The sequence below is a fragment of the Delphinus delphis genome, chromosome 19, assembly GCF_949987515.2.
Source record: "Delphinus delphis chromosome 19, mDelDel1.2, whole genome shotgun sequence".
NCBI lineage: Eukaryota > Metazoa > Chordata > Mammalia > Artiodactyla > Delphinidae > Delphinus > Delphinus delphis.
This window is the reverse complement of record NC_082701.1, coordinates 21,030,420-21,152,082: the sequence shown is the minus strand read 5'-3', so window position 1 is coordinate 21,152,082 and position 121,663 is coordinate 21,030,420. Positions and strand designations below refer to the sequence as shown.

Below are 121,663 nucleotides of genomic sequence, written 5' to 3'. Positions count from 1 at the left end.
CAAGCAGGTGGATATCTGAAACACTCAGAGCAGGACAGGCAGCTTCTCGAATATTTCCAGGGCCAGTAGCCCAAGAGCACTCAGCCCAAGACCTAAATGGTCACCCCAGAGTCTGAAAAATTTTTGCTGTGTCTTACAGAAGTTCCTACTGGTAGGGAGAGGCCCCTTTCCTAACAGTCAGCCTTGTGAAGAGATAAGCAAAAACTGAGTGTTGTCCTTTCCTTAGAAGCCTCCCCAGTATTGAGGCAAAAAAAAAAATCTCTTGGGCTTCCCTGGTGGTGCAGTGGTTGAGAGTTTGCCTGCCGATGTAGGGGACACGGGTTCGTGCCCCGGTCCGGGAAGATCCCACATGCCATGGAGCGGCTGGGCCTGTGAGCCATGGCCGCTGAGCCTGCGCGTCTGGAGCCTGTGCTCTGCAACGGCAGAGGCCACAATAGTGAGGCCCACGTACAGCAAAAAAAAAAAAAAGTCTCTTATTTTTCCCAAAGTGAGCCTACTTGTCTCCTTCGACTTTTCTCTGGGATTCTTCCGTCTTCCCCGAAGTTGATCAAGCTCTCTGATCTTTGCCAGTTTCCTCAATCTCTGTGAAGTTCAGTGACCCAGACTGGATCCATGTCTCAAATAAGGGTCTGACTAATGCATAGTCTTAACAGAAAGATTATTGGACATGCCATGCCCTATTAATAGCTCCTGTTATCAAGGGTTTGTTGTTTTTTATCTTTCACAACAGGAATGAACAGAGTACTGACTCACTCTAGGTTTGTGGTAAATTGTGGATCACTTTCTGCTTAATTTAGCCTGAGTCCCTGTCATCATCTTTCTCCTCTAGCTCTCTGCCTTCATAATTATCACGTCTTCACCAAACATCCTTCAGCCTTGAATAGGCCTAAGTACTTAGAATGAGTGACAGTACTCTTGTGTGGTGCTGGGCATGCATAACCCCTTGGACAGACACTTGGTGATCTGTGCCAAGAGGCTGAACGATTGTTCAGGCCTCAGAGCCATGATTCCATTTCTGGTAGCATATTCTAAGGAAGTACGTACCATGCACTATGTGCGAAGATCTTTATTCCAACGTTAGTTATAACAATGGAAAACTGAAAGCAACCCAAATGCCCAAGAAAAAAATAATCGTACTATATCCATTGGGTGACATAGTAGGAAGCCATATAATAAGCAGTATAGGAAAATGTTTGCTAAGTTAGATGAAAAGATCAGGATACAAAATAGCATGAGCTGGGAGTTCCCTGGCAGCCCAGTGTTTAGGACTTGGGGCTGTCACTGCCATGGGCCCGGGTTCAATCCCTGGTCAGGGAACTAAGATCCCACAAGCCCTGCCCCACAGGACGGCCAAAAAAATATATATGTATATAGCCTGAGCATTCTCCAGGGGTGCAGTCAGCAAAACAAACACAATTCCCTTATTAACAAATAAATTGGAAGAAAAAAAGGAAAGGGAGAGACTTACACTTAAAAGAAATTAAGCAATCTGTCAACCAAAAACCTTATCTGGGTCCTCATTCAAGCAAACCAACTTTTAAAAATATATATATTTTATTAAATTATTGAGGAAATTTGAACACTAACTATTCAAATTGATGATCTTAATGAAATATACATTTTAAGGCATGATATGGTGCTGTGGTAATTTTTTCAATAAAAAACCTCGGGCTTCCCTGGTGGCGTAGTGGTTAAGAGTCCGCCTGCCAGTGCACGGGACATGGGTTTGAGCCCTGGTCCGGGAAGATCCCACATGCCGCGGAGCAACTAAGCCCGTGAGCCACAACTACTGAGTCCGCGAGCCACAGCTACTGAGCCCGCGTGCCACACTACTGAAGCCCCTGTGCTTAGAGCCCGTGCTCCGCAACAAGGGAAGCCACCACGATGAGCAGCCTGCGCACCACAACGAAGAGCGGCGCCCGCTCGCCACAACTGGAGAGAGCCTGCGCACAGCAGCAAAGACCCAATGCAGTCAAAAATAAAATAAATACATTAAAAAATAATAATAATAAAATAAATAAATAACCTCCTTATCTTTTGGAGATAAATACTAAAATATGTGTGGATGAAATGATATGATGACTGGATTTGCTTCAAAATCATCGGGGCTGGGGATGGGGGAAGGGATTAAAAGAAACAAGTTGGGCCATGAGGTGATAATTATTGAAACTGGGGGAGGGGAACATGAGATTCTGTTTGAAATTGTCCATAATAAGTTTTTATAAACCTGCATATGCATTAACGATTCTGATGAGACAAAATAGAGTAACACTGGTAAGATCCTGGCCCCAGACTGCCAGGGTTCAACTCCCATCTCCTGTAGTTACCAGCTGTGTGACCTTAGGCAAGTCACCGAACCTCTCTGTGCTGCCGTTCCTAAAAATGAAGGATGTTGATGATCATGGTGATACCCACCTCATGTTGTTGTGAAGATTAAATGGGTCATTAAGTGTGAAGCATTTAGAACAATTCCTGGCACACAGTGAGTACTCTATATATGTATCAACTTTTGTTAATCCGTTCCACATTTGAGTGATATTTGAGCATCTACTTTACTAGGCTGTGGAAATTCAATAAAATAAAAACAGATCTTGTGTTAGGATGGAGGGTTTGGGGGTGATCTTTTTCATTCTCTAGTTTCAAACTTTGTGTAATGTGAGATTATTCGTTTTAAATTTTTTATGAAAACTGTTTGTGTTTTTAAAACAGAGTGAGTCACCTTTGCAGGCTCTCCCAGCCCTCTGGGAGCTCCTTAGTCTGCTCAAGTAGACGTGTTCCCAGCCTTGGGGTATTTCCATCTGGCAGGGTGGTGTGGCCTCTGCTTGCCATAGATACACTGTGTGGGCCAAGATAGCAAACACGGGCAGGGTAATAAGCTGGGAGTACATTCCTGGGGTGATGGTAGCGGTGGGAAGTGAGGAGGTGGGGCATCAATAAACAGAGCCCCTTCTTCTGACCCCTGGGGGAATGAATGGCACCCCTCCATTCTTACCACCTCCTACCCCGCTCCAATTCACTCCTGCTACCCTCCGGCTCCCCCCACCTCACCTCCCCCCTTCCCGAAGGGGAGGTTTTGAAGTCACACCCAGAGCAAGAGCGATGAAGCAAGGAGCTGTTTATTTCATTGGCAGTTGTTTTTATTTGGGTGGGGGTACCATGGGCGTGCAGTGGCAGCGGAAGGGAGGGGGCAGTGATGCTGAGCAGACAGAGCACTGAGAGCTACCAAGCTGATGAGAAACAGGAGGAGGTGCCGGGACAGGCAGCACTGCCAGTGGGCACTCCACTCTCCTCCCCTCGCCCAGCTCTGTGGTTAGCTATTTTGGGCTGCAGAGGGAAAGAGTCAAGTCTGCCAGGGCCTCCAGGGCCAGAGCCAAGGCCAGAGAACCAGAACCTCCCTCTGGGAACCAAGAGCAGCCTGTTCTTTAGGAACCCCTCAATCTGCATATTCTCTGATACAGACAATTGAGATTTTCTCTCATGAAATAAAAACAGTTTAGAAAACTGTAAATATTACAGATCAAAAGGGCAATGGATATAAAAACAGTAGCTTCAGGAAAAGCTCCCCTCACATCCTTCCAGTCGCATTACTACCCTTAGCAGGCCTCACCTCTTTAGAAATTCTGGGCGGTCACTGCCCCAGATCAGCTTCCTCCTCTTCCTAACACAGCTCCTCCTTCAGTGACAATCACAGCCAACATTATGAGCGTTTGCTGTGTTCCAGGCACTGGGCAAAGGTTTTTACGTACATAAGCTCTCTTAATCTTTAAAACGGCCCTGCAAAGTAAGTACTTTTATTATCTCCACTTTACAAATGAGGAAACTGCCGTACAGTGAGTTTAAATATTTTACCGAGGGTCACACAACTAGGAGTGGCATTTCTCCCAAAAGTCAATCCTGGACACAAACACTCCTCCAACCATGAGTCCCTCATGTTTCCACAGGTGCCCCATAAAGACTTCTCTCCTGGGCTTCCCTGGTGGCACAGTGGTTGAGAGTCTGCCTGCTAATGCAGGGGACACGGGTTCGAGCCCTGGTCTGGGAAGATCCCACATGCCGCAGAGCAGCTGGGCCCGTGAGCCACAACTAGTGAGCCTGCGCGTCTGGAGCCTGGGCTCCACAACAAGAGAGGCCGCGATAGTGAGAGGCCCGCGCACCACGATGAAGAGTGGCCCCCGCTCGCCCCAACTAGAGAAAGCCCTCACGCAGAATCGAAGACCCAACACAGTCAAAAATAAAAAAAAAATAAGTAAATAAATAAATAATATTTAAAAAAAAAAAAAGACTTCTCTCCTACACTGAGGGTGCTGTATTTAAGTTACCTGTTACACATCCGCTTCCCCTGGAGGCTGCCTGCTTCATATTTCTTACTCATATTTGCATTTCCTGCATATACTGAGTCCTCAGTGAACATTAGCTGAGGGAGGTAATAGACCCATACATCCCAAACTACAGTCACACCAAGCCCCTAACCATTCTCAGAACACACCTTACTCTTTCTTGCTCGTGTCTCAGCCTACAATGCCTTTGTCCATCTGGTAGACTCCTACTTGTCCCGCAAGGCCACCCCTCACCTGTCACCGTCTCTGTGAAGCCTTCCCCAGCTGTCCAAACAGAATCCACTGCTTCTCCTCTAGGCTCCTCCGACGCCTGCAAACACCTCAACTAGAGCCCACCCCAGGCTATCAGGGGGCTGTGTTTGTGCTCACATCCATCTTCACCATTGTCTGGGGGCTGTTCTACTTCTCTCTGCATCCCCAATGCCTAAGAAGCCCAGGAGGTGTGCGTTGAACAAATGAGAGAGTACATCGGAGGATGGGAGCAGGTGTATACACCCTTGTCAGTTTCCACAAGGAACAGGAATGGCAGAGACATTTGCTGCCCCTCCAGCCCACACTGCCTAGGAGACTGGCGTTAGATGGGTCCCTGGCTGACATGATGGGTAAAGTAGCCAGCCCTCCTGCTTTCCTTTTGACCCCCTTCTACCCATGCTGGATCTGGGAGTTTCCAACATCAGGCAGATAGGGTCCTAGAAGCCTGCTGAACTTCCTTCCAAGGTCACATCTTTGGGGCATGGAGTTACTCCCCTTGGAGGAAGGAGTTGTGACTCAGTCGGCCCAGGGTGGGGGCCTGAAGGACCTACTTTCTGGGACCCTGAACTTGGGAGCCAGGCCCTGACGTGCCTCAGCCTCTTCCCTGTCCCACCATCATAGACACATTGAACATCAGGCTGGCAGGGATCTCAGAGGCCATGAGGTCCAGAGAACCGAAGGCCCAAGGGGATTGGGAAGGGATGTGCCCAGTGGCACAAATGTCTGATGATCTTGGGCTCCTCCAGGCATAGCTCCTTCAGTCCCATGCTCTGGCGTCCACCCAGGCCCTCATCACCTCCCACCTGGACTGTTGCAGTAACTGATCTCATCACCTCCCACCTGGACTGACCCCTGGGGGATCAGTCACCTGCATATGCCCTCATCACCTCCCACCTGGACTGTTGCAGTAACTGGTCTCTCTTCCACCAATACATCCCTCACACAGCCAGCAACGTGATCCAAATATCAAAGGTAATTTTAAAACCCTTCAATTGGGCTTCCCTGGTGGCGCAGAGCCCATGCTCCGCAACCGGAGAAGCCACTGCAGTGAGAAACCTGCACGCAGCAACAAAGACCCAATGCAGTCAAAAATAAATAAATTAATTTATTTAAAAAAAAATAACCGTCAATCCATCAGCCATAGAACCAAGTCCTAAATCTTACCTGGTGTATGAGACCACAAGGATCTGGTCCCTTTCCACTTTAACTGCAGCCTTTGACACCACCCCTTCTGCTCTACTGTCTAGGAGAAGCCAAGCCTTCTCATGCTCCCTTGACCCTGAACATACTCTGCTGCTTCACCTGATGAACCGAGCCTTAAAGACCCAGCTCAAATGCTACTCCTTGGTAAAGCCTTCCCTAACATCCTGGAAAAGTTAGTGTATCAGGTAGGAATGCTCTCAGTTAAAAGCAACAGAAAACCCAAGCAAAGGAATTTTTGTGACCCTAGGTTGCCATCAGAATCTCTTAAGGATCTTTAAAAAGTCCCATCACTGTACACATGACAGATCAATGTAATCAGAATCTCTAAGGTGGACCCAGGCATCCGTAATTTTCAAAACCTCCCACATTCGAATGTGCGGCCAAGTTGAGAAGCTCTGAAAGAAGCAGGAGATTATTTTTCTCACATAGTGAGTCCAGAGGTGGGCAGCTGCCTGTGTCGGTTGAGCGGCTCAGCGATATCCAGGCCGATGTCTCAGTGATACGCTTCACCTTTCTTTCGGCTTTGCTGCCTCAAGGTCACAAAAGACTGTAGTTGACCCTTCATGTTCAAAGCCTAAAGAAAGTTGTACAGAGAAGGGGAGGGCCCAAACCACCCTCTTTTATGAGCAAATCAAAGACTGTCCTAGAAACCCCTTTAGCAGACTTCTGTTTAGACGTCATTGATCACAGTGGACCACGCCCAGCTGCCAAGGTGTCTGGGAAAGTGGACGAGATTTCTGACAAACTGAGAGGACCAATCAACCCTGTCATGAGGGACGGAGCACATCGCTACTCCCGAAACAGTGTGTGTTATCAAGGAAGGAGCTTAGGAATGGATACTGAAGGGTGGCAGAATACACCACCCCAGGGGCTTCCCTGGCTGTGCAGTGGTTAAGAAGCCGCCTGCCAATGCAGGGGACACGGGTTCGAGCCCTGGTCGGGGAAGATCCCATACCCCGCGGAGCAACTAAACCCGTGCGCTACAACTACTGCAAGCCCGTGCACCTAGAGCCCCGTGCTCCACAACAAGAGAAGTGAGAAGCCCACGCGCAGCAACAAAGAGTAGCCCCCGCTCGCCGTAACTAGAGAAAAGCCCACGCGCAGCAACGAAGACCCAACACAGCCAAAAACAAAATAAATTTATAAAAACAAAATACACCACCTCAAAATATGCCACTTGGGCTTAAGGATTATTTTGAGCAGATGCAAGAAGAGCATTCTAATCTCCCCTTTTCTTCCAGAAAACGGGAGACCAAACCCCCATGTGAAAGATGCCCTCCCTGTATGGGAGAAAAGAAACGTTCTTCAATGGAGAATCAAAGCCAAGAGAATTCTGTACAAACAGGCCTTGTTAAAATAGTTTTTCCCTTCCTTTAAGCTCCCCGTATATTTTAGTCACTTCGCTACAATCACTGCTCTTTATTCAACCTAGTATAAAAGTATTAATGTTTTGCCACTTCCCTAGGTCTCCATTTCCTTATGAGGGCTCCCGTGTCATTAATATAAATTTTTTAAAAAAATTTTTAATTGAAGTATAGTTGATTTTTTTTTTTTTTTTTTGGCCGTGCCACACACCTTGCAGGATCTTAGTTCCCCAACCAGGGATGGAACCCAGGCCCCCTGCAGTGGAAACGCAGAGTCCTAACCACTGGACCGCCAGGGAAGCCCCATTGAAGTCAAGTTGATTTACAGTGTTTCAGGTGCACAGAAAAGTGAATCAGTTACACACACAGTAGGACTTTACAGTAGGTCCTTGTTGTTTATCTTTTTTGTATATAGTAGTGCGTATCTGTTAATCCCAAATCCCCAATTTATCCCTCCCCCTCCAAGACATAGAAATGTGTACGCTTTTCTACTGTTCATCTGTTTTATGGTACTTTAATTCCCAAGCCCACCTGAAAAGCCCTAATTGGGTAGAGGTTAAAATGTCGCCCCCCCCGCCACCTCCCCCGACAGCAGCAGCAGAGTCTGCGACAGTGACTTAACCTCTCTCTGGGCTTCACAGCTCTGGGCTTCACACATTGGTTCCGGCAGACATCACATTAAAGGCACTGTGCGGACGTGTGTCCACACGTCCACGTCTCCCTCTAGACCGGCAGTTCTTTTTTTTTTATTCTTTCAAAATGGCCCCACACTGTTTTATTTCAGCCCTCAAACAACATAAAGAGGTAACAACTTCTGATGCCATGCAACTAACAATAAAGGAACAAAAAAATATTTTATTTTATTTTTTTATTGGAGTATAATTGCTTTACAATGTTGTGTTGGTTTCTGCTGTAGAACAAAGTGAATCAGCTCTATGTATATATATATCCCCTCCCTCTTGGACCTCCCTCCTCCCATCCCACCCCTCTAGGTCATCACAGAACATCGAGCTAATCTCCCTGTGCTATACAGCAGTTTCCCACTAGCTATCTATTTTACACATGGTACTGTATATATGTCAATGCTACTCCCTCAATTCATCCCACCCTCACCATCACCCCGTGTGTCCACAAGTCCGTTCTCTACATCTGCATCTCTTTTCCTGCCCCGCAAATAGGTTCATCGGTACCATTTTTCTAGGTTCCACATCTATGCGTTAATAGACGATATTTGTTTTTCTCTTTCTGACTTACTGCACTCTCTATGACAGACTCTAGATTCATCCACATCGCTACAAATGACCCAACTTCGTTCCTTTCTATGGCTGAGTAATAAGGGAACGAAAAACACATTAAAAACACAGTCTTTGAAAGGCTGCTCACAGCAGTAGGTTGGCAGCAGTGGTAAGTATTTCTGGCCAATGGCTTCCAACAAGAGGGGTCTGAACGAACCCCCTCATCTCAGCAAAAGAGCTCCCACACTTTCCCTCGATAGTTTACACACTCTGCGTCACGAATGCCACGCCACTACACTCACCAGACTTTCGGAATTCACATCTTAAAACATGTTGTGCGTAATCGCAACAAAAACTGAAAACAAAACTGTGGCAGAAAAGTAAATAAATCCAGTGTTTCCAGTAAGGCATCAGGGAATCACTGCTGGCTGCGCCCTTCATTTCACCAGTTTAAAGAAAAGTTTGATTTACATCTCTCAGCAAACCCAATATTCAGAAGCGTAACCAGCAGCCTCAAGTTAAAAGTTTAAAAGACAGTCCTCCTTTCTTTTGGTAAATGGTTCATATACAACATGAAATCAAGTTCTATCTTATAAAAAAAAAACTGAGTATTTTTAACAGCAAAAATATATATGTTTGTTTGCAGTTTTCTTTTTTTTTTTTTTTTTTTCCGGTTTGCGGGCTTCTCACTGTTGTGGCCTCTCCCGTTGCGGAGCACAGGCTCCGGACACGCAGGCTCAGCGGCCATGGCTCACGGGCCCAGCCGCTCCGCAGCATGCGGGATCCTCCCAGACCGGGGCACGAACCCGTGTCCCCTGCATCATCAGGCAGACTCTCAACCACTGCGCCACCAGGGAAGCCCCTGTATTTTTCTTTTTAAAAAAGACATTTAATAACAATAAGTCAGAGGACAGGATTTAACCTTCAACCCCCCCACCCTGCCAAGCTGTCTACATGGCACAGATACTTTAAGGCAAAGGCTCCTGGAGAGGCACGTCCGCCTCGGCGGTGGGATGGGGACGTGAGGGGAACACACTCCGCTCCTGCAGGGCCACTTTAGAAAGGCTTCTCCCTCATGTTCACCGAGCTGTCCTGCATCCCAAAGTAGACTCTCTCCGCCATGCTGATGAACAGGCCCGTGTCCACCACACCCGGGATCATTTTGATAGCTGTGTTCCCTTCACTCCATTTGTGGACCCTGTCAAGCTTCCAGTCCAGGATAAAATTCCCATTACAGTAAGTCCCCTACATATGAACCTTCAAGTTGTGAACTTTCAAAGATGCGAACGTGCGTTCACATGTCCAATCACGCAAGTTAGTTCATGTGTCTGGCGTACCTTGTCACATGCGTGCATCCTCTGCAAGTTGTTGTGCTTTTGTGTACTTTACTGTACAGTGCTGTTGCTATGCAACATGAGGAGCTTACTAATGAAGACCTGGTGGAATTGGAGGTCCAGAGAAAGGACAAAGAGAGACAAGAGGAAGATGTAACTAAAGAACCGAAGAGAGTCGGGATGCAAGAAATGGCAAGGGGATTTTTTTTATTTGAGGAGGTACTGTTAGTTATTGAAGCACAGGACCCGAACGTAGAAAGGTTCACGAAGGTTGCAGCTGCCGTTCAGGATGCAATCCAGTGCTACCATGTCATCTATGATGAGAAAAAAAGAGCTACTACCCAGACATCACGGATCATTTTTTCAAGAGGGTAGATAGAATTGAATCCAGCAAGGAATCAGAACCTGTGCCATCCACGTCAGGCGTGAGTGAAATTGCAGCTTGCCCTCCGTCTCCTATCGTTGACTATCCTTCAGCTCTACCATCTCCCACCTCCTCTCCCTCCTCCAGTCAGCAACTCTTCTTGCCTGTTCACTCGATGCAGCCCCTGTATGCCAGCTGTTGTACTGCACTACTGTACTTTTCAAGGTACTGTACTGTAAGATTAAAAATGTTTTCTTTAATTTTTGTGTTTGTTTTTTATGTATTATTTGTATGAAAGTATTATAAACCTATTACAGTACAGTACTATAGAGCCGATTGTGTTCATTGGTACCTAGGCTAACTTTGTTGGACTTATGAACAACTTGGACATATGAATGCGTTCTCAGAACGGAACTCATTCATATGTAGGGAACTCACTGTTATCCATCGCCAAGGGATCTGCCTTGTTGGCCATTCGAAGTTCAATCACGCCCCCAAACTTCTGGGTCACAGCTCGGCTCACTGGGACATAGGCCATCGGGATGACCTTGATGGGGGTTCCCCTTGTGCCACGGATTCCCTAAGGTTCTTTGAACCTTTCCTGAAATTGGTTATCACGATGAAGCAACTGGCATTGCCAGCCACAATTTTCTCCTGAGTCAGGCAGCCTCTACTGCCCTTGATGAGATTGAGATCAACATCTACCTCATCAGCACCATCGATGGTGAGGTCAGTCTCTGGGTGTCGGTCCAGGTCACCGAGAGTTCAGCCATACTGCAGGATGAGCTGACGGGCCTGGAAGGAAGTGGGAATACAGACGGGGTTCAGATTCTCTTGTTTCACCCTTTCAGCTATTTGCTGCACGGTGTGGACAACTGTAGAACCATTCCCAATTCCCAGCACTTGGTTATTCCTCACGTGGTTCTCCACCGCTGCACGGCCTGCCAGCTTCTTGGCCTCCTCAGCCTTGGACATGATGGAGGGGGCCAGGCAGATGCTGTTAGCGTCCCCGCCACCAGTACTTGTCTAGACCGGCAGTTCTTAACTCAGGCTGCACGTTAGAAATACCTGGGGAGCTTTTTAAAATGCACCAGGGCCTAGACCCCACGCACAGAGATTTTAACAAAATTGGTACAGGTAAACCCAAGCATAACTAATTTTAGAAACTCCCCCAAGTGATTCTAATGTGCAGACTGGGTGAACCACTGGGTTAACCACAGCCATCTGAGACCCTCAGAACAGGGGCTGAATCTTGAGCACAGTACTACTTATAACATGGGGCTCACAGGAAACCCTCACTGAACGAATGGATGAATGAATGAATGGCAGGGAAGAACTTCTGCTCCAACCTTGTCAACCCCCAGTCTGCACTGTGCACCGTCCTGAGTGTGGTTCCTCCCTCCTCTCTGTCCTCCCTTCTCTACTGAGCACTGCACTTAACCACCCTCAGTGCACCACGTCCATGAGCCAGCTGGACCCTCCTAGGTGAGCAGACTTCCTACTTCTCCAGCAGCTGCTGTGCTGGAAACCCCAGTCCCACTCTTTCCTGGTAGCTGACCTAGTCGGAGAAGGAGATAACTCACCTCTTGTGCCTTCGTTAAAGCCCCTGCCCAGCGTGACGTGAGAGCTGTGGGAGGGGTAGGCTTCCATGTGCTTCCTCTTCTGCTTTCAGGCCCAATCCCAAAATGGACTCCCAAGTATTCAGTGGCAGAGTGCCTGGCCTAACTAACAAGCAACCACAGACAAAATGTTCACTTCTCCTGTCCAGGTGTAAAAAGTGTGTCTTATCTGATTCCTTGGACAAACGGGAGTCTCAGAAATGACCCTGTTGATGTCACCAGAATGAGTCAGTGGTAAATACATGCCCACAGATAACATCATCCAGTATCCTACCCTCTGATTCTGGCTTCCATCACGCGTCTGAAATCGCTCGTCCAAAGGTCACCTACAGGGCCAGCTTCAGCGGCCTGCGACCTGTGCAGTCCCACAGGGCCTCATGCCCTGCATTCAGAAGGGCCCTGCACCTGGTTTTACGATGTGCTGTGGTTGCCGTCTTGAAATTCTTAACAATTTTGAACAAAGGAGCCCCACATTTTCATTTTGCACTGGGCCCTCACTTCTGTTGTCCGATCCGGGTCACCCATAGTCTCTTACAAAATCCAGCAAGGTTTTCCTTCTCAGAAAGGTCTCCACAGCGTATGACCTCAGGCTCCTTTGTGCAAATCTCTGTGACACCCAGTTTTCTGTTCCCTTCCTTTACATTAAAAAAGGGTGGTGTGATGGGGTGGCATGGCTGCACGTGATGGTAGGGATCAAAAGACCCTGGGGAATAAGTCGTACAAGCCCTCCTTGACTCCCGGGCCTGAAGGAGAGTTAACAGTACCAACTTGGGAGCTCAAGGCCCCAGCAAACTAAGAGAATCTCAGTCAGCTCCAATCCAGAACAGAAAATCAGCGTGAAAACTTGTAGATGACCATATTGGACTTCAGAAACCTTGAAGAACCCCTTCCAACTCCTTGAGGGGCCGTCTACCAACAGTGCAGAGAACTAACGCAGTGCCCCCTGCCAGGCAAGGAGGTCGGGTACCCTGCGAGGAGCCAGGAGATGAGGTCCTCTGCAGAGAGAGAGACAAGTTTTCCAAGGAAAAGGCTGAGGAAAGTTTGTTCACCATGGGAGACAGTGCACTGTAGGAGGGCAGAAGGGAGGTATGGAGCTGAAGGGAGATGAGTTCAGGAGACAATGGATGTGAGAGGGGGCCCACCCCAGTTCTGCCCCCCAAGCCTGCCAAGCAGGGATCCCTCTGCTCAGACAGGCTCTGGGCAGAGGGCAGAGGTTCTAAGAGGCAGAGTTTCAGCCCCAGCTGGGAGAGGAAGGATGGAGGATAGCATGTCAAGGCCTCGGAAGGGGAGCCTGAGGCAGGGAATGGAATTGGGGCCCAGTCTTCCCAAGGCAGAGCTCATCAGGGTCCGGGATCTGCCCTCTCTTGGCATCGCCTGGCCAGGCCATGGCTCAGGTATCTGACACCTGGGGCCTGGAGTCATATGCCAGGAAACCCAACACTCTTGGGCCCCAGCCCCCAACTTCCAGCAGCTACAAGCGAGAGAGCAAGGCTTCTGGAGGAGGAAGCGGGTCTCCAGAGCCGAGCAGCAGGGAGGCTACTTCCGGGGAGACGGCAGCACAGGAGAAGGCTCTCCCACCAACAGGGGTGAGAGGCTGGGAGGAGGAAGGAGAGGACAGGGGGGAAGAGTGGGGCGGAGAGGACAAAGCCGGGACGGGCAGAGGGGTGGACGTTCCAGGAGAAAGGGTGAATGGGTACAGGAGCTGGGGCCTGAATCACCTAGCCTAGCTGGACGCTGCAAAGCCCTGTTGCTGATCGGGCTCTCTGGGGCCTACCTGGCCCACCTGGCAGCCATCCAGGTAGGCTGGCAGGAAAAGCCTGTATTCCAATGAAGGAAATCAATACATGAGCAGAAGCAGACACTGAGAAGCCCCCAGACCCAGAATGACCAGTAGGGCTTTGGACCAAGAGACCCTAGAAGAGTCTCAGGCCCAGGGGACCCTCTACCCAAAGGGCCCAATAAGGAGTCTTGGACCCCAAAGAAGCAAAAAAGCCACGCAGGCCTGAGAGAGCTCCCAAAGGAGAGGCCCCGGCCCAAAAGGAATCCACAGGGGGACTTCAGGAAGAGAATGCTGGCCGTGGGAATGGAATTCTCTGGACTTATTCTTCATTTACGGGGCTTTTTCTTCCCCAGATCCTACTCCACTCCAGGACTATGCCAATCTGCGGCCATGCTCCCACCAGCTGGTCACCTCCTGTCCCTGCTGCTGGTGATAGGCACAGGGGGCACTGTGCCCAGCCCCTGGCTGTCTCCCCAGGGCTGCTACGTGGCAGAAGAAGCTGGGGAGCGGACATTCCGCTGCAGCCAGGCAGGCCTGAGGGCTGTGCCCAACGGCATCCCTAATGACACCCGCAAGCTCTACCTGGACGCCAACCGGCTGGCGTCCGTGCCGGCTGGGGCCTTCCAGCACCTGCCTGTCCTGGAGGAGCTGGATCTATCCCATAATGTCCTTGCCCACGTCTCAGGGGCCGCTTTCCAGGGCCTGGCGGGCACGCTGCGCCACCTCGACCTCTCTGCCAACCAGCTGGCCTCGGTGCCCGTGGAGGCCTTTGCGGGGCTGCAGATCCAAGTGAACCTGTCTGCCAACCCGTGGCGCTGCGACTGCGCCCTGCAGGAGGTGCTTCGGCGGGTGAGGCTGGCACCAGGCACTGAGACGGGCATCGTCTGTGGCCCGGGAGCCCGATCAGACCTCGTGGGGCAGGAGTTCCTGCCGCTGGTCGAGGAGGAAGAGCTGTGTGGGACGGGGCGGGGCGGGGCCCGGCACAGCACCGACGTGGCCCTGCTGGTCACCATGGGGGGCTGGCTGGTGCTGGTGGTGGCTTATCTGGCCCAGTACGTGTGGGAGAACCGGGATGGGACCCGACGTCCCCTCAAGCGGGCCCCCGTGCCGCCTGTGCACTCTGAGGACTCCTCTACCCTCAGCACCGTGGTCTGATGACCAGGGCTACTCTTCCGACCCTGCACCCCACACCCCTGCTCCTATGCCCTCTCCTCTCCTCCCACCCCCTCTGCCTCCTCTGCAGCCCCTTCCCACCCCCCAATTCCACCTCCTTCCTCCTCTGTCTCCCCAAAACACCTGATCTCTCTCACTCCTCCAGCACCATCTTTGGTGCCTGGGAGTTTTGACGCCGACGCTGGGTCTGGGTTGTGCTAGACTCAGAGACCCAGAGCTTCTGAGCCCACAGTGATGGGGGGACCCCAGAACAGAGAACGATGGTAGATGGTCACGTATGCCAACTTGGAGGTAGGAGCAGGCAGCTTGAGAGCGTGGCGGAGGTGATCTCAAAGCCTGCGCCGTATGGATGTTTGAACTGACTCCGCAAGAATGAGGGGGGCTTTGGGCAGAAGAGGGAGGCCCCCAGCTGAAAGATGGTGGACCAAGACGAAGAAGATGTAAAACTTCGAACGTCTGAGCAGCGGCAAGACATATCTGGGGGCTGGAGAAGAGGGCGCATAGAGGGGCAAGGGTATGGCGGGACCAAGGTGGCAGTGAGGTCAGAAAGGACCCCGTGGGCTCTTCCTCTCTTCTCCCGCCGCCTCTGCTGAAAAGCTCCCCTCCCCACCCCCTGCCCCATGCTTCTTGCCTCTCTCACGGCCCCAGGCTCTTCTCCCTGTACCTTCTATTGTGACCCCCTGGTTTAGGGTTCCCTGCTTCCTTTTCCAGAGATTCCCTATCTCTCTGCTCTCTCCTTTTTACCCAGAAGGGCTTCCTGAACCCTTGCCCTTGGGGGAGAAGAACTTTCTGCTCTGCCTGAGCTGGGGATGGGTCACTAGAGAGCTGGAAGGGAGATGGGGAGGTTTCCCATCCCCAGAACATCACTGGACAATCCAATAAAGCCCCTTTATTAATGCCCCGATCTCTTTCTTATCATTCAGTTTGTTGAACACATGTGGCCCCGCAGTGAGGAGAGGGAGGGTGTTGAGACCTTCTCTGCTACCTCCACCACCCCTTTGGTGCGGGTGCTCCCACTGGGCTGCGTGCCAGCTCCTTTCTCCCATGCTACCTCCCAGCTCCTGACACCAGAGCCTGTCTGCCAGGCATGCCAGGGCCTATGCATTAATGATGATGGAATGGAAGAAGGATGGGGAATGGAAGGGGACATGGAGGGAGGACAACAAGGGAGGAGGGAAGGAGGCCAAAGCCCAGGCATCAGTCTCCAGCCTGCTCAGGGTGCACGGGAAGCAAAGGAAGAGGGAGCCGGTACTCTCTTAGCTGTCTGTCCCTTCTCTCAGCGGGAGTCTGAGCAAGGGGTAGGGAGAAACTAGATGCGCCCAAAGTTAGTAAAAGAATTCCTGGGCAGAGGGGGAGGGCTGAGACCAGGTTGGCTGAAGGAGGGGGCCATACGAGACATCCCTATCACCAAATAGGCTTTTCAAGGGACCCAAAGGGGCCAACACTCCCTGTCCCTTGCCCCTGTGAGGGTGATACATCACGTGGCTTCCATGGAGGAAACAGCCACTTTGGGAAAGCTCTTGGAACCCATAGTAGAAACTGAAGATAAGAACCACTGAACCAGGGTTCCACCCAACTTACGGCAGAGCCTGGGGCAGAATAGGCGGCCACTCAAGGAGTGGCAAAGAGGAATCCAGTCACCTCCCCTCGTCCCTCTGACCCATCCTGACTTCCCTGTCTCCTTTCCAGCCCTGCCCCCTCCTCTCTCGATCCCTGAGGCTCTTCCCACCACTCCAACGCTGAGCTTCCTCACCTCATCCAGGAAACCTCAACTTGACTCGTCTCAGAAGAACATGGGACAGCCCCCCATCTTCTTTTCTCAGGGGACATGGGCCTCCCTCTTCATTTCCAGAGGTGCTCAGGGATGGAGGAAAGAACTTGGATGTGGGAAGTTTCAGGCTGTACCTTTGACCGTCCACCCAGCCACATCCTGGCCTGGGCCTTGGAATCCTGGCCCCATCCCTATCAAACCCTCTGTCACTCCCTCCCCTGCCACTCTCAGAATCTGTCCCACTCTGCTCACCCACCCCCTTCTGGAATCAGGCTGGGACTCATCTCCCTAGGTTCTGGGAAATAGATTGTGGAGACCCATGGGGGTGGGTGGGTGGGGGTCGGGTGGGGCACCGTGTCCCTATCGTTGATGCCCATTCCTGGAGGCTCATTCAACTTCCTGTCATCCTGAGCAGCGGAGATAGCATCTTTAAGGTCTGCAGAGAGTGGGTTCCCCTACCGTCACCCCTAACCCCAATGCTCAGAGGTAAGTTCAGGATGGGAAAGGATCCAGGGAGGGAAGCTTTGCTTGGAGCCCGGATCAGGAGGGGTCCTGGAGCCCTGGATAATAAACGTCCCACCAGTTATCATTATGGCTCCCCTCTGGCTCAAATTTCTTTCCCTCTCTGGAGCTAGGACAGGAGGGAAAGGAGAGGGAGGACAAGTGGGGCAGAATATGGGGGGGCAGGGTAGGGAGGTGGCAGACAGATGCTTCACCGGCTCTCCTCCCCAGGGAGAGACCTCTTCGCCCGAGCCAGTTGGGGTCTCTGAGTCAGAACTTGGTGTGAGGGGGGTGTCCAACGCAGTAACTTCGGCTCAGCCCATCACAGGAGACTGGGCAAAGTGGGGCCGCCACAGCCTCAGAGAAGCTCCTGCTAGGACACCAGTTACTGAACCCCTAAGCCCTACCATCAGCACCCTGGCCTCTGGGTTGTGTTTGTCCTCTGGGCAGGCAGGAAGGGGTGACAGAAGTGGTTTCAGCCCCATCCTTATCTCTGCCGGAGACCAGTGATCATAGGACCAGTGTTCCGAGACGCCACGTGGGCCCTGGCAAGGCAGCTGGATGGCCTCGTTTCGGTTGCCTGCTTCTGGACCTTCTGCCTGGTACAGAGGAAAGGGGGACACGTTATGTCAAGACCAACCTCTCCCATCGGGATGTGCTGGAGCCAGGAACAAAGCTGCTTCCCTGGTGGAGCAGTGGGTAAGAATCCGCCTGCCGATGCAGGAGACACGGGTTCGAGCCCTGGTCCAGGAAGATCCCACATGCCGCGGAGCAGCTAAGCCCGTGCGCCACAACTACTGAGCCTGTGCTCTAGAGCCTGTGAGCCACAACTACTGAGCCCGCGTGCTACAATTACTGAAGCCCGTGCGCCTAGAGCCCGTGCTCCGCCACGAGAGAAGCCACTGCAATGAGAAGCCCGCGCGCCGCAACGAAGCGTAGCCCCCGCTCGCCGCAACTAGAGAAAGCCCGTGCACAGCAATGAAGACCCAACACAGCCAAAAAAAAAAAAAAAAAAAGGCTGCCAGCTACCAAGAGAGCCCAGCCACATGCCTGGTCCAGCTCTGATGCAAGAACCCAGGAAGGCAGATCCCGGCTTGTCATCCATGGGCAGCACCCTGGAGCCGGTGGTCTGTGGGTGGAGGTGGGAGGAGAGGAGAGTCCCTCACTCAGCCCTTCCACCACCAGCTTCTGGAGCAGCAGAGAAAGCAGGTGCTGCCCTCAGGGAGCCCCAGTCTGAGGAGGAGAGCTATGACCCTATCTCTCAGGGAACCCCCAGACTAATGGAAGAAATAGGGTCCTTTCTCTTTGGGGAGCTCTGATGCTGGTGAGACCAAGACATCTCCCAGACACAGAGACTGAAGCACGTACAAAGCCTAGTTATCTACTAAAGGAAGTGGAGAGAGAACAAACCGAGTACAAGGGAGCTGAGGGAGGCCCTTAAGAAGTAGTGCCCCACCTTTCCTGTCCTGGGCTCCTGTGCAGACATTCCAAGTGCAACCCTGAATGAGGGGTGTCAGTATCAAAACCAGGAGAACCCAGGCAGCTTCTTCCAAGTACCTCCCCCATTAGACTATGGGGAGTTCCAACCAGAAACAGTTTCCTCTCGTTTCTCTGGGGTCCTGTTATCAGTAACCTCGGTTGCCTGTAAGGCATGATTTCCCAAACCAGGAAGGCAGAAAACCAAGCAGACAGAGCAAGGCATCTTAGCTGCCAAAGCGCATGCCACCACAAGTCCACTGGCTCATTCAACAAACATTTATTGAGTTACTACTACATACCAGGTGCTGCAGATTCAAAGATGAGGAAATTGTGGTGCCCATCCTTGGAAGACCTGACAGTGATGACAGCCCGGGCGACAGAGGTGTGCGCAGGGGCCACGTGAGCCCAAAAGGGGCATCTAAAGCAAAGGTTCAGATACTTTGTTCACAGGAGCACTCACTCAGAACCCATTTATTTTGCCTATGTTTTAAAATCTTATTTTACATAGAGTTCTAATAATTTTGGAACTATGGTTTCCTTGATACAACAGGTTAGAAGCAGTATATTTGAAGCAGGAAAAAAGTTCACTACAGATAGAATAATAGCAGGGAGTATCAACAGCCTGAGAGCAGGGAGAGACCTTCCTAAAAGTATTTTTAAGAACTCAAAAAGCAATGCAGTAGGGCCCTGTCATGTCTTCTTTTTTTAAATTTATTTTATTGAACTATAGTTGACTTACAATGTTTTGATGGTTTCTGGTGTACAGCAAAGTGATTCAGTTATACATGTATATACATTCTTTTTAGTTTTTTAATATTTATTTATTTGGCTGTGCCGGGTCTTAGTTGCGGCACGTGGGATCTTTTTAGTTGCAGCATGCAGGATCTTTAGTTGTGGCATGCAAACTCTTAGTTGCGGCATGTAGGATCTAGTTCGCTGACCAGGGATCAAAGCCTGGCCCCCTGCATTGGGAGCACGGAGTCTTAGCCACTGGACCACCAAGGAAGTACCTACATTGTTTTCCATATTCTTGGCCATTATGGTTTATCACAGGATATTGAATACAGTTTCCTGTGCTATACAGTAGAACCTTGTTGTTTATCTATTTTATATATAATAATCTGCATCTGCTAATCCCAAACTCCTGATGCATCTCTCCCCCACCCCTCCTCCTCCTTGGCAACCACAAGTCTGTTCTCTATGTCTGTGAGTCTGTTTTTATTTCGGAGATAAGTTCATTTGTGTAATATTTTAGATTCCACATATAAGTGATATCATATGATATTTGTCTTTCTCTTTCTGACTTAGTACAATAATCTCTAGGTCCATCCATGTTGCTGCAAATGGCATTATTTCATTTCATTCTTTTTTATGGCTGAGTAGTATTCCACTGTATATATGTACCACATCTTCTTTATCCATTCATCTATTGATGGACATTGAGGTTGTTTCCATGTCTTGGCTATTGTAAATAGTGCTGCAATAAACATTGGGGTTCATGTAACTCTTCAAATTACAGTTTTCTTCAGGTATATGCCCAGGAGTGGGATTGCCGGATCATATGGGAACTCCATTTTTAGTTTTTTGATGAACTCCGTACTGTTTTCCATAGTGGCTGCACCAATTTACATGTAGTGTCTTCTAAATGACCCTGTGTGGACAAATTATTCTCCCCGCCTCTAAGGGGCCTATGGATGTTGGCAAAATGCATACTATTAATCTCACTGACTTTGAGTTACCTGCAAAAGAGGTCAAATCTTGGAGTGTCCACTTTCAGGGACACGGAGTCCGTGATGCATTTGAGAAAGTTTCCCTCCTATGAGGGCAGAAGTAAATAATGCAGAAAGACGATTGGAAAAATGCTTGTTCTACCAGGGCTGCCTCCTTGTTCCTTCCTCCATGGGACCAAGATCTGCCCTGAGGCTGTGCAGAGCAGCCCTTTGAATGGGTGAAGATGGCTCTCCAGCACCTGATTCAGCACATCATGGCCCTTCTCTGTTCTTGTCTCTCTGTCCCCAATTAATGTCCCACAATCACCACCACACCCACACACTTGCCTCAGGTCCCTGGAAAATCCAGCTTATCTCCTCCCAGTCACAATACTCATTTCTGCACTTATGACGATTACTCTCTTCCTCTTTTAGAATGTTTTTTTTTAAAAAAAAAAAAAGGGCTTCTCTGGTGGCGCAGTGGTTGAGAGTCCGCCTGCCGATGCAGGGGACACGGGTTCGTGCCCCGGTCCGGGAAGATCCCACGTGCTGCAGAGTGGCTGGGCCCGTGAGCCATGGCCACTGAGCCTGCGTGTCCGGAGCCTGTGCTCTGCAACGGGAGAGGCCACAACAGTGAGAGGCCCGCGTACCGAAAAACAAAACAAAACAAACAAAAAAAAAAAACTCAAGTCCCCACACTAAAACTAATGTCTGAAGTCAGCACTCAATTTTTATTCATTTTAGGGGTCGGGGCAATTTATCATGCAGAGTCAAGCCATCAGGGAAGGTTCTCTCAAAGGATGTATGGGAACAAGCACAATGGCATGGTGTCTGTCCCGGAGAACCAAGAAAAGACTCCAAGATCACCAAGACTGCAGTCGTAGGGCTCCTGGTGAATATCTCTGTCACAGTCAGCAGCAAATGTCAAAATTCCATGGACATCCAAAACCTCAGCATTGTGAATGATCTGGAAAACCTAAGAAGGGGTGAGCTGCTGAGTGAGGTGGGGAGGCAGGTTGAGGATGCCACGCCAGCCAAGGGGGCTGGCACCAAGGGGCATGCCCCCACCCAGAGGGGTTCAGGCTATCAGAGATGGCAGGGGTCTTCACTTTACAAAAAGGCCCAGAGAGGGATGGTGAGTTGTCCAATGTCACACAGGGAGTCAGGGAAGAAGCAAGACTAGAACCCACATGTCCCCTGTCCCTCTGAGACACATACACACACACACACACACACACACACGCTTCCTTCCAAGGGAATGGGCTGAGGGAAGGGTAGACCTAGGGGTGCCACTGAGGGAGCTGGACATGGATCAGAAGAGAGCCTCACCCACTCAGAGCCAGCTCCACCCCCGCAGCACAAGAAGCTAAGAAGCTTCAGGAGCATGGGGAAAACCTGTCTGTACATGGTGACCGAGGCTGTGAGATGCTGAGGGAAGCCACCCTGGAGGAGGGGAGCGAGACTGGAGGGGCCATTCCATCCCCCTCCTCACTGCTGCTGGATTCAGAGTTGGGAACCTCCAAGATGCTTTCCATGCCCCGCCCCATCCATACACACGCTTGCCCCCACTCCTTCCCTCCCACAGCCCTTGAATCTCCCCTGCATCCTTGCCCATCATTAGGGCATCCTAATGTACCTCTCTCCCGTCCATACTTGCTTCTCATCCAGTTCCCCTAATAATGGCGTCTTCATCTTTTATAATACCGCTCTTCTCTTTTCTAAGGATTTTTCCATCTATTATTTCACATGAGATAGGTAGGCTACTTGCTATTGCAACCCCCATCTCACATGTTTAGGAAACTACCTCGGAAAAGTCCATTGGCTCACCAGCTACTCAGTGGGCAATCTGTGAGCAAACCCCAGGCTTTAAGACTCCAGCCGGTGCTTTTCGCTCACAGCTCCAGCCCCTGCCAGAGTTCTCACCTCCCTCTGCCAAGTTCCCCTCTCTTCATTTCTCTTCCATCTTCCGCCACCACCACCTGCCCCTTGACGACCTGTCTTTCCCCAGGGCTCTCTCAGTCCCAACACCACCATCAGCCTACCCCAAGCAGTAGTCACTGGGTAGAGCAGGGGGGGTGCCCTGGATGGGAGCCGGGTGAATGTGGAGGAGAGGAGGGGAGGCAGACAGCCCAGGGTTGGTCCCCCAGTCTCAGGGCTGAAATCTGGGCGGTGGGGGTCTTCCATTCCTCTTTAGGCTCTGCCCCCCAAACCAACTGATGACCCCAGCCCCTTCCAACACCTTCTGTGCAGCTCCCTAAAGTATACACCTCTCACCACTCCTCCCCTCTCGGAGACCACACTATGTGGGTGTGTGTGGTGAGGCGAGCTGGCCAGGAAGGAGGAGTTGGGAGTCAGTGACAGCCAGTGCCCCATTTCTGAGCCCTCACAGACATCCTCCCGTTCAAGGACCAGAACCTGAAGCTGTTCCCCTCCGAAGGTGAGAGAAGCTGAAGGACTCTTCTTCCCTCCACATCCCATAAGGTGATGGGGGACAAAGTCTCAGAAGGCGAGAGGGACACAAAGATCCCCCTTCTCCAGCAAAGGAAAGAAACCGGTCAAGTGAGGAATTCAAGCCCAGAGCCCTTTCTCAAAACCCTGGGGTGGTGGTGGGTGGGATGCAGAGGGGTCTCTCAGGATGCAGTGATGACAGGCATCCCAGCCACGGGTTTCCTGGGCCTTTAAGTGCATCCTCCCCCTGCCCCAGGCTCCACCAGGCTCTTCTAGGCAGGATGAGGCTGAACCCACCCGGGGCTGCACCAGCGGTCAGGAGGACGCCTCTTCCTTTAGGGCTCTCAGTCCTCCTTCTTCAGTCACAGTCACCCGTGGAGTCCCTTTCCCCTCTGCAGGGTCCTGAACGTCCATCAAAAAATACTGTAAGGAGCTGAGCTCCCCCGTCACCCCACACCAGACCCTGCCCTGATCCTCTTTCCCTGGGGAGGGGCACTTGAGGGAGACACAGGACACCAAGCCTCAGAAGGGGGCCTCTGTGCCTGGGGGTGGGGGGACCCTCTGGGTGAAGTTATGTGAAGGCAGACGGAGCAAAGTAGGGTCCTAGTCACCTCTGTCCTGTCCTCATAGCTCTGTCTGGGCCTGAGCCGGTCCCCCGGGAGCCCACGAGGTTTCGGGAGCTACAGGCTTAGGTGGACGAGGAGCTGCTGGTGCTGAAGGGCCTGACCCGGAACAGCAGACCGCCGGGCTGAGGGAAGGATTGGCGCTGCTGGGCCAGGGGTGGAGGCTGCAGGAGCTGTGGGACACGGCGGGGGCGGGGCTGGGGCTCGGCTGGGGCTCGGCTGGGGCTCCTGGGGGCGGGGCCTGGACGGAGTGGGCGGGATTGCGGGAGGCTGGGGGCGGGGTGATGAGGGAGTTCCGGAGCACGCTGGAGTGGTGACTGCAGGACTGAGGGGGCGAGAGGCGGGGCTTAAACGGCTGGCGGGGGTCCCTGGGAGGGGGGCTAAACTGGTGATGGCTAGACTGTCCGCCGCGGGGGCGGGGCCGGATGGTGAAGGCGGGACTACGGGAGCGAGGGGAGGGGCTTAACATGGCTGGGGGCGGGGCTACGGGTTGCTGGGGCCAGATGCAGGTTGGATGGGGCGTGACTGGCCTCCTTCAGGGATATCTCAGCCAGCACGTCCACTCGAGGGAGGATTCTTTATGCTAAGGGAGAGACTAAGCTCCTGCCCTGAGGGAATCCTCACTCTGAGTGGGGAGACCTGCTCCCTCTCCCTCGGGGAGCTCTCTGTCTCACTAACTGCAGGAGTATCTAGCTGATCACTTCCCATCTCTCTGCCAGGTGGATGGGGCCCTGGATTTTAACAAGCCAGAGGTTCTGGGAGTCCGAGGGGCGGGCCCGGTTACTCAGTCCTCGAATGACTACAGGAGACTTCTAGCAAACTCCGTTCCATACTGGCTGGATACATCCTCTACGTGCTGGAAGTTCTGAGTGATGAGGGTCGGGAGTGGGGATGGGGTCAGTCTCCGATGTGACTGATGGGCCTACTGGGTTGGGCCCAATTGCACCAAGAAGGACCTGCAGCGTAATTTACGAGTCCCACTGCAAAATGAAAAATACAGGGCTCCTTGTTAAAAATTTATTAAGAAATATTCAAGGTGACAACAGCAGAGCATTAAACCAAGCATGGGACCCAATGCAACTGCATAGGTTGCGTGCTGTGGTACCAGCTACAAAGCAGAGCGTCTCAGGGTCCAAACCCAGGTGTCACCTCCGAGGAAAAGGCAAGAAGTGCAAGCCCTTCTACCCCACCCACCCACCCATTTTTCCTAAAAGAAAGGGGAATATATCCTCTTAGAAATCTTCTCTTATCCTCTCCTGGAGGGGATTGAATCTGCTGTCCCCCAACACACACACACACACACACACACCCCAACTACCAGAGCTGCCTTACAATCTGCTGCCCACCAGAGGGAGAGAGTGTGCCCCTGTCCCTCACGTGGTCTCTACTCCTTTACCCTCTGCAGAGCTGAGCAAGGAGCAACAGCAGCTACTAGCCATATCCATGGAGAAAGTGTTCCTTCCCCAACAGACAGAGCTGATGAGGATCTGAGGGTCGCAAGATGGGTGTCAGGGATGACAACTAGGGTAAAATTGAACGCTAGAAACGATGTGGGAGTGCATCCAGCTCCACTCCCTCTCTCACTGATGAGCATGCTGGACCAGAGAGCAGAAGGTACTTCTCCAGGGCCACACAGCAGGCTCTTGGCAGAGCTCTCTACAGAACTCAGGTTTCCAAATTCTTAACCCATGCCTATTTTTCCTCTGCTCTAGCACTAATGGGCAGAAGGGGTCAAGGATGGGGGCAGGGGCTGAAATTTAAAATTTTACTGCAGGGACTTCCCTGGTGGTCCAGTGGGTAAGACTCCATGCTCCCATTGCAGGGCACCTGTGTTCCATCCCTGGTTGGGGAACTAGATCCCACATGCACGCCGCAACTAAGAAGCCCACATGCAGCAACAAAGATCCTACGTGGGGGCTTCCCTGGTGGCGCAGTGGTTGAGAATCTGCCTGCCAATGCAGGGGACATGGGTTCGAGCCCTGGTCTGGGAAGATCCCACATGCCGCGGAGCAACTGGGCCCGTGAGCCACAACTACTGAGCCTGCGCGTCTGGAGCCTGTGCTCCGCAACAAGAGAGGCTGCGACAGTGAGAGGCCCGCGCACCGCGATGAAGAGTGGCCCCCACTCACTGCAACTAGAGAAAGCTCTCGCACAGAAACGAAGACCCAACACAGCCAAAAATAAATAAATAATTTATTTAAAAAAAAACAAAAACAGGAAAAGATCCCACGTGCCGCAACTAAGACCTGGCACAGCCTAAATAAATAATTTTAAAATAATATAAAATTTTACTGCGGACCACCTCTGAAGTTGGTAGCTCCCCAAATGCAAAGCACCTTGTAATGTTTATTCTCTACTGTGCAGGTGGTGATCATCCTGGACCAAGTTTTCCAGGGGGATGCAGTGCTCTTCTGTCTTCACTTCAAGCTACTCAGGGGCTTTTAGGGCGAGGAGCTGAAGGTCACCCAGCCCTAGTCGGACTCTGCAGCCTTGACATACAAGGGGATGGACACCATTCTACCCGGGACCCCAATGCCTTGTCACCATTCTGCGCCCTCCATGCCATCCTCGCCGTATTTCAGGTGTGGCCAACAACACCTGGCTTTCCCCAACCAGAACTGGGGAAAACAGAGTGGGGCTTGGCGCAGGCCTGGGGGAGCTGGTGAAATGGAGAGGAGCTTCGACTCCAAGTTCTCCTGGAAGCAGAGCTTCAAAGCCTCCATCTGGGACCCAGTCTCTTCAACAAGGATCTGGGACCTCTGTCCCATCACGAGGGCCTAGCAGTCACAGCTGAGGAGGAAAGCTTCTCTTTCATCAGCTGTGAGTGGACAGGAGCTCCAGCACCTGGCGCAGCTGCATCTTCAGCCTGACTAGGGGTAGGGGGCCTGGCAGCAGAGGGCTAGGGGCAGCGAGGGCTGGCACCTTGTAGTTTGACCATGAGTTTGACGTACTTCTTCAGTGATTCAGCACAACTTTGAGTAAGTGTCACAAGCCACTGACCAGTGTCTGCTCAGCCAGGATTTTGGAGATGTCTTAGGCTCTAAAGCAGGTTTGAGAATTTAGGAAGAACTTTTTTTTAGGGGATAAGAAAAGAGTCTGGGGGTTTTACTCCATTCAGAAAAGAAGTATAGTTTATTTATGGAAGTATAGCTCACAATCGGCAATGTGCACCCCAAAACTTCCAACCTCCCATGAGAGATATAATTTTTTTTTTTGGCCTTGCATGGGGGATCTTAGTTCCCTGACCAGGGATCGAACCCGCTCCCCATGCTGTGGAAGCGCAGAATCTTATCCACTGGACTGCCAGGGAAGTCCCCCATGAGAAATATAAAACGCAACGCCCTCACAGCACATTCTTCCTGCTTCTCCACCACTCCAGCCTGTCTTCATCCCTAGCTAGTCCACCTCCTTTAACTCAGCAAAGGTCTGGGAGTATGTCTGTGCAGGGGGTCCCTTCCCCCAAGTGCTCCAGGCTTCCCACACCCTACAAATTGGCTCTGTCTGCTACAGGCACATTCCTTAAGCTCCTTCCTGCCCTCATAACTCCCAGGGTGTCAGCTTCTTCCCATTCTTGCCAGGATCAATGCCTTCCACCCTCCTGAACTTCAGTAGCCTACCCCTCTCTCCTTCCTCTTTGGCCCCGTCCTGAGGAGAAAATTAAGAATAATAAAGAAGAATAACCCGGCAGTCCAGTGGTTAAGGGTCCACACTTCAAATGCAGGGGGCACAGGTTCGATCCCTGGTCGGGGAACTAGGATAACACATGCCACGCAGCGTGGCCAAAAAATAAAATAAAATAAAATCTACAACAGAAGGAAACCCCATCCCACCCCCCAAAAGAAGAAAAAAAACTGTAAAAAAAAAAAAAGGAGATTGAAGAAGAAAATGGGTAAGTAAAATAAGTAAATAATGCCCCGTCCCAATGTCTGTGTCTGTCTTCAGAGTCTGCAGTGTACTCTGTGGGTCAGCGTCTTAGAGAACAGGTGGCTGGGGCTTCCTCCCCTAAGTCGATTCCCTTGCCTGACCCCCATCTCCTAGCAACCACACACAAATCAGGAGATTGGAGCAAAACTCGGGGATGATTATCGCCCATTACCTCCCTTAACTGACCACCAGAGGGAGATACAGAGTAAAGCCTGTTGCCTGCATCAGCACGGTGCCCTACCCAGGCTCCTGTTTCAATAAATCACAATTAATTGACCTGAAGAGTACTTACACATTAATCCAACTTAAATTTCCTCCAACACAATTTGAATTGTGTCCCAGATTCCCCTGAACATAAACAAGGACTCTGAGGAAAAGAAGTCTCTGGACCCTAAAGTGATTCTGTGGCCTATCCCTAAGGACTTCACTGGAGGTTTTCTTGAGGAGCTGGTGCTGAATGGGGTAGAGGGTGACAAAAAGACAGGATATGCTGGGTGGGAGGAACAGCACTGGGACAAGCCTGGCATGGATGTTTTTATTCCAAAAGCACAAGACCTTCCAACCTGACTGACCTCACAAGCCCTTATTTCTTCTCTGTGCCTTGAACCCTCAAAGGCTCCTGCTTGGAACACCATCATGCAGTTGGGGGGATGGTGCGAGGGGGTGAAGGTGGGGTGGGAGCAGGACAAGGAGAATAAGGACAGGTCTGGTAGAGTTCAGAGGGAAGGAAGGAGGGCAAGAGAAATAAAGTAGCAAGATTTCTAGGTCAGAGGAGAGAAAGCTGGCTTGATGGTCTTTCTGGGTCCTCAGGAAGAACAGAAACAGGTGTGACTTTTTTTTTTTAATATTTATTTATTTATTCTTGGCTGTGTTGGGTCTTTTTTTTTAATAAATTTTTTTTTTTTTTTTTTTTTTTTTTTTTTTTTTTTGGCTGCATTGGGTCTTTGTAGCTGCACGCGGGCTTTCTCTAATTTCAGCGAGCGGGAGCTATTCTTCGTTGCAGCGTGCGGGCTTCTCATTGCGGTGGCTCCTCTTGTTGTGGAGCACGGGCTCTGGGCACGTGGGCTCTAGAGATCAGGCTCAGTAGTTGTGGCGCACGGGCTTAGTTGCTCCGCAGCACGTGGGATCTTCCCGGACCAGGGCTCGAACCCATGTCCGGGCAGACTCTTAACCACTGCGCCATCAGAGAAGCCCCTGTGTCGTGTCTTAGTTGTAGAACACAGGATCTTTTTGTTGCGGCACTCGGGCTCTCTCGTTGAGGCACGTGAACTCAGTAGTTGTGGCACTCAGGCTTAGTTGCCCTGTGGCATGTGGGATCTTATGTCCCTGACCAGGGATGAAGCCCTCATCCCCTGTGTTGGAAGGCGGATTCTTAACCAGTGGACCACCAGGGAAGTCCCAGGTGTGACTTCTTGAAATCACTATTCTCCAAGTCTTTGGAGGATGAGCTGAACTGGAAACCTTGGCTTGCAGTCAGTGGGAGGAAGATAGACACTAGGAAGAAACTCCCAAGAGTCTGGCTGGGCTGGGAAGAGGGTGGGGAGTGGAGCCACCTTCTCTGGAGCTGATTAAAGGATGGGAGACTGCACAGCCCAGGACCACATGCTGGATTGCTGTCGTATCACATCAATGTGCTGAATAAGAGATACAGAGAGGAAGAGATGGAAATCCAGGAAGAACCAGGAAAAGAGAGATGGAAAGGTTATTACACAGACACACATTTCTGCATACATGTGCAATTGTGACAGGAACCGCGTGACTAATGGCAGCCTTCCCCCACGCCCAATCTCCCATCCCACCGCCTAAGGAGAAGGGATGTTTGTTGAAGGTAATGGTTAGAGCTGTCGAAGGAGGAGGTATTAGACAGCCGAACAAGACGAGCCCAGGGTGGATGGGAAGGGAAGTGAACCAAAAGATGGGGGCAGGGACCAGAGGCCCAGCAGGGGCAAAGTCTTGTTTTGTTTCAAGACAGGGGAGAGAGATTTGGGAGCAGCTGTCATACTGAATGAGACTTTGGGGACAGAGGAGGAACAGTCAAGTTTTTAGGACTTTTGCTGTGTGTTATGTGGTCTAATCTCCCCCATTCACCACCAGCCCTTCAAGAAAACCTCCAGTAAAGACCTTGGGACTTCCTGGCGGTCCAGTTGTTGAGTCCGCGCTTCCAATGCTGGGGGCGTGGTTTTGATCCCTGGTCAGGGAACTAAGATCCCGCATGCTGGGCAGTGCAGCCAAAATAAAGAAGTCCTAACTGACTGTTCATAGCCTTCAAGGTCACACTTCATTTTTGTTGGGTGATACTGAGGAGACCCTAAAGGTGAGTGTATGAAGGCTCAGTGGTATTCAGGTTATACATACGGATGCGCAGACACACATCCCAACACCACAGGAGCCTTGCTTGTAAATGTCTTGGTTTGTCATCTAGAGATCTGCCATGTGTGTCAAGTCCCCTTTAAAATTCCTTCCAGGCAGGGATTTAAGATAAGAGCAAGACCTTGGTAGGGAGGGATAAATTAGGAGTTTAGGATTAGCAGATACAAACTACTATATATAAAATAGATAAACAACAAGGTCTTACTGTATAGCACGGGGAACTATAGTCAATATCCTGTAATAAACCATCATGGAAACGAATATGAAAAAGAATATGTACATATAACTGAATCACTTTGCTGTACACCTGAAACCAACACAACATTGTATTGGGTTGGCCAAAAAGATCATTTGGTTTTTTCTGTAAGATGGCTCTAGTAGTGCTTAGTTGTCTTTAACTTCATTCAAAACAACTTTGTTAGATTGTATTGTGACAGCTGTCACATCAGCGTGCATTTAAAAAAAAATCAAAATTGGTGAATTTTTAGAATTATTTATTTATGGCTGCGTTGGGTCTTCATTGTTGCGCGCGGGCTTTCTCTAGTCATGGCGAGTGGGGGCTTCTCTTGTTGTGGAGCACGGGCTCTAGGCACCCGGGCTTCAGTAGTTGTGGCACTTGGGCTCAGTAGTTGTGGCTTGCAGGCTCTACAGCGCAGGTTCAGTAGTTGTGGCTCACGGGCTTAGTTGCTCCGCAGCATGTGGGATCTTCCTAGATCAGGGCTCGAACCTGTGTCCCCTACACTGGCAGGAGGATTCTTAATCACTGCGCCATCAGGGAAGTCCAAAATTGGTGAATTTTTCTGTAGCCATTTTAATATTGAAGATGGAAGAAAAACAGCAACATTTTCTGAATATTATGCTTTATTATTTCAAGAAAGGTAAAAACGCAACTGAAATGCAAAAAAAGATTTGTGCAGTGTATGGAGAAGGTGCTGTGACTGATCGAACGTGTCAAAAGTGGTTTGCGGGGGCTTCCCCGGTGGCGCAGTGGTTGAGAGTCCGCCTGCCGATGCAGGGGATGCGGGTTCGTGCCTTGGTCCGGGAAGATCCCACATGCCGCAGAGCGGCTGGGCCCGTGAGCCATGGCCGCTGAGCCTGCACGTCCGGAGCCTGTGCTCCACAATGGGAGAGGCCACAACAGTGAGAGGCCCGCGTACAGCCAAAAAAAAAAAAAAAACGAGAGAGACCCTGGAAGTGGAGAAGCTGAGCCCAGAAGGGAAGAGCTCCCTGCTCAGCTCCCTCAGCAAACTCTTAGGGAAGAAAAAGGAGCTAGAAGACCTGGAGCTCACAGTGAGGACCCAAGGGAAGGGTAGGAGATGCAGAAGAAGGAAGGCTTTTGGTGGAGCTGTGTGTGGCTATCTGACGGATCTGGCAGAAGGTGGGCAGTAGCTAGAGGAATCGACAGTGGATGCCTTCCCCAAGGCTGGTCAAGTGTTCCCCAGGCTGCCAGGGTCGCCACTGCTCCTCATGTCCCTCTGGAGAAGGGCAAACAGTGCAGATTCCCCCGAAGCACATGCTCCCTCCTCATGGACAGAGGGTAGGCTCCCCCTCCGTTGGAAGGGGGCTGGACCTTTCCTTTCCAGAGTCCAGGGCTCAGACACCAAGGAACCCAGGAGTCCAACACTTTTCAGGGCTTGATACCTTGAAAAAGAAACAAGGAAATGGAGATAGTTAGCACATCTCAAGGGAATGCTATGTGCCAGGCACTATGCCCTTTAACTGTGTTATCTTGAATAGTAACCCAACTTTCCCCACAGCTTGAAGGAGCTCTAGACAAGGGACATGAAGTAACCCTGCAGGCACTCCCAAAAGATGTCCTACTCTCAAAGGAGGCTATGGGTGCTCTCCTCTATTTCCTTGGACCTCTAACAGGTAAGTGGGGAGTGAGGTCTTCATTTATATACCTATTCAGTGGTAGGAATGAGTCACTAAATGAATTTCCAGATGAATAAATTAATGAATGAATGAGTAAAGAAGTAAATGTCAGGCAAATTATACTACAGTTAAGTAGTTTATATCTACATTTAAAAAAGTTGGTTTCATTCCTAAGGATTCACTTGGTCATCATAGCCTAGTCTTGCTAACAGAGGTTGGGAAATAACCCTAGTTTTATCAGCCATATATTTAAAACTTCTACATATATCTAAGCTCATCACGTTTATATCGATATCTGTTAGTTTTAATTCGAGGATAACATCTTCTGATCTTGCCCCTGAATTCTCTTCTTCCCTCTGCAAGAAACATTCCCCCACCTCGAAAAACTCTCTGGACCTTCACGTGTAAGCTGAGGTGTTTGTTCCTTCACCAAGCCTGCCCTCAAACACCAAGACCAAAGTAGACCCTCAGCTATGGCTCCTGTAACAGCCTGATTATAATTGCATGTTACTTTGTCTTCTCCACTAGACTGCAAGTTCCTTGAGTGAAGAGAGGATGATTTTTACCTAACACATCCAGCAAAGGTGCCTGGCCTAGAGCAGGCATTCAACCACGGATGAATGTATGAATCAACGGATGCCAACATTCTGGAAATACACCCACTGGGAGCCTGTAGTCCCCTTTGCACCCACACATCTCTTTCTCTGCTTTTCTTCTCCAGAGCTAAGTGAAGCCCAACAGAAGCTGCTGGTACAATCCATGGAGAAAAAGATCTTACCTTTGCAGCTAAAGCTGGTGAGAAAAAATGGCAGATGTCGGGAGAGTTTGCGAGGGAGTCAGCTAGAACCAGTGGAAAGATACAATTTCGCCTAATGACAGAACCATCCTCCAGGGCCTCTGTCTTATCCCAGGAGCTCATGCCCACTTCTCATTTCTCTCCATGTTTCTTCCTGTTTGCTATTTCACAACTAGAGGGAAAAGAGTGCCCTTCTGGGCAACTATCTGGGTTTTTCAACCTGATCCTAGTAGAAGAGACAGAAAACTCTGACTTGGTTTATTCCTAACCAAGGGATGTGAGAAAATCTTAATGTCTCTGAGTCTGCCTCAATTCACTCCTCTGTCAAATGGGGCTAAAAACAAATTGCTGCTCATTATTCAGGGTTATTAAAAGGCCCAGACAGAGTTGTCATGTAATGTAACAAAAGGGGTTATAGTAAAAGAACGGTAGCCCTCTTCATGGTTTTTTTGAGTTAGGAAAAAGGAAGAGAGGTTTCTAGTTCTTCCTTTTCATACTACTTTGGTTCCTTCCGGGTGGAGAGCACAATGGAACGGAATTTCCTCCAGGATAAAGAGGGTGTTTTCCCCCTGCAGCCTTAGCTGCTTTCCTCTCTTGGGGAAGAGGAACTGACCCTCACAGAGGCCCTAGTGGGGCTGAGTGGCCTGGAAGTGCAGAGATCGGGCCCCCAGTACACATGGGACGCAGACACCCTTCCCCGCCTCTGTGCCCGTTACGCTGGCCTCTCCCTCCTGCAGCTACTGACCAAGGCGTACTAAGTTGCCTTTTCCATTGGCTTCCTGCTCTCCTAAGGCCTTCCCTACTTTATTGTGCCCTGTCCTGACATGCAAGGGCGTTTGGGAGCCAGCAGGCTGAGGATGATGGAAACCTTAGCTGATTACCCAAGATAATCAATTTCCACTTGTCCAACTCTGTATGTCCCCCTGCCCCATGGCTCCACAACCCATCTGCTGATGCTTAAGTCCTCTAAAAGTGGAAACACTCAAACTTTTAAAACTATGACCCATTTCAGCAAAACCAAAATTAAACAGTTTCCTAGCCCAACCCCTACCCCTTTAGAACCCCCTATCTAATCAAATATCTGAAGTCCTCTTTTTCTTTATACATTTTAGGTGTTCGTCCATTTGTTTCACTGTTCCACTGTGCTAAATATTTAGCAATGATTATAATCTATGGAGTGTGGCTATGGACGTTTTTCCCCCATATGATCCAAATCATAAGACTGAAAATGTTCTCCCACCTCAGGAAATGGTTTATCCAGTTGTAGATCTTCCAGTGCATCATCTGGGTAAAACCCCTACCGCTTATGATTCCAAAAATCAAGCTTTACTGGAATTGATGAAAAAAATATTATTTCACCTTGGGTGAAATGTCTTTTGGTGTTTTTCTTTGAAGAACCTATCCTAAGGAAATTCTTAATTTGTGCCAGGAAAAAATAAATAAACATTATCATACTACATAGAGATTACATGTACATGAATACTATCATGTGGTCCTCAAACCACCTGGAAAATGCTTAGAGAAGAACTGTGAGGGTGTGGAATATGGAGTCTAGATTCTAAAGGCAAAAGATGGGACTTCCCTGGTGGTCCAGTGGGTAAGACTCCACGCTCCCAATGCTGGGGGCCCGGGTTCGATCTAAGATCCCGCAGGCTGTGCGGCGCGGCCAAAAAAAAAATAATAAAATTTCTTTAAAAATGCAGATAATAAAAAAAAATGCAGATAAGTAAAACTAAATAAATAAACAGTACCCAAGAATTAGACTGATGCCAAACTTTAAAAAGAAAGTGTGATATTATCTTCTCATTTCACCTTTCCTTCTTCTGCCCCCAATTAGCGTGGTTGTCATGTGGGTAGGTTGGCATGTGGAAGGGCTAATACAGACATTCAGTGTCATAAAACTGCTGGGTTCATACCAGCCTCCTCTGCCTAAAGCTGGGTTTTAACATCTTCCACCATTCTCTCTTAAAATAGTTTTATGGGTGGAATAACTTCTGCAAGGTTTTTGGCCCCAGGAGTCAGACTCTCCCCATTCTTAGCCACCCCCTACCCAGGCTGCTTCCCTCACTCACCAAGAATTCATGACCCACTGACAAAAGTTTTGCGTTAAGCCATCCTCCCCCATTCTGGGGCATCTTCCAAGGCCTTGCTATATTGCTCAAGGACATACTGGGTAGTTATCTGCTGACTTGATTATTTTTCCCTTGTGATGTAAACTTAACAATGAAGTGAGCTAACACCTTAACTATCCAGAAGGGTAACCTCATGAAGATGAACAACAAAACCTGTCGGTTTTCTTCCTTTACCATTCTCACGCCCACCTTCAGTTACAGATATGGTGTTACAAAGAAGAGATTTTCATGAGTTTATTCCAGTGATGATTCAAAAGTCCTGTTATCCTTCTCCCAGTCCTAGGGGGCAGGGGGACAGTTAGGGAGGAATTGGCCAAGGCATTTTTCCCCTAAAACTGGAGCACACACTTTTCCATTGAGTAAGTGGCTGTTTAGTGCAAGGAGCTATTCGCTGCAATAGTGCAAAAGGAGGAATACAGAGAATACCCTCTCTCTGTATAAATATAAAGGAGAATATAGTCGAAACATATTCTCTGCCCTCTAGGACCTTACAACAGGGCTAGGTTGTCTTGCAGGGTCTGACCTGGTCTAAAACTTAAAACTTCCATTTATGGAAGAGATAAAAGTTCCAAGATAGGAAGGGAGTTTTTGTTTTGTGTCTTAAGAAATTGGAAACTGTATCCTCCTCCTGCAGAATCGCTGGAGGATTCCTTTGAAAGATAAGTGGCCAGGGTTTCAGGTCCAATTTCTTTCCCTTGGAGGATTCTTAGGTGCTCCTTAGGTGTACTATTATTCTGTTCCCCCATTTCACTACAGTGTCTGTCTGGATGCATAAAGGCGCCCCAACGTACCCCCTGAAGCCTCTCTCTTTCCTCTGGCCTCACAATACACAGCAGCCCAGAGCAAGGCTTCCAGGAGGCTACATTCTGGCGCTGTTTTTTACCACCCCTCCCCCTGAATGTGCTAGCCCTGGGCCTCACAGAGTGGACCCCTAAATTTTATTAAACTTAAGTAATCACACACAAATGCACTCTGCCCCCATCCGCACTCCCAGGCTGCAGAGATTTTATGCCTTATTTTCAGCACGAGCTAAACTCGGACAAAGAAGTCTGAATCCCATAAGGTTCTTCCTTGTCTCCAGTTTGGTTTTATTTTAAGTCCAACAACCTAGCTCCACATCCCTTCGGGCGGCGGTTGAAGACCAGCCTCCTGGATATCAAAACGGACCTCTTGCCAGGCGCAAATTGAGCGAGTTTAGGCATGAAACCCGCCCAGCAACTCGTGGCGTCATCACGCCCTACGTTCCGATAGGCCCTACCCACTCCACGCGGGGTGGGTTACTCGCGGTGGAGTCCGCGGTAACCCAGTTGGAGCCTGAGGTGACCTCTTGTGGACATATACGGAAATGCACTCGAGAGGCGCAAGAAAAAAAATCAACACACTGGAGCACTCCAAAGCAAGCCCCGCAAATTCATAAAGGCTCCTCCCCGCTCTTTCTGCGAAGATCCGCCTCCATCCTGCATCTCGGCGGTTGACTTTTTTCCCCTTTGATGACTCGGCCATCGGCCAGCCCGGCCTGGCGTTTCCCAGAAGGCCCAGCGCCGGGAAGGGGTTTGCAGGTGCTCCGTCATCGTGCGGCCCGACGCGAGTCCGCGCTCGTGTGCAGGCCCGGCTCTGTTCCTGGTCTCCGGTGCGAGGGTTCACGCGAGGCCCCGGCCTCGGTCCCCGGACTAGGCCGCGACCCCGGGCGCCATGAAGCAGGAGGGCTCGGCGCGGCGCCGCGGCGCGGATAAGGCGAAGCCGCCGCCCGGCGGAGGGGAACAAGAACCACCGCCGCCCCCGGCGACCCAGGATGTAGAGATGAAAGAGGAGGCGGCGGCGGGTGGCGGATCAACTGGCGAGACCGATGGCAAGGCGGCGGCTGCGGCGGCTGAGCACTCCCAGCGAGAGCTGGACACCGTCACCTTGGAGGGTAAGAGAGCCCGGGCCGGGGACGTGCCATTATCACGGGTGACAGCGCAGCGGTGATCCACCCTCTCCTTGGGATGCCAGCGCAGCCTCTACCACCTTGACTTGAGGGTTCCTTGCGATCACCCAAAATGCCTGCCCCCACTACCCTGACACTCCCGACCCCAGCCCGGATAACTGAACGTTTTCTCTAGGCTCAGGACTCCTCCCTTCGCACACACCACCCCCCACTGGGGATTGCATCTAGAAGTAGGTCTCACTGGGCCCATAGACTCTTCTGAGTTTTCTCCTCTGACCTTATTACTCCATTTACATCCCACCGGACTGATTCTAGCGACCCCAGTGCACGATTGATCTCTCTAAAAACCAGTGTCTGTATTTATGTTTGAAGGGGGTCAGAATGACGCCAAATACTGGCCCCTGCATTTTAAGAATGGTTTCTGTTGTCTTAACTACCTTTAGCAAACTCCCCTAACTCCCCCTTTCTACCTAGTATCTTGCTTCCTTGTTGCTGTAATTGAGGTGCCCAAACGATCCCATTGCTCTTTTTCTTTTCCTGCAAGCACTTACTCCTACTCTGTTTCTAAAGAGTTTAAACACATTACACACTCCAACTTTTTAGGTGTCGGATGTGTGAGTTCCTAATGTTCACCTTCCACGTAAACTATATACCAATCCCATTTCTTTTCTCCTAGGTGCCTGTTCCCTGTTTCCTATCATCCTCTTGTTCCTCCAAGTTCATATTTCACTTTTCCTACTTAGAGCATCCTGTCCGCATTTGGAGTGGGTAGAGTGAGAGCTTCCCACTGTGACCCTGGTGCTCTTTTCTGGTTCTGGATCAAGTAGGACCGGACTATTTATCGGGTTTTCTCTCTACTTAACTGCACGAGAAACTAGCTCGAAAACATTGAAATAAGCAAAGTTAGGCTCCTGGGTGGTGCTTTGAGGATGTGGTAGCGCTGACTGCATCAGCTTCTACTCTGAAGTTGGATAGCAGGCTCAGTGTCTAATAAAGATCATTTTACATGAAATAACGATAGTCAACCAGTGGCAAAGGTGCCATTCAGCATTACCTACTGGGTATATACGTATGTTTCTTACAAACATTTTAATATAAGAGGTCTAAAGTAGGGGGGGAAAAAAACCCAACCGTGGTTGACGTTATTTCCTATGAATTTTTGAGCTGCTCTCCCATAATTGAGATCAAGTTTATATATACAGTTTGGAACAAGGCATAACTAAATACAGATGATTTTGTGTGCCTTCATGCAACATATCCATAAACAAAGCATTCAATGTATTGCAGAAACATTTATTGAATAACTGATATAATGGCTAAGAATATACGCTCTGGGATTAGCTTCCTCATCTCTATAAGTGCAAGTAATAGTACCTACTTAATTGGGTTGTTGTGAAGATTAAAATGTTTACAACTGTGCCTAATACGTGATGAAAACATAGTAAAATCCTCCATAAATATTAGCTGTTATTATTATTATATCGTTAATGTGACCCCGGCACCCTATGCTAAAAATACAAAGGTAACTGAGAAACGACCAATTGATTGCATTCCCTTATTTCTGGATATTTAAGTTGTGTCTATTTTTCTCTGTTACAAATAGCTTTGCAGCCGTCATCTCTGTGCCCAAGTGTCTGATCTACCTCTATAATTATTTCTTCATTAGAGATCCCTGAATTGAACGGGTATTTACGTTTGTTTTTAAGGTTTTTGGTAGTTACTGTCCAGAAAAACTGTACTGATATACATTATACGAGCAGAAATGTCTTGCTCACCCCTGTACTCTATATGTTATCATTTTTTAAACACCACTAGAATGGTAATTGAAAAATGTTTTCCCTTGTGATTATTTGAATACTAGTGAAATATACTTTTCACGTCTGTTATTTGTCATTCCTCTTTTTGTATTGTCCATTCATGTTCATTTTTATTTATTGTAATCCTTTATACGAGCTCCTTGTTGAAAAACAATATGAATCTCTGGTCACATGTGTTGCAGATATTTTTCTTTTGCTTACAGTTCTCAGAAGAATTTTAGAAGTCTTTTCCTATTTGACGATACGCTAAATCTCCACGTGTTTTTGTTTTTCATTGTTTTTTTCTTTTTTCTGTCACCCTCTACTCCTTCCCCCACCCCAGCTTTATTTTTCTTTGTCTCTTGATTATGTCTTAAAATCAATGTATGGCATCCATAACTATTGCTCGTAGGGCAAAAGCGGTGATTGGCCACATCCTGCCATTTGTAAGAGGCTCCCTAGGACTGCTTGGCTGGAGTGGCGGGGGGTGGGGGGAGTAGGAGTTGGAATTAACATTTTTCTCCCCTTGTCCTCCACAGACATCAAGGAGCACGTGAAACAGCTGGAGAAGGCAGTCTCAGGCAAGGAGCCCCGGTTCGTGCTGCGGGCCCTGCGGATGCTACCTTCCACATCACGCCGCCTCAACCACTACGTTCTGTACAAGGCTGTGCATGGCTTTTTCACCTCCAACAGTGCCACTCGAGACTTCTTGCTACCCTTTCTGGAAGAGGTAAGTGAGTCAGGCCAGGGTGAAGGGTGCAGGCTTGGCTTGACACACACATTCCACCCTGTGTAACTGTTTCCCATCCTGGAGACCTGTCTTGTTACCTGCCATAGCAGAGTCATGAAGCAAGACAGCCCCTCTTAATACTCATTTGCCCTCTAACAAGGCGACCATCCTTCTGCCCTGTAGAATCATTCTTCTGAGTCAGGAAGAAGAGCCAGGAATCAGGACCCTTCCAGCCACACTCATTTCCCACCACCCCCAACAGGGGGCCTATTCCACTGCCTTTTTGCCTCCGAAGCTTCACCATGAAGGATGTGTAGAACAGTGGTTAAGGGACTTCCCTGGCGGTCCAGTGGTTAAGATTCCTTGCTTCCACCCCTGATTGGGGAACTAAGATCCCACAGATCCCACATGCCACATGGTGCGGCCAAAAAAAAAAAAAGCAACAAAAAAAGGAACAAAAGAACAGTGGTTAAGAGCACAGGTTTTGGAGGGGGTGCTGAATTTGAATCCAAACTCTACCATTTGGTATCTGTGGGACTTGGGCAAATGACCTAACCTCCTTGTGCCTCATTTTCTTCATTTGGTAAATGTGATGAACAGATTTGGGGGGGGGCGAGGAGGAGGGGGAAAGCTCTTAGAACAGGGTGTGGCACAGAGTGCATGTTGATGAAGTTAGTTTGCTGGTGGTAGTGGTCTCCATGCCAGGAGAAACCTCTCCTTTTCCTTTCTGGCTGTAAAACTCCCCTTATCATCCATGATACAGTTCGGGTCCTGCCCCTTCTCAAACCTCACTGGCCCTTCAGCCACCTTCATCTCCCTAAAATCCTGTATGCTTACAGTCTGTTTCATAGATGTAAAAACTCAGAAAATCCTTGAGGTGGACAGTGAAGACTTTACTGTCTGGGAAAAAGGAAAAGCGCCCCCTCTCCCAGCCCCACCTGGAATGTTTTTAACCTTTACATCTCTAAAGTAACCCACCATGATCGTCTTTTGATCTATTACACATTATTCCAGTTTTGGTGACTAGATCTGAAGGTAAGTACTATGTATATGTCAATTTCTCCCCAAATTCCTTTGTTCCCACCAAAAAAAAATTTTTGTTTCATTATTCTTTTTTTTTTTTTTTTTTAATTTTGGCCACACCGCACGATTTGCAGGACTCAGTTCCCCAACCAGGGACTGAACCCAGGCCACGGCAGTGAAAGCCCAGAATCCCAACCACTAGACCACCAGGGAACTCCCTGACTCATTATTCTTGATCTCATCTCTAGAATTATATCCCTTTATTAACCCTGCCTGATAGAATTCGCAGTGGTTCCAAGTATGGTGGTTTAATCTTTACTTAGATTGTAGGCTCTCCGAGGGGTCCTTACATCATCCTTTCTGTCCACATTATATTCTGTAAGGATGTTATACTCCTGTAACCCTTTTCTGTATTTATTGTATTGCCAGCCTCCTTGACTCCCTTCAGAAAGAGACTGTGTCATCTTTATTTCTGAACCCCCAGCACCTAGAAAAATCTTGGCGTGTAGTAGACACTTATTAAATATTTGTTGAAATACATAGTGAGTGCTTAATAAATTCTTGGTTGATTGATCTGACTGAGCTCTTCCACGGTAACTCATGTCCTCTCTAGCCCATGGACACAGAAGCCGATTTGCAGTTCCGTCCCCGAACAGGAAAAGCTGCGTCTGCTCCCCTCCTGCCTGAAGTGGAAGCCTACCTCCAGCTCCTCGTGGTCATCTTCCTGATGAACAGCAAGAGCTACAAAGAGGTAGCCGGGGCCCGTGCAAGTGACGGACGCGCCCCAGGCGGGGTGCGGGCTTAGTGGGGGAGGGTGCCTCTAGTGAAGAAATAGACAATCGCTGGGTTATTAACTGTCCCCCAGGCTCTTCCCCCGTGTGGGAATGCACCCAGCCCCACATCCGGGGAAGACCCCTCAACTCCTGCTCAGGCTCTGGGAAAGGGCTGGCAGTGGCCACTCTGTACCCGTCTGTGGTGCGATCCCAGTATAGTGGATGCTTTCGAGAAGAGTAGGTCTGGAGACAGAAATACCTGGGTTCAAATCCCGTTTGTACCTTAGGCACATTAATTTCTCCCAGCTGTGTGTAAAATGAGACAAACTGCCCACCTTACAAGATTATTGTTAGTATTAAATAAAATAATATATTTTAAAAATACTTAGCACAATGATCTGCACGTAGTAAGCTTTCACAACATTTTAATAAATGGTAGCTATTATTATGAAACTGAAAGACTCCATTTTGGATAGCACTCTTGTACCACGCCTTCCAGCCGGGGCCAGCTCCTTTGTCAGGCTTAGCTGCTGTCCCAAGAGCATGCCCCAAAAATGACAGGTCTCCTCAGTCCTCTGTTTTGTGTTTTCCTTGCTCTGCCACTGGTTGGCTTTCGTTTGGTTGGTTTTTAGGAATAATTCACTCCCTTGAAAGTGTACAACTCAGTAGTCTTTGGTATATTCACAAGGTTGTGCAACCGCCCTCACTATCTAATTCCACACCAGTTTAATCACTGCCCCCACCGAAAAACGCCATACCTATCTGTAGTCACTCCTTGTTCTGCCCTCACCCCAGCCCAGTAATCTATTAATATTTTGTGTCCCATGGATTTTCCTATTCTGGGCGTTTTATCTAAATGGAATTATATAATATGTGCCTTTTGTGTCTGGCTTTTTTTTGTAGCATGATGTTTTCTAAGTTCATCCATGTTGTGGCATATATCTGTACTCTGTTCATTTTTATGGCTGAGTAAAATTCCATCCTATAGATATACCACATTTTGTTTATCCATTCATTGGGTGATAGGCACTTGAGTTGTTTGCACGTTTTGGTTATTGTGAATGATGCTGATATGAATGTTCGTGTGCAAGTTTTTATGTGAACGTGTGTTTCCAGTTCTCTTGGACGTATGCCTAGGAGGGGAATTGCTGGCTCCGTGTTTAACGTTTTGAAACACTGACGCTTGATTCTCTTTTGGCTGCCTCCCCAGGCACAGAAGATCTCTGATGACCTGATGCAGAAGATCAGCACTCAGAACCGCCGGGCGCTGGACCTTGTGGCTGCAAAGTGTTACTATTACCACGCTCGGGTCTACGAGTTCCTGGACAAGCTGGATGTGGTGCGCAGGTACTGTGGCCAGCGGTCTGGCTCGCGGCCCGTGGGGTCAGAGACACGGTCAGGCACTACCACAGAGCTGTGGACTTGCAGGGGGCTGTGGGCTGGTAGATGTAACGTGCCCAGCAGGAAGTGGGGGTAATGGGTGTGCAAGGGTTTGAGAGCGAGGGTTTGAGGGCGAGGCTGAGACTAGATGAGGAAATGGAGACGACCACTGGCCTGTTAAGTCCTGTCTCCCAGGCTCTTCCCTTCACCACACGTCAGGGGAGGACTCATTAGTGGGTCAGAGGTGCAAGCAGGTTCAGGCCGGAAAGCCTTTCGCTCCTCTACTTGAAACCTGCAGCGGCTCCCCGTTTCCCTCAGGGAAAAGCCAAAGCCCTCGTGATGTCAGCTTATAAGGCCCCACGGGGTCTGGCCCCCGTTACTGCCTCCTTGACTTTATTTCCACTGCTCCCCCGACGCTGGCCGCCTCGCTCTATCACGGGCACGCCAGCGCACTGTTCCCTCGGCCGAGAACGCTCTCCTCCCTGCCTCTTTCAAGCCTCTGCTTAACTGTTACCTTCTCAGCGAGTCCTACGCTGACTGGGCTGTTTAAAGTTGCAACCCCATCCTCCTCTCCTTCTGCGGTTCCCGTCGTACTTACCCTGCTTTCGACGTCACCCCACCACCTTTTGTTGAGCTGCATGGTACGCTTATTCATCGTGATGGCTGTCTGTCTCCCCCCACTAGAATGCAGGTTCCCTGAGCAGAGTTCTGTCCTTCTGTGCACCTGGACTAGTGCTTCATTTGTTGAGTATTCAGTGAATAACCAGAAAAGCAGTTTGAGTCACTTTTTTAGGAATTGAGAGAGAATGGAGAGGTCAGAGGCAGCTTGAAGAGTTGTTACGTGAAGGCTTTGACCTCCCGGTTCTTTCCTTCTTGAAGCTTCTTGCACGCTCGGCTCCGGACCGCCACCCTGCGGCATGACGCGGACGGGCAGGCCACACTGCTGAACCTCCTGCTGCGGAACTACCTACACTACAGCTTGTACGACCAGGCCGAGAAGCTGGTGTCCAAGTCTGTGTTCCCCGAGCAGGCCAACAACAATGAGTGGGCAAGGTACCTCTACTATACAGGTGAGCAGGGCCCGGCCCCCAGCCGGAAGGTGTCTCGGGCTCACTCGGTGCAAATTTGCTAAGAAAGTGGTGCCCTTGGTGCATAAGAGCGCCCATTTGGCACTCTGGTTTGCGGGGGGCCGGAGTTTGGATCACACCATCCTCTTGATCAGTTCTCTTCTTCACACCCAGGGCGCATCAAAGCCATCCAGCTGGAGTACTCAGAGGCCCGGAGGACGATGACCAATGCCCTTCGCAAGGCCCCTCAGCACACAGCTGTCGGCTTCAAACAGACGGTGAGCGGCAGTTCTCACGCCTTTGACCCCCTTACTTGTCTCATACCATGTTAGTGCCGCTTCCCTATCTGAGGAGCCCAGGAGGTCCTTAATCTTCTTACCCTGAAGGTGGCATCGCATGTCTGTTTGCACGTGACGCTGTTCAGGGCGCGTTAGGCAGACGCTACCTGTACCTCGGGCAGTTTCTGTTTCCAGTATTCTCCCCGGTACGTAGGTTTAGAATATTCCTCATTCCCCAGAACCCCCTGTAGTCATTGCGGGTGAGGGCCTGGATTGTGTTGATAAACCCCAGGCTCTTACCTGGTCCCTCACATGCCCCTTCAGGAGCAGTGTTGTCTGTGGCCAGGGAACCCAGAGCTCTCCCTAAGGCTGTCTGACTCAGGTGGAGGTAAACCTTGGCCGTGGCAAAGCTGTCAGTCACCAGGTAGTTTTTTGAGTACTGACCTTCACGTTAGGCACTATGAGGGATAGAAAAGAAGAATAAGAAATGGTACTTGCCCTCGAAGAGATAGATAAAGAACATTGACTCAGAAAGGCTTGACGGCCTGTGTAAAGGCACAGAGACTGGTAGCCAGAATTAGGACCAGCTTTCCCAGCTACAAACCTCTGCTCTCACATTAACACATCCACCTCCTAGTGCCCTTGAAAGAGAGCAGGGTGAGCACGTGCAGTGATTAGCTCAGTGTCGTGGGAGGTTTGTTTTGTTTCAGTTCAGAAGTTCAGAGAACGGCAGATTCAGTTGTGGTCAAAGTAATCTTAAATAGTTAAATTTGATCTGGGTTTTGAAAGATGGGTAGAATTTTCATAGAAAGGAATGGCTTTCCAGACACATGGGGTACATTGCACAGTGAGAGATTGCTTTTACAACGTAGGACACACACTAAGCCTTCTTCAAAAATTCACTAAAAATACAGGTAATTAACATATAGGCTGTGTTGTGCACCAGGGAGAGGTCTCGTGGGGTAAAGCAGTGTTTTCAGACCAGGTTTTACTGTGGATGGGTAAGGTTTCACAGTTTTCTGTGGTGGAGCCAGGTCGCCAGAAGAAGGAGCAGAGGGCGCTGGAGTACGGTCTTTGACCTGTAGACTGTTGGCCAGGGAGCCAGGAAGGAGGTGGGAGGGTTGCCTGAGAGGGGAAGGGGCAGAGTTGGGGAACTTGCCACCCAGAGAGACTTAAGCAAATAGGCGATGGGCCAAGGCCTTGAACAAGGTAGGAGGAGTGGGATAGAGAGCCCACATGGAGAAGCCAGCTTTAAGTAAAAACAGGGAGAGTGAGAATGGGTAAAGAGAGACATCGAATTTAACTTGGAGTCCACAACAGAGCATGTTGAAAGTATCCATCTGTAGAAAATCCACATTCTCGCCTTGGGTGATCTCATTTGCCTTTATGCCTCAGCTGTGACCTCCATGACACTTCACCAAAGTCCGTTATGAACTGTCTTAATCTGCTCGGGTTGCTATTACAAGACTGGGTGGCTTAAACAATAGAAATTTATTTCATCACAGTTTTGGAGGCAAGAAGTCCAAGGTCCGGGTGTCAGCATGGCTGGTTCTTTCGAGGGCTTCTCTTTTGCTTGTAGTTGGCCATCTTCTGACGTCTTCAAATGGTCTCTCCTCTGTGCACGTCTGTATCCTAATCCTTCTTATAAGAACCCCAGTCGTATTGAATTAGGGCCCACTCATATGACCTCATTTTACCTTAATTACTTCTTTAACGGCTCTATCTCCAAATCCAGTCACATTCTGAGGTACTAGGGGGTTAGGGCTTCAGCATATGAATTTGGGGGTTCACAGTTCAGCCCATAATACAAATTCTAACCCCTTTCATGAAGCCAGACCTGCAAATCCGACTTCCCACCACGCATCTCTGTGTAGAGACTGCCTGATTCCTCACCCTCAGTTTGTCCAGACAGGCCCTTCTGGGCACCCCTCACCAGTCCTTCCTCCTGCCCTCCTGATCCAGATAGGAGCCGCCGGGCCATCTTGGACTCCTCCCCACACCCCCTTCACCATCGCTGAGTCATCTGTTGATTTGCCTCCATGGCTTTTGTATTCATCTCCTCTCTGATGTTACCAGTGCCCTTGTTCAAGCCGCTGACCCTGCTGGTCGCCATCCTCCCCTCCACCAGCCCAGCTTCCGCACAGCTGCCTGACTCAGCGGAGCTCCAAGCCCGTCTGCGTGGCCCGGGAAGCTCGCATTTCTCCCCATTGCCTGCCCAGTAGAGTATTGTAAGTCTTGTGAAGTAGGCAAGCCAGGTATTATTGTTGTTGTTAGGCCCATTTTAGGGAGGTAGAAACCAAAGACTCAGTTGCTCAGCGTTTCCTAGCTAGCAAGTACAGCCTAGCTAGTTCTGTCTCCAAACTCAGAACTCAGCCTGGCATTCAAAACCGCACGTCCCCGGACGGGCCCCCGCTCATCTCTCCAGGTGGCCCCACACACACGCCCTCCAGTATGCCGGCCTCTTCACCAGCCTGTTCCCTTGTCTGAAACGTCCTCCCTCCTTTTCTGCTTCATCAGAATCCTTAAGGCATGTGTTAGCTTCTGCCGTCGGCATGGCTTTCCCCTCACTCGTGGGGTACGCCGAGGGCCAAGGGACAGGGCAGCCTCGTGGGTGTGGGTGGAGGAGCGAAGGAAGGGTCCTTGCCCAGGGGTGGACACCATCAGCCACCACCCATTTTAACCCCTTACCTCCCTCGTGACACTTGCTGTCACGTGGTTTAGCTGTCTGTGCTCCTGTCCCTCCTGCTTGGTGGGAGGCTCCGTAACTGCTGGGCATCGTCCCCTCCACCGTAGTCGTCCTTGCACGGTGCTGAATCCACGGGAGGCGCCCTTGAGAAATACCCACAGTGGTATTTGGAGGAGGAGGGGCCCGATTTTCCAGCCAGCCGGCTCACTCGCTGAGGTGCTGCAGGCCCTTCCCTGAGCTGCTGCCTCTACCCAGATAACTAACTTTACACATAGTTCACCTCCCTAGCAGCATCTTTGGCTGACTCACATTCCATTGCCTAGGCCTCTCGGCCCTGCTTCCTCACCATTTCTGAGCCACAGAACCTACCCATCTGCCTGTACTTTAGAACTTTGCCATTTCAGGGCACTGTGCACCGATTGGCCAGATGAAATGCAGCTGAGGACCTGGTGTGGCCAAAGGGTCAGAAGCTCACAAGGCCTGTCTCCCAAGGCAGAGCTTCAATTCCACGCCCAGCACAGCTTGAGGATTTTTTTCCTCTCTCTGTGGGCCTGGTCCCAGTGCCACGTTCCCTCTTTCCCTGTGTGTCTGACTGAATTGAAGCCCCATTTCATTCTCTTCTACCACCCGGTGGGGCTCCCTGCCCACTGTGTTCCTCTGTCGCACTCTGCCAGGTGCACAAGCTTCTGATTGTGGTGGAGCTGTTGCTGGGGGAGATCCCGGACCGGCTGCAGTTCCGTCAACCGTCCCTCAAGCGCTCGCTCATGCCTTACTTCCTTCTGACCCAGGGTAAGGGCTGGTCCCCTCCCAGAGCTTGCCGGACCCCTGGCACCGTGGCCCCTTTTTTGTGTGCACCCTGTGCAGCATCTGATCCACTCCTCTCCCCACTGCAGCTGTCAGGACGGGAAACCTGGCCAAGTTCAACCAGGTCCTGGATCAATTTGGGGAGAAGTTTCAAGCAGATGGGACCTACACCCTCATCATCCGACTGCGACACAACGTCATCAAGACAGGTGTGGAGCAGCGTCTGAGGGGCCCCTGGCAGAGCAGGACCCGGACTAGGCTTCTCCAGGGGCAGGGACAACCCTGTGGGCGCCTGGGCGGGTGACGGGTCTGTGCCCGCCCCATCTTCCCCACCGCTCCTTCCTCTCCCAGGTGTGCGCATGATCAGCCTCTCCTATTCCCGAATCTCCCTGGCGGACATCGCCCAGAAGCTGCAGCTCGATAGCCCAGAGGATGCAGAGTTCATTGTTGCCAAGGTGGGCCTGGCTCGGGGACCGCGGTTGTCACCTTCCTGCCTTATTTCAGAGATGGGGGTGGGAGGAGGTTGACCAAGGAGGGGAATGGGTAAAGCAGTGGCATAGTCTTTTCAGGGAGTGCCCGTCTTGCAGTGAAGCCAGGAAGTTGCCACAGAAAGAGAGAGGGTGTGTGTATGCCAGTGAGTGTGTGAGAGATCAAGGAGGACAAAGAGATGGGACAAGATGTTCTAGGACTTAGAAGATGGACTTTCTGGTGACTCTTCCTACCTTTGGGGCCTGCAGGCCATCCGGGATGGCGTCATTGAGGCCAGCATCAACCACGAGAAGGGCTACGTCCAGTCCAAGGAGATGATTGACATCTATTCCACCCGTGAGCCCCAGCTAGCCTTCCACCAGCGCATCTCCTTCTGCCTGGATATTCACAACATGTCTGTCAAGGTGCGGAGCCCTGGGCTGCAGAGGCGATGCTTGGCAGCAACGTGCCCCCCTCCACACCCACGGGTTCCTCAGGGAAGACTGGCTTGGTTTGGGGCACAGTTCCCAGACGATCTCTGTAAAACCACTGGGTGTCCGGAAGGGGCAGAGGACTGCTTGTGGGACCACAGCACCTTCCCTTTGCTCTTCAGGGGTCTGGTTGCCAGGGAGGGTCAGACAGGGATTCAGAGCGCAGTGTTCTGGATTTGGTTCCAAGTTTGAGTCATTTACCTTCTCTGAGCCTGTTTCTCCTTCTGTGAAGCTGGTAATGAGGTGTTACCTGCCCTGCCTGCTTCGCAGGGTTGACAGGATTACATGAAATGACTGTCTTGGGGCACTTAGCGAAGTCTGAATTGTGTAAAAGGTAGGGCTGCCATCTCATTCCACAAAAGGCTCTTAAGCTCTTACCCTGTGTCAGGCGCTGGGTTAGGTGCTGGTACTGTTGGGCTGCCGATTTTTTTCCTGCTCTCTTCCCCCAGGAAACCAGGGATATAGCTTCACTTATAACCAGGCAAACGCTGTGCTCTGCTAGACAGGAAAGGCCCTTCGTGATCTGGTCCCCGGCGTCCCTGGCCTCCCCCCCACCCAGGACCTCTCCGCCGACCCCCCTCCTCCGCCCCAGTTGGCCCCAATGAACTCAGGCCGGGCCAGCTCACACCCTGAGTCCTCTGCCTGCAACGCCTTTCCTCCACTCCCACAGCCCGTCCATTCTTCGTCTTCCTTCTCACTGCCAGTCCCTCTCCCGGCCCGATCAGGAGGGTTAATCATTTATACCTCTGGCTTCTTCTAATTCTCCATCTTCAGCACTTATCCTGTGGTGGTGTAGTAATGAATTAGTCTCCATGCCTGGCTCCGCCACCGGACTGAACTAGGGAGTGATCGCCTACCCCGCGCATACCCTGGCGCCTGGCACGCAGGAGCACGATGAGTGGGTGTTACGTTGATGCCTCCTCTTCACCTTGTTCCTCTCTCTGTTGTGCTTCAGGCCATGAGGTTTCCTCCCAAATCGTACAACAAGGACTTGGAGTCTGCGGAGGTAAGCTGCCTTCTGCTTCGGGTAAGACTGAAAGATCAAACTTCCCTCTAGAAAGGGGAGAGGGGAGCTTTCTGCAAGGGCTGGGGCAACTCCGAAGCTTGGGCGGTCTCTGGCCCTGGGTGGAGACGGAGTGAGAGAGCCCGACCTGTCCTCAGCAGCCCGGCCCTCGCCCCCTCTGTCCCCAGGAGCGGCGGGAGCGGGAGCAGCAGGACTTGGAGTTTGCCAAGGAGATGGCGGAAGATGACGATGACAGCTTTCCTTGAGCTGGGGGGCTGGGGAGGGGTGGGTGAGTGGGGACTGGCTCTTTATCCTTCCCCATTGGGGGTCCCTGCCCAGGGAACCGGCCCCTTTTCCCACACGCTGCACACAGACTGCATATGTGCAGGGGCTGAGGGGTGCAGGGAGCCAGTCACCCCCACCTCATCCCAGGGCCCCTCCCCAGCCGGTGACGTAGCACACGTGGGCAGGAGGGCGAGCAGGCAGCCTCCCCAGGGCAGGGTCCTGGCTAGCAGTGTGGGCAGCAGGATGGGAGGGACTAGCCCTGTGCTCTCCTCCAGGGAGGAGGGCACTGGAACTGGGACATGTGTTAGGTTGTATGTTTTTTGAAGCTTCAGTTGTGATTTTTAAACAATAAAAAGTTCTCCAGGACCCTTTGTGCATCAGTTAATTACTCTTATTTCACTCTCACATGTGCAACGTTAACAGGCCCAGAGGTTTTTCTGGCCTGGGAGGGAACGCAGCTAGGAGAGGCAGAAACCCACGAGGCATCGTTCTGATAGCAGAGCTCGCTCAGCAGGAACGAAGGGTACGTGTACGGCAACGCCCCAGGTGCCAACCAGAGAACATCAATGATGCAGAGGACCCAGTGTGGGGAGCATGACCCGAGGACCCGAAGCAGCTGTAGATGAAGAGGAGGCCGAGGGCTGGGTGGAGAGACTCTGATCTGGGATCAGAGGGCCTGGGTTTACTCTTTCATATCTAACTGGCTCTCAGATAACTGGCACCTCCAAACTTCTCAGGCTCCTTTCCCATATCTGCCAGATAAATGATTAGACTCAGTGACCTCCTGGCTCTAAAACTGGGAATCTGGGCTTCCAGTGGATCAAACACAAGGTGCGAGTCTGACCCTCAGGTGAGGTTCACAGAGGAGAGAAGGGTCTCCTGCAAGGCTCCAGCGGGTTGAGAGCAGGGTTCTGCCCAGTGGTCCTTATGGAGTGGGGGATAGGCTCCTCCCTGAGAGCAGAGCGGGGGTCAGGCGAGAGGGGGCTCCCTGTGGATGCCCAGCCCACCTTCAGCTGCATGTGGTGGGAAAATGCACCTGCCAGGGTCTCTGTAAGTCTCCCAGTCGCTGTCAGCAGTGCTCCCCACATTGGGTCCTTCGCATCATTGATGTTCTCTGGTTGGCACCTGGGGCGTTGCCGTACACGTACCCTTCGTTCCTGCTGCGCGAGCTCTGCTATCAGAACGATGCCTCGTGGGTTTCTGCCTCTCCTAGCTGCGTTCCCTCTCCTGTCGAGCTCTCGCTCTGCACCTTGCTGATTGCTACACATCTTCCAGGCATCCTGCCTCACAGTGATTCAACTCCCTGGCGTCTGAACCACTCACTGGATAATCAGATTCTCGTAGGAGGTTGTCGCTGTGAAAGCCTCATCCTCCCAACTAGATTGTAACTTCTTAAAGAGCATGAGGCACTTCTGTCCCCCCGGGGCCTTGCCCAGTACCTGGCACACGAGCTGGTTAACGTCTTGTTTGTTAGGAAAGGTACGCCATGTGTTCATCACCAACTGCTGATTTTCATACCCCGATAGCCCTAACTTCCATCAAAGGCATGTTTTAGACTGGCCTTGCTTTGGTTTCTGATCCCACCCCAGCCTCGGTGTGATTTGGTATTGCCCACTTCCTTTAAGCTTTTGTGAAACCCAGGTAGTGACACTTTTTTTTTTTTTTTGGCTGCATTGGGTCTTCATTGCGGCACGAGCTTTCTCTAGTTGTGGCGAGCAGGGGCTACTTTTCGTTGTGGTGCGCGGGCTTCTCGTTGCAGAGCACGGGTTCTAGGTGCGCGGGCTTCAGTAGCTGTGGCACACGGGCTCAATAGTTGTGGCTCGCGGGCTCTACAGCGCAGGCTCAGTAGTTGCGGCGCACGGGCTTAGTTGCTCTGCGGCATGTGGGACCTTCCTGGACCAGGGCTCGAACCCGTGTCCTCTGCATTGGCAGGCGGATTCTAAACCACTGCACCACCAGGGAAGTACCTAGTGAAACTTTTTAAAGTTTGCTTTGTGAAACAGCACTTTTTTTCCCCAAGCTCCCCCCTTGATCTTTGTGGAAGATGTTATTATTCCAGCATCCAAACTTTCCATTATTTTTTTTTAAAGGATTCAATCTTTTCCCCATTTTACAGGCCAATTCGAAAATCTGATAGGAGATCTTTTTTTTAATTAATTAATTAATTTATTTTTGACTGTGTTGGGTCTTCGTTTCTGTGCGAGGGCTTTCTCTAGTTGTGGCAAGCGGGGGCCACTCTTCATCGCGGTGCGCGGGCCTCTCACTATCGCGGCCTCTCTTGTTGCGGAGCACAGGCTCCAGACGCGCAGGCTCAGTAGTTGTGGCTCACGGGCCTAGTTGCTCCGCGGCATGTGGGATCTTCCCAGACCAGGACTCGAACCCGTGTCCCCTCCGTTGGCAGGCAGATTCTCAACCAGTGCACCACCAGGGAAGCCCCTAATAGGAGATCTTTAATTCCCTTCCAGGAAGGATGGGGACTAACAGTGAGCACCCCTCTGTGCCCCTTCCAGGCTCGTGAGGACAGGCTTAGGTGGGACTTGAACACTGGCCTACGTGATACCAAGTTCAGGTCACGTTCTGTAGGCTGTGCAGCCTTCTCCCAGCCTCAGTCTGTGGCTCTGTTATCTGGTTGGTTGGTTGGTTTTTGTCCCCACATGGCTGTCCTTCTGGCCCATGACCACTTTACCTGACCTCTAAAATGACTTTCTTTTTGAGTGTGTGATAATTAGTTGTAATTACTGTTATTCCCAATGACAAATCTTAAAGTCAGCACCCAGCCCAAAGTGCCCCATACCCTTTCCTGGTTGGTAATGGATTGGAGAGTCTATCATCCTGTTACACAGAGTTGGGGTCATTTGTCATGATTTCCTGGTTCTCAACCACCTTGAGTCTATAGACCATTCTTCTGTCTGCTCACAGTCTGGAAGTTTCTTATAATTCATCGCCACTGGCTTAGCTTTCTTTTCCTGGAGAAGTTCAGTGTTATTTTTATGCTTGGAGAGTTCACTGTGTTCTCTACCTTCCAGTTTTGTTTTTTAATTAGAAAACTACAGAGAAGTACAAAGAATAACATAAGAAATACCCATGTACTTTCCACCCAATTTTAATAAATGTCAACCTTTTGTTATCATGTCAAGTTTTTTCATGCAAGATAAAACATGACAGATAAGTTAAAAGCCCATCTTCCTTCCCCAGGCCTCCTCCCTCCTTCCCTAAAGGCAGCCACTCTGATGAATTCAGTGGGTATCCTTCCAGTTTATGTTTTTATAGTTTTACTACAAAATATAGTATTGTCTTGAGTTTTTAAATCTTTGTTAATGATGTATCACATGAAAGTAAGTTCCTTTTACTCAGTATGGGTTTTGAGATCTAATCATGTTTAAACCCGTGCCCAGCACTGTTCTAGGGACTAAGAAAAGAACTGAATGAAACAAACTGCTTTCGTCGTGGGTTTTCTATTGTGGAAGGATGGAGAGGCACATGTGGTATGAATGTGCCACAATTTATTTGTTCATTAATTTATTGGTGGCCACTGGTTTACTGTTACAAACAACACTGCAGAGGACATTTCTGTATGTCCCCTTGTACATATGTCCTGTGTGCTAGTTTGCGAACTTTTCTTAAAGGGCCAGATGGTACGTTTTTTAGGCTTGTGAGCCATGTGCTCTTTCACACCTACTCACTTCTGCCCTTCTTGAAAGGGGCCTTACATAAACAATATGTAAACAAATTATTTATGAACACTGGCTTTTCATGATTTTTACCTGTGCTAAAATATTCTTTTGGGACTTCCCTGGCAATCTAGTGGTTAAGACTGTGCTTCCACTGCAGGGGGCGAGGTCCCTGGTCAGGGAACTAAGATCTCGCATGCTGCGCAATGCAGCCAAAGAAAAAAAAATCTTTTGATTTTTTTCCAACCACTTAAAACATGTAAAACCGATTCTTAACTCAGGGTGTACGTATCTTGGCCCACAGGCCAAGTCTGCAACAAAGGCATTACGCCGGAGCCTTCATAAGGACACACTCCAAGCCCAGTTCCAGATGAAAACAGGAAGTGTGAGTGGAAGCCACTCACCCACTCTGGCCATTGAGAAATAACTGGGAAAGCCTTTAGGAAGCTGGAAGGATGAATAACAGCTAGTGGGGGGTCTCTGGAGCCAGGACCTTTGCCAGATCATTTCAGTCTGGCTCAGCCCGCATGTGTCAGGACTGGTAACCGGGCTTTCTCTCTGCCTGGTCTTTATTCTCTCATGGGTGGGGCTGAGATCTGGATTGAGCCATCATCCAAGAAGTACATACAGCTCTCTGAACAGGAAGATAGTGTAATAGGAATGACGGGGGCTTGGGAAGGCTGATCACAGATCCTGCCTCGCTCTGCCCCCGACTTGTTCTGTGATCTTGGGCCTTTCGGTTCTCTGAGGCTGTCCCTTGTCTCTAATGGGAATAGTCCACACTTGGTTGATAGGATGAAAGACAAAAGTGTAATGGAAGGTGCCTGGCATATAAGAGGTGTCCGGTAACTGCCAGCCAACATTCGGATTTTCCCTCTATGGAATGGAGGCCAGAACACCTCCCTGGTCAGGCAGTTCACTTCCTCTGGAAGTAGCCCACTCCATCCTCCAGCACCTCTGGCAGTTAGAAAGCTCTTTCCTTGAGCTGAAAGCTGGCTAGCTGGGCTTCCACTCCCTGCCCGCTTCTAGCCCTTGAGACCACACAACAACCTCTCCTCTTGACCAGACAAAATGGTGTGTTTTCTTCAAATCATCATCGCAAGTCCTTTCACCATTCTGGCCACCCTCGTTAGAAGTAGCATTTTCTGAGCCAAACCTCTGACACACTTGGACTGTAAGTGAAAATTAAAGTTTGGGTCTAGAGCTGGCCTGGTTATGGTTGAGGAAGGCCAAACATTGGTCAAGAGATTCAATGGTGGGCACTTCCCTGGTGGTCCAGTGGTTAAGAATCCGCCTTCCAATGCAGGGGACGGGGGTTTGATCCCTGGTCAGGGAACTAAGATCCTACATGCTGTGGGGCAACTCAGCCCTGTCCCTCTAGAGCCTGCACACCACACTGAAATACCCTGCATGCCACAAGGAAGATCTCGCGTGCCACAACTAAGACCCGACGCAGCCAAATAAATAAATAAATTTTATATAAATAATTAATGAATGAATGAAAGAGATTCAATGGTTAAGAGTTTAAGACTCTGGCACAGTGCAGACCTTGGCTCTGCTAGTTTTGGGCAAGTCAACCTCTCCAAGGTCAGATTCATCTTCTGTAAAAGGGGAAATGGTTCTGATACATTCCTCATAGGCTTATTGAAAGCAATGCATTTGCCAATGTACAGGGCATGCTCTGCACAACATCTGGGGCGGGCTGGGTCCTCCGGAGGTTCTTAGTGGGAAGGAGAGGAGGCATGTTTGTGAGAACCTCTGCCATCCCGCCACAGTTCTGTTAAACCCACCCCTCTCCTCCCATGGAGGTGGGCGCAGAACTGGGCTTAATAGGGGCATGGTGGCCAGTTGCCTGGCCTAAGGTGGAGCTGGGGGCCAGGGCTGCCCGGCAGGACCAGGGACCAGAGGCAGGTCGTGAATTGATTAGCAGGTGAAGGCCCTGCCAGCTGTGGCCACCAGGGGGCACCCCCGCCCCAGAGATGGCCTGGCCCAGTCAGACACACCCACTCCTCATCCGAAGAGACTCTGTTCTGGCCCGTCCTGGGGTAGAACAACGTTCTGTTGGGACAGAACATGACAGTCTTGCGTGCAGTTGGTCAGACTTCCCCAGGCAGGCCCCATGGCCTGTGGAAAACTCTCAGGCCCAAGGCAGAGGTCTGGATTATAACTCTGACTCTGCTACCCATGACCTTGGGCAAGCCTCTTCCCTCACTGGCCCAGTTCACAGGGTTGGAACAGACTCCAAAGTCCCTTCCAGCGCTGAGTACGTGGTTCTCGGGTTTGAAGCCGGGTGGTTTCTTTTTGCTCACCCTAGCGCTTCTCCACTCAGGGCAGCACACACATGCCCGCTGGCAGTGAACCTGGCCAGGGAAGCCACCTGTCCCAGACCCTCAACTCCAAAGCACTGCGACACTAGGGGGGAGGGGTAGTGCGGGCGGGTTGGGGGGGGGGTGCGGGGAGGAGGAAGGGCAAGGTCAGGTGAACCTGAACCGAGAGCCTCAATGGGTCTTGCTTCATTCGGGACAGACATCCGGTTTCCTCTGGTCTCTGCCAGGATTCCGGGGGCTTAAAGGAATGAGTCATGGGGGGGATTGGGGAGTTCCCAGCTAATCAGTTCGGGACAGGAACCAGGGTGATGCCTCTCAACATGTGCGGTGGGGACAGGAGGCAAGACCCCAGTGTTCCTATCTCAGGCCCCTGGCCCCTCAAGAGGGCACTCAGAAAGGCAGCCTCTGGGAATTGGGGGGGATAGAAATAGGGCAACTGGTTTCTTCCTTCTCAGAATTGGGGGCCTAGGGAGCAGGTGGCTTGAGAATCCCAAGGGAGAGTGGCAAATGGGGCTGACCCAGGAGATGTGCCAGGGGAGGGTGGGAGGGAGGGCCCCAAGGCCTAGGCCTGCCTCTTCCCCGGGGTCGACCTGACTCCAGCCTCCCCGGCTTTTATCATTGGCTCAGCTTTGGTTCAGCGGTTCAGTTCAAACACTCTGGGGCAATTCAGACCTGGGTGGGGCTGAGGGGAGGAAGGGAGTTTGAGGGGGGCAAGACGTCAAAGAAGAATCAGAGATTCCACAATTTCACAAAACTTTCGCAAACACTTTTTTTTGTCCCAACCCCCCTGCATTGTCCTGGACACCAAATTTGCATAAATCTTGGGAAGTTATTACTAAGCCTTAGTCGCAGCACCAGGTAATTTCCTCCCAGGCCTCCATGGGCTTGTGTATAAAGGCCCCTGGACCTGGTCCCTGACAGAACCCAGAACCTACAGACCCATCCAGACCCCCGGCTGAACCTGCTGCCCAGAGCCCCATGAAGCTGATGGGTGAGTGTCCGGGCCCCAGGAGGGGAGAGCTGCGGGGCCCGGAGTGGCAGAGGGCAGGGTCCCTGGGCTCCGAGAGAGGTATGCACGTCTCCTGAGCCCCCGTCTGCTCCCAGCCCTGCAGCTGCTGCTCTGGCACAGCGCACTCTTGACGGTGCAAGAAGCCACACCCCTCGGCCCTGCCAGCTCCCTGCCCCAGAGCTTCCTGCTTAAGTGCTTAGAGCAAGTGAGGAAAATCCAGGCTGATGGTGCTGAGCTGCAGGAGAGGCTGGTGAGTGAGGGCAGCCTGCGGAGGGACAGGGAGGGGACAGAGATACTGCAGCAGCGGGCAGGGAGGAAAGAAGGTGTGCAAGGCAGAGCTGAGGGGAGACAGAGAAGCGGAGGGAAGCAAAGGGAACCATGGGGAAGGGACATGGGATGGGAGAGGAGAGACTCAGGGGAAATGGGAGGAAATTAGGAGAGGCAGAGCCCCAGCGGCTGGTGGGGAACTGGGGGAAGAACCTCTTGGAGACAGTGCTGGGAGGGGCTGGCTGGGGGCTTGGACGGAGGAACAGGGCTGAGAAGCCTGGCGGGACGTGGAGGGAGGGAAGATGTGGATGTGGAGAGATGGGGGCACTTGGGAAGGAGGAGCCGCCCGGCTCTGCCAGTCCCCCTCACTCAGCATCCTTCCCATCCCCAGTGCACCACCCACAAGCTGTGCCACCCTGAGGAGCTGGTGCTGCTTGGGCACTCTCTGGGCATCCCCCAGGCTTCCCTGAGTAGCTGCTCCAGCCAGACCCTGCAGCTGGTGAGTGTCCGGAGGGGAGAAGGGAGATGAGGGGACAGGCGGGAAAGGATGACCTGGAAGGCTCCCCAGTCCTCCAGGCTCCATGCTGGGCCCCTGAGGGGAGCAGCCCAGGCAGCGTCCCCTGACTTTCCTATCCCATCTCCCAGACAGCCTGCCTGAGCCAACTGCACGGCGGCCTCTTCCTCTACCAGGGCCTCCTGCAGGCCCTGGCGGGGATCTCCCCAGAGTTGGCCCCCACCTTGGACATACTGCAGCTGGACGTCACCGACTTTGCCACCAACATCTGGCTGCAGGTGAGTCTCTTCCGGAGCAGCAAGCGTTAGGGCCCCGGACCGAGCTGGTCCTCAAAGGTGGTGCTGCCAGCCTGGGGACCCCGGAGTTCTCTAGGGCTGGGGCAGAAACATTCTCGGTGGGCTGGATGTAGGGAGCTACCACCTCATCCCAGGACCCTACCCCATCCCCCCTAGTTGAGGGCATGAGGCGGGGTCACTGGACCTTAAAGAGACCTGGGTTCGGTCCTGGCTCCACCATGAACCCTGGATCGTCTACAGCCCATCAGCCCTTCGCCTTTCCTCCCCGTGCTAACTACCCACTCAGCACGGCCTGATTGCTGACCTCACCTTCCCCCACAGATGGAAGACCTGGGGGTGGCCCCTGCTGTGCAGCCCACCCAGGGCCCCATGCCGACCTTCACCTCAGCTTTCCAGCGCCGGGCAGGAGGGGTCCTGGTTGCTTCCAAGCTGCAGAGCTTCCTGGAGCTCGCGTACCGTGTCCTGCGCTACCTGGCCGAGCCCTGAGCAAAGCCCTCCCCATCCAGTGTATTTATCTCTATTTAATATTTATGCTTATTTAAACCTAATATTTAAAGACGGGGAAGACAGAAAGGAGCCCCGGACTCCTGGATCCTTCCCTCCACCTCCAAGTTTCATTCTCCCGCCTGTAGCAGGGAGAAAAACTCCCGTCTTCCCGTCCCCTGGACTGGGAGGGAGTTGGTAAATACCAAGTATTACTTCCCGTGACTCCTCCCTGCCTGGCTCCGTGGTGGGCTCTGGGGAGAGCCACAGCGAATCCCTACCCTGAGGGTGCCTACCTCGGGACCCTTGGAATCATCGGGAAGTCTCCCACGTGGGAGATGAGACAGCCCTGTTTAATATTTAAACAGCAGTGTTCCCCAACTGGGTCCTTGCACCCCTGGCTCTGCCTGACTTGGCTGCTTCCCTCGAGTCCCCTTTGCCTCGGGCACGGAGCCCATCAGAGGCAGCCGAAGCCGGGACGCTTGACCCTGGGGTCCCGCGAATTTGCTGGGGAATCGTTTTAAGATTTTTTTCGGGCACGTTTTGACTCCTTGTGTGGGGAGCCCAGGCAACCATCAGCGACGCCTCGTTTTTCTGGATGCGCTATAGACACCATCAGTCTAGTGGCGCCTGCCCCACCCCGCCGGGGTCAGGGTCGGGATTCTGACTCCTTTTCAGGCTGGGCAGTCGTGTCTCTGCCTTGCTGGGTGGGGCTGGGAATGTGGGAGGGAGAAGATGAGGGGGCTCGTGTGACGGGGTGTGAGAGGGACGCTCGACTGTTCACCTTCCCCCTCGGCGCCCACTTTCTCATTGTAGCCAAACTTCACGATAATAAAGTGTTTGTCTCCAGTAAATGTCCTTCCTCCTTCTTGAGTCCAGCTGGTGCCTGGCCAGGGGTCGCGGGCAGGGAGTTGAATGGAGGGCGAGGCCCAAAGGAGGGGAAGAGGAGGTGCACCCACTGGGTGCAGACACTGGGCCGGGTGCTAGGACACGGCAGTGAATGAGGCAGGCGTGGTCCCTGGCCCCGTGGAGCCACCGCCTAGCAGGGAGGACAGAAGGTAGATGGGTCACCCGTACTGGGGGAGGAGAGAGTAGGGTTGGGAGAGGGGGACTGGGGGGCTCAACAGTCCAGACACAGATGGACACGGGCCCGAAGCGAGGGAGGATTTAACATGTGCACAGGGCTTCAGTTTACCACCTTCCATAAACCTTCACCCATCCATGCTCACAGCCACCCACAAACACAGAATTATGAAGGGCCTTTTACAGATTAGGAAGCTGAGGTCAAGGTGACAGCTTGGGTTGGACCCCACATTCCAGGCTCTGCACTTCTGTCCCTCGTCAAGCACTGCCTCTGATCTGGCGGGGAGCCCGCAGCCTTCCTACCTGTCTCGGGGCTAATGGGCTGAAGAGGCCTGAGCTCACACCTGGGGAGACCGGAGGCGCCGCTTCACAGCTCAGATTCAAGACAAAGCTCTCTGTGCTCTCAGCTGAAGACGCACGTATGCTTCCAGGCTGCCACCACCAGACCAAGGACGTCCAGACGGCCAACCAGTCCCCAGGTCCCCTCCCAAGACTTCCCCATCCTCAGCTCCTGAGTCACTTCCCACTTCCCTTCCCCATCTGGTTCCTTAGAAGCAGGGTCGGGCTGAGTGGGGCTAGAACCCCCAGCTGCACGGCTCAGGGTCCCCCCTCTCTAGTTGGTCCTGAAGAACCGGGGCTTGGAGACGACCAGGCAAAGAAGGGTTAAACAGAGTTCCTGCCTCCATCCCCCCTCATGCCTCAGCCCCTCACCCCTCATACCCCCCAAGTCCTTACTGGAGAGGAAAGATCCAACTCCAGGCCAGTCAGACTCTGGGTGGGGCTTGGCCGGGCTGGGGAACATCAGAACAGGACACCCTACCCCAGCACCAGCGGGGCCTTTAGCCAAAACCTCTCCCTTTTCGGAGTAAGTCTGACTTTGCGAGGTGGGGGGAAGTGGCAGGCGGGAATGAGGAAGGCAAGCTGCTCCCGCTGCCCTGCCCCACCCCTACTGAGCACACAAACAGGGACCCTGTGCCCAGCCCTCCTCTGCGCCCTCCTGCTTCCTCCAGCTGGGCCTGCACGGGTCCAAGGCGGAGCCAGCCGTTCCCCACCCCCATCGGACACAGGCACCAACAGTACCAACAGGCACAGAGGGATCCACGAGGTCTTTACTTACAAGCCAGCCGAGGTGAACACACCCATGTAAAAAGAGATAATATATATATATATATATATATACACACACACACATATATACACACATACCCTGCACCTGTAAAGTTCCCCGGAGCTAAATCCACTCTTGGAAGCGGGAGGCACGCACAGGGGTCGGGCGGGAGGGCTGCAGTCAGACCGCCCGGAGTCAAGGAACCAGGCTGCTCACACGCATCAGGTGCTGGCAGTGGGAAAGGAAATTATGAAAGAAACTGGGAGCCGTCTTAGAGGTCAGAAGTCAGGAGCAGGGGAAAGATCTGGAGACCGACGGAGGGCAGTTACATCATGTGGATATGAGCAATGATGTCTCATCTTTCCACACGTCCTTTTCTGAGGCGCCCGGGGCTGGGACCCTGCCTGCCAGCCCCTGTGGTCACTCCAAGCCCCTCAGAGGGCGGCAATGGCTTTGGCGGCCACCTGGCGGCCCAGGGGCAGGCTGAGGTCCGTGATGGCCAGAACCACCTTGGGGCTGGACATGGCTGACACCTTCACCAGTTCCGATACCTGTCAGACAGACAGACAGACAGCTGCTCAGCAAGGTGATGGTGGGTGTGACGTCCAGGAGGAAGAAGCCCTCCCTCCTGGCCGCTGGACCCCAAGCTCTCCTGCGACGTGCTGACCCGCTCTGAGCTGGAGGGTGGGCCAGTGGCCCGGGGGCGCGGCACTCACGGTGGTAAAGGGCATGAACTGCAGGATGCTGCCTCGGCCGCCCTGTTCCAGGCAGTCCACGCAGCCCTCCATGAACCACTGCGCAAACTGCGTGTGGGGGCCGGCGGTCCGAGAGCCCAGGATGGAGGAGATGAGCAGGAACAGGTTGGCTGTGAGGAAAGGGTGGCGGGGGGAAGGAGAACTCCATGAGAAGGGTTTGGGAAGAGGTCAGATTCTGGGAGAAGAAAGAAGTGCTAAGGGTGGCCCCCCAAATGGGGACGTCAAAAAGAGAAAGTACAAAGGAAAGCTGGGGGCGAGCCAGAGAGGGACGCGACGGGGGCCTGGGGGAGACAGGAGAGCTGGCAATCAGGGGGGACGGAGGGCAAAGGGGAGGAGGGTGGGGAGCGGGGCTGGGAGGCCTCACCCAGGACTCGGTTCAGCGGGTCTCTCATGTTAACCGTGTGAAGCTGGGAGGCTGACAGGTTGCTGCTCATGGACCGGTCCGCTGTGGGGCAAGCGAGGGGCACTGAGCCAATGGCCTCCTGAGTTCCGAACCGCCGCCCACGGGAGCCCTCGCCTGTCGGGGGTGGAGGGCCCGGCCGGAGAAGATGATTGGGTCCAGTCACACGGTCCCCAAATACAGGCTTCCCCACAAGCAGGTGAGAGAGAACTACCATCTGGTCACCGCCAGGTGCCAATCTGTGGGCTGCGTACGGCTGAAACCGCTAATCCTCACGTCTCCGTTTTACAGACGAGGAAGCTGAGGCTGAGATTTGCTAAGTAACTAGCCAAAGGCCATGGCAGCTTTCCTCTGTTCAAGTGCACAATTGGTCCCCTAGTCCCTAAAAGACCTCAGAGAAACTTCTAGGCTCAGGAGAAATCTCTGGAAACAGGAAAAATTAAACGCCACGGAAGAGCCCTTAGCAAGGAGAGGCGATGACATCTAGGGAAGCAGGTGGAGTTGGGGTGCTCTCCAGGCAGGAAGAGTGGGGAGCAGTCCCAAGTACCAGCCCAGGCCTGCTCCAGGTCTCAGGGCCTGCTTCAGGGGAAGGAAGGTCAGAGCTGTGAGTCAGTGGCACAGACTGTGCCCAAGGCAGTGAACTCACTGCCGTGAGGCGTGGGGAAGGGTCAACTATGCACCCCGGGCTGGGATGGGATCTGGGCAGAAGAGCTTCAGCCCTTAGGGAGTGATCCACAGCAAGCTTTGGTGGCTCGAGGAGAGGAAGCAGAGCATCCGTAGGGGACAGAACGGGGCAGACTCCTACCACAGCCTCTCCGACCAGCCAGCGAGCTGCAGAGCAGCTCTCAGGAGGAGTGAGTTCCCGGGAAAGGAAACAGCCCGCCCGGCCCGTCCACACACTCACTGGGACTCGAAAGGATATTTGCATCTTCCTCATTGGAGCTCAGCAGTCGCATCAGCTTCGAGGGCTGCATGTCATCCAAGGGGAAGAGGCTGATGTAATCCTGGGGGGCAGGAGAGCCACTGTTACCCACAGCTGCATCCCCAGATCTTCCAGGACTGGAGCTCAGTTTGGAGTCAAGCCCCCACAGGCCACAGGCAGCATCTCCAGGGGGTCAGCTTCCCTCTCCTCGCCTCTCCCACTACCCTAGGGAGAGACCCTCCCACACAGTCACCCCTGACACAGTGGCCCAGAGGCAGGGACCATGCCTGGCTGCCTGTGCCCGGGAAGGCGCCTCTTACCAGAAGAGGCTCAGTGAGCATCTGCTGAACAAGCACAAGGGCAATGAACGGGGGAAGGGGCCCCTACCCTACCTCGATGTCTTCGCGCTGTCTCTTCTTTTGGCGGGAGGACGCCTGCCCCTTGTGGGAAGAGTAGGAACTCAGGGCACACCAGACGGCCAGCCTGGCAAAGGGGTCCAGGAAAAGGGGGTAAAATCAAAGAGGCCCCGACGCGGTTTCTGTGCCCATGCTGATCAGGCCCCACCCGACAGGGCTTCCCCACAGCCCAGCTTCCTGGGTGGCCCAGGCAGGGTGCCCCACTCCAGGCTGGGGGGACTTAAGGCTCTCCACAAAATCCTACTTGGCGAGAGCGGTGCCAGGGGGGTCCATGAGGCTGTGCCACTTGGAGGAGTCGGTGAGCAGACCAGGCAGGATGTGGCCCAGCAGGACCAGGGTCACTTGCTGCATGTCCAGACAGAAGATGGAGTAGAGCAGCTCCACCGCCCGCAGCGTGTGCTCCTTCCGCGTCTCCTTCAACAGCTCCTGGAAGGACGGGGCAGAGGAGGACCGAGGAGCTGAGGGCCCTCAACGTGGGCAGTGACGTCCTGCAACTCCCTTCAGACCCCAGGAGCTCCCGAGGCGAGGACCGGCCTCTGGAGTCCAAGGAATCTTCTCTGCATTCAGTGGGCCTCGCAGAGAAGCCCGGCCGACTGGGCTGGGGGTTGAGAAGCCAGAGGACCAGACCACACTTGGTCCCGTCAGGCGTTTTCCCAGCTGTCTCCGGCGGTCTGAGGACGCCTGTTCCCCCCAGCCCACCCCCACCCCCAACCCCAGTACCTTAATCAGGTTGTTGCAGAACCAGTAGACGCCTCCCATGTGCAGCAGGGTGTCAAAGATGTGGATGGAGCGACTGTCCACCCATCCCTTCTCCAGCACCTTAGCAAATATGTCCGTCAGCACCTCCTTGATGGGTCGCTTGGGGGGCAGCAGGTTCCAGTAGGGCATGGTGTCCATGCCCGTGGATGGGAACTTGATCTGTGTGGCCGTCTGCTGCAGCACGTCCGCACACATATGCTCCAGGATGGAGCTCATGATCACCACCCTGATGGGGGGAGGGAGGCGGGAGGGCCTATGGTTCAGGCAGCAGCAGGTTCAATAGCTGGGGTGGGGGCAGGAACAGGCAGGCCCGACCCTTCCCAGGACTCGGGTTACGGAATTAACCCCATTCTATGCTGAGGGAGGAGACAAGGGGAAGTTGCAAACCCCTAGGAGACCTGACCCCACGAGTCCTGCTCCGGCACCAGCCTATGGGGGGCCGGGGCACTTGCCTCCCCCAGGTCATTCTAGCAATATATTCATTCATACTTTCTCTCACTCTCTCTCTCCAACTTCCTCCATCCCCCAGGCCTGGGCCCTGACAATCCTCTGGCATAAATAAATACAGTCACTTCCCTCTAGGCTGAGTGCTTGCGGGGGTTCCCCACCCAGCCTTGGCCTCCTCCCAAAGTAGCTGTTACTTCCAGGACAAGGGCCCAAGGACTGCCCCACAAGACTTTTCCCGGCCGTTGGTAGCTGGGCAAGTATAAATGTATATCCAGGAATTTTCTCATGAAGAGTCTTCGACAAGGAATGCAGGCCTGGGCCTGAGCGCTAACCGTTCGGGGAACACTGGGTGGCTCTGGGAAAGTCACCATGACTTTCACGGCCACTATTTCCACCTGCATGATCGAGCCACAGATTTCCCAGACAGGAGTCAGGGTGCTTAGAATGGATTACGTCACAGAAAACAGTCCATGACTTTTGCGGGGAGGACGCTGAGGGAGGGGAGGAATAAAGAGGAGACGGGATTTTACAGATCCTCCCAACCTCATTTCAGCTCAGTGTTTCCACTTCTCTTAAAAGACATCCTGATGGCTACCTTGTGGGTCATCGCTCATAACTCATTGCTTGGCGCATGCCCACGTTCACAGCAGCACTATTCACAAAAGCCGAGAAGTGAAAGAAACCCACGTGTCCATCAACCAAGGGATGGATAAGCAAAATGTGGCATATACATACGATCCAGCCTTAAAAAGGAAGGAAATTCTGACACATGCAATGACATGGTTGAACCTTGGGGACATTACACAAAATGAGATATGCCCGCCACAAAAAGACAAACACTACATGACTCCACTTACATGGGGTACCTAAAGAAATCAAATTCAGAGAAACAGAAAGTAGGACGGTGGTTGCCAGGGGCTGGGGGAAGGGGTGTTGTTTAACGGGTCCAGGTTCAGATTTACAAGATGAAAAAGTTCTGGATATCTGTTTCACAACAGTGTGAATATACTTAACACACTACTGAACTGTGCCCTTAAAAATGGTTAAGGTGGTAAACTTTATGTTAGGTATTTTTTACCGTATTTTTTTTAAAAAGCTTATTGGATGGGCAAATGAACAAACACCACTGAACTCAACACAGCTGAAGTCGCTAGGGAGGTCCTCCAAGTCCCTGAAAAGCCCAGGCAGGAAAATGGTACAGAAGATAGCTGGGCCTGGAGGGGCAGGGTAGGGAGGGGGTGGACAGGCCCAAGGCCTATAAGATCTACAGATGGGCTCACAGTTCCTTAAGAGTGACAGAGCTAAGATAACCATTCCGTTCTGGCAAGCCAGCTCCCCAGGACTCGAGCCCTTCAAGGGCAGGAATCATAGCCACGTGGGGTCTGTAGTTCCGGCGCACACACAGCGGGTGCTGGGTAATAACACTCCCGGCACAGAGACACACACTAAGTGTTGCTGAGTCAGTGAGTGAAGACGTGATTGAGAACGTGAGTGAGTGAGGAAGAGACTGAGCAGGTGAGCTGCATGTTTGGGAAGGTAAGAGAAGAGGAAGAGAGTGGTTTCCAGAGGCGCTGGCTCCTCAGGACAGACCTGCAGAGTTCCAGAAGGGAGGGGATGGGCCGCTGACCTCTCGTTGTAGAACTGCAGGGTGTTCTCGCTGTACAGCGGCCCTGCCAGCTGGCGGATCATCTGCAGCGACTTCTCACGCTCGTCCAGCCCCAGCATCCGCACGTGGGCCACAAGCCAGGCCACAGCACACACTGCCAGGCTGCACACCTTCCCCTTGATGTTATCGGTGATTTTCTGGGGGGGGAGGGGGGAAGGGTGATGGGGCCACCCTCTCCCCTTCCCTGGCCACCACCTGCCCCGGCCTCCGTGGGCAGCTCAGCGCGTCAGTGGGATCCAGGGCCGTGTTCCATGCCTCTTTTCACCACAGGCCTGATTTTCCCCAAGTTCCCTGCGGGGGACGGAGCAGCTAACACTATGACCACAAGAAAGATCAAGAGCCACACACAGGCTCCTGGATTAAGGGCCTTTTCGTTCTTACGAAATCTGACAAGCTATCGAAGACTGCCTCTGTGTCTCAGGGAAGAGAGAAGGCCGCTGGAAAGGTGGGGCTACCTGGATGGACTCAAAGGCCAGCACCCCATTCTCCCAGGCATTGAGGATTTCCAAGATGGCCGCCGAAATGTTGAGACAGGCTTCATGCCACTTCATCTGCCTACGAGAGGGTGGGAATGGGAGAAAAATCACCACTGGGGGGCGTGGGATGGGCTGAGGGAGAGGGTCTGGGCCCTACCCGCACTACCACCCTTGGAGTGGGCGCCCAGGCCACTGACACCAGCTTTATCTCCGAGGAATTGTTGAGCAGAGCCACCAGGGACTCCACTTTGGTGGAGTCGGGCCGGAAGCAGGGGTGGTCAGGGTTCAGGATTTTTCCCTCCTCGGGCATGCAGGTCTGCATCCAGGTCTCAAAGAAGAACACCTCTCCTCCCGTGTTTGACTCGGACAGGATCACCTGAGAAAGGAGGGGGTGGGGAGGTGCAGCACCCCGCACCTCTCTTCCTGCCCAGTGGCTTCCCCGCTCCCAGCCTGAAGAACTGGGGACAAATTGGTCTGAGGGGGAAAGACAGGGGCTATGCTGCCACCTAGTGGAACTGAAGGATTCAGGACATGACAAGGGGGCATCTATTGACTTGGGGCGGGGGCATCTGATTTCTGCAGCCAGGAGAACTAACTGGCTTGGGACATTGACGGGGGTGGGGTAGGGGTGTGAGGTGGGGAGACTTATTGGTTGTTACCTTCCCCTTTGTCCCAAGTGCCCCAAGCCTGACTGCTCCCCGTCACTCACCTCTGAGCCATAGGTCTGGGCCACGTGGCACAGCATGAGAAAGGAGATGTCAAAGAGCAAGGCTCGAACTGAGGCCGCCTTGGCTGTGGAGGATGAAAAGGCTGACCCCCAGCCTAGGGCAGGGGCCCAAAGGCCTTGTCTGGGTCGGGAGGGGCTCAAGATCTGCCTCAAGGAAGGTCAGGGACCGAGTGGCTCCTTCAAAGCTCTGAGGCTCAGAATCCTTTTCTTGAGTCTCAGTTGGAACATCATCCCTTCCTTGGAACCAAAGACTCCTGAACCCTCCTTTCCCCCAACACCTGACCAAATCGCAAGGGGGGATGGAGAGAGGCAAAGGGTGGTTTGGGAAGAATGCTTTTCCCAGCATGACCCTCTTTCACGGCTCCCCAAAAGCTTCAGTCAGTCATTCCTAGGGGAGAACACAGCCTCCCCAGGATGAGCAAAAGTGTCCTCTTCCCTCCCCTGTTCTCTCCCTCCACACCCCTCCTTCAGCACCACTGGGCCTGGGGGTGTGTGGAGCTGACTTACTGCTTTCTTCGCTGCGGTGTGTCGTGAATTCATTCAAACTGCAGAAGGAATGGAGACAGGTTGCATCAACCAGGGCAAGGGCTGGGCAGCGGCTGGGGTCAGGGGCTCTGCCCACTCAGAGAGGCGGTCACTAGAGTCTGAATTATGGGTTCAACTTAAAAGGAACACCATTGCTACAGAAACAAGAACTCTTTCTATTTTCAAAAGATTTCCAAGGCCTAGAGAATGGCTCGCTGAATGGAACAACATTCTACACATCAAATTCCAGGTCAATCCAAAAAGTCAGCAGAATTTGAGAGTCCCTTATTAATAAGTGGGTATGAACACCATCCCTCCACACCTGCTATCCAACACCTCGTCACCTTGCCAAACACCTGCACTCCATCCTCAGCTGAAGAGAAAACAGCACTTCATGTCCAGAGAACGGGCCCTTCCCCCAGGTCTCCAGCTGGCATGCTCTGCCTTGGCATCTCTGGGGAGACTCAGACCCCAGTGCCTTGCCCTTATTCTGCCACCTCCTCCTTTGTTTTTTGCTTTCTTTCTTTTTAATATTTATTTATTTATATTTGGCTGTGCCGGGTCTTAGTCGCAGCACACGGGATCTTCACTGCAGCACGTGGGATCTTTCAGTTGCGGCATGTGAACTCTTAGTTGCGGCATGTGGGATCTAGTTCCCTGACAAGGGATCGAACCCGGGCCGCCTGCATTGGGAGCACAGAGTCTTAGCCACTGGGCCACCAGGGAAGTTCCCACCTCCTCCTTCACACGTGCCTCCCAGACCCTGGTCAGGAGCTCAGGCTTCCTTACTTGATGAATTTCCGGGCAAAGGACTTAAGCTTCCCAGTGGCCGCAGCAGCAGCCAGCAGCAAGTCCAGGCTCTTCCCAGACAGCATGTGGCCCAGGACCCCCAGCAGCCCCTCCGGGGACTTGGAGTGGTCTGCATCCATCGTCTGGGGACAAGACAGGAAACCAAGTCCTGAAGAACACTGAAGACCCCCCCAGGTACAGCCTAGCCACAGTTTCTCTCTCTGCATGTCTCCATTAAACGGGATACCAGGACCTGCCATTTAATCGACATCTGACTCCAATCTGGAAAGCCGTTCCTTAAGTTCTTTGCTCTCCGATCCATTCCTCTCGACTAAACTGGGATGGACGATGGCGCTGGAGTCAGGATGGGCGAGGTCTCTGCTGTGCGATTCAGCGCTGTTTCCACACCCACCACAGCGCCTGGCTGACCAGTGAAGCTCAACAAACACTTGTTTCCAGGGGCGCTTCCCTCACCTTCCCCCTTTCTCTACTTCCAAAGTAACCAGAAGAGAGAGAGGTCCGTGGCCTATTTACTTATCTGGAAGAAGAGGGAAACTGGAAAGAGGGAAGGTATGCCCCTGGTGGCAAGGGAACAGCGTACTCACTTTGAGGATGTTGGTGACGGTGGGCTCCGCGCGGAGGATCAGCCCGGGGTTGGGCTGGATGTTGGCATTTTCATCTGATTTCAGCTGAGGTGCGTGCTCCCGGTCTGCTTTGCTGTGGCCACAAGAGAAGGTAAGGGAACAGAGATGAATTCCTGACACGCTCCTTAGTCCAGGCCCAGGAGCAGAGGCACAGAGAAGGCGCGAAGCACATAAGCACCACGGGCTCGGGTGATGCCTATGAAAGTGCGTCCAGTATCGCAACTGCTTCAAATCGTCTCTAGTCATCACATCTGTTTTGAAAGTTCATTTAAGACTGAAGGAAGTCTTACAATTTCTACTTCGATCACAAAGGAGGGCGAGAGTTAAAGCCCTAACAGTGCAAAACCCTGGTCTGCAGAAATCAGTGTCTCCTGTCCCTGGTAACCCTAGGTGTGGTTCCCATCACCCACACTCAAACCCTCGACAGGAGGGAAAAGGCACCCAGCAGCCCAGTCTGGACATGAGGCGGGTGGTCAAGGGGCCCATGGGCCAGCCCAGGAGTTCATACTTACCGCTTGGCCATGAGGTTGTTCGTACTGGCTTCAGACAGAAGCCCCTGCTTGCTACATTCTTGGAGTAGGAAATTTGTACAGTCACAGCTGTGAGGGAAAAAGATGATGGGGGGCCTAGGCATACTGCAGGGATTATGGAGGGCGAGCCGTGAGACCCTGCCCAACATCCTCCCTCCTTTAGGGTGAAGAACATTTTGAGTGCCTGAGGGGAGGCAGAAGGGCTTGGGCACTCGGCAACCACGGGGCTGCTGCCTCCTGCCCCTGCCGAGAGGAGGAACGAGGAGCCGGTCCCCGGTGCTGATCTGGCACAAAGAGCGGGGAAGAGCCAGGACTCCTGCCAGTACAGTGAGGTGAGCAGGGGACCTCATACTTGCAGCGCTGGTCGGCTTTGTCCAGCAAGGGCGTGAGCTTCAGCAGGAACTCAAAAGCAGAATTGACATCCTCGGTGAAGTCCTGCAAAGAGACAGAAACTGCCTTCTGGCTTCCAGGTCCTCCGCCCACCCACGGCCCGTGAGGCAGGCTCACAATGACACCCCGCTGGGCACAGCCGCCTACAGGTCGGCCGTGCCCACTGCTGGCTTCCAGCGACTGGACGGGGACAGGATGGGGCATCACTGCTCCCTGCCATCTCGGCCCTGGTCATCCCGGGCACCCTCGCCTCCGGAGCAGCCTGGCTGCCTTCTGTGCGTGGATGCCCGCGAGTGCTCGGGGGATACCCCCGCTTCCAGCCCTCCCCAGCACAAGAACACACTACCGCCCAGGTAGGGCCAAGTGACCCTTCCCTTGCCCTTGTTTCTCCAGAGCTGTAACAAGGATTCACCTGTTCCCATGCCAACTCCCCATCTCATTTCTTTAACTTACCTTGTCCCCATGGGAGTATTTCTTCAACTTCACCAAAACCTGTGGAATCTACAGGGTGAGGCAGGGGGAAAAACAGGCAGCTCAATTTCTTCTCTCTTTCACCCAGAACGAAAGGCATCCCTTCCGTCCCCCTGCTCTGGGTTGAGACAGGAACACTCCTGCCCTGGAAGTGAAGGTGCTCCAAGAGCCAAATGCGAAAGCTGACGTCTAGCCACGCGCCCGCTGCCCTCAGCCCGCAGGGCCCAGGAACCCCGCACTGCCATGGCTCAACAAGGAAACGCTCTAAGTGAAAGTGGGCTCCCGGAGCTGCCCCGCGCCAACATGGCTGACGACCAAGCTCCCAGCACCTGCGGGCCAAGACATGGCAGAGCCTGCCAAGCAGGCTGAACAGCCCTGGGACCTTCAGGGAAAATCAGGGCAACTTGTGCTGGGGGACCTGGCAAGCTGGGCATGAAGTCAGCGGGGAGAAACGTGGGGCAAAGGCCCAGGGTGTCTCCGCTCTTCCTGGGAACCATCCTGAGACTGGCCCTCTGTGGCTCCCACGTCCCAGGTACCTTGAGGAAGGTGAAAGCTGTCCACTTGAGCTCCCCCGTGCCCTCAGGAGACTCGATGAGGCCCACGAAGCAGGCTTTCCAGATCTCCAGGACAAAGAGCGGGGTGGGGATATGCTGTGGGAAGACCCAAGGGAGAGCGTAAGAGGGCGCCCACCCCCGTCCCGTCTCCTGACCCCGGGGGTCAGTGGGTCACAGGAGGGCAGCACAGGCACCTCCCCGACTCGTGTGCAAGAACCAGGGAGAGCAGGCGACATGGCAGAACCATTCCACCTGACAGAACCATGCACGTTCCACCACGAATTAGGAGAAACCCTATTTCTCCCCTGAAAGACCAGAAGAATCCTCCCTCCCGCCCCCACACAGCCGGCCCGCCCCGGGGACAGAGAAGCAGCGCTGGCCTCCCACCTGCATGCGTTTCACCATCATCAGCTGCTCCACCAGGGGCTGTGTCTCGCCGGTCAGGTTCATGGTGCCCTCAAGCAGGACCACCGCGTGGACCGTGGGGAAGCCAGTCTTGTGCAGCTGCTCAGAGTGCACGGACAGCATGGTGGGGATGCTGAGGGGACACAGAGGGGACAGTGTGCGGGCGGTAAGGGAGAGTCAGAGAGGAGGGGAGAGCAGAGGGGTCAGGGCCAGAGGCCACATCTTCCCCCCCATACCCGGGCCTTTCCTCTCTCCCTTCACCAGATCACCCTGGGAGCAGGTACCTCCTAATGAGCGTGCCACACTGCTCAGCCTGGCTCCGGAGCTGGGGGCTGCTGAGATTGGCCAGGATCTCCCCAAGCTTCAAGAGACAATGCTCGATGGCAGTCCAGGAGGCTGGCAGAGAAAAGAAAATGCAGAGAATCATGGGGAGCAGAGGAGAGAGAGAGACTGGCCCCAAACTCCTTGACTTGGCACCCCCTGGGCCCACAAAAACCACGCAGGGAGGCTTCCCCCGAGGATGGCATGGAAGCTAGGGGCCTGAGGGCAGCATGCACTGTTTCCAGAAGGGGGGTGAGCACCAATGATGAAGCCACTAGAAACGATCCCCAGAAGCCCGATTCCTTAGGGGTCGCCCACAGCTGACTTCAGAAACTAGGTACGGCAGAAGACAGGCAGTGACAGAGAGAGGCCCAGGGGGCTTGCAGTCCAGTGGCCAGAACAGGGAGGTGACCACAAATCATTCCAAGAGTGGGCCAGCTTTGCAAGTGGCCACCGCTCTCCACCGCAGTCAAGCTGGATTCCTAAACAGCCTTCTGTGTTCACCTGCTCCCTGTCTGGGCCTTTGCTCTCGCTGTTCTCCCCTCTGAAAAGCCCCTCCTACTCACCTTCTCCCCTCACACTCTCACTACCCTGCGAGTCTATGTTCAAGCCCCAGCTCCTTTAACAACTTACCCAACTGGTCCAACCCACTGACCTCTTACTCCTAAATGCCTGAACTCATGGTCTATACCACACAGTTTGGCACTTATAAGTCACTTATCCTAGTTACACTTCCAGAGGGTCAAATGATGAATAATGGCGCCAACTAGCCCATTAACCTCCATGTAGCATAGGGGAAAAAAACAAAAAGATAAGACCTGAGATCCAATAAAATTAAGTTAAAAGTTCATTCATTTTTAAGCCAATAAACATTTGTCAAGCGCTCAAAATAGACAAACTGTCAACATAGCCCACTTTTACGTAGTGATCATCTTTCTGGACTTTTCATAGCCCATAGCCATATTTTGAGAAGTAATAAATATACTAATCCTGTAACAAGTTCTTCAACCAGGTCCTAGAGACCTGGGTGTAACCCACCCCAGCATTCTCGTTACTGGAGAACAAGCGATCCTTAGGTGGCCCCGAGCCTCAGCAGCAAGACCGTGGCCTTCAGGCCCCATGTCCAGAAATACCCGTCTTCCCTCCCACCAGGTGATCTGTCTGATCCCGGGCTCTGGAGGGTTCCAACGTTTCACATCTGCACTTGAGTAGAGAGGCGTATGGCTCAACAGGCCTGGCAGCAGGCAGGCACTGCATTTAAAGGGATGTTTTAGGCAGCACTCAAACACAAAAGTTATCTGCTTTCAGATGAGTAACATGGAGACAAACACAGCGATGGATGGCGTGCTTGTCTTGACCTCTCGTTTTTTCCATGTATATTATGTACTAGCCTTGCTCCCCACTAGCACGTACACTTGTTGAGGGCAGGGACCCTGCCACATGCCCCTTCGGTAGCCCCCCGCCCCCACCCCCAGCACCTGGCACAGTGCTGGGCGTACAATAATGCTCAGTAAATACCTGTTGGTTGATTGGCTCGGGTGCCACCCTGCCCAAGTCCCTGGGATGTATGCAATGCTTATGGGGAGAAAAAAAAGGAAGTGGGATGATTTCAGATCCTCCTGGAAAAAAGTGGGATGGCATCCTGCCTCTCCCCTCTCAATTAAAGAACCAGCTATGGGAGCAGTGACGGGTGGGGCTCAGGGAACCAGGGGACATACAGGCCTCCTCTAGTTTGGCGATGTGGAGCAGGGCCCGGTTCTTGGTGCTGCTGAGGGTCTTCTCCAGGCGCTGCAGGCACATGGCAAGCTGCTTCTCACCAGCCGCTGGGGTGCCGGCCTCCAGCCCCTCCCGGAGCCGCTCTGCAGAGGCTGCGGTGCAGCGCAGCAGCCAGTGGAGGGCGCTGAGAAGGGCCCGGCACAGCCCGATGCACTCCTCTGCTTTGCCGTGACAGCTACCGGGAAAGGATGCAAAATCTGTCTTTGATCCAAAGGCTGAAATCCGACCCACACCCATGTTCCCCAGAGTGCCTGGCACTCCCTTACTAGGGAAGAAAGTTGGGAAGCTTGCAAAGTCCTGGGGAAGACTGCCCTGTTGGCTTTCACTGGATAAGATTTCAAATGAGTTACTCCAAATAGAGAAGAGGCACTTTAGTCCTAAGGGAGTAAGTAGAAAAAGACGTGGATGGGTGGGTGCAGACGAGCAGGTGGGAAGAAGTGTGGGAACCCACAGAGATGGTCTGAGCCTATATGCCGGGAGCTTCTCCTTTACACTAAGGTAATGCTGGAAGGTGGTGAGCTCCTCATCCCTGCCATTACCTCAGTCGGTCACAAAACATGTCCATGATATCCAGCAAAGCCTGGACACACAGGTCCCGGGAAAAGTCATCAAACTGTGGAGAGAACAGTGGCGATGCGACGGGGTGTCCCAGTCACCCCCCAGTCTCAAACATGAGGCAGTTGGCGCATTCACGAGTCCTGCTCATCTTTCCTCCAACCCCAGGTTTCAGACTCGGCAGCCTTTCAACACTGGAAATTGGCTCCTAATTGCCAGTGCCCACTTCCTAGGATCCCCCTCCCTCTAATGGGAGGCAGCCATGCCAGCCAGAGGCATGCTGTGCTGCCTGCCCAGCCACAGAGGTCACTCTATCAGAGCAGTCAAGGAGGTGGGGCCCCATCTGTCACTACCATATCTCTGTCCCCCCATCCCCCATCTAGCTTGTAAGTATCTATGGTCATACCTTACTGATAGCTGTGAGGACGGAGGAGTAGGACACCATCTGGAGGGAAAGAAGAAAGATAAAGTTCAGAAAACTGGTGTCTGAGAGGAACAACACAGTTGAGAGGAACAAAACACAGACACTTAAAAGTTGCTCCTAAAATCTCAACCCCTTCAAGAGGCCTTCCACAAGCCCAGAGGCAGTAACACCAGGCACTGTGCCCATCCCTGCTTCCATCAAACTCACTATGATTGACAGCACCAGCATAAACCCACTAAGAAGATGATTTGGGAGTATTCAAAGGGGCCATGTTTCATGTTCACCTGCCACACACTGTCCACCGTATAGTACAAGGTTTGACTGCTGGTGGGCAGAAGAATGGACACAAGTGAGGTCAGTTACTCTACTCCTGCAACTCCTACCAAGGGTGATTTTATCTGGACAAGAACTGGAGACATACGAACTGCTCTTGCAATGAACAGGTAGTAACTCCACTTTGAAATAGGAAGTGAATTTCAATACACATATTCATTCTCTAGGATACCTCCAGGACACCACCCAAAGCTGAAATCCTTTCTCGGTGCTCCAAGTAATCCCCTTAGACCCATCATTACACAGTGGGTACCTGCTGCCCCCACCAAACTAGGAGCTCCTTGAAGACAAGGGTGCTTAGGGAGGGTGGGAGGGAGACGCAAGAGGGAGGAGATACGGGGATATGTGTGTACATATAGCTGATTCACTTTGTTATACAGCAGAAACTAACACAACGTTGCAAAGCAATTATACTCCAATAAAGATGTTAAAAAAAAAAAGACAAGGGTGATTTTACTCGGTGACCACCATCAACTTGTTAATGTTTGTAGAATGAATAAGTAAAACACAACTTTAGATCAATATTTCTCAAAGTAGCTTCCAAAGCTGCACTGTCCAATAGGGAAGCCATTAGCCACATATGGCTGTTTAAGTTTAAATTAAATAACATTAAAAATTCAGTTCCTTACTCATAGTAACCACATTTCAGGTGCTCAACAGGCTCATGGGGCTAGTGACTGCTGTACTGGACAGCGCAGATACAGAACATTTTTATCACTGTAGAAAGTTGTATTGGGTGATGCTGTTCCAAAGGGTCCTCAAGATGTTAAAAACTTTTACACATGCACACACATACGCAGAGCTTCTGTGTGATATGAATTTGAGAAACCCTGAAATAAACATACACAGAGAGCTTTTTTTTAAGGGTTCTTTTAGTAAAGAGCTTTCTTTACTGTAGGACTGCTCTTACCCATAATAATATACTTGTATACAATGAGACTCTCTAAGATCACTGGAGATGAAGCAAGCAATATTTTTCCAATTTACTTGACCAAGGAATCTCATTTAACTAGTATCTGCAAAACACATTTCGCAAAATGCCATCTGAACAGCAAGATCCCTGAGAACAGAAATAGTGTTAAATTTATATGTTTCCCTAGAACCTAGTCTGGGGCCTACCACATAGTAGGACTGCTTTGGTTTGACGAATTCTAGTAACTAGCATTCTGAAAAAATTTTTACCGTAACACAAATTTCTATTAGCAAAACCTATTATCACCATTATAAGATTGGAGATGTAGTTCAAAAGAAATAATCTGTCCTGAATGAAATCAAACCTAACAGAGAGCTTTTAAGTTGTCATATTTTTAAAAAATAATTATAGCGGGCTTCCCTGGTGGCGCAGTGGTTGAGAGTCCGCCTGCCGATGCAGGGAACACGGGTTCGTGCCCCGGTCCGGGAAGATCCCACATGCCGCAGAGCGGCTGGGCCCGCGAGCCATGGCCGCTGAGCCTGCGCGTTCGGAGCCTGTGCTCCGCAACGGAAGAGGCCACAACAGTGAGAGGCCCGCGTACCGCAAAAAAAAAAAAAAATTATAGCATGCTGATCAAATATGAATAATACTATAGAAAAAAGTTACAACTCTATACTCAAAATCAGTGGCAAAATATACCAAAATAAAAAGCAGAATACAATGCCAGAAACTGTCAGGATAATCACCTGCCTCATAGGTTGTCTTCACTAGAGGAAAAGAAATTTCCAAAGATTTAAGAAGAAAGCTAGGGCTTCCCTGGTGGCGCAGTGGTTAAGAATCCGCCTGTCAATGCAGGGGACACGGGTTCGAGCCCTGGTCCAGGAAGATCTCACATGCCACGAAGCAACTAAGCCCGTGCGCCACAACAACTGAGCCTACGCTCTAGAGCCCGCGAGCCACAACTACTGAAGCCCGCGAGCCGCAACTACTGAAGCCTGTGCACCTAGAGCCCGTGCTCCGCGGCAAGAGAAGCCACTGCAATGAGAAGCCCGTGCATCGCAAGGAAGAGTAGCCCCCACTCGCCGCAACTAGAGAAAGCCTGTGCGCAGCAACGAAGACCGGACGCAGCCAAAAATAATAAATAAATTTTTTTAAAAAAAGAAGAAAGCTAAGTCACCCTCAATGACTCAGTATGGCAAATTTTACATGCTTGGCAATGCCTCCCATGTATAATTTCTCCCTCACATGAACAGGCTGCTCTCTGTTCAGACATTTTTTAACCAGTATTCTTGGATAAAGAGGAGCAAAACACACAGAGGACTTAAATACACAATTAGTGTTTAGTGCCACTCTCAGCGGGTCACGCTGTGAAGCACTAGCTGGTGTCTGACAGGGACCAGAAAGTTGGGAGCCTGCCTGGCAGGATGACCATAGCATTCCAGGCGAGTGTTTGTTTATTAATAACTGATGTCCCCATAGCAAGAGCTTGGAAGTGAACCGAACCTTGCTGGATACCAACCTGAAGGGGGAGCTGGATGTTTCCACTAGAAACTGACCCCAAACTACCACAAGAGAAAGCCCCAATTCTGTATGTTCTAAGGGATGTTGTTCGTTACCATGAATTTATTGTCTCCAAATTCAGAATTGTGTTCAGTGAATTTCTGCTAACAGTATCGATAAAGCCCTCTACTCTAAAGACCTAAAAATACTTTCCACATGGTGAACTGTTTTTCACAGCAGGACTTATAACTTATCTCAGTCCTACTATATCTATCAACGTAGAAGCTCTGAACTACCACCAGCCCCCAAGGCTGGAGCCCATTGACGCAGCCCAGTGCACACCTGGCCAGCCCAGAGAGACCCTGCAGCTGCTCTCTAATCCCCCTTCTCTTCTTCATATTCGACGCCTTCAACTACTCCTAAGGGCTCTCTACACGCACAGCACTGGACCAAAGAGCCTCTTGACTCCGAAGGAAAAATAAATTACTAATTTTGCACAGCACTTTGCAAGTCATGGAGGTCTCGCATATATATTTATTTCTCACTCACTGGTACTTCAGCCTCTTCCTCTCTCTTGCCTTTGCCACCAGTTTACACATCTCAAGATTCTTCTCTTTTTAAAAGAAACTCCCGCAGACCCTATACTTCCAATTAACCACCACGCTCTCTTCACAGTCATAGGAGTTCTCTACACTCTACCTCCCCACCTTCCATTCACAATGCGACCCACTCCATTCACTTCTGTCCTTCCCACCACATGAAATCTCTCAGCTCATCAACAAACTTGTTAAACCCCATGGATACTTCTCAGTTCTGATCTCGCTGACCTCTCAGCAGCATCTCACACCAGGAAACACCTACTCATCCTTTGGTCCTCTCCTCCCTGGGCTTTTCTTTTTTTTGGCCACGCCTTGAGGCATGCTGAATCTTAGTTCCCCAACCAGGGATCAAACCCCCGGCCCCTGCATTGGAAGCACAGCGTCTTAACCACTGGACCGCCAGGGAAGTCCCCCCTGGGTTTTTCTTGATACCACACTCCCTTGTTTTCCTTCTCTCCTCACTGGCCCCTTCTTTTCAGACTCCTATGAGGAATTCTCTTCCTACGTGTGTTCCTTAAATGTGACTGGTTCCTTAGAAACATGGTTTGGGTCACTTCTTTGCTCCCTCTGCACGCTCTCTCTGGGTAAATCTCATCCACGCCCATACCTTCAATTACCACCTGCGGCTGACAACTCCTAAACCGTAGCTCCAGCCCTGACCTCTCCTCCTGAGTCCCAGACATCGATGTTCTACTGCCTACTGAGTGTCTTCTCTTTGACAGCCCACACAGGCGCTTTCCACGAACCAAGGCCAGAATCAAACAAGCCATCTCCACCCCTCATCTGCAATGCTAACAACAGTCCTGCTCTTCTCCCACCGTCTCCTTACGATCCCATCAGCCATCCGGATGTCCAAACCAGACACCTAGACACTGGCCTTGACTTCTTCCTCTCCCTCACACCTTTCATCCAGCTAATCACCAAGTCCTCGCAATGCCACTTCCTAATTTGTTCTTGAATTCACCTTTTTTTTTTTTCTGCTGCCACTTCTCAAGTTTATGCTGGTATCGTCTCTTACCTGAATCCCTGCAACAGCCGAAATCAGGGGCTGGAAAACAACAGCTCGCAAGCCAAATCCGGCTCATCACCTTTTTGGTAAATAAAGCTGCATCAGGACACAGCCATGTCCACTTACTTCTATATCGCCTACACGTTATAGGCCTGCTAACAGAGACCATACAGCCTGCTAAGCTGAAAGCATTTATTATCTGGTCCTTTACAGAAAAATTGTCTCCCTGCTTTCTGTCTTACCTCCCTCCAACTCATTCTTCAAACTGCAATCAGAGTGATATTTCTAAAATTGATCCACAAATCCAAAGTCAAGGAAACCCCAATCAAAATGCAAAAGGCCTTTTTAAGGAACTTAAGTCTAAAATCTGTCTGGAAAAGAAAATGCCTGAAAATAGCCAAGAAATTTTTGAAAAATAAAACAACTAAGGGAACACTTCCCTAACAAGATATCAAACATACTATAAAGGTATAGTAATTAAAACAGTAAAGTACTGGTACAAGAAAAGACAAATATGTCAATGATATATACTAGAATGTCAAGAAATAGACCCTAGTCTATAGGAGAATTTAAGATATGACAAAGAATGGCCTATTCAATAAAGGCAGTTGAGCCAATTGTCCATCTATTTGGAAAAATAAATAAATTTGGATCTCTTCCTCACACCAGAATAAGTTTTAAATGGATTAAACAAAGTGAAGTGTTGGCAGAAATTAAAGACTATATTCTGATCCTTGGAGCAGGGAAGCCCTTATGCAAGACAAAAGCCATACAGAGGAAAAAATGGTTAAACCTGACAACAAATACATATTTAAAATTCTGGGGAGGGACCTCCCTGGTGGTCCAATGGTCAAGAATCTGCCTTCCGATGCAGGGGACGCAGGTTCGATCCCTGGTTGGGGAACTAAGATCCCAAATACTGCGGGGCAACTAAGGCCGTGTGCTCTAGAGCCCGTAAGCCTGAACTAGAGAGAAGTCCATGCCCACAACGAAGATCCCGTGTGCCGCAACTAAGACCCGATGCAGCCAAATAAATAAATATTTTAAAAATTAATAATAAAATAAAATTCTGGGGAATTCCCTGGTAGTCCAGGGGTTAGGAATCCATGCTTTCACTGCCGAGGGCCTGGGTTCAATGCCTGGTTGGGGAACTAAGATCCTGCGAGGCACACTGTGCAGTCAAAATAAATAAATAGAATTCTGCATGCTAAAAAAATAAAATGATAAAGTAAAAAAGTGACAGAAAATTTAAAACATAAAAATCAGACAATGATTACAAGACAGAGTATACTAAAAGACTGAAAAATCAGTAAGAATTCTTGGAGTGATGAAAAGGTTCTAAATGACTGTGGTGAAGGTTGCACAATTCTAAATATACTAAAAACCAGTGAATTGTACACCTTAAATGGGTAAACTATATGGTATGTGATTTATATCTCAAATAAAGCTGTTACTAAAAAACTTAAGAAAACAAACTAATGACAGAAAAATGGGCAAATGATATTCATAAGTAATTCATACAATATACACAGAGGGCCAATAAACATGAAAAAATACGCTCAATATCACAATCATGGAAATACATCTTATAACATGTTGTAATTTTTTGCCTCTCTAGAAAATAATCTTAACAGATTCAACCTTGGCAAAGGTGTGGGGAAACACTATCAAGCACTATGGGGCAGGTGTAAACTGATACAATCCTTTTTTTGAGGGCAATCTGCAGGATCTACTATAATTTAGTATGTGTGCACTCTTCAAATCAGCAATTCCATTTCTAGCTATCTATCCTAGGGAAATAGTCCCAGATATGCTAAGGAGTTTGGACTTTACCTTAGGGTGATGAATAATCATTTAAAGGGTTTTAAGTGGAGGAATAGTGTGATAGGATTTATATATATATATATATATATATATATATATATATATATATATATATATATACTATTTAACGTGCAATAAAACGTACAGCTTTTAAGATTAATTCATTGAGTTTTAGTAATTGTGTATACCCATGTCACTAACTTCCAAAATAAGATACAGAATGTTTCCATTCTCCCAGAAAGTTTCCTTGTACCCTTTTCTAGTCCATCTTTCCTTTTCTAGTCCACTAAATGTTTTCTATCGCCATAGATAACTATTGCCTATATTTGGATTTCATAGAAATGGACTCATACAGTATAAACTCTTAACGCTATCTTTTTTTATTTAACATAAATGTTGCTGAGCTTTATGTTGTGTATGTCAGTAGTTCATTCTTTTTTTTAAAATTAATTAATTTATTTATTTTTGGCTGCGTTGGGTCTTCGTTGCTGCGCGTGGGCTTTCTTTAGTTGGGGCGAGTGGGAACTACTCTTGGTTGTGGTGTGGTGGCTTCTCTTGTTGCAGAGCATGGGCCCTGGGTGCACGGGCTTCAGTAGTTGTGGCACATGGGCTCAGTAGTTGTGGCTTGCGGGCTCTAGAGCACAGGCTCAGTAGTTGTGGTGCACAGGCTTAGTTGCTCCGTGGCATGTGGGATCTTCCTGGACCAGGGCTTGAAGCCGTGTCCTCTGCACTGGCAGGTGGATTCTTAACCACTGTACCACCAGGGAAGCCCCCCTTTTTTACTCTTATTCTCTCACAATTGCACAGTGGAATGTCCCAGAGGCTCCATGACATGTGATTACACTATGTAATTAAATGTGTCAACAATTAGAATATCTATATAACTTAGTAATGGATATTTACCAAATGACCAATTCACAATTTATAAAATCAGGCATGGGTAAAAGATCTATTCAAAGCGCAAGAGAGAGACCAATGGATTTTAATGTAACAGAGTATTAAAAGTTCATTGATGTGATTTCACATCGCCTATTGAACTTTAGTGGAATGTCAAAGAATATCTACATTTATCTGAAAGGCTTATTAAAATGTTCTTCCCTTTTCAAACTAAATACCTGATGTGTGAGGCCAGATTTCCTTCATATACTTCAGCTGAAACAGCCTACTGCAACAACTGAATGCAGAAGCAGCTATGAGAATTCAGCTGTATTCTATTAAGTCAAAGTTAAAGAGATTTGCAAAAATGTAAAACAATGCCAGCTTCCTCACTAATTTTTTTGTTTGTTTTGTAAAATATGGTTATTTTTCATTAAAATTTTACTTATATTAATATATAATGGGTTTACTTTTTATTATTTTTAAATACATAGTTTTTACATTTCTCAGCTTTCATTTTTAAAGTGGTAAATATGAATAGATATAATCTAAACAAAAGCTCTGTAGGAGACTCAATTTTTAAGAATACAAAATGTCCTGAGACCAAAACTGCTACTCTAGCCATACCACATTATTTTCAGTTCCTAAACATCATGTGATGTTTGTCTCCCAGCCGTTGCATATGCTTTTCTCTCTGCTTTGTACACACTCATCAATCTGCCTGGCTAACTCCCACTCAACACTCACGTCTTGGTTTAAACATCACTTCCTACCTGGTTGCTCAAACTGGATTAGGTATCCCTCCTATGTACTCCCATAGTACTCTGTCCGAGCCTATATCATAGTCCCATTCTGTGACTGACTGCTTATTTACATGACTGTATTACCCACTATATTCCTTGAGTGCTTGGATTAGACCTTGTTCACAGCTAAATCCCCAGAGCCTATGGCACCGTCTGGCACATACAAGCATCTGTGAATATTTACTGATAGAATAAGTTAACGTAATATTCATCATAACCAATGAAGTACTATTATTTTCATAAGAAAACTGAGGCTCAGAGAAACGATGTGTTCAAACAAATTCACCTAGAAAGTGTGAGCTGACAACTGTATTCCAAGTCTTTTACCTTCAAACCCTCATTCTCTGGCATAGGTGGAAGAGTTTACCTGGGAACTAATGGCATACTTCAGGTAGGACAGGATGAGAGGATTGGGGGAAGGTCCAATCATGGCCTGCTCCAGTAGTGCTTCTGCAAGGGGAATAACAAAGGAAGACTGAGCGGTTACAACAATTTTGGGTTTAGCCCTCCCATCCTTCCTTCCTACTTCACTTGAGACCTGCTAGGTTGAGAATGTCCCAGGTGGCTCCTTTGGGAAAGAATTTCTTCATGTTGATTGCCCACTGGTAGTCACTCCATCGCTCCTTCCAAGCTTGCAGAATGGCTTGCTTCAGGTTCACCACCTTCATGATTTTACTCCGAGGAGGCGGGGCCCGTGGCGGTCAGCCTTGAGGTGGGAGAAGTCGAGCTAGAGAAGGGGCTAGGGGATTCTGAGGAAAAGAACGGGGGGCAGGGGTGCAGCACAGAGTTGAATGGAGAAGATACAGGATGATTAAAGGGAGGCAGAACAAAAATGCGGAAAAGGAGAAAGGAGAAAGGGGAAAAGTAGGGATCCTGTCAGGCTTTTCCCTCCTGAATCAACCTTCTCTAAACTGGAGCACTAAGAAGAGGGTGTCAAATGGGCTTAATACGAAGAATAAATGGGTACCAAGGGGTTAAGCCAGTTCCGGTTGCCTAAATACGCCCTTAGCTCTGGCTGCGTCCCTCAGCCACTACCATCCCAAATCCAGATTCCCCCCCCGCATTCCCTCCACCTTCCCCAACCCTAAAACTATAATTCCCTCTTTCCTTTTCATCCACCACCTCCCCAAATTTAAGCCTACCGGATAATCCAGTCCTAGACCCTAGGTACCGCCATTTTGGCACTTATCAAAGAGCTAATTTTCTATTGGCTGGGAGTAACAAACATGAACCAGTAGGAATGCAGCAAGAGACCGCTCATGCCACGATGTCTTCTGGGAGTTGTAGTTCCTTGGACTCCGCTGGCGAGGACGCTAAGCGAGGAACCCAAGAGACGAAGCTGGTCAGCTCGCATTGTTTCTCTCCTTTAGGAAAAGACTACTAGGAGCTGAGGCATCCCAAAGACTCGGGGGGCTTAGGGAGAAAGGCTCTCGAAAGGTCTCCCTTTTATCAGGCATCGTCCAGTGACGTCACTATCGACCGAGCATTTAAATCACTTTCCGACACCCTTCCATTACCCGTAGTTAGTAGGCACACCAAAGGTGTGGCATACGTTCAGCAATAGGTTTTCTCTTTCCTGGCCTCCTTTTGTTCTCCTAAACCCCTGGATCTTCCTGAGTTCTTCTCATTTCCACACCTGTATTCCAGAAGTGACACTGAGTCTCTGTCAGTTGTACACACCTCACCCACTACTTGACCCCCAAATCTGGAAGTCCTCTCAGAATCTCTTGGCCCAGAATACTGCTTGACTACAGGGAGACATAAGGAGGAAACTGAGGTTTAGGATATAGAAAATAAGGAAAGTTTGAGAAACTGTTACAGTCAAGAGGACCTAAGGAGACACGATGACTAAATGTAACTTGGTATCCTGAATGTGATCCTGAAACAGAAGAACATTAGGTGAAAACTAAGCAATCTGAATAAAGCGTGGACTTTCGTTAATAAAAATGTATCAGTATTGGTTCATTAATTGTAACATGAACCATACTAATGTAAGAGGTTAAAGGCGGGGGGTTGGGTGTGGGGTACATAAGGACCCTCTACTATCTTCAAATTTTTTCCTATAAATCTAAAACTATTCTTTAGAGAAATGTTTATTAAAACCAATATAATGTCTCGCTTTATCCTATGGACCCATATCGTAGATAATTATGTCCAGTGTTTGGGGTATTAGCCCTTCTTCCTCCCTTCCCTGCAGTGAGAAGCCAAAAGCAAATGCTACCCACCTCTGACTCCAACATCTGGGCCTCATCTGAGCTTCCCTATACACAGGCCTCATCCCTGTCCTGTCCCGTGGACAGGTCATCGCTAACATTTACAACCAGAACAATATGGAAGCCTCCAGCCAGTGTCCTGCTACCCCTATTTTCAGCCCCCCATCCCATACTGTGAGGAGCCTCATATTCCCATCCATGAGTCCAAGCTCCATCCATATTTCCCAATAACCATGCTTTGGTCATACTTTCAGTGGCAAAATCAGTTCTCAGAGGGATGACTCTGGAAGAGCAGTCCACTAAGGCCCTGGAAGCAAACATGAGGCCCTCAGGGCAGAGAATCACAGGATCCTGGGTATCTGGAGCATAGTCTAAACAGGGAGACAAGAACTCCTGTTCTGAAGAGGAGAGTGCACCTGGAGGAGAGCCAGATCACATCCCTCTAAGGTCATGACTGCCTATGGCCTTCCTCCATCCCCATAACCCACCCACAACCCCTTCCATTCTGCTCCCTTTAGTGCCTGCCCAAGCGACACCACGGGGAAATTATGTTTATACAAAACAGCTGCTAAATATGTGTAGCCAAAGCTTCCAAAGCAAGAAGGAGGGAGAACCCAGACTCCTCACACTTAACCTCCAAGCTCCCCCCCGCCCCACACACACACATATGCTGGAGACAGCCACAGACCCTTTTTCTCAGCAGTCCCTCACATATCTGGCTCCCCTTCTTCTCCCAGGCCCCTCACTCTACCTTTGCCTCTTCCCTCCTCTCATCTCTTTGCTGTTACTGCAGCTTAGGGCTCCCCACCTTGACCCATCCCTGGATCCTGCAGCTCCTTTCCCATCTGTCAGAGCCCAAACTGCCCTCTTGGAGAAAAACTGTCAACTTTGTTACTGCTCCAGACTTAGTAGGTATTTGGTCCAGTCCACATGGGAGTGGAGAATGTTTGGGCCCTGAGGATAGTGATAGTCTGAACTTAAATCATCCCCTTCTGGGCTTCCCTGGTGGCGCAGTGGTTGAGAGTCCGCCTGCCGATGCAGGGGACGCGGGTTTGTGCCCCGGTCCGGGAGGATCCCACATGCCACGAAGCGCCTGGGCCTGTGAGCTATGGCCACTGAGCCTGTGTGTCCGGAGCCTGTGCTCCGCAACGGGAGAGGCCACAACAGAGAGAGGCCCGCGTACCGCAAAAAAAAAAAAAAAAAAAAAATCATCCCCTTCTTTCAGGAAGCTGGCAGATCTCCGGGGGGCGCCTCCTCCCCACTTTACAGTGGCAGGGAGGTGGCTTCTGTGGTGAGACAGTCTGCCTTCCCTATCCCCCACCTGTCACCAGCAGCCCTTTCTCTTGGTTTGGCAGGGTTTCCCCAAGGACTGGACTCCTAAGGGTGTAAAAGAACTCCCTTATTATTATTTTTATTATTATTATTTTTTTGGCCATGCCGCATGGCTTGTGGGATCTTAGTTCCCCAACTAGGGATTGAACCTGGGCCCTTGGCAGTGAAAGTGTAGAGTCCTAACCACTGGACCACCAGGGAATTCCCTAAAAGGGCTTCCTTAGTTCTGGGCAAGGGCTATTTCCAATTTCTCTACTTTGGCCTGACTCTCTAGTCTGTCAATTTCAGAGACAGCCTTTCTGTACACCACTGCTCCCCTTCAGCCCAGAATAGCTTCCTAGGACTCACAAGCTCTTGGCTTGCCCTCCACAAGGACAGGACTCCATGATAATACTCCTGTGGATGAGAGAAGAGATGCCAACATCCCCTTTGTGTGTAGAAGGAAACCCGCCCCACACACAGCCCCTCTTACATATTCCACTTTCCTTGGCTATCCTTTCCTTCTCCCTCAGCACTGATCCAGACTGGGCTCCCACTTCTGCTCTCTTAGCCCTGAGCCCCAAGCTCTTCATCTTGTTGCCTGGTCTGCCTGGGGAAGGGGTCTGGCTGGAGAAGAGGGGCAGATAGAAGCCAGCCAGGCAGAGTGACACGGCGACACTGGAGCAGTAGCAGAAAAGGAACTAGGTCAGAGTGAGGACTTGGGGTGGAGTAAGAGGCTGTGAGGAATTGGGGTTTTGGTAACCAAGGACATGGAAACATTCCTCACCTAGGCTGTAAAGAAGTATAAGGAAAAGTGGCAAGTCTAGACCCAGAAACACTGAAATACTTGGTAAGCGTACAACGCACAAAGGGTTTCATCTTCCCTTCTCTCTATAGGGTAACTGACTCGTTTCCCCTCCTCTAACTGGAACATTTTCCTTTGGATGCTTGCCTGGGTCCCCCCACTAAGGGGAGTTAATTGGCAGCAGGTGGGTGGGAAAGAAAGAGAGTTGTTCCCACACACTCATACACAGCTGGCTCCAAACCAGTTCCCTCCCCCCACCAGTCCCCACCTCAGAATCCCTGCTCTCTGTCTATCTGGGGAAGAGGAAGATGGGGGAGAAGGCTACGAGGTAGTTCCAGGGACAGCTCCTGGATGCCCACAGTTCCATCTCTGTCTTCCCACTGCCCCCAGGAAAGGTCCAGAAAGAGACAAGCCAGGACAGTGAAAGGCAGAATTTGAACCAATCCTTGGAGTTGTTTCCTCCCTAACACCCTGAAGGATGCCTTCCCTCTCCACACCCTCCAGCGCAGAGAAAAGAGTGCTGTGATCCTGAATCCTGGACAGGCCAGCTGCTCCTTCCTCCGGGCCCTGAGAGCCACTCTGTACTCTTGGCCTCCACATCAACCTGTCCCATCTCTCCTTTAACTGAAGGGGGAGGGCTGCAGTGTGGTAGGTAAAGGAGACTGCCCCATACCCCTCCCCTCCTCTCTCCTCCTGCCAAAGCAGGACGAAGGGGATCCACACGGCAGAGAGACCAGAAGCTGGGCACATTTAGGGGATCCAATACCTGGCATGTATTAAATGTTCAAAAAAAAGTGTCAAATGAATGAATAAAAGTAGGAGAAACTCTGAAAGACAACCTGGAGAAGGTGTCAGCTTGGTTTTCCATTTCTATCCTCAGATACCAGAAGCAAGGCTCAGCCAGGCCCGAGTCCCTTCGCTGATTCTTTTTTGTGACCCATAACCAGGGCACGTGATGGGACAAATGTGGTCGATAGGGGGGCATTAAGTGGCCACTTTACTCTTAGCAGGACAATTGTTTGCTAATTTCCCAGTCTCTCATCTCTGCCAGCCACTTAATCCCCAATTCCCATAAACTGACCCCCCTTTCTTTCCTCCATTTCCACCATCTTTTCTTGATTAAAAAATTGGTAAGAGGGAGAAATACCTGGGTTTTAAGTTCTCTTAGTTGGTGATACCTCAGTTTCCTCTGCTTTCCAGAGTCTTTCCAGAACTCCCCAATAAGTGGGGCTGTGTCTGCAGAGTCAAGGGGTGTCTGCTGGACACCTCATCACTTGCTGACATCACTCAGAGCCCAGGAGGTCAAGATGAGATGGGGAGAGGAATTACTGAGGCCCAGGCCACTGAGCTAGTTCCAGGACAGGCTGGCAGAGGGCTTGTCCCCTGTTCCCCCAAACTGTTTGGGGCTTCTTGGCAGGGGTGGAGAATGCTGTGTGGGGTCTTGGCTTCCAGGCTTTTGGGGAAGCTATTCAGAAAGCAATCTGGATCCCCTGGCTTCTAGGGGTGGGACCCTTGAGAAATCTTGGGGTGCTTCCTAGCAACAGTCTGGGAGGGAGAGAAGGAAAGAGAAGGAAGAGAGGGAGGGGCCTGGGCATAGCTGTTCCAATGGGAGCCCAGAGAACAGGCTGTTCTTGCTGCCTCCTTGGCAACCAAAGTCTAAGAGGGAGGGGGCCGTCAGATGTATCCCCTTGCGGGGTCTCTATCCATCCTCACTCATGCCCCACCATTCTGTTCTCCCCTTGGACTCAGCGCTGAGGCAGGGGTGGCGGGGATGGTCGGAGCATCCCGGTAGAGGTTTCATGGCAAGGAGGGAACATGAGTTGGGGATGAAATGACCATGAGGCGAGCTATAAGCTTCAAGAAATGGGGGTAGGCAGGGTGAGTGCGGTGGGAACGGGAGTGATGCAACACAGGGCCAGGGGCTATAAGCACAGACTTGGGCTGGATCCTGGCATCTGGCAAGATGCCTGCTTTGGAGGCAGTATGCCCTTCACTTTGTCCTTGCCCAGGTCTGTTACCAGCCCACATCTGGAGCCAAGGAAAGGGAGAGAGGTAAGGAGAAGATAAGAATGGTGAACTTTCATCTTTGAGTTCAAGGTGCTCACTCTGGCCCTGGGGAAAAAAGATGGATCAGGAGACACTTCATTTTCTATGGCTCTGGGTCTAGGATTTCAAAAAGTCTCCCTCATCCAATAACTTTAGGGCCTTTCATCAAAAAGATGTGGTGGGGGGCTTCCCTGATGGCGCAGTGTTGAGAGTCTGCCTGCCGATGCAGGGGACACGGGTACGTGCCCCGGTCCGGGAAGATCCCACATGCCGCGGAGCGGCTAGGCCCGTGAGCCGTGGCCACTGAGCCTGCGCGTCCGGAGCCTGTGCTCCACAATGGGAGAGGCCATAACAGTGGGAGGCCCGCATACCACAAAAAAAAAAAAAAAAAAAAAAGATGTGGTGGGGAAGCCAGAATGGAGGGGAGACAAAAACCATAGCACTTTCACCTTCTCACTCTGGACTCCATCACCCTGCGCTACCGAATCCAGATTGCTGCTAGACCTCTCCACTGCCTCCTGCTTCCGGCTGATGGACGCAGAGGATACACGCACCTCATCTCATAAATGTATCTTATGTACTGAGATTATGTACTGCCTAACTCCTTGGGCAGCCCAATCCCAAGGGACTATCTCCATACATGGTACAGCCTGCACCCTAAGCACTGCACACCGCGGCCCTGCCCTGCGCCACCCCCCACCCCCCACCCCCCCCTGCCAATCAGCCAAACCCGATCACTGAGGAGGTGGCATTGATTGGCAGACAGCCACCATCACTGCACCTCCCCCTGCATGCTGCCCTGACCCTGCGTGATCAGCTTCCTGCCCCATATTGCAGCTGTTGCATGTCCACCGTGAGCCCAGGCTGAACCCACAGGTTCATTTACTGCATGCTGACACTGCACACTGCAGCCCCAATTCCCCACTGCAGGCTCCCTTCCCCCACTGCAAACCCCTAATCACCACCACTCCACTCTGCATCCCATGCATTTCTCATCCCCTTGATTCCAGGGGGTCCCAAGAGAGTCACTCTCGCCTCTCCCATGCATTGCAAACCCCAATACCCCCTAAAAGAAGTGGTTCCAACAGAGCTGAGGATGCAGGTGGCTGAGACTAAGAAGACCAAGGGCAGGGCTCCCCTGGTGGCGCAGTGGTTGAGAGTCCGCCTGCCGATGCAGGGGACACGGGTTCGTGCCCAGTCCCGGAAGATCCCACATGCCCTGGAGCGGCTGGGCCCGTGAGCCATGGCCGCTGAGCCTGCACGTCCGGAGCCTGTGCTCTGCAACAGGAGAGGCCACAACAGGGAGAGGCCCGCATACCGCAAAAAAAAAAAAAAAAAAAAAAGAAGACCAAGGGCAGCCCAATTCACATAGGCTGTTGGTCAGAACCCCACATTTGACAAGTGATTCAGTACAAACTGGGCAACTGGTAGAACAGCTCCCCTTAACACACACACACACACACACACACACACACCTCTCCAAGAGCAGAGAGTGGAGACAGGGCCCCGCCCTGGGAGCCATGGGTAGGCTATGGCCCCCACTGGTAAAAACTGAGCTAATGACAGCAGGTGAACCGGAGGGGTAGGGGAGGGTGCTGGGGTAATTAGGGCTCTGCCTGGTGCTGGGAGATCCTGAGATGAAAGGATCTGGCGTCACTGGGTTGGTTTTATGTCCATGAATGCAGGTGTGTGTGTGTGTGTGTGTGTGTGTGTGTGCATGAGGGGTGGGGCTGGCATGATGGAGGCCTCTCCTTTGGGGAAGGGGGTCCATTTTTACACAGCCCACCCTCCTCCTTAGACTGGCCCTGTACATTTGGATGGGGGGGGGGCAAACATGGGAGGAAAAACCACCTCTGTGAAGCTGAGAATTGATGGGGTAGGGCAAGCCTTACCCCCTCCCCAGCTCAGCAAGAGGACCAGATTGTTGAGGAAATGACTGGTGACAGTGAATAGAAAAAGCCTATACTGGAGGAGGGTGACATTTGAAAGAGGAGGCAGTGGATCAGGTAATGATGTTAGAAATGAGCCTGCAAGGGAGGTAATGGGGAAGCATACCTCCAAAAGGATTAAAAACACAGGATGATTGAAGTTAAAAGGACCTCAGGGGTAACCGTGCACAATCCTCAAATTTTAAGGTTGAGGCAGCTCTGCCACCTAGAGCGGTGGCGATTTGTTCAAGGTCACACAGTGAGTTACTGGCAGAGAAGGGACCCGAACTCAAAACAAACTCTAAACCTCCTGGGGTTTGGTATTTAGACTTTCCCCCCGACTTCTAAGGTGCAGGCGGCTCGCCGATAAGCCCTTCTCCATCCCCGTGGTGCATCTCCCCCAACCCTGCAATTCTTCCAGCAAGGGAAGGCTATTTTCTAAATGACATCTCTTCCAAAATATGTCACCAAGTACCACTCCCGCCGGAGACGCCTGGAGTGGGGCGGGCAAGTGCGGGCGGGGCGGGGGCAGAGGCGGCCGAGGGGCGGCTGGCCGGGGTCCCGGGGCGCGGCGGGGGGCGGGGGGCGGGAGGCGGGGGCCGGCGGCGGCGGCGGCGGCGGCGGCGTCTAGGCGGCCTGCAGGGAGCAGCCGAGAGCCGGGCGGGCGCGCAGAGCCCGAGCCCCAGCCAGAGTGGGGCGGGGGAGGGAGGAGCTAAGAGCGGCCGCCGCCTCTGCCGGAGGAGCCGCGGGGCCGCCACACTCGCCCCCCGCCCCCCCGCGCTCACTCGCACTCACACCCGGGCGCAGGAGGCGGGCGGCCCGGGCCCCACCGGCCCCCCATGGACGCCCCCGGCACGGGGCGCTGAGACCCCCGCGTCGCTGCCCAGCCCGGTCCAGCGCGCCACGCCGAGGTAAGGGGGAGGGAGCGAGGGGGCATTAATATGCAAATACATCGCGATTGATTATGCAAAGCCGCGGGGCTCTCTGGCCAGCTCCCAGGTGGGCTGGGGGCGCCCGAGGGGTACCCGCTGCCAGCCTCAGCTTTCCTGGACGCCCCGGTGACCCTGTCACTGGCCGGGAGCTTGCAACTTACGCCCTGGGGAAGAGAGGCGTTGCTGGGAGGTCGGTGGGCCCCGGGGTTCGCCGGCGGAGATGGCGTCCGGGCCTCCCCCTCGAGGGCCCGCCCGGCCTCTGTCCGGCCCGTCCGCTGCGCATTCCCGGGCCCGGCCCCGCTGCCGGCCGCCGGAGCTCCCCCGCCCGCCGCGCCGCGGTTTGTTTACGGTGCGCCGGAGGCCTGCCCCCCCAGCTCCCACCCCTAGCCTCCCAGGCCGAGGCCGAGTGGCCTTTGCAAAGCTGCCTCCAGCTGCGGAGGGCGGTAGGAGTGGGGTGGGGGGTGGGCTTGCACTGGCCCCGGGAGGAGGAAGTCCCCCCCCCCTTCACCCGCCTCCCCAATTGAACATGGCTCTCTGGTTGCAACACTCCTAATTGCAAAAACGCGACTGGTTGGGGGGGGGGTGTGTGTGCGGGGGGGGGGGGGTGTGTGCGGGGCGGGGGGGTGTATCTGAGGGTTCCTAGATGATTAAGGGAGTTGCAAGCTAGGGCGGTTAGGGAAGAGAGGGAGGAATGGACCCGTGTTGTGTGTGCCACCCGTTTCCCTCCCCTTGCAACGTGTCTCTGGTGCCCCTTCTCTGCCTGGGGCCTTCCCTAGTCCAGTGTGAAGGAAAAGCCTGCAGGGTGGGGGATGATAGGGGCAATGGAGAGAGCCACGCGTTTCCAGGGGTGGAGGTTGCAGAAGGAAAGTCAGTGAGATGGGAGCCCACCTCTCAGTGCTGGCTCTGGCCCCAGGAGGGGGAAGGGATGAAGGGGGCTGTTGTCCAAGATGAGGGGGGAAGCAAACGTGACATGCAGACACACAGATGTGCCCACATAGACAGCCACATGCACACCCGGGGACACCCAGGCGGATTCAAGGACAGGAGCTGCTGGACACACCCACATGGGGACAAGGGAAGAGGCTGGCTGCCACTGCACAGGGGAGCTCAGAGGGGTGAGACACACCCACAGGAGACCAAGAGCAGGGAGACCAACCCATGCACATACCCATGCACAGGGTCACATGGAGATGCTGTCACACACAACAAGGAGGAGTCGCTGTCACCCACACAGAAAAAGTCACTATCGCACGCTTGCATGAACACAGAGCAATTGCACACAGCCGTACATTACAAAAGACCCTGTCACTCACAGGCACACACGTGCTCGCATGAGCCCAGTCACACAGGCATCATCTCCTTGCCGTATCAGTCGCTGTCACTCAGTCAAACGCAAATGCAGTTACACATCAACACACGGATACACAACTTAGCAACAAGTATTTTCCTGGACTCTTACTGTGGCTCTCTGAGGTTCTGTATACCACAAAACCCCTGCTCCCATAATGGTGTAAGGCATGCATTCACGATAACATTTTCCACCTCTTTCGCTTGTCATCCCCCCCTCCCCCAGATGGTGAGCTCCTTGAGACCTGGGAGAATCTCTGGAATTGCTCTGGATCCCACCCAGAGCCTAGCATAGGAAGTGCTCTGTAAATACTTGTTAATTGATTGACTGTGGGAACTCTGGACACAGGTACACTCATTTGCACACAGTCCCAGGGCCTCAGGTGCAGAAGGCACTTACAAGGCTCCGGCCCACACAGTCACAGGTCTACAACTCTGGATGCGCACGGTGTAGCTGTGCAGTCAGGCACACCCCTAGATGGACATACAGTCATAGACTTTTCTCCTCAAGCTTCCTCCTGTCTTCTTTTTTGACGTTCTTTTTTTTTGAGGGACAGAGAAATTAGAGCAAAGAGAGTAGGGGGTAGGGGAGTTCTAGAGGGCCGAGTCATGGACCTGAAGCAGTGCTCAGTGACTTCAGGAGCTGAGATGATCCTGGTTGCTGGGGGGAGGGGGGTCTTGGGGAAACCTGGCTCCTAGGAAGCAGCCTCTATCCCCACCCCAAAAGCAAATAAGGAACCTAGCCGCCCCTGCTGGGGTTGTTTGAGCCATTCCTGGGGATGCTCACGGGCCCCCAGCTGAGTTCCTGCCTCCCACCGTGAGTCTGGCCCCTTTACCCACCTCTGCCCTCCTGTCTAAACTTGGAAGCCTGCCGTAGGAGGCAGTATGTTGGTGAGTGTCTGGGTGAGTGATGTGTATTTTTGACTTGGAATTTCGCTCCAACGCTGTCTCCGCTGTGTCTCCTCCCTCCTCGCTTCTCTGCTAGTCTGTAACTCTCACCTGTCCCTGACCCCGTCGACCCCTGTTCTGGTCTCCGTTTCTGCCGCAGCCTCCTTGCTCAGAGCTGGGAACTGGTGGTGAGGTTCTTCATTCTTCTCCAGTTGTTCATACTCAAACCCCGCCCCTCGGCCTGCCTGCCCTGCCTCTGGGGTCAGCGGGAGGTTGGGGTGGGGGGCAGGGGGCTCAGCTGGCTGCTCAGGACATCCTGCGCTTCCTCAGTACTGCAGCTGCGGCCAGCGAGTTTGAGGGGCTGGGAGTGGGGGGGAGAAGGAAAGGGGGTCGGCCACTGCCCATGCTGATCTCTCAGGCTGGCAGGCTCAGCCAGGGGACACCAGCTGGGTGGAAGGCCTGGGTGTGCAGGCCATGGCTAGCCAGCTCCCAAACAGGCCGGAGAGGGGGCTCCCTCCACACTGACCCGCTGGAAGATAATTGCCCCCGGGGGCGGTGGCAGGAGTTGGCAGGACCCGGCTGAGCTGGGTCTTTGGCAGGACTCACAGTGGCCTTTCTCCACACCCCTGGCAGCTGAGACCCACCTCCGAGATGCCCAACAGCTGTGTCTGCTTTGCCCAGCCTCAGAGCCTGGTTCTGAGGGTACAGCTGCCCAGACTTCGTGAGGCCCTCTCCCATGCGCTGGCCCTCCAGCCCAGAGTGGCAAGTCTTCCGGAGAGGGAGTTTGAGCAGGGGACATCTACCATTTCTGGCCATGCTCCCCTCTAGCTGTGGCCCAGACCATGGATGAGGAGACACTGGTAGGGATTCTACCATAGAGAATCCATGGCTGCTACTGAAAGGGAAACTGAGGCTGGGTCACAGGGAACACATAGCTGGATGAAAGAACAAGATATTGTTCCTCTAGCAGGTGATATGCTGTAATGGTTAAAAACAGGGATAAATATATATATATAGGAACTAGATCGCCTGGGTTTGAATCCCAGCCCTGCCACTTGTGGGCTGTATACTCCTGGGCAAGCGATTTAACCTCTCACTTGCCTTGTCTGTGAATTGAGGAGGATAATACCTACCTCATTCAGCTTTTTGAGGATTAGAGGAGTCAGAATACATAAAACGCTTTAACAAGTGCCTGGTGCCTAACAAGCACTGTATGTGTTAGCTGTTACAACGAGGAGGTCTGTAGGTCACTTCTTGGAGAAGCTCGGTGGAGAATTGGATCTCCTAGACATCACAGGAATGGGATGGGGATGGGGGTGGTAGGGATAGTGGGTCGCTGATCTCCAGCCTCCTCAGCCTCCACGTCCCCTCTCTCTCCCGCATGAGTTTGTGCAGGCTGGAGCCCCTCTGCCTTGCCCTCCTCTGATCACCTTTTAGCTGCTTCTTAAAAGGAGCTCTTGACATCTCAGCCTGGACACACCTCCCCAGTTAGGGGCAAATGCATGAATGTTTGGGCATCACTGCATCTCTGGTTAGGACAAGTCTGAGCACTGGGAATGGGGGAGAGAAAAAACAAGGAAAGCAGGCTCCCTCCATACCCCCGCTCCTTTCTTATGAGTAGAGTACGGCACCCTTCCTCTCTCCTGGGGACCCAGCATCTCAGCTACCTGCCATTGATCAATCAACCAGGACCCAGCCCGGGCTGACAGATTCCCCACCCCTGCATGGAGGGGGCATTAGTGTGGAGGACGGCGGCAGTGAATAAGGAGGGTGTTAGGCGTGGCACCTCGAGACCCAGGGTCTGTCCTGGGTTGCCACCTTTCCTCTGCATCTGGTGATAGGACTCCTCTCTCCCCCCAAATCCCTTTTATGCAGCTCCCCCAGGACAGTGGTGGGGATATGCCTCGTGGTGGGCCACTGGGGAGCCTCTGGAGTAGGGAGCTCATCTCAACCCTGGTTCTCATGGCTCTAAAGGTGCTTGGGGGACTTTTGTGCCTCTTGGGGAGGGAGGCGAGCGTGACCATGGCGGGAAGAGCGCGGGCTGGGAGTTGGAGGCTGGGTTTTCACCATTTGCCAGTTTCTGACTCTGGGCCTAGGTTTTCATAATCTGGAGACAATGATGCCCACCTCACGCAGAGTGAGGGTAAATAACATAACGTGGGGTGACACCTGTGGTCAGTCAGTATTGCATCCTGGCACTGGCACGGCAAACAACGCCTGTGGATTCTCCTCTCTTCCCAAGGCCTGGAACGCTCAGGCTGCGGATACACACGCTGCTTGGAACCAGAGACAGTTCTCCGTCTCTCACAGAGGCATCTGGGGCTGCTGGAGGGAGGGGAGCATGTGGTTTTCAGGCATATGGTGTCGCCTGCCTTCCTGGCAGGCCAGGGCTGGGGCACCAAAGGGGACCTCCCGCTTGCATGCCATTGTGTGAGGTGGTCCAGAGGGAGGGGTCAGAAGTTCTCTGGGTAGACAAGGGGAGCAAGATGGAACTTATTGGTGCCCAGAAAATGCTATCCTTGGTCCCCTGCTTTGGAGGTGGGCACCCAGCACTGGGGACTGGGGTTAAAGGTTAGGGCCAAAGGCACAGCCACACCTCCAGCAGTGGCAGAGCAGCGTGATTGGCCCCAGCCCCCAGCCCTCTTCCTCCTCTCTTACTCTTGTAAGGAAGAGATGAGCTCTTGGCTCCTAGAGCCTTGGCTGCCTGTTTCATTTTCTCTTTTACCCAGGCGCGTGGGGCGTGGGCGAGGGAAGGGGAATGGGACCTGAGGCTTTGGTGGCTATCAGCGTCTTTGTACACATCAGTGAGTGGGTGTGTTGTGCGTGCAATCCATGTATGCGTGTTTTGGGCATGTGTGGGCTGGGGAGGGCTCTGAATATCTGCTGGAATGGGGTACCCAGAGCCCGAGGCTCTGCGCATGCGGGGTGAGTGTGTGTGTCTGCACGTGTCCGTGTGTGTGCGGGAGACTCAGCTGCATTTACTTGCTCGCTCTCGCCTGCTCTCTCTCCCTCGTATGCGCTCCCCTCCCTCCCTTCTCCCTTCTCGCTTCTCCCTCTCTCCCTCTCTCCCTCCCTCCCTCCCTCTCTCTCTCTCTCTCTCTCCCCCCCCCTCTCTCTCTCTCTGTGTCTCTCTCTCTCTGTCTCTCTCTCTCTCTCTCTCTCTCTCTCTCACACACACACACACACACACACACACAATTTTCAATCTCTCTCTCTCTCCCCATTCCCTCCCTCCCTCTCCTGGCTTCTCTCTCCCCGCTTCTCTCTTCGTCCCTCTCCCCCACCTCCCCTCCTCGGCCAGTTCTGCTTGGGTGGGGGCTATCTCCCGCCTCTCTGGGGTGCCTGGGAGAACATCCCTGCTTTTCTTTTCCCGTCCACCATTCCCTTCCCTCCTGGGCATGCTCCCCAGCGCTTGCAGACTCCTCTCTGCAGCCTCCTCCTTGGAAGAGAGGAGTGGGGAAGGGAGGACCCCAAGCCCTGTGCCCCTGATGCCATCTGCACTGAGCGCCTTGGCCCTGTGACATTCATGCCTCCAGCCTTCAGCTGCCCCACCTCCCAGCTCCGATTACCCGCTGGCTGCTGGGGGGAGGGCAGGGAGAGTATGCCCAGCTTGTGGGTGCTCCTAACTCTGCCTTCTTGGCTATTTGGATCTCCCCCTCCATTTCTGGGGGGAACTGGGGCAGGGGGCACGAAGTTCTGTGGGTTGACAGGGAAGGGGCTGAGCTCTTGAGCATGGATGTGGGCACAACCATCGTCAGTATGCGTGGGGGGGATGGAGGTGAGCCCTAGACTTGGGCGCCCACCTTAATGCCTGACTGGAGCTGGCCTGGGGTGGGAGGAGGGACAGGAGAGCAGCAGGTGGGTGAGGTTATGGTGGGGTTGGGCGGGAAGCACAGTCTTTGATGTTAATACTGGGCATCTGGCCCAAGTCAAGGCTACTGTTTATGTCTTTCTGTCTGTGCCTGCAGGGGGGAATTTCCTGTTATATTCTTTTGGAGGAGAGGATCCTTTTGTTTAAGTAACCTATCTCCCCCTTATATTATATCCCCCAACCCCATCTCCCATTCTCTAGCCTCCAAGGCCCCACAGTGGCTAGGAGATCAGACTTAAGGGTCACTGCCCTTACGCTCCAGAATCCATCTCATGGGGGCCCAGCGAGAGCCCACCAAAGAGGCTGCCTCAGCCCCTGCCCACCCACGCCCCCCCCGCCGCGCTTGCCAAGCTGGTGCCTCTGTCTGTGTACTCCTCTGCCATGTCACACCTGCCAAATAGTACCTCCCTTCCCGCCTTCACTCCTCCTCTCTCTGCTGGCACTAGGATAACAGCAGGTTGGGTGGGGCAGTCCCCTTCAGTCCATACCTGAGAATAGAACGGGGGGATCTGGGAGAGGAGGAAGAGGTCCCAGCCCCGAGAGGCATCTACTCCTCAACCTGCGTGCCTGTGTTGCTGCCGCAGCCTCCACCATCTCCAGACTCCCGGGGCTGTTGGTGTTTGTGGCTGTCCATGGGAGCCCACGCTGGCACAGGCGGCAGTGTCTGCACACAGATGCCTGTGTTTGCCTGTGCATGCCCGTGTGTGTGTGTGTGTGTGTGTGTGTATGTGTGTGTGTGTGTTTGGGCTACAGTGGCCACCTGGCCACCCTTCTTGGCCCCCATGGTGTGGAGTCAGGGCGTCAGTGCCAGATAATTGGGAGTGGGGGAGAAGTACCTCCCCCCACCCTAGCAGCAGGCAAAGGGGAAGGGGAGAGGGAGGTGTGAATCTCCCCACAGCACTATTAATAGCCCACATGCCAGGCCACCAAGAACCAGCTGTCACCGTGGAAACCATTTCTCTTCTCCCCTCCCCCCAGCCTCCATGAAGCACCCCCCACCCATCTTTCTTTGTTACCTTTCTGCCTTTGTCTCCCCTTCCCTTCTCTGCCCTCTTTTCTCCCTCACCCTTCTCTCTCCACTCCCATCTCCTTGCTGCCTTTCTTCCTCTCCCTTGGCTTCATTGTCATCCCTGCCTCTGCCCCCACCCCTGCCCATCTCTTTGTTCTTGCCTCTCCTCATCCTTCTCCCCCTCTTCCCCCATCGTCCCTTTCACCTCTCTGCTTCTTCTCTTTCTCCCATTTTCTCAGCCCCCCTCTCTCTATGTGAGTCTTTCCCTCTGTGGTTGGCAAGGAGGAGGGCTGGGCTTTCCGTAGAGCATTAAGGACAAAGTTCACGGGCCCTGACAGGTGGGGCCAAAGCCAAGAGCAGACACTCAGGAGAGTGGTGGGTACAGAATTGGGGGCTGGATTCTGGGGCAGAGAGTCCCCTCTGGCAGCCCTAGGAGTCCTTCCAGGGAGTCCCTTGGGTCCACAGGACTGCGGAGTGGGACAGTCCAGCAGCAGGAACATGGCATGGTGCCCATGGATGCCGCATTGGCCTCTTGTCTCAGTCCCCCCATTGCAGAAGCACTTAAGCTTAATGAAATGCTTCCCCCTCCGCGGGCACCTTGCCCACACTGCCACCAGGCATCTCTTATCTGACAAAGAGGGAGTGGGTGGCCAGGCCAGCCAACAGGTGGGCCTTGCCTGCCGGCTGTCCGGCCTAGTCTCAGAGCCCCATAGCTCCAGCCCTCTGCCTCTTGGGGGGATGCTGATCGTCTTCCTCTGCAGGGGATGTGCCAGGCTGGCACTGGGGGAATTGAGGAGGACTCCAGGAGGAGGGGAGAGAGGCTGCCCTGCAGCATGGGTATCTCTGCCCTGCCCCCCTGCCCCACTGCCCACAGCTGACACAGGCACATGTGCTATGTGCCTCCCCGCATGCTGGGCCCTCTGCCTGCCCTGTCGCCTCAGAGGCCCAGGTATGTCCCCAGAGAGATGACAAGGACTCTCCAGGGGTTCCAGCCTCCTGCTAGGTGCCAGGCAAGGGTGCCCTAAGCAGTGAGGGCAGGACCTTGCTTCCCTGCCCACTACCAGGGGCTCAGTGGAGCCTGGGTGGCATCAGGCACCGTTCGGCTCAGCATAGAGGTGAGGCAGAGTGGGGGCCTCCTCCCTCCACCCCCTGCAGCAGGCACGTGCAAACCCTTGGCAGTGCCCAGCCACATTTGGAGTTAAGGCCAGGCTGGGTCGGGGGAAGGGAAAAAAAACATGGTGGCTTAGGTTGGCACTGCCCCAGGTGTGCCCTGTAGCAACTGGCGGTAGCAGAAGTCAGGGGGAGGGGTCTTCCAGAGCTGTGGCCTGGGGCAGGAGCTGCCCATGCCATGTGCTGCCGCCGGTGCTCCCTGCCTGGTCTGGCCCGTAGCCGCTGATACCCATTCCCACACACCCCGGTTCCCTTCACCTGCCTCCAGGGCCTGCTCGCGCGGCTGCCCCTCTCTCAGCATGCCCACTCCTGTGCCTGCCTCCTCCCCTCCCCGGGGGCACTCGGGCCTCAGGCTGGCGAGTGGATTTTTCCAGCTTCTGTAAACAAGTGGTGGCAGTATGCCAGGTGGGCAGGAGACGGGCGGGGGCAGCACCGCAGCCAGGGTGTGCCAAGCACCGAGGCACAGTCTTGGGGGGTGGGGGAGACAGGGAGACACCCAGACCCAGAGAGAGAGAGAGAGAGAGAGACATTCAGATGCAGACAGACAGACCAAAGGAAGCTTCACTGGGCACAGATAGAAGTGGAAACAGAGGCGACAGAAAATAACCCTCTATTGTCCAGCCCAAGGGCCACGCCTGCCTCGGCCCCCAGCCCCTCACTGCTCTGGCTGAGAGCAGCAGGCCCCTATGCCCAGGCTCTGGGCATCCCCACCCACTCCTTCTCCCCCCATCTCCACCCCTTAGGGCTGGCTACGCCATTATAAATTTATAACAGGAATTTCTCCGCAAGCCAAGAAAAACTTGACCTACTTTCTTGACGGCTCCCTGGGCTAAGGCTCCCTGCTCGCACCCCTCCACCCCATGTCTCCTGTCCAGCCCCCAGTGCCCAGTTCTGGTCTGCGGGGGCATCGAAAGCAGAGTAGGCCACCCTTCTGTACTACTGCCCTGCTCCCCAGGATGGGGACTTGTCTGAGTGCAGAGGCCCTGTCCCATGGTCCAGCCCGGTCCTACCCTGCCCAATGGCCTGACTTATCTCTCCTTTCCCCTACCACCCTGGCTCCTTATCAGTTCCTAGGGGTGGGGCCGGGGGGGCCCAGGGGCAACGACTCTGGTGCAGCAGCCACTCGATGGAGGCTGTGTGCGGAGAGCTGCGCCTTCTGTCCCCTCTCACGTGCCCACACCTGCCTTGTGTGTGCAGACACGGAGCCTCGGGCCTGCAGGCTGGGGTCAGCGGAGCAGCATGGGGGGAATGGTTGGCCCAGGTGGGCACTGCCCTGGACCCCAGATAGCAGGACAAGGCAAGCATCGGAGGCAGGCTGCTCACTAGCTGTGCCAACTCGAGTGAATGGTCGGGCTTTCTGAGGCTTTATTTCCTCACCTGTGCAGCTCTGATACCAGAGGGCCTATATTCTCTATTCCATTAACGCGGGTTAGTTTCCTTTCCCCTCCTCTTGCCATCCTGGTGGGTGGCAGCTCAGCTAAACCGACTGGGAAGTCTGGTCCTCAGACTGGGAAGTGTGATTCGGGACGTTGTATGGGAAGCTCCCTGGGGGGCCGGGAGTGGGGAGTCGTAACTGAGCCAGCAGCCGGGGGGGTCGTCTCCCTACTATTTGCAATGCCCCTCTCCGTGAAGGCACCCACGTGGGCATTCAGGATCCCTGCATGCTGCCCCCACAAGCCACACTTCCGTCACCAGTACCCCCCATGCCTGGGCTGAAGCTGCCCATCTCTGGTGGCCTCTTGCCCTGTAATACTGATGAGTTTTAGGGAAACTGGGGGGTGGTAACAATAGCTGATGTTTAATAGACGCCTATTAAGGGCCAGGCACTTGGAATGTGAGGACTGAGACGAGGTACATGGGTGACCTCATTCTTTCCCTCCATCCCTTTCCATGTCTGGGGAGCAGGATGTGGCTCTCCAGTCTTGCCTGCTGTCTGTTAATCTGAAGGGTTGTCCTGGTGCCTGCCCTCCATGACTACCACCATCTCGTTACGAGCCCCCAAATGTTGGCACCAAAGGAATCCTATTCACCCAGCCCCACCATGGCGCCGCCTTATCCCTGCCTCTTTCCTCTCTCTGCAGGGACCTCCGGACAGGACAAGATTCCGAAGCTACTCCCCCAGCCCAGGACCCCCCCACAGACCCGGCTTCCCCCACAACCCCACTATCTGCCACTCCCTGGCCCCTCTCACCGCCCGCCCCCCTTGGGGCGCAGGGCATGGTGTGAAAGGCCAAGTGCTGAGGCGGGCACCATGGGTGCTGGGCCCTAGGGCCTGGGTGGCGGGGGGTGGGCGGCCTGTGGGCGTGCCGGGGGGGCCAGTGTGCCCACCCCAGTCTCTTGGCGTGCTGGAGGGCATCCTGGATGGAATTAAAGTGAATGGAACAGAAGCCAAGCAAGGTGGAGTGTGGGTCAGACCCAGAGGAGAACAGGTAATGGGTCTGGCAACTAGGTCGTGCCAACTCCTAGGCAACAGGAAGGGTCACCTGGCTGGGCCCGAGAGAGTGGAGCTTGGGCCTTTTAAGCACCTCTGGGGGGATGGGCATGAGGCCAGCAAGCCTGCTGCCTACCTTTGCCCAGGAGATGAGGTCATGTTCCCATGCGGCAGGGAATTAGGCACCTCAATGGAAAGATGCCCATTTTGAAAGGGGGAGGTGATGCAGAGCAGAGTAATTACAGGCAGCAGGCACGTGGCCCCTCCCTTGACAGTGCTGGGAGTCTCCAATGCCCCCCAGTGTCCCCTCAGCCACCCTCACCTGAGCATGTGGAATCCAAGCCTTGCCATTTCCCTCCTCTCCCTACCAGGTTGTTCACTTCTGACCACCAGCGTGTTGTCCAGAAGCCATGGTGCATGTGACATGACATTTCAGGGCACATGCACCAGTAGCTGTTGGTCACAGCTCACGCTTATATTTGGAACCTATTGGGAGCCTCACAAGCTCTTCCTTGTTCATGGGCAAGGGCGGGCATTGCCATGGGGCTCCTCCCAGGAAGTGAAAGGGAATGCCAGCTATGAAGGTTTTGCTCCCACGTGGAGGAGGCATCAGCCCTGCACACGCAACTAGGGATGGGTTACCTACTATCTGCATTGTGCTTCAGGAGCCCAGAGGGTCTCTGCCTCTCCCATCAGCTCCAAGTGGCACAGAGCTCAGTCTCAGTTGGCGTGGTGCCCTGGGAGCTGGGTACAGCCTGTGCCTATGGCCAGGGAGAGGGTGGGGGAGGGGGTGCTCTGGGGAGTAGTGTGGCCGTTGCCTAGGAGACCAGATCCTGAGCCAGGAGGCCGGAGGCCTGGCCCAGCAAAGCCCTGGGGCCCAAGACTGGGTCCCTGGAGGGGTAGAGGAAGTGGATGGGGCTGGCAGCTGGGTAGGGCAATGGGGGTATCCCCCCAACCCAATCCCCACCCCTGGGGGCTCTGAAAAAGATTTAGCCTGTCATTGCGTAGCTCTCACTTACAGCCTCTGTACCTCCCTGCCCAGACTTCTGTGGATCTGGGAAAGTCTGCTGCTAACTCTGAGAAAGGCAGGAATGCCAGTTCCTGGTCCCCCAGGACTGCAGCCCCTCCCCTGTCTGCCTCCCCTCCCCCATGTCCCTGCGCCACCTTGTGGCTGTCCCTGGGACTGCACCCAGAGGCTGTGAGTCTAGTTAATTGCTGAAGACTGCCAGCTCGACTGGGGCCTAGGTGGCCGGGGAGTTCCCCCCACACCCACCCCTCCAGAGGCAGGAGGGAGATCCGACCCTCGAACTGTTGTAGACATCAGACAGGGGTAATCCCCAGGGCGTGTGGAACACAGAGTTGTCTGTGGCTGTGACCCTGGCCAAGGTCACTGTGTCAGTGTGTTGGGAGCCGCATCAGGCCCCAGGCGGGTGGAGAGAGGGCGGAGGACCCTGCAACATGCCACACACAGGGTGGGTGTGGGAGGTTATACAATCCGTGCATGCATGTAGAAAGCTTATGTAACCTGTGTGTGCCGAGGTTATGTAACATGTATGTGGAGAGGCTGGCAACATATGTGTGCAGTGGCTGAGGGTTGCTAATACCTTACTTGGAGGGGCCCAGTGTCCTTGTCCTGGCTCTGACTCCAGCCACAGTGTCACCAGCACAAGTGGGGCCTAGGTTTGCTGCTCTGTTAAAGGGAGGCCATGGACTGGGCAGCTCTGGGAGTCCCATCCTTTTCTCATATTCTTGGGTCTAGGTTCTAGTGGGCCACTGTGGTTATTTAATTTACTTTTATTTTAATTTTTGGCTGGTGTTGGGTCTTCGTTGCTGCACGTGGGCTTTCTCTAGTGGTGGCGAGCGGGGGCTACCGTTCGTCGCGGTGCGTGGACTTCTCATTGCGGTGGCTTCTCTTGTTGCAGAGCACGGGCTCTAGGCGCGCGGGCTTCAGTAGTTGTAGCACGCGGGCTCAGTAGTTGCGGCACGTGGGCTCAGTAGCTGTGGCAGACACGCGGGCTTCCGTAGTTGTGGCTCGCGGGCTCTAGAGCGCAGGCTCAGTAGTTGTGGTGCACGGGCTTAGTTGCTTCACGGCGTATGGGATCTTCCCGGACCAGGGCTCGAATCCGTGTCCCCTGCGTTGGCAGGCAGACTCCTAACCACTGCGCCACCAGGGAAGTCCCACTGTGGTTATTTAGCGTGTGTGCATGACCTGGAAATCAAGTCACATGTTCACTGGGGGGAGGGGCATGGTATTATTAGGTGCCCGTCTAGAGGGTTGTGTAACATGTGGGCATATCCTAGAGGTCATGTAACACATTTGAGAAAGCCTTGAAAGTTGCATAGATATAGATGGTAGAACCTGCTGCTTGTTTACCGTGCCTGGGTTTGTACTGAAGGCAGCATAGTTGTTCGTGTGTGCTGGTCTTATGTTGCACACATTTGTGTGTATTCTAAAGGTTATATAGCTTTAAGCATGTCCTGAAGATTCTTTCTGCATATGTGTCATGTACTGAAGGCTTAAATATGTGGCTATCTTATAGATTATGGGCGTGCTCGTGTGTGTGTGTGTGTGTGTGTGTGTGTGTGTGTGTGTGTATGTTGGGGCCCTAGAACATGCTTGTGCCCCAGCCAAGCCCTTTATCTCTCTCCCCAAAGCTTCCAGATAGCTGGACCCTTCTCAGTTTTGTCAGTTGACCTGGGGGTGGGAGGTAGGATGAGGACACAAGAAGGAGGGAGTCAGGCGTGGGGGATGACTTCAGCCTATGGAATGAGAAGGGGGGCTGCCCAAGGACTGTCTCTGATTCGGCCCACTTTGCCCCCATCCAGTGCCAGGTCACCAGATGGAAAGCGAAAAAGAAAGAACGGCCAATGTTCCCTGAAAACCAGCATGTCAGGTGAGCCTGGCTGCGTGTGGCCTTCCTTCCCACCCTCAACCCGACAGAACCAGGCCGGGACAATTCCAGGGCCTGGGCCTATACCAGCAGTTCCTGTGTCCCACAGGGAGAGCCTCCTGGAGAGCGTGGGATGGACTTGTCTGGGGTGAGAGGGTTGATGTGGGGCACGCTCCAGCCTTTGAGGATGGATTAGGTCAGGAAGGGCCTCTTCCCTTCCCCCATAACTCCCTTGCCCGAGGTCCCCAAGATGAGCTGCTCTGACATTTGCTTCTCCTTCTCCCATATCCCCTGCCCCTGGCATGCAGCAAGAGAAAAGCCCTGAATGGGGCAGTCAGAAGAACTGGATTCTCCATATTCTTAGGGAAGGGGATGGACAAGGTGACCTCTGATGTGTCTCCAGGATTATACCTGGAGACAGAGAACCCTTCAGGGAGGTTGGGCTAGGGGATGGGCCAGGAAGGAAAAGCTGGGGGATGGAGAAAGTATAGGAGCCTCTCTGCTGGGGACCCAAGCCATGCCTGCCTGCCTGCCTCCCTTCCTCCCTCCCAGGGTATATCCCTAGTTACCTGGACAAAGACGAGCAGTGTGTCGTGTGTGGGGACAAGGCAACCGGTTATCACTACCGCTGCATCACTTGTGAGGGCTGCAAGGTATGGACCAGCCAGCTCCTGCCCCTCCCCCACCACCTGAGCTCCACCCTCCCCCCCTGCCATCACATTCCCTTTAAGTCCCTCAGCACCTGGCACAACAGACAGCTCTATAAACATGTAAGCTAAAGTGCACCTGTTATATCCTCATTTCTCTTCTCTTATTCATTCATTCATTCATTTGTTCATTCATAATCCCTGCTCTGCCACTCATAGGTAAGATGCCTAATCTCTCTGAGCCTCAGTTTCTTCATCTATAAAATGGGGATAAACATACTACCTACTTCATAGAGTTGCTAGAGGAATAAAATGAGATAACGCACATAGAGTACTTAAAACAGCACCAAGTACAAAAGAAGCACTCAATACATGTCTGCTTTCATCCATCCATTCAGTGTATTAAGCGTGAGATGTGCAGTATGTGTGCCTCCCTCAAGTTGCTCACAACCTACCAGAGAAAGACTGACATCAGTTAAACAGCATCAGTGTTTCTCAAAACGTAGTTCCTGGACCACCTGCAGTACTTGTTAAGTGCAGATCCCAAGGCCTCATTCCAACCCTACTCAATCAGAATGTTTTGTGGTGGAATCTGCCTTGGATTGCTTCCACTGCACCTGAAAGGGTGAGAACCAGTGCTGGGGGGCATGGCGGAGGCCAGAGAAGAGGATGGCAGAGTCTCCCTGGGCAGAGCGGGTCTCTGGCTTGAAGAGGCTTCATTAGATCTCACTTTGGACACATCAGCCTACATGGTTTTCCCAGGATCATCACTTCCTGACAATGTTAAGACCTTTCAAGAAACAGAAAGCTTTAAGAATGTGTCAAGGCTTCAAGTTCCTCTCTTTCCTGGTGTCGTCAATCAGACCAAGACCACCAGGGATATAGAGTCCCCTAGCAGTGTTCCTGCAAGCAATGCCAGCAGTGTAATATAGAGCCAGGAACCTCACCCTCAAGGGCATCTGAGTCCCAGCGGGGCATCCCGAAAGGACAGAGATGCCTTCCCACTCCTAGAGAGCCTGATGTTGTAGGTCTAGCGTGAGGCCCGCTAGCGTGAGGCCCAAGAGTCTGTATTTTTGATGGCTGCCCAAGGTGATTTTAATTGCACCCCAGAATCTGAGAGCTCAGACCTTGTGTCTTATACCTCAGGTCCAGTTCTGAGTGTCTGCTGCCATTTAGCCATATGACTTTGAGCAAAGTGCTTAATCTCTCCAAGCTGCAGTTTCTTAGTCGGCAAAATGGAGATAATAACAGTTCCTACCTCACGGGGTTGACGTGAGCGTTAAATGTGATGATACAGGAAAGAAAAGGCTTATAAGTGCCCGACACATAGTAAGTATGCAGCAGACATTAGCTCTTCATATTATCACTGCCATCTTGAGTCTTGAGGTTTTTCCTTTAAAGCAAAGACTAAACTCTGTATATAAAATTGAAAATATTCTCTTCATGCTACTAGAGTTCATACCCAATGCCTTTTCTTAACTTTTTGACCCCCCGCCCCCCATTTCACGAATTCCACCTGCATGGGCAACAGGCAGCATGTATGAGAGTGGTTTTGGGGCCAGTGTTGTTTTTAGAGTCGTTTAACAGGATGGAAAATCAGGTATTAATTGGTGTCCAAAGCGGCTATTCCTTCAGGCCTCTGAGCACCTCACACCATCCCAGGCTCAAATCGCCTAACTGCGGTCACCATCCTTAACTCTGCCACCACCACTACCCATGTACCCCGGCCCCTAGGCAGCTGGGGGGCTGAGGATGTGTATTTCTAAGTCCTGGCAGAGCCCAGTGATGCTGGGCTTGCTGTGTCGAGAGGATGCCAGGTTCCCTCACTAGCTCCCCAGCCCGCCGCCCCCCACCCCCGCCAACCCCAGAGAACTGCACGGTTGATCCAGGAAGGGAGGGTTGTGATCACAACATGCTCCGTCTCCCTGCCCTCCCCCAACTCCAGGGCTTCTTTCGCCGCACAATCCAGAAGAACCTCCACCCCACCTACTCGTGCAAATATGACAGCTGTTGTGTCATTGACAAGATCACCCGCAATCAGTGCCAGCTGTGCCGCTTCAAGAAGTGCATCGCTGTGGGCATGGCCATGGACTGTAAGGGGATGGGTGGGGGAAGCGGGCCAGGCAGCTGTGGGAGGGGGGTGCGTTCAGACACGGCAGCTCCCTTCCAGGTACCCACAGAGCAGAGGGACAGTCTGGGTCAGGCTGGTGGCAGAATGAATGTTCAGAATCTTGGTCCCTGCTGCCCTCATCTCTGAAGAAAAGGAAACAGGATCCCTCTCTGGGCTCGGGGCATGGGCCCCAGTGCCTGCCTGCCTTTCACCACTCCAGGGCCTTAGAGTTGTTGGGTAGAAATAAGTCCTGAGTACCCCCCCCCAAGAGCACAGTGTCTCTGACTACTAGAGAAGGCACCCCACTTCTGGGTGAGAGAGGGCATTTTTCATTAGCTAGGGATTGGATGGTACAGTCTTCTAGTAACTACTGTCACCATAGCCCTTTAGATCAGAACATGGTCTTCCTCTGGGTCAGCCCAAATTGGAGTTGATGTGGTCTCAGTGATCATTCAGGATCCAGGTTGTGCCACCCGACTGCTAGGTGATTTGGGAAGTCACTTAGCCTCTCTTGGCCTACTGGGAAGCATAGTTTCTGAGTGGGTTACGGAGTGTGCCATGCAAAGGGCATCGTATCTGTCTGTTGTTGACAGTGGTTCTAGATGATTCGAAGCGGGTGGCCAAACGCAAGCTGATTGAGCAGAACCGGGAGCGGCGGCGGAAGGAGGAGATGATCCGATCACTGCAGCAGCGACCAGAGCCCACTCCCGAAGAGTGGGACCTGATCCACGTTGCCACGGAGGCCCATCGCAGCACAAATGCCCAGGGCAGCCATTGGAAACAGAGGCGGAAATTCCTGGTAAGGAGAGAGGGAGCACGGGGGAGCGGCAGCCAGGTAGCCAGGAGAGGAGAGTGAACTCAGAGTCTTGCCTCCTCTGGAAAGCCTTCTTAGTTTAGTCTGACCCAAGGCTGATAGTCTCCACGACTTGACAGTGCTGATTCGTACACCTGTGTGTGTGTCGCTGCTATCAGGGTCCTGCCTTTTCCATCTGACTGGGAGCTCCATGAGGGCAGGGCCTTGCCCTCCTCATCGAATTTCCAGTGAACGGAGGTGAGCTCTCCTCTTTTTCCCGCCCACAGTGACTGGGAGGAAGGGTGAGGACACAGTCATGTAACAGCATTTTGGGGGACCTCTTGGTTGCTGGGCATTGTTTTAGGCCCCGGCAAAACTGAGTGCCAAGAAAATGGCCAGCTTGGGAGGAGACGGATAGTTGGTTGTGTATGGTGGGGAAGGCAGAAAACTCCTGGCGGAGTGTGTCCGCGTGCGGAACAGTACGCTGTTAGGAGCACTGACTCTGATCCCAAGCGCGTGTGTGCGTAACTTGTCGAGGATCAGACTGCCCGGGTTCAAATCCTGGTTCTACCACTTACTAGCCACATGACCTTGGGCTTATTACTTAGCTGCAGTCTGTCTCAGTTTCCTCATCTGTGAAATGATGGTAAGTATAACATCAACTAATGGTGATAAGTCGTGGTGAGGATTAAATGAGATAGTATGTGTAAAACACATGGCTTCATGCCTAGTTACATGTTAAATATTCAGTAAATCTAGCTTCTATTGTTATGACATTACCTCTACTGCTATTATGATCCTTGTGATTATTAGCCAACTTGGAGCTCTGATGCTGGTGTATTCTCTGCCCCAAGATGGGAGAAGCCTTAGACCTGGGTTGGGACACAGCTGTCCCCAGGTGCTGGTGGCCCCGCCTCCCCAAGCTGCCTTGGAGCTCCCCCTGGTGGGCAGGGAGCCTCTGTGAGAGGTTGAAAGGGGTCTGCAGCCCCAGCTGACCCCCATCTCTCCCTCTAGCCGGATGACATTGGCCAGTCACCCATCGTCTCCATGCCGGACGGAGACAAGGTGGACCTTGAGGCCTTCAGCGAGTTTACCAAGATCATCACCCCGGCCATCACCCGCGTGGTGGACTTTGCCAAAAAACTGCCCATGTTCTCTGAGGTGAGTGGCAGATGGGAGGAGAGACACGGTGCCACGCTGGAGGGAGACCTCGGGCTGCTCCCCAGATCACCCAGTCCCAGCTCGTGCTCATCTGAAGCTCTCTGGATGGGGAGCAATTCCTGTAGGTCAACACAGCCAACACACACGCACGCACAGGGTGAGCTGATCCCTAAAGAACCAGCAGGCTCCACGGGCCCAGCCTCCCCAGCCCGTCCCTTCCTGTCTCCCCTGAAGTCTATGCAGCCATCCTGACTCTGGAAGTTCTCCTTACTTTAAAGAGCACTGACTCTGGGAACAGGCTGCCCTACTGGCTTGTGACCTTGGCCACGTGGCCTAACTCCCTATACCTCCCTTTGCTCATCTGCGGTGGGCATGGAGGTACTGACGGGACCTAACTCAGAGGCACGGTTGGGAGAGTTAATGAAACAGGGCAGATCCATCGCTCATTGCAAGGGAGCTGTTCAGAGCACACGTTCCTGGCCCGTGGTGGCCTTGCGGCTCCCAGGGGGCCCCCGCGGGCGATGCTTACGGGGAGGGGCCTGCTGAGTGTCCCTGTGGTTCTGCAGCTGCCTTGCGAAGACCAGATCATCCTCCTGAAGGGGTGCTGCATGGAGATTATGTCCCTGCGGGCGGCTGTCCGCTATGACCCCGAGAGCGACACCCTGACACTGAGCGGGGAGATGGCTGTCAAGCGGGAGCAGCTCAAGAATGGCGGCCTGGGTGTCGTCTCCGATGCCATCTTTGAACTGGGCAAGTCACTCTCTGCCTTTAACTTGGATGACACGGAAGTGGCTCTGCTGCAGGCTGTGCTGCTAATGTCAACAGGTACCGAGGCCTGGCTGGGAGGGCTCAGGAGCGTCCAGGGGCCCAGAGTTTGGCTGGGCCCTGGGCCTGTCACGCTCCTTCTTTAACCCCGTGGTCTCTCTGCTCCACAAAGCTACCTCTCTGTCCCCTGCTCTTTCACCCACCCCCACGCTGTTCTGATATCCAGGCCCATCTCTTACCTCCCAGTCCCTCCTCTCCTCCTATCCTGGCTTCATTTGTTCTCTCTGCCCCCACCTGCTCTCTGTCTCTCCCAGACCCCTTTGTTCCCCATCCCCTACTCTGTTCCCATTCACCTTCTCTCCCCCATCCCTCCTCTGGCCTCAGTCCCCCTTTCTTGCCCCTAACTCCCTCTGTATTGCTCTCCCCACCCCATCTCTCTGTCCGCTAGTCCTGCCCTGTCTCCAGGTCTCCTCTCTTTCCAGGCCTACCTCTTGCCCTCTGTCCTCTTTACCTGCCCCTCCACCCCCCGGTCCCCTCCCTCTGCCCTGCGGTTGCCCCTACACTTGCCCAGAACGTGTTTTTCTTCCCTCTCCCCCAGCCTCTCCGCCTCTGCCCCCCTCCGCCCACTCACCCGCCTGCCCCTCCTTCCCCGCAGACCGCTCGGGCCTGCTGTGTGTGGACAAGATCGAGAAGAGTCAGGAGGCGTACCTGCTGGCGTTCGAGCACTACGTCAACCACCGCAAACACAACATTCCGCATTTCTGGCCCAAGCTGCTGATGAAGGTGACTGACCTCCGCATGATCGGGGCCTGCCACGCCAGCCGCTTCCTCCACATGAAAGTCGAGTGCCCCACCGAACTCTTCCCCCCACTCTTCCTCGAGGTCTTTGAGGATCAGGAAGTCTAAAGCCTCAGGCGGCCAGAGGGTGTGCGGAGCTGGTGGGGAGGAGCCTGGAGAGAAGGGGCAGAGCTGGGGGCTGAGGGAGACCCCCACACCTCTTCTCTCCTCCCTCTCGTCCTCGGATAGATTCAGCTCCCCACACACACACACACACACCCCGCATTGCCCCGTCCCTCCTCAGAACCTCCAGCCCTGGGGCAGGGCAAACAAATGAACTTGCTATGAAAAGGACAGTGTGGGAGGTGGGGGGGGCGGGCTCAGGGGGCGGGGGGGACCGTGTCCTGCAGTTCCCAGGACCCCGTCCTCCGAGAAGGTAGGAGAAGGGAGGGAGAGCTAAGAGGGGACAAGCCATCTTGACCGTAGGGGATGGAGGGATGGGGGAAGATGCCCTCAACTCACCCCCTGCACACATGCAAGAGAGAGCCCCCCGCCCAGTCTCTTGGCCTAGGTTCCCCCTCCAGGCTAAGGGCCTCTCTGCTTCCCCAGATGCCTGGGTGCAAAGAAAGGCTTGGCTTGGCCCCTCCCCTGGAGGTTAAAAATTACAGTCATTCTAACTGCACTTTGGAAACCAGGCACGGAGACAAGATAAATGAAGAAGTACTAGACAGAAGAAAAAAAGAGAAAAAAGAGAGAGCGAGCGATTGATAGAGAGATGATATTAAGTTATTAACTGAGGCTGGCCAGAGGGGAGGACCCCCCCACCCCCAAGCACTTTGAGAGCTGCCCCTCCTCCCCCCACATCAGAGAGAACTGCCCCCCGCACCAGGTCCCCAGGGGTAGGGCTGCCGATCAGAGCTGTGAGTTAATACAACAGGGTCCTGGCCACCCCCCCTTGCCTTGCCCCTCCTCTGTGCCCCTTTGGCACCCCCGCGCCAGTACTCCCTCTGCTCTCTGCCACTCGTGCCCGCTGAGTTCCATCTACCTCTCACGCTGGATGCCAACTGGCCCCTCACCAGCCTGCCCTGCTGCCCGCACAGCTCCCCTTTCAAGTGCCCAGCCCCAGGGGCCTCTCCCTGTGTCCCCCACCAGCTCCTTCCGCATCGTGGCACCCACACAGGAAAAACTGTGGCTCAAGGTCCCGCCCTCCTCACATCCTGCAGTATTAGCTATGATCCAGATGCTGCTGCCCTGGGGGGGGGGGGTGTGCGTGAGCTTCTCCGAGAGCCTCCACCCCCCTCGGCCCCTGTTTCCATCTGTCTGCTGGGCTCTCTCTAACCCCTGCCCTCCTCCTTTCCACTCCCACTCGATGCACTATCCCAGACTCCGGGCAGGCAGGCACCGGAATGGGGGTGCTTAGATAAGTGGCACTTAGTCGAAGCCCCGGGGGAGGGGGTGGTTGGTGCTCCTCCTCTTTTCTTTGAAGCTCTTCAGGCCAGCTGCCCCTGTGCCCCCGGAACCCCTTTCCCCTCTTCTTTTCTCTAATTCAGGGACTTTGGCTTGAGCCACCTCCCACCCTCCTGGTGAGGAGTGCTCTGTTGGTCTGCACTTGGGTGAGCTGCCCTCCTCCTCCCTTTGGCTATCGCCCACTCCGCAGGCGAGAGAGGGAGGGAGGAGGTAGCCCTCTGAGGGTGGGGGGAGGGGAGGGTGGGGGAGGGACGGAGCAGACCAGAGGGCCCTGGGCTCAGGGCTGCATGTCGGCAGGGATGGATGGGTGGACACAGATGCCCCCGGAAGCCATGGGGAATGGGGCAGGGGGCGGGGGGAGGGGTGCCAGGGCTTCCTGCGCTTTGCACTATTGGGGCAAAAATGTCTTAAGCAGTGGGGAACCTGCCACCCCACCCTGACCCTCAGCCTGCCACAGCCCCCTTCACACACACGCGCGCACACACACACACACACACACACACACACACACACACACACACACACACACACACACACACACACACACACACACACACGGGAAGGCAATGCTATGCTGCCCATCAGGGCATGTCCTTCCCCCACTGTTCAGGTGTTCCGACAGGGCTGGAGGGCCTAGAAGAGCATCTGCTATCACCTGTGCATGTGCCTGCCCAGCCCCCCTTGGGTTCGTGGGCTGCCCGTGCTGTCCTTGTCCGTCTCTACCCTCTCGCTCTCCTGGGGTACTGATTCCTGTATTACTCCAGTCCCATGGATAAGCCCTCTTGTACCCTCCTCCCACCCCCTGGGGGCCCAGTGGAATTCCTGACCTGTCTGCAGTCTCTCTATCCCTCCATCCCCACGTCCACCCCTCCGTTCCCATTCTCAGCCATGCCCATGGTGGAGAAAAGGCCTTCAAGAGGCCTGGCCTCTTACAGGCACTTGGGAATCCCCCCTCCCCCTCCCCCTCCCCAATCATATGAGCTGTGATCCCCCACTCCTCCCCGTAACCCCTGACCCCTCCCCCCACTCTCAGTGACGTGGGGTGTATGTGTGCGTTTCTCTGTGTGAATGTGTGAGCAAGTACACGTGGTGGGGGAGGAGCCGGGGGGACTCAGGAGCGCCACGCACCTGCTCTAGAGAGGCAGCTGTCCCAGTCCCTGCTTTGGAAGTGAGGGACAGGGCCCTCTCCTGGGGGCCATTGGTGCTAATGAGGGGGATGGCCTTGACGTGGGTGCTTAGCATGCCTCCCCCAGTATTGGCCCGGGGCACTAGGGCAGGCAGAGTGGGGCAGCAGGTGCAGTGTTGGTGGGAGGAGGGTGCCAGGCCAGGACAAGGGGGTGCCAGAGCCATGACCACTACCCCACCCCCACCACCCGCCTCTCCATCTCAGTATTCCCCCTCCCATCACTCATAACACACATACCTCATCCAGCCTCCTCCCTGCTCAGACTTGGGGAGGGTGGGGGTGGAGGAGCCCCTACCCCTTCCCCTGGTGGCGGGTCTACAGGGCTGGGAGAGGGCAGGGCGTGTGACACAGACACCGTCCATAAGGGGGACAGTAATTCCTGCCCTGGGAACTCCTGGGTGGGAGGAGGGGGACACTTCCTTGCAGGCGCTACTGAATGTATGAGAAGCTGGTGCTGGGGTGGGGGGAGGGGGGCTGTGGCCAGAAACAGGGAAGGAGGTAGGTCCCTTCCCCAGGGAGGGGTGGGGCCAGTAGGGGTGACTTGGGGGCTCCTACTCCTGCCCCACGTTGACAATCAGTATGTCTGTTTTGTGCGATTTTTCACCCCGTTGTGTTCTGGGTCAGGATTTTAAAGAAAGATATTTTTATGGTAATTGTTGCTCGTCTATTTTACTATATATTTATGTAATAAATATATGATGAAAATAATCCCCTTGGGCACCCCCCCCTTAGACTTGTGTGCTGTTTCCCTGTATCCTCCCATCTGCTGGCCAGAGGACCCACCCCACAAACTGACCAGGTGGAGAGGTGTGCCCCCAGCCTTGGCCACGCTTCCGCCCCGCCCCCCAGAACGAGCACACACCACAGAAGCCAGCTCAGCTGTGAACTACTGGATTTGAGACAGGAATAGAACAAATCGGGGGGCTAGAGAGTAAGAGGGGGGAGAGAGTGGTTTAAATAGGGGAGGCAGGGGAGGTTCAGTGATGGGGGAGGGAGGCAGGTATTACAAGAAGGCTCGGGGGGCCAGAGGCTCATCTTGGAATATTTTATAACAATATAAATAAGATTCTGGTTTGCTTTTCCTTTTCGTCTCGTAAAGGAGAGAGAAGTGCAGAGTTCGATTCTGTACAAGGGGGCAGCGGCAGAAGGCCGGCCGGGCGGGTCACTGGGCGTCCACCCGGAAGGACAGCAGCTTCTCGGAATGCATGTTGTTCAGGGTCCGCAGGTCCGGCAGCTTGAGCAGCAGCTTGGTGAAGCGGGAAGTCTCCGAGGGCCGGTTCTTCAGCACCAGAGCCCGAAGAGCCCGCAGCAGCGTCTCCTGGAGCTGCTCCACCGAAGCGGAATTCTCCATGCCCGAGCGGTCTGTGGGGAAGACGACGGCAGTGAGGCAGGCTCCCTGAGCTCCTCTGACGAGGAGGACCCGGAGGCCTGCGAGGACGCGGCGGCGGCCATGCAGCCTCTCCCCGAAGCCCCTCAGAGGGCCGATGGGGAAGGAGGAGGAGGGGGAACATGACTCCCTCTCCTAGGCCTCTGACCCAAGAGCAGGAGGTGCCTGCGACCTGGGAGCCCAGGCTCAGCAGGGCTGGCCCCCTCCCACCCCACCAGGCCGCTCTCCTTCCCTGAACAGGCCACACACGCCCAGGCTCCCTTGCTTTTTGTTCTGTAGTTCCCTCTGCCTGGGATGCCCTTCCCCCTCTCTCTGCCTGGCAGTATCTTTACTTGTCCTTTGAGGCCCCACTCAAGTGTCACCTCCTTCCCCAGCTCCCCAGGCAGAAATAGTTGTGTGTGCTTCCAAAGCCCTTGGTTCATGCTTCTACTGTGACACTTATCTCACTGTTTTATAATTAGTCGGGCATGAGTCTGTCTCCTGAGCTAGACTGTGTCTGAATCATGTCTGTATCCCCAGTGCCCGGGTGCAGGGCCTGGCCTAGAGTAGGTACTCCATAAAAGGTGTGTTGAATCGAACTGCGTCCGCCTCCTCCCGGGGTCAGGCTCAGGCGGGAGCCTGACCTACCTGCAGAGACGAGCACCACCGCGGTGAAGAGGCCCAGCTCCTCCTCGGTAAGCGCCAGGGAGTTGAGCTTCTCGCTGAAATCGAACATGGCGTTGAGCAGGTCTCCCATGCCCATAGCGCCGAGCTCCTGCAGGCTGTAGGTGGTGCGGCTCAGAAACATCACTGTCTGGTCCTTCACGTTGAACAGCGATGCAAAGCGTACCATCAGCACCTAAAGCGGGGACAGTCATCCTGGGTGGAGTGGGAGGAGCAATCGCCAAGTTGCCCCTAAAGTTTTTTTTTTTTTCTTTTTTGTTTTTTGCGGTACGCGGGTCTCTCCGGACGCGCAGGCTCAGCGGCCGTGGCTCACGGGCCCAGCCGCTCCGCAGCATGTGGGATCTTCCCGGACCGGGGCACGAACCCGTGTCCCCTGCATCGGCAGGCGGACTCTCAACCACTGCGCCACCAGGGAAGCCCTCCCCTAAAGTTTTGTGAAAGGGTTACTGGTGCTGCCTTAGATTTCTCAGTCAAGACTGGGGCTAGTTTCTGAGTAAGCAATGAGGGGGGTGCGGTGCCAGGTGGATGGGGAACATCCCACTGGCTTTGGAATCCAGCCTGAATCTGGGTCTCAACCTTGTCGCTCCCTGTGACCTTGGGCAAGGCACTTCACCAAAGTGAATGTGCTCATGTCTAGAACGGGAATAGCGCTGTACCCTAAAGTGTTATTTTAGGGTAATTACATCTAATAGGATGTAATTAGACCCCAGCTGAGATGACAGAAGTCCCAGCCATCCATAGGCAGGACTGGGAGGGATTCTGCCCCTTCCTTCATCCGTCAAGAGTAAGGTTTCAGAGCCCCTGCCCACCCCAGACACCCTTTCTGCTGGATCCTTCCCAAGGTCAAGAGCAGGGAGCACAAAGGGTCACTCACCTCAAAGGTGCCAGCCTTAAGCAGGGTGACCTGGTCGTGCTGAGAAAGGTCACGGAAGCCAGGGATGTGCTTGGCAAACTCGACCACCTCCCTCACAGCGGGCGTGAAGCTCATGGAGAAATCCTCCCAGATCTCCTGCACAGTTCGCCCACTGCGTCCGTGCGGGTACATGTTCATGGGACATGCCTGGAAGAGGAGAGAATTTGGGGAGGGGAGTATCAGTCAGGCTGCCTCAGATAGGCTTCCCCAGCAGTGCTGGGCCCCCGACTCTGCTTGGGTTAGAGTTGTGGCGTTGGAGGATGGGTCTTTCAGGTAAAGTAGCAATCGGGTGCCAGGTGGAGATCAGGGATTCCCAGGCAGAGCCCTTCCTGCAGGGCTGAGCATCCTCCCTGCACCTACCCTTCAGGCACACCCAGCGGCCCTGTGCTAAATCCAGTCTCCCCAGTCCCCTGCCCACTTCACCCCCAGTGCCCTCACCAGCAGAACGTTCTTGGAGTTGCCCTGCCGCAGACTGTCGGCAGGTGCTTCGCCTTCTGGGGCTGGGTACACGTGGGTGGGGCACAGATGGTGCCCATGGCTGTTTGGCTGGTGGCAGCTGTGATGGGCAGGGCCAGGGGGCCAGGTGGGAGGGTAAGAGGAGGGAGCCTGGCGTAAACTGTTCAGGGCCTCATTATGACGCTGGGCGGCCACGATGTTGTTGTCATTGGGGGCAGGCGGGCAGCCCTGACTTTCCCAGTGATGTGGGGTGGTGGCTGGAGGGTTGCCCGAGGCATGGTTGGCATTTAAGTTGCCAGGTGAGGTGCCCAGCTTGTCATGGGCGTAGGTGAAGATCTCTCGGTGGGCCCGGGCTACCTGGGATATTACATCCTCCACTGTGGGCTCAGGACTTGGGGATCGGGGAGGCGTCAGCTGCTGTGGGAACTGGGAGAAGCCCACCAAGGGTGAGGGGGCAGGGGCTGGGGGTGGGGAGGGGCCCATGGGGCTTGGGGTGGGGTGCTGGGTGGGCGGGGTCTCCAGCGGGCACTGGCTGCTTAGCTGGTTGTTGGCCAGGTTCATGGCACTCTGCATCTCAGCCAGCATCCGCTGCTTCTCTCGTTTGGGGATGCGCCCAAAACGCACAGCTGTGACAGGATGAGAGCAGTGTCAGGAAGTTCTAATACACACTCACACGCTTCACTTCCTTCCTCCTGAAAGGGCAAGCCCCTTAGAGCTTGGGGTTCCACATAAAACCCACAAGGCCACACCCATCGAGGGGGTTTTCCAAGTAGGCATTAGGGTAAGAGGTGACCAGAGAGACTAATGGGAAAGATGTGTGTGTTTACCTGAGACCCGATGAAATGTGGGCATCCCCTATGCAAATGAGATGCCTAGTATTGGGCCTTTGTAAGGCAGGGATTAATTCAGAAACTTCCGAGTGGAAGAACGGGGGAGGGGGAGGGGAGGCTCGTGGGCACGGTGCTGCCTCACCATCTCGAGACATGCCCACGGAGAGACACTTCTTGAAGCGACACTGCTGGCAGCGGTTACGATTGATGCGGACGATGGAGCAGTTCTCGTTTTTCAGACACCTTTTGTACTGGATGTTCTGTTGGATGCTCCGACGGAAAAAGCCCTGTGGAGCCGGGGCAGCTAGTGAGCATCTCCGTCTAGGCCGGGCCTATGTGTCCTGTGGGAGAGGGTCACCTGCCCTTACCCCCACCCTGCCTCACCTTGCAGCCCTCACAGGCATGCACGCCATAGTGGAAGCCCGAGGCCACGTCCCCACACACCTTACACAGTAGCACCATGCCATTCAGCTCTGCGGGAAGAGAGGGGCAGTGGGTGAACAGGGCAGGTTTCTGAGTGGTCAGAGAGCTGGAGGTTTTCTGAGCTGGAGATTGGGCGGGGGGGTGGGGTGGGAAACTGAGGAGGAGCTTCAGTATCTAGGGGGCACCCGAATGAGCAGACAGGGCTGACAGCAGTTGGTGCAACTCTAGGAGAAATCCCTGAGGCCAGCGTAGGTCCTGGGAATAACTGTGTCACATGAATGTCAACTCCCCACCTCAGCCTGGACACCTTCCCTTCCCCCCAGATCGGCTGGAAATTTACTCACTGGTGATGTTGCTGGTGCTCTTGCTGGGGGACACTCGGTTGCTGTCTTCCAGGGCCACTTGTAGACCCCTGGGGGGGCTCCCGTTATAGAAGGAGGAGGATGACGACAACGAGGAAGATGAAGAAGGGGAACCATCGTCACCCAAGCTGGGTGGAGTGCTCCCAAAGGAGCGAGCTGGGTCCTGGGTGAGGGAGCCAGTGGGTGATGGTGGGAAGTAGGTGGGACAGCCTTGGGTCAGGGACTGGAAGCTGCCATTCGAGCTGTCACTGTAGAGGGACTCGGGGCTGGTGCGGTTTGGGGAGGAGCCGCTGGAGCCGATATAGGTGATGACGCCACCTGGCAGGAGAACCCAAGGGAAAGGCGTGTCAACCGCCATATATCTTTGGTCCTAGGTCACCACTCTGCCCATCTCTCACCTGCCTCCCAAAACACTGTTGGATACTCAGAAGTTAACCATGTGAAACACCTAATCCTGGAGTCCCCAGAAGAGCCACAATAAGCAACTCCCCAACACATACCAGACACGGCCAACCAACCACCGCAACTCTTGGCAGGTACACTCAGCTTCTGCCTGGCGTGCGAGGTACCTCTCTAGAGGCATGACTTCTGTGATGCTCTGCGAGTATCTCACATATGTACCAACACCCCCACCCCCGCCCTGGATGCCTTCCTTTAGAATATCAACCGCAGCTAATGACTTAATTGTCAGCAGCTGACCTCGGGATAGGATGAGCAGCTGAAAACCATTCATAATGCCCAGGCTTCAGAAAAAAAGAACAAAAACCAGCTGCTGATTTTAATGCCAAGACCATTCCAGTGATGAGACCATGGAGGGGCAGCTAGCCAACAGTGAGGAGAGTGGGGGTCTTACAAGAGCAAAACAATCACATTCCCTCAAAACTGGAAGACGTATTCTCCAAAGGTACTGTTTCCCTGGCCTCCAATATCAAGAGTCAGAGTGGACTCTATCCCTGAACCCAGGGAAGGGCTTAACAGTATGAGTTGCAGGAGTTGGAAGTGAAGGACAAACTGTCCAGCCTCAGGCTTTGGAATTCCCCCTTCTAGATCTCTCTGCCTGGTGACAATGACCTTGGCTCTCTGGCCATTCAGGGACTTTGGCCCTCTAGTTATATTGCCAACCAGGTGGCTGTGTTCCCATTGCATTAGCAGGAGAAGAAGGTGACCTGCCTGCCACACCTTTGCCAAGTACCTCGCATGGCCTGCCATGGATGGGGTGGGAGGAGGGAGGATCCCAGGACACGTGTGAGCTGACACAGGGCATGCCACCGTGTCTACAGAGGCACATGTCTTGCTCACCCACTGACACACACTAAGCTGGGCAGAGCAACCCTAAAATAGCTCAAGGTTGGTCAGGGTGAACCGAGTTCCCTGTAAAATAATTGCACAATAGATCGGCTCCTACAGTTTCAGGGCTGAGGTGGGGGAATGGGATATTTATTTGGTGGTAAATGAACCTGACCCAGTTCAGCCATCCCCCAAAGAGAAGTAAGACTCATCCGAAGAGACTTCCACCTGGAAGTGTGGGGCACACTCAAAAGAGTCTAGTTTTAGATCTGGATCTATCACCACCAACTTGATTTGTGACCCAGAGGAAATCAACTCCCCTCTCTGGGTCCCAGTTTTCCTTTCTGTGGGAAAAAAAAAAAAAAGATGAAAGAGACTTAATATCCTTTTAGCTATGTTTCTGGGATGTAGTTGTTCTGCGGGAAGCCCTTAGGAGACAAACTGCTTCTTGTTTGCTGGGAGTAGGCGTAAGACAGTGTTTGCAGGACTAAGAAACGAGATGCTTGGGGAACAGAAAGAATTTGTAATGTGGAGAAGCTGAGTCTAAAGGCAGTACGGTGAGGTAGGTGCAAAGAGAATGAAGAGGAAAAGAGGGAGGAGAAGGGTGGCTAGATGTGAGGTCCCCTTGAGGAGTGTAAACATGAGGCCACGAGAGGTCAGGGATGGCTCTGTCTTACTCTGCATCGGTTATGGGGAAGGAGGAGAGGGCCGGGCAGGCGGACAGGAAAAGGAGGCAGGCGGGGGCGGTGAGTCAGCCCAGCTTCACCCAGATCTCGGCGGGGCGGGGCGGGAGCCGGGCCCTCAGCCGGCCTCACGTCCCGGCTCCACGTGTGCCTCTTGCACGTGGCTCCCCAACGAGGAACCCCAGAACCCGAGGTTCCGCCCTCTCCGCTTCCCGTCAATCGGGAGCAGCAGCCCCGCCCCCCGCCCCGCCCCTCCTCGGCGTCCGGGGTCCCAGTCTAGGGCTGGGTCCCTCACGCCAGCTGGGTCAGGACTACTAAGGGGAGGAGAGAAGGGTACACGCGTTGCCGGGGCAACGGGGGGCGGAGCTCATTATGTAATGGGGCCGGGAGGCAACCACCAATGGGGTGGCGGCGACGGCTTCTGCAGAATGAAAACAAACGCAGCACGTGGGCCCGGCTCCGCAGCCATGTGAGCGCTCCGGGCTGCCGGGGCGCTCTGGGTGTCCTTCCTGGGGCAGAGCACCACTCGTGGGGCTCCTCAAGTGCCGCTCCCTACTGAGGATTCACCAGTGAGATCCGACCCATCCCCCCAGCCCCTCCTGCCTGGAACCCAGGTCGCCCCACTGCTTCTCGAGTTCCCTCGAGCCTGCAGGAACTAAGGGAAGAGGAAGATTGGAAGGAGGGGGTCCTCCTTCCGAGAAGTCCAAGCATGCCACAGCTGCAGGGGGTGGACAGATGGGGGCGTTTCGGGGCACTGCTCCAAAACTCCCAGTTCTTGTAAACTGTTCATCTCACCACACGTACCCGCTCTCCATTTCCTCCTTCCCCGCGATCCGAGTCCTTCAGGCTAAAGAGAGGGGCTCTGAGGGGTGATGGTGGGGCGCCTCCGGGCGCATTCCCAGGCCGAACAACCCACTCTGGAAATCCCAGCCTACGGCCCCCATCACGCTAGCAAATCCCCAGGCCGAGGGAGTCTCCAGTCCCTTACAAAGTTCCTTACAAAGGCGTAGATGGAGGAGAGGAGACAGTGACAGAGAAAGAATGATGGTAGCAAAGGAATCTTAGTACCTGTGTTGTTGTTGGAGTCCAGGGTCGTCATGTCTTCACCAGCTGACAGCGGTCATTCAAACTGGACCTTGACACAAACTGGAGATTACAATTGCCGCTGTCGCCCCCTGGGAACTGACCGAGGACGGGGAGTGGACCCCGCGGCTCACGATAAGGATCCTAGGCACCCTGCAGCAAGGTCTTGGGGTGGCCGACTGCAGCCCTGCAGAAGGGTAGGACGCTGAGGCAACGGAGGTCGGCTTTGCATGGGAAAAGCAAGAGAGTGTGGGGGAAGGG

The 121,663-nt window shown here is 52.9% G+C and overlaps 6 protein-coding genes, 1 non-coding gene and 1 pseudogene across 11 annotated transcripts; 4 read left to right on the top strand and 4 right to left on the bottom strand.

The window, feature by feature from the left end:
- Positions 1-9,447: 9,447 nt before the first annotated feature.
- Positions 9,448-14,825, bottom strand: LOC132414456 (ribose-5-phosphate isomerase-like; annotated as a pseudogene).
- On the top strand, positions 13,777-14,643 carry LRRC3C (leucine rich repeat containing 3C). Its single transcript, XM_059998672.1, has one exon. The coding sequence runs from the start codon at positions 13,777-13,779 to the stop codon at positions 14,641-14,643; it is 867 nt and encodes a 288-aa protein (XP_059854655.1).
- A 20,987-nt stretch (positions 14,826-35,812) lies between the features above and the next one.
- On the top strand, positions 35,813-49,366 carry PSMD3 (proteasome 26S subunit, non-ATPase 3). Its single transcript, XM_059996278.1, has 12 exons — positions 35,813-36,201; positions 38,552-38,742; positions 40,379-40,516; positions 41,749-41,885; positions 42,798-42,988; positions 43,160-43,263; positions 46,624-46,738; positions 46,843-46,962; positions 47,105-47,208; positions 47,491-47,646; positions 48,668-48,718; positions 48,904-49,366. Exons 1-12 carry the CDS (start codon positions 35,982-35,984, stop codon positions 48,979-48,981), a joined length of 1,605 nt encoding a protein of 534 aa, XP_059852261.1. The 5' UTR covers positions 35,813-35,981; the 3' UTR covers positions 48,982-49,366.
- Positions 49,367-55,964: 6,598 nt separating this feature from the next.
- On the top strand, positions 55,965-57,570 carry CSF3 (colony stimulating factor 3). Its single transcript, XM_059996880.1, has 5 exons — positions 55,965-55,989; positions 56,103-56,257; positions 56,666-56,773; positions 56,920-57,066; positions 57,406-57,570. The coding sequence occupies exons 1-5, from the start codon at positions 55,977-55,979 to the stop codon at positions 57,568-57,570; spliced, it is 588 nt and encodes a 195-aa protein (XP_059852863.1). The 5' UTR covers positions 55,965-55,976.
- Positions 57,571-59,737: 2,167 nt separating this feature from the next.
- Positions 59,738-91,106, bottom strand: MED24 (mediator complex subunit 24). 2 transcript variants are annotated; one of them, XM_059997089.1, is made up of 28 exons: positions 90,964-91,106; positions 82,710-83,446; positions 82,106-82,316; positions 81,935-82,017; positions 73,693-73,731; positions 73,271-73,344; positions 72,674-72,906; positions 72,474-72,530; positions 70,919-71,030; positions 70,617-70,767; positions 70,212-70,325; positions 69,658-69,705; positions 69,167-69,249; positions 68,797-68,883; positions 68,246-68,357; positions 67,641-67,783; positions 66,834-66,871; positions 66,309-66,391; positions 65,797-65,975; positions 65,579-65,678; positions 65,085-65,260; positions 62,972-63,236; positions 62,496-62,677; positions 62,228-62,318; positions 61,818-61,917; positions 60,878-60,958; positions 60,475-60,623; positions 59,738-60,309 (listed from the first exon to the last, which is right to left on the bottom strand). In XM_059997089.1, exons 3-28 carry the CDS (start codon positions 82,233-82,235, stop codon positions 60,193-60,195), a joined length of 3,027 nt encoding a protein of 1,008 aa, XP_059853072.1. In that variant the 5' UTR covers positions 82,236-82,316; positions 82,710-83,446; positions 90,964-91,106; the 3' UTR covers positions 59,738-60,192. The 2 variants fall into 2 exon arrangements, with proteins under 2 accessions (XP_059853072.1, XP_059853073.1); XM_059997090.1 differs by lacking the exon at positions 72,474-72,530.
- On the bottom strand, positions 66,470-66,573 carry LOC132415656 (small nucleolar RNA SNORD124). The gene has a single exon (XR_009517377.1). It is a non-coding gene; the product is annotated as a small nucleolar RNA SNORD124 (small nucleolar RNA).
- Positions 90,517-115,280, top strand: THRA (thyroid hormone receptor alpha). Of its 4 annotated transcripts, none has more exons than XM_059997092.2 (10): positions 90,564-90,781; positions 101,169-101,516; positions 104,345-104,412; positions 104,962-105,062; positions 107,002-107,149; positions 107,760-107,965; positions 108,974-109,120; positions 109,687-109,945; positions 110,541-110,668; positions 114,532-115,280. In XM_059997092.2, exons 2-10 carry the CDS (start codon positions 101,464-101,466, stop codon positions 114,826-114,828), a joined length of 1,407 nt encoding a protein of 468 aa, XP_059853075.2. In that variant the 5' UTR covers positions 90,564-90,781; positions 101,169-101,463; the 3' UTR covers positions 114,829-115,280. The 4 variants fall into 4 exon arrangements, with proteins under 4 accessions (XP_069396184.1, XP_059853075.2, XP_059853076.1 ...); XM_059997093.2 differs by lacking the exon at positions 114,532-115,280 and adding an exon at positions 114,048-114,487; XM_069540082.1 differs by having other exon boundaries at positions 90,565-90,781; positions 114,415-115,280.
- On the bottom strand, positions 115,160-121,418 carry NR1D1 (nuclear receptor subfamily 1 group D member 1). Its single transcript, XM_069540121.1, has 8 exons — positions 121,388-121,418; positions 118,332-118,667; positions 117,949-118,037; positions 117,707-117,851; positions 116,717-117,360; positions 116,240-116,425; positions 115,330-115,540; positions 115,160-115,242 (listed from the first exon to the last, which is right to left on the bottom strand). Exons 1-8 carry the CDS (start codon positions 121,416-121,418, stop codon positions 115,160-115,162), a joined length of 1,725 nt encoding a protein of 574 aa, XP_069396222.1.
- Between the last annotated feature and the right edge of the window lie 245 nt (positions 121,419-121,663).

Coding starts and splice junctions, on each gene's coding strand:
- LRRC3C (XM_059998672.1), top strand. CDS start 13,777: ATGCTGGCCGTGGGAATGGAATTCTCTGGACTTATTCTTCATTTACGG.
- PSMD3 (XM_059996278.1), top strand. CDS start 35,982: ATGAAGCAGGAGGGCTCGGCGCGGCGCCGCGGCGCGGATAAGGCGAAG. Junction 38,743..40,378: donor TGCTACCCTTTCTGGAAGAG/GTAAGTGAGTCA, acceptor TGTCCTCTCTAG/CCCATGGACACAGAAGCCGA. Junction 47,209..47,490: donor CAGAGTTCATTGTTGCCAAG/GTGGGCCTGGCT, acceptor TGGGGCCTGCAG/GCCATCCGGGATGGCGTCAT.
- CSF3 (XM_059996880.1), top strand. Junction 56,258..56,665: donor CTGAGCTGCAGGAGAGGCTG/GTGAGTGAGGGC, acceptor TCCCATCCCCAG/TGCACCACCCACAAGCTGTG. Junction 57,067..57,405: donor CCACCAACATCTGGCTGCAG/GTGAGTCTCTTC, acceptor CTTCCCCCACAG/ATGGAAGACCTGGGGGTGGC.
- MED24 (XM_059997089.1), bottom strand. CDS start 82,235: ATGAAGGTGGTGAACCTGAAGCAAGCCATTCTGCAAGCTTGGAAGGAG. Junction 65,261..65,578: donor TGGCCTTTGAGTCCATCCAG/GTAGCCCCACCT, acceptor CTCCCCCCCCAG/AAAATCACCGATAACATCAA. Junction 60,624..60,877: donor CCCGCTGAACCGAGTCCTGG/GTGAGGCCTCCC, acceptor CTTTCCTCACAG/CCAACCTGTTCCTGCTCATC.
- THRA (XM_069540082.1), top strand. CDS start 101,464: ATGGAACAGAAGCCAAGCAAGGTGGAGTGTGGGTCAGACCCAGAGGAG. Junction 109,946..110,540: donor TGTGCTGCTAATGTCAACAG/GTACCGAGGCCT, acceptor CCTTCCCCGCAG/ACCGCTCGGGCCTGCTGTGT. Junction 110,669..114,414: donor GGCCCAAGCTGCTGATGAAG/GTGACTGACCTC, acceptor CGTCTCGTAAAG/GAGAGAGAAGTGCAGAGTTC.
- NR1D1 (XM_069540121.1), bottom strand. CDS start 121,418: ATGACGACCCTGGACTCCAACAACAACACAG. Junction 118,038..118,331: donor GAGCACCAGCAACATCACCA/GTGAGTAAATTT, acceptor CTCTTCCCGCAG/AGCTGAATGGCATGGTGCTA. Junction 115,541..116,239: donor TTAAGGCTGGCACCTTTGAG/GTGAGTGACCCT, acceptor TCCCCGCTTTAG/GTGCTGATGGTACGCTTTGC.